The sequence below is a fragment of the Lonchura striata genome, chromosome 32 (assembly GCF_050655825.1).
Source record: "Lonchura striata isolate lonStrDom1 chromosome 32, ASM5065582v1, whole genome shotgun sequence".
NCBI classification, from domain to species: domain Eukaryota; kingdom Metazoa; phylum Chordata; class Aves; order Passeriformes; family Estrildidae; genus Lonchura; species Lonchura striata.
This window is the reverse complement of record NC_140734.1, coordinates 3,840,641-3,983,451: the sequence shown is the minus strand read 5'-3', so window position 1 is coordinate 3,983,451 and position 142,811 is coordinate 3,840,641. Positions and strand designations below refer to the sequence as shown.

Below are 142,811 nucleotides of genomic sequence, written 5' to 3'. Positions count from 1 at the left end.
AACGTCCTGGCCGTATCCACCGTGCTGCCAGCTCAGCAGTGCAGCACAGCGCGGGCTCACGCTGCCCATTGCTCGCACAGACGTTATCACTGAAACAGGAATATATGTCCTGGATCCAGTGCGCATCCCAAGAATTGTCTGCCCCCAGCATGTGCACAGGTCCTGCATGATAGGCACGGTGGTGACACTGTTCACTGTGCCACTTGTGCTGATGGGCTGCTATCTTGGCATTCGGAAGCTGTACGAGAGCAGTCAGTAGTTCATTTTTCTCCACAGTTTTCTTGTAACTCTGCTCATAGCACTGGTACCGAACTTGTAGTCATGCTGCAGTGGAGCTGTTGCCAGTCCATGGCTGTGCAAAGAACTCTGCTGAGGGTTCTGCTGCTGCCCAGTGCTTTCCTTGGCCTCTTCATTGCTGGGCCTTGTCCTGGGGGGCCGCTGGGGCTGCAGCCAGTGCTGGCTCCCCCTGAGGCTGCCTGGCCAGGAGCAGCCCCAGGGGCACAGGGCAGAGGCACAGCAAGTTCTCAACAGTATTTGGGCAACACAGTTCAGGACAGGACACTGCTTATTTAGTAGCTCATGTAAAGTTTCATGGTAACAGTGATTTTACCACACAAGTAAATTTGTTCCCGTTCCGTGTTTAAAGAAATCCAACCTGATGAAGGTTTGGCTTTGGCCTTGAGGCTTTGCTCTTTGTGTGAGCCCTGTTCTGGATTGATTCCCACTTAGTCTTGGAGCCAGTTTGGGGTGAAGGCTCATCCCGGCCCTGACTCTTGGCAGTTCTGGGCTCAAAGGGACCATCAATGCTGCACTGCACATGACGGGGGTTTAGGGCTGGATTATCAAAGGGCTCTGAGAAGTTTAAATTACAGTCTTTTTTTCTACATCGTTTTCTTTACGGAATTCCTTCCCTTTTTTAAAACTTGAAAGTTTGAAAAAGTTGAAAACTTGAAAGTTTGAAAAAAACCTTATTTTCCAGAGCTTATTCCAGTTATTTGATAAAGTGAATTATGGCCTATTTACCCCATGGCTGAATTAGAAAACAGTAAGTACAATAATATGAAATAATATTTACACTCCTATGTCTTTCACAGACTCATGAAACTTATGTTGGCTTGATGTGACCAACAGAAGAGTTTTGCTCTGCTTTTAGTTCAAAGAAGAAGCAGCCTCGGAACCTGTTGAGAAGACTCTCTTCACTTCATAGCTGAAGCAAACTTCCAGGGTTCTTTATTGAGGAATATAAAATCTATCTTTTCTGTATATATTCCTGACAAGTAACCGATGGAAATTAGGGATTTGGACTCTTTGGGAAGTACTGACCAGTTGGACATTGGCTCTCTGAAGCTCACTCTGTAATAATCAGTCTTTTTCAGAAGAGAATGTTCAGTATCTTCCTGGCATTACATTTATATTTGTATTCAAAAAGACATCTTGAAAGAGATTTACAACAGCTCTTTACGGTGCCTTAGTTGACTTCTATCTCTTTCACCATAGGTGCCGATGAAAACCTGGATGGCTCCATTAAAAAAGCTGCAAAGCAGATCCTGGAAAAGGGCGCATACATCTGCTCCCACCCTCTAGACAGGAACTTCTGATCCCTCCCTGACAGCAGGCACTCATGAATGGAAATCAGGGACGAATTTGCTGCAGTTCCTGTATTGGACACCTTAAAAGCATCTGTTATTTAATGTCTTTACTAAATGTATCTGTATAAAATAAAACTTCTTTCTAACCACAATTCATAGGAAAAGGATAAATGAAGAGATTTTATTTAAAGCTGAAGTGACTTGATTATAGACATAGATTAGATTGATACAGATATAGATATATAAATTAGATATAGATAGATATAGATATAGATATAGATATAGATATAGATATAGATATAGATATAGATATAGATATAGATATATCCAGTGTGGTGGTGTCTGTAGCTCTTCTCTTGAGCACTGAGGTCTTGAGGTGTTGTTTCTATTGTGTTTTCAATTGCAATTCTGTTTCAATGCTCGGTTCTATAAACCTCCCACTTTTGTGTTGCTATAGCATATTTTATCCTTAATGGATTGTTCCTTTCCCCTTGTGTTGTTGGTTTTGCCCTGGTTGTCCAACTTCCCAAAGACCTGCCCTTTGTAGCCGAATGTTCCCTGTTCCTCGTGCCACTGAATGTCAATCCCTTCTCATAATTGCCCCTTTCTCCAGAAACTTCCCTGTCCTTTTTGTATCCTTCGAGGCTCCATTGGTTTGTTTCAATTGTTTCCCTCCCCTCTAATTCCCTATTGGTTTAAACATTGTAATCCCCGCCTTGTGCTCCTCCCCAGGATTCTCCCAGTTGGTTAAAGCTCTGTACCCTCTCCTGTTTAAAAACCCTCCCGCAGCCTGCATTTGTGTGTTTCTGTCACTGACTCTCCTGGCAATAAACGCAGTTAGCAATCATACAGAAGACCTCTCCTTATTCCTTGTCCCTGCTCTTGACACTTTGCTCCTGTGCCATAGAGCAGTTGTGCCCTACAGCCGCACCCTGAATTGCGTGGCTGGAGAGACAGCATGGTGGGTGCATTTCCCTCCCCCTTCCCCTTGGACTCAGCAGCTGGGACCCTTCCCTGCACATCTGGACAGGCCGTGCCCGGGACAGTGGGAACGGATCCATGGCAGCCTTGCTGCCCCGCTGCTGCTCTCAGGACCTGCAGGGCTGTTTACCAGCCTGGGCTGGCTGCAGCTTCTCCCCAGCCTCTGCAGGAAGGCATTTGGCACCAGCTGATAAGGAGCTCAAATTGCGCCATGGGCCTTAGATGCCTGCAATTTCCTGCTCTCTGGGGAGATGCAGAGAGGCAGCTGTTTACTGAAGGGTGGAGTTTTGGAGCAGCTCCAAAACTCTGGGCATTTTCCTTGTCTTTATCCACCTCTTTGACAAGTATTGCTGGGAGCAGAAGAGCACAGCAGAGAGGAATTATGGCATGCAGGCTCAGGGCTTTGGGCACTGAGCAGTCCTGTGCCAAGAGGCGGCAAGGTGCCTGCAGGCCCCAGCTCTGGGGAAAACAGAGAGCGAGAATGTGCTGGCCATATCCACCGTGCTGCCAGCTCAGCAGTGCAGCATAGCAATGGCTCACTCTTCCCATTGCTCCCAAGATGCAGCTGGCACCTCAACACATGCTGACAAAATCTGGAAAAGCATGAGAAGAGATTTCTGCTGGGGAACATCTTGTTTGATGAAGTTGATGGCCATTGTGGCTGCTGCAGCACTTGGCCTGATGATGTGCTCTGCTGGAATCTGGTATTTCTGCATGAGAAATTGGTGAGTGTTTTGCTGATCTCATGCTCCAAGAGCTTCCTTTAAAGGCTGCTGATAGTCAGGGAAGATTCCCAGTGAGGCTGCAGTGGAGTTGTGGCCAGTCCATGGCTGTGCAAAGAACTCTGCTGAGGGTTCTGCTGCTGCCCAGTGCTTCCCTTGGCCTCTTCATTGCTGGGCCTTGTCCTGGGGGGCCGCTGGGGCTGCAGCCAGTGCTGGCTCCCCCTGAGGCTGCCTGGCCAGGAGCAGCCCCAGGGGCACAGGGCAGAGGCACAGCAAGGTGGGGAGGAGAAAGAGCGGGGACGAGATGGCCCCTGAAAGGCAGAGGCGCTCTGGGGCCCGCTCCTGGCCAGGGAGCCTGCCCAGAGCCGTCCCCTGCTCGCCGGGGCCTCGAGGGGCAGCTGTCCAGCTGGGCCAAGGTGTGCCAGCCGCTCCAGCCGTGCTGGGGAGCCTTGCCAGCTCTGGGCCCTGCTGTGCAGGAGGGTCCCTGTGTGCCACTGGCAGCTGGGGCCTCAGCCACTTCTCTCTTTGCACAGTCACGCTTCTGGACAGGAGATGAAAGACAGTGGCTACACCTCACACCCAGACAGCGATGCAGCAACTTTGGCAGTAGTAAGGATGTGGTCAGCCCTTTCTAGAAGTTCTGAGAAGAGGACCCCAGAACAACCATCTACGAGGAAACCTCTTATCACCCTCTAGATCCCACTGCTTCTTCCTCTCCCCATGGGTATCCCCAAGCTGCCCTCATCCATTTTTGATCTCCCTCTGTCCCATCCCAGCCCATTCCCGAGTTATTCTGGCAATCCCAGGATCAGCCCAGAACCCTCCAGCCCCAACTGAGGCCAACATGGCCCTTCCTCTGCCCCTGAGCCCCCTGGCTCTGCCCTCTAAACAACACTGTAGGTGACCCCCCTCCCCCTGTCTGCCCTTCTTGCATTTCAATAAAGAGATGGAGCTGTCACCCCAGTGTCTGGGTGGTACCACCAGCAAAGCCCAGCCGGCACCAGCCCTGGCTGAGCTCCATGGCCAGGAGCAGCCGTGGATGCCCACGGTGAGGGCAGGCAGGAGCCGGGCAGGGGCTGCTGTGACCTGTGGCGGGGCCCCGAGGGGCTGGGGGAGCCCATGCTGAGCGTCCCGGGGCTGAGGGCACATCTCCTTCAGTGGGATCATCTGGGCCTGGACATCCTCCAGTGGCATGTCCAGGAAAAGAGGGAAGCCCTCAAGAACATCTCCAGGGACACAGCCTGAGCAGCAATGCCAGCAGGCAAAACAAAGCTCCTCCCCAGTTAACACACACTTGGTAGGACCTAATTGATGGGCCACCACCAATCCAGGGTGCTGCACAGGGTCTGCTCTTCTGGGCAAGGGCCAGAAGGAAAGGGAAGGGAAGAGCTGTGTGTCCTTGGGGCCTGATAGGGCTGATGAACAGCCCCAGAGGCACAAAAACACAGCAGCACCAACACTTGATTTCCAGGGCAAAACAATTGGCATTGCTGGCCTGGGCTTCTCCATAAGGCACATGGGGGCTTTGGAGACCCCATAAGGTGCACGAGAGGCTCGGGTCCCTTGTGAGACACACAGGGATATTTTAGGTTCCCTCTGAGGCATGGAGGGCATTGGGGTCCACTTGAAGGCATGCATGAGATTTGGAATCCTATGTGAGGCATGCAGGGGGGTTGGGAATCTCTGCCAAGGTGTGCAGGGTGCTGGGGGTCTCTGCCGAGCACAGGACTGAAATGAACAAGTTTTATGCCTTTATTAGTGTTCAGCTCTTTATTAAAAAGTCAGCTCGGCAGGGGGGTGTTGTAGCATCTTCCAGTAGCTGAAGGGCGTGAAGTCGCGCAGAGTCTGTCCCTGGAGTCTCCGTGGCACGCTGGTAGCCAGAGGTGAAGATGTGTCCAGCCTGTATCTGCAGTCCCAACCAGCAGACCATGCCCTCTCCTTTCCTCCTGGCACACTGGTAGCCAAAGGGTGGGGTGATATGCAGAGCCTGCTGCCAAGGTCCAGCAGCAGCTATCCCTCTCCTTCCCTCCTGGTAACACCAAGAAGAGTGTTTGCTTTCCTTGTGCCTGCTTCCCACGGCCCAGTCCAATCTGGTCCTCAGCAGGTCATGGTGACAGGTCAAACACAGACTAGGGATGGGCTTCCCTTTTCCCCAAGCAGCACACCCATCCAGCCCCCTCCACTGTGCCCCTCTTTTTCATTTTGGGGTGTTTTTCATCCCCAAAACTCCCTCCCATGATTCCACTGGATTATTTTGCATCCTAGTCCTAGTTTGGGTGGGGGTGTAGGTGATTCCCAGGAGCGATTAGCTAATTAACATTTCAATGTCAGTACTTAGTTCCAGCCAAGTGTCCCAGCCAGGCTGTTTTGTTCATAACAGTCCGGCTCGGGGCTGCCGCGGCCCAGGGGCAGCCGCCGTGCCGGGACGGCTGTGGCGAGGGGCCGAGGCGGAGCTGCCCCGCCGGGTCGCGCTGCACGGGCACGGCACGGGCGGTGCTGAGCGCCGGGCAGGCGGCACCCCGAGCCCAGGGGCCACAGCCGCGGCCCTGCCTCCATCGGGGCCGGGCACAGACAGCCCCGCAGGCAGAGCGGCGGCACCGGCACCGCTCAGCGCCCGAGGGGACGGAACCGATGCCAGAGGAGCCCGGGGGGCCCTGAGCGGGGCCCTGGCGCTGCCCGCCCGGCTCTCCCGGGCCTGTGGCCATCCCGGGCGCCAAGGGCTCGCTCTGTGCCGCGCTCTCCCTGCCCAACGGGGCTCCGGGTCAGCACCCGGCTCCTGCCACTGCCTTGAGAACGCTGAGGGGCATTCGGGGGCGGAACTGAACTTGCCAGGGAGAGAATTCATAGGACACTTGTTTAGCCCTTTTACAGACTTGTTTAGGCCCTCTTCAAGTTGAGAAACAACTTAAAATCCCAGGCTAAATCCTGTGGTTTAACCTGTGGGGATTCCTTGAAGATGCTTTGTAACTCCCAGGGGTGCCAGGCCAAATCCCAGCGAGCACCAACACCCAGGAGCTCTGATGCATGCAGCAGGTCTGGCACCAGGCAAAGGAGTCAACATCCCTACAGCTGCCCGCTCTGCCTGCAGGGTGTCACACAACAGCAACGTTCCAGCAAGAACAGGCATTTTTACATCCTCAGGACGATGTGCTCTTGTGGTCCTGATGGTGGATCAGAGAGAAAAGCCAAAAGTGACAGACTAAACTTGACTGCAGGAGAGGGATGGCTCAGCAGAGGACCTGGGGACCTGTGGTGCCAGCCAGTGACCGGCCACTCCGACACAGCAGGAAGGCCCCAGACTATCACACTTCAGCTGGGAGAGTATAAAAGCCCAAAGGTTCTTTGTTCAGGATCCGCCAGAGGCACCAGCTCAAACTGCCACTGTTCCAGCACAATAAAATTGTTTTAAGGATCCAGAGGTCCAACACTCTGCTATGGAGGACATTCCACATTTCCAATCTTTCAGGCACTTGGAACCTTCTGATTTTGCTTTGCATGCAAGACAAATAAACCCCCAAATGTGCACAAATCACTCCTTTAGCCTTTCCGCCTTTTATTTTCAGCCAATTTTTACTTTGTTCTCTGCTATCATGTCCTTATCTTTCCAAAATTCCTGTGCCTATTTAAATCCAGCCACCAGGGATGGTGCACACATTTTTTTTAGCTCTGCAGAGATTTATCCCCAGCAATCCTGCCAACCACACACACTTCAATGTTGCAAAAACCTAACTCTGGGCTGCAGTATGTGAATCCCACTCTGGTGTGTGAGATGGCAGAGCACCAGACCAGGCACTGTAGAAGGGGCATTCTGTAGATTAGTGAAGTCACTACCAGAACTCAGTCTAGCTCTTAGAACTCTGGCACCACACCAGGAGTGGGGAGCTGCCTCGGAGCAGCACAATGTTCTGTGTTGGAAGGCCTCCACCGAGCCCAGAGGCTGCCTCAGCCCCAGCCGCCATCCTGTGCATGGTGGCAGCGCTGAGGGCTGTGGCAGGGACACTCTTCCCCAGAACTGTTTCCCAACTTTTCCTGTCCCAGCAGGGGACTTGGAAATGTTTCTTCTGTCCTGACTTACCCTGTTTCCACCTTGTCAATACACAACTTGCTGTCTTACTCGCTTTATGCTTAGAAGGTTCTAAGAAGAAAATGAGAAACATACTGTAATTATGACACCCAAAAAGAAGGCCAGAAAACAATACTCCATGGTGTAGGGCCTTAGAGAGCGGCTATTTGGTTTATTTGACAGCAGAGTGAGGGCAACAGCTCCACCAAAAACACACTTGTCCATTCCTTGCACACTACAAGCTTTTAAACTTTTTAACTTAATGTACACATTATACTTTCCTAACCTTCATATTGCAACATGTATACTAATTACATCATTATATGAGCCCTTGTAGCACATGTGCAGTTTCTGCACGAGGTGGTCATCTGTGGATGACAGCCTGGCCAGAGAGGGAGACACGACATTCGTTTTTCACAGTGGCTTGTGAGACCTTTTAGGGAGTTGCAGAAATGATGATAACTTGTTAGTATAAACAACCAGCAGGTGGTGTTTTTCTATTCTGATTTTCTGTTCTTCTTAAGGACTGTTTGTGAGAAAGATGTTTTTGTTAAATAGCCAGTCAAGTAGAAGGTGTCAAAACTGTCTATAAAAGAGAGAGCTTCTGTATTAAACTTTCATCTTCTGCAATTCAGTCTCCTGGTGAGCTTGTGTAACTCTGGGCTTAATGATGACAGTTGCCAGCCTCCTGCTGGTCATTTTGGATGAAGGCTCAGAAGGCTTCCTCAGGCTTCAACTTTTTTACCTCTGTTTCTGCACATGCTTTACAAGACTGTCTGCTCAAATAGCCAGTGGTTAATTAGCCTTTTGCAGTTAGCTTGTTCTGCTAAATTTGCTGATTTCTAGAAAGTGCTTCATTCCCATCCCCTTGTACAAAGTAACTACTTCTTTCTGCACAGCTTTTTGTGGAAAATGACAGGAGACAAGCACATTTTATAATGTTCAACAACTCTCAGTTTATTCCAAGCACGTATGTACAGTTATACCCGTTATAATCAAGCTCATACACATTGCAAAATTTAAGCTCCTTATTGGTGTATCTAAAGGGGTCAACCCCGCCTTTGGGAACTTTCTATGCTTGCTTCGTTTTTTTGGGGGGACTTTCTACGTTCAGTTATACTTATCTTTTTGCTGACCGTTTTGCTGCTGGGAACTAGCTTACCCAAGGACATATGATATTGTTGCTACATCCACTATTGCTGCACTATGCAATTTTCAGCTATTGCTTCACTAACTGCACATAGTCATGGCCTCTCTCCTGAAGACACTTATCCACAAAACTCTCCACACTTCCCCTGTTTCTGTTTTGAACCATTAAATCAGTTGTCCACATCTTTGAATCTACTAGATGCTGAAGACAGCTAAACAGGCAGGGCAAGATTAACAAGAGCAGTAAAACAACAATCAAGATTCCCACTGCATACATAATAAAGGTTCTTAGACAAGGACCAATTCCTAAGCTTTTAAGCCATTCTTCTATCCCCAGACCATCTTCCTCTTTTAATTGATGAAGGCCCTGTTGTAGTTCTTTAATCTTAGCATGTATTGATACAGAATTGTCAGAGATTCATGCAACACATACCTTCAAATTCCTCACATCCATGTCCATGGGCCAATAAAAAATCAATGGCTGCTCTGTTCTGCAGTACTGCATGATTTACACTTTGTACATCCATAGCAAGCATGGCTAAAATCTCTGATGTTTTATTAAGTTCATCTTTAGCCCAGCATCCCAATTGTTCAGCTAAAACCATAGCCTTTCTGGCGGCTCCTCCCGGTAACAGGGTTGCCACTATTACCTGTTTAAAGGTACTCCAAAACTGAGGTTGTCCAACCTGATCACATTGTAAGTCGTGCACGCCACGCTTTTTTCTTGTCTTCCCTAACCTGTCCCATTGCATTAGCAAGGACATATTAGGATGGAACAGTGCTAGTTTTCCTAGGTAACAGGGTCCCCCTTGTGGTTTTACCGGTATTCCATTCCAAGCTCTATCTCCACAGATCAAAAATACGCCTTTTGACAACCTTAAGGGTTTGGTTATCTTGGAACCATCACAGTTGGAATATAACTGTGATGCTACCCTACCTTAGTCCAGTGAAGAGTCTAGAGAAGCCCATTTTTCTCTTGGGTTATTTAAATTCTGCAAGTTCAATGGAACAAAGCTAAACCATTCTCCTGTCGAAACATTCCCTAAACTAGCATTGGCACTTCCAAAGAGATCTAATTCTTCTGGTGGAGATTGTAATGTTTCTTTAAGTGAAAGTACCAACAAACATTGCCTATAGCCATCTCTCTGAGCTTCTGTGTAACCCATGCTCTTGTCTGGCCCTTTCACCTTTGCAAAGTTCTTGCAAAGCATTTGGTTCTTTATCAACCCACAAAATTCCTCTGGTCTCCAGACAGGAACACCTGTTAAGCAGGTGCGAAATGGACTTGTCACCCCTCCCGAGTTAAGGCATAGCAAACTTTGATTAGTCATGTTAGCCAAGGTTACCCAAATATTTTCTCTGGGCTGATTAAATTGCATTATTTCACAACAAAGATTAGTCAAAGGAACAAGATAGATTATCCACCTTATCACCCTCATGATTACTTCCACTTTGATTTTAATTTTAATGCCTGCACATTTTCAATAAGCCTATCTAACTCTAGGTCTGGATTTCCTACTATTGGTCTTCTTAAATAAGGTCTTATAGAAACCTTCACCTGCTTTTGGCACCTTGTTGATAAAATTTTTGAATTTGCCTGTCTAATCAACCTATCACGAGCGTGTTCTGCTTCCCACCTAGAAAAAGCTAATATATTTTGTTCTGGCACTTCAAATAACTGCAAAGCTAAAGCAACTCCTAAGCCTGTATCTTGTATTAAATCTTTCTTCCAAGTCTCTCCCTGTGTTGAAAGGCACAATTTCTACACCACAAATGTAGTTTCAAAAATACTTGGTCTTCCCAGTACGTTTTTCCACAACCCCCACAAATAAAAGCAACCCAACTGTTACAATTAAAACTCCCACAACCAAGGCACTCGGGATTCTTTGGTCCCGGTATATGAGCAGTCTGTAAAGCTTCAATACTCATAACAATTGCCAGAAAAGTTGACTCTGAAGGCAAAAGTTGATCGATCACTGGGGAAAGTCCTCTTATCTCTTGAAGAAGGTGTCCCACTATGTGGATCAGCTTCTCTTCAATTCTCCTCTGATCCTGATCCGCCAGGGGGGCTGTGAGATGAATCATCCAGAGCCAGTTTGGTCCACTTCGCTGGCACCCAGAGTGAACCTGTAGGGGTGGAAACACAAAGATATCCCCTTCCCCAATATAGGACCTTTGCTGGGTTCTGCCAAATACCTGTTTTAGGTCCCTATACCTGACCCATACTTCCTTGTCCTTTTTGCTCATTTCTTTTTGTCCATAATGTACCATTGCAGTTGGTACCTCCGAATCCCCAAATATACACAAATGATTAAGAACAAAGAGCGCTTTCATTAGCCTTTCCTGAACATCTCCAACTTCCCTATGTTTTTCCAAATATCTCTTCAAAGTTCCATTTGCTCTTTCTACTATTGCTTGTCCAGTGGGAGAATGTGCTATTCCTGTAATGTGCTTGATCCCCCATGATTTCAAAAACCTATCCACCCTGCCACCAATGTATGCAGGACCACTGTCTGTCTTGATCTGCTTTGGCACTCCCATTACTGCAAAAAAACTACACAAATGCCTTATAACATGTAATGCCTTTTCCCCAGCTTGAGCCGTTGCCCAGAGATATTTGCTATATGTAGCTATAGTAACATGAACATATTTTAGGCGACCAAAGCTATTTACATGAGTAACATCCATCTGCCAAAGTTCGTTAGATGAAAGACCTCGAGGGTTAACTCCCCATCCCATGCCATGACCCCCATTATGATGACTACATATAGGACAAGCTCTCACTATAGAAGTAGCATCTGCATGGGATATTCCAAACTCCCGTTGTAACCCTTTTGCATTCTGATGTCAGGGTGTCAGACCCAGCCAGCAGGGGTTTAGGAGGTGTGAGTCGTGTTTGACCAACCTGGTCTCCTTTCATGACCAGGTGACCCTCCTGGTGGATGCGGGACAGGCTGTAGATGTGTCTATTTGGACTCCAGCAAGGCCTTTGGCACTGTCTCCCACAGCACACTCCTGGAAAAGCTGCAGCCCACGGCTGGGACAGGAGCACTCTGTGCTGGGCTCAGAACTGGCTGCATGGCCGGCCCAGAGAGTGGTGGTGAGCGGTGCTGCATCCAGCTGGGGACAGTCACCAGTGGTGTCCCTCAGGGCTCTGTGCTGGGCCAGCTCTGTTCAATGTTTTTATTGACGACATGGATGAGGGGATTGAGCCTTTCATTAGTAAATCTGCAGATGACACTAAGCTGGGAGCGCGTGTCCATCTGTTGGAAGATAGGAGGGCTCTGCAGGGAGACCTGGAAGGGTTGGAGTGCCGCGCTCCCGCCCCAGACCCTCGATCTCTCTAGCCCCGGCTAGCTCTCCTTGGGGCGAGAGTGGGCAGTGGAGGCACCCCCCGCTGCTCCTTAACAGGGTTTGGAGGGTGCCTTGTGGGTTCACGGGAAGGCGCTGGCAAGCCTCGTCAGTATCAAGGAAAGGCGGATCCAGTTGGGGGCTGAATCTTCTTTATTGAAGGCCAACGGGGCCAAACGCACAGAAGGGGTGCCAGCCAACTGGAACCCTGGGCTGGGCTTAACATGAACCTTTTATGGGTTGTGGGCGGGGTGGATCATGAGGGGAGAACCAATGGGGGACAGGGAAGGGAGTGGCTCCGGGATGGGGTGATTCGACCTGGTCCAATGGGGAAGGGGCATGGGAGTGGCCCCAGGCCCTCGTCCAATCACCCGGTGCCCTGAGGAGAAGTTTCTGGATAGAGGGGAAGGAACACCGAGTGATGGACAAGGCACCTGGGAGGGGATAGGGGAGTGACTCAGCACTTTCCAGGTTGATGGATGGGTACTGGAAAGGCGGGAAGGGAGGACCAGGCGGGAAAACAGAACAAAAGGATGTACCAACTGGGTAATAGGGAGAAACAGGGACAAACCATTAGGGAGGTACAAATATATAAAAACCGTACATAAAATATAAAGAAAACACACCACCACATCTCCCCCTTTTTTGTTTAAAAAGAAAAGAACGGGAGGAGAGTAAAAATAAGCCTTTAAACTGGGGAGTTACAGTTCATGGTCTCGTCTTCGAACCATACACTTTCTCCGTCGGAGAGATTTTCTTCTTTTGGCTCTGCAGCATTGAGGGGATCAAGTTCGTATGGTTCGGCCAGCGTAGCGTGATTAACACTGATTGTAGTGTTGATGGCTTTCATTAATAGTCTTTTAATTACGTTAAAGCCGATGACAAGGGCGACGAGTCCCAACAGCAACATTAGTCCAGTTTGCATGATGGATTTGATCCACCCGGAAAGTCCCCATTCTTCTAAAAGAGAGTCCAACCACCCTGCAGTTTCCTTTTTTAGATGATGGATCATGTCCTGCATTTTAGTGATGGAGGTGCGGACATCTTCGGCTCTGGAACTCAAGTTCATACAACACAGGCCAGCAAATTCTTCACATTTATGGTTATGTAATAATAAAAGGAAATCAATTGCGGCTCGGTTTTGAAGGGTTGCCTGTCTCGTGACTTCCTCATCTGTTAGGAGGTTGCTTAGAGCAGCTGACGTAAGGTTGGCTTGTTTAGCTACCCAGCATTCAAGACCAGCCAATTCATTGAATGCTTGAGCGATTCCTATCCATGGTAAAAATGCAATGGTAGCAACGCTCTTTGCTTTTGCCCAATGGGTGACCTCATCATTACAGTTTTCGTTCCAATCTGTGAGCCCAGTATCTCTTTTTTGGCGAGCCAATTGACCTGTTTGATTTAGCTGTTTCCAATGTGCTATATGGGTTTTATTGGGAGTAAACAAGCTCAACTGCCCGAATGCGCATGGCCCTCCGACTAGGTGAGGGGGGATGCCTGCCCAAGCCCGATTTCCACAAATTAAAAACACACCTTTAGGAAGGGAATGGGGCTTGTTGTCAGGGGTTGAAAAGTCTGAGATATAGATTACCTTTTTGCACCAATTTTTATCTTGGTATTCTGTGATTGTCTGTTTGATTATTCTTTTGGGATGGACATACGGGTTATAATCAAGGAAACGGAAGCAGGTATAGGCAAGGGAAGAGCCGAGTAGTTCGAGTTCCTCGGGCTCTTTCGCCATAACTGGGAAGGTTCTGACCCACGCCCTCCACGCATCTGGTGGCTCTAGGGGTTGGGAGATAAAGGGATTGGTGTCATTTTTTATGCGGAGGGCGGAGGTGTTTAAAGGGAGGGTGAAGGGAAACTTAACTATAGGGTATGGGATCCCCACGAGACAGGACAGAAAGGGGTTGGCAGCAGAGGTAGTGGATAAACATAAATGGTCTTGATTAAGGGATTTGGCAAGGGTGGTCCAAACATTTGCTGGCGGCTGTGGTACGATCCAGGCTGGCAGGGGTCTCAAGGCGATGGTAAGGCCGAGAAGGACAAGGCTCAGAGATGACATCATTCCAGGCGGTTTCACGGAGGAGTGCGTGTCTGGGGAGTAACTGAAATATAAATTAATACTCGAAATCGGGGAGGTTTAGGTGGGAAAGGAACAGAGATTCCCAGGAGCCGCGGGAAGGAGAGGAGGAGTTGGGCAAAGGGAACTGGGGACCGGGTGAGAGGGACCTCCTCCGCCGTCGGAGGGCGGCGTGCTCCACCTGAGGACCATCTGGCTCGCGTTTCTGGACCTTGGGGACATACGGCCGGACGAACTTGGAAGGGACCCATCTCAGGCCTGAGGGCGTGGACACGCAAGCGTATCCCCGTCCCCAGGTGACTAAGTCATAGGGTCCCTCCTGCCGCCAGGTCTCAGGATCTTTGATGAGAACTGGCGGCCTTTCCCTGACCTGGCTCTGCTCTGAGGAGTTGAAATGCCTCACGATGGGAGGGTTGAGGCATTCAAAAGAACAATTAAGGAAATTTAAGGTGAAAAGGGCCCGTGACAGTTGAACCTGGGGGGACTCATTTTTTGATGCTGAGTGCTGTTGTTTTAGCATCTTTTTGATGTTCTGATGAGTCCTCTCCACCACGGCTTGACCTGATGGGGAATAGGCGATGCCGGTTTTATGTTCTATTCCCCATTGCTGTAGGAAGCCTGCGAGCTCCTTGGAGGTGTACCCGGGGGCGTTATCAGTTTTGATTTGTTTTGGGACGCCCAGCATAGAGAAGGCCTGTATTAGATGTTTCTCTACGTCTTTGGCCTTCTCTCCTGTGTGGGCAGAGGCGAAAACTGCTCCGGAGAAGGTATCTACGGAGACGTGGACGTACTTCATCTTCCCGAAGGAAGGGATGTGAGTGACGTCCATCTGCCACACCTCACAGGACTTCAGACCCCTGGGATTAGCTCCGGCGCTCACTGATGGTAGGGGGAGCGACTTACAGGATGGGCATGTGGCCACAATGGCCTTGGCCTGGTCCCGGGTTAGGTGGAACTGCCGGACCAGACCAGGCGCATTCTGATGGTAGAGCTGGTGGCTGATCTTGGCCTGTTGGAACTTGTCCGGGAGCGGCGCCAGCTGTGCGGGGGCGGCAGCGAGGGAATCGGCACGCCGATTGCCTTCGGCCAAGAACCCCGGCAGGTCGGTGTGTGACCTGATATGCATCACATAGAATGGTTGCTCTCGGTGGGAGACTAGCTTTATCAGTTTGGAGAGCAACCTATTGAGGGCATCGTTGGAAACACCCTGCAGGATGGCATCCTGTGCCCTAGACACTACACCTGCTACGTAGGCCGAATCCGTAACCAAATTGAAAGGTTCAGAGAACCGCTCAAAAGCTCTGACGACTGCGGCCAACTCAGCTACCTGAGGGGATCCTTCCACCTCAACAACATCTGCCTCCCACCGCTGAGTTTGAGGATCTTTCCAAGTCACTACTGACTTGTGGGACCCTCCGGACGCGTCTGTGAAAACTGTCAGAGCCTTTAAGGGTTTTTTACTCTGAATTTGTTTTGTTGATAGTGCGAATTGAACATCCGAATTGAAAATTTTGTGGGCCGGTCTCAAAACGGAAATTTTCCCGGTGTAGCTGTCTAGTGCAAACTGCAACGATTCGTTTGATTGCAGTAGGTGTTCCAACATTGCCTTTGTAAAGTGGCCCGATTCTAATTGTAAAGGAATGTGAATGCATTCGAAGTCACATCCTGCCAGCTCCCGAATCCGCATTCTAGCTTTGCGGATCAGCTCCGCCACCAGCTCCTGTGGCTGTGTCATTCTTTTGGATCTGGAGTGACTCAGGAATACCCACTCTATGATGGAGAGTGGGTCCCTTTTGTCATGATCCTTGCCCTTCTCCAGGGTGTCTGTCCACTGGAAAATGACTCCATGGAGGTGCGGCAGTCTGCCCAGTATGATGAATTTGAAGGGCAGGCCCGGATCGCACCTGTGGGCCTGCCTGGCAGACATCGCCTCCTGGACCCTCTGCAGCGCAGCTCTGGCCTCTGGGGTGAGCTCCCTGGGAGAACTAGGCTCGTCCCCCCCTTTCAATAAATTGAAAAGGGGGGCTAGGTCTTCGTTGTTAATACCTAACCAGGGTCTCACCCAGTTTAAAGACCCACACAGCTGCTGTACGTCTGCTAGATTTCGAATTGAATTCTTGATAGCCAATTTTTGCGGAACAATGGTCCGCTTGTTTATTTCCAAGCCCAGGTACTTCCAGGGTGGCATCTTTTGAATCTTATCTTCTCGCAGCTCGAACCCTACAGCAACCAACGCACTGGTTGTCAGTTCAAGCGCGTGTGTAAGTAAATCGCCGTTGGGGGCACAAATAAGGATATCATCCATATAATGTTGGATGATCACGCCCTCGGTGGCTGCACGCACAGGGGACAGCAATGAAGAGACGTACCACTGGCAAATACTTGGGCTGTTCTTCATGCCTTGAGGAAGTACTTTCCAGTGGTATCTCTCCATTGGGGCTTCTCGGTTGATGGAGGGAACCGAGAAGGCGAACCGTGGCGCGTCATCAGGATGCAGGGGAATTTGGAAGAAACAGTTCTTTATGTCGATCACTGCCAATTCCCAATTTTCAGGCAACATCGTAGGGGACGGCATCCCTGGTTGGAGAGGACCCATATCTTCGATGACATTGTTTATTGCACGGAGGTCGTGGAGGAGGCGCCACTCGTCTTTGCCTGGCTTTTTCAAGACAAAGACGGGGGAATTCCAGGGAGATGTTGTTTCCTGGATGTTCCCTTTGGCGAGTTGCTCCTTCACGAGCTCCCGGAGCGCTTTTAATTTCTGCTTATTGAGCGGCCACTGCTCTACCCACACTGGTGTATCTGTGAGCCAATTGAGCTTCTGGGTAGGACGCTCCTCAGTGACCGCTGCCCGAAAAACCTGAGGGGTCGGGATGTCAATTGTGACCCCCCACTGGGCCATCAGGTCTCTCCCCCACAAGGGTTCCGTATAATCTAAAACGAACGGGCGTAAATAGGCCGATTGCCCGTTCGGCCCCTCAAATTTTACGATGTTTTTAGACTGTTTGGCCAATTGAGAGCCCCCCACACCTTGAATTTTTCCCGCCACGTTTTGCAATTCCCATCGTGACGGCCAATCCCGCTCGGGGATGACTGTCACGTCTGCCCCTGTGTCTAGGAGTCCGTTAAGATGTTTGAACTCCCCATCCTTCCTCATGTAACAGGATAACTTGGGTCTTTCCTTCCCAATGACCTGGGCCCGGCACACCTGGTAATCTTTCTTTGCTGATTTTTTCCACAGATCCTCAGGGTGTACCGGAGGCCCAGAGATCGGAATGGCTTGGGCGATGATTTGGCCCTTGGGAAGGAAGACCGGAGGATGGGAGCAATGCAGCCACAAAACCAGTTGTTCAGGGTCTCTAGATGTTAGACAGGGTGCGATGGTAATGTCGAGTGGCGTGAATTTTGTGTCCCCAAGAACGATATACTTACTGCGGATGTTCCTCCAGGTTCCTGGGTCCCTTGTGTCGACTGTGATGAAATGCCAGTCGTCGTCCTTCAGATACAGAGCCTCAGTCAGGGCCAACCTATATGGGGAGAAGCCGGAAGAGGTGTTAAGGACCGGCTTGGGATGGTCGGGGTCCCGGCCAAGCCAAGCGGCAGGGATGAAGTCGACATCCTCCCGCATATAGGCTGGTTCGCCAGCCGTAGTCTGATGTGTCATGTCCGGTAGATTGTCCTCAGGTGGGCTTTGATCACAATTGTCCCTCCCCTCCTCAGTTGTTAGGGAACCCACCACATTTGTGTCTTGGCGCAGGGAGGGACTGCGCTGACCCCCTAGTTTTTTTGTTTCCCCCCAAGGTTGGGGGTACTCCTCCCCTGTTGTTGCTGTTGGAATTTGATAAATTCTTCCCTCATTGGGCATCGAGAGGCCCAATGACCCCTCTGCCTGCATAGGTTGCAGGCCTGCTGCGGTTGGAATCCCCTCGGGGGTGCCCCTGGGGGGCGGCGGTCCGAGGATGGTGTGGCTGGAGGCGTCACAGCTTCCGCAAAGGCTACCCTCCTGGCTGGTGTTCGGGGGGCCCTTTGCGTGTCCGGAGCAGGAACCGTCACCTTCTTTGCGCAGACCTGTAACATATTCTGCAAGGTCGGCTCAGGTTCCAAGGGGAGGCTGAGGATCGCCTGTCGGCATGCCTCATTGGCGTTTTGCTTCGCCACCGTGGCGAGCATTCCTTCCCTCAGCCTCTCATCCGGGACCTGAGCCTCCATCGCGCGGTGGAGCCTATCGACAAAGGTGACAAATGGCTCATACAGTTCCTGTTTAATAGATAAAAAGTCAACAGCTGTTCCACTAGGTCTTAATTTTAGCAACGCCTTTTCTGCCGCCCTGGTGCTAATTTGCAACGCCTCCCGCGGGATTTTCTCCGCTTGTTTCCCCCCCTGTTGCCAATCCCCCTCCCCGCACAGATGGTCCAAAGATATCACCGCCCCATCCTCATCCCTGGAGCTGTCAGCACTGGCCCAGAGGTCGGGTAAAACTTCCCGAATCTCCCGCTTCCATTCGGACTCCCAGATGAGAAACTCTCCATGGGTTATCAAACAGGAGAAGAGAGTCCGAATGTCAGCGGGGACATGTTCGGCAGAGGAGAGGGTCGCTTTCAGCAAACCCCTGAAATACTCGCTCTCTCTGCCGAACTCCTTCTGAGCCTTGCAGAGCTCCTTGATTGTTTGTTGAGAGATGGGGGACCATTGTGCTAGGGGCCTGCCCCCCCGCCGCGGGGTATAGGTGACTGGCGCGGCTGAGAAGGCAGGTAGGGGTTGGGATGGATCAGGGTTCCCACGCTCCCCCCTTCCGGAACCGATGGCGTGGGAACCGGAAGTGAGGTCGTGGGAACCAGGGGGCGGAGCGGAAGAGGCGTGGCAAGGGGCGGAGGGAGTGGCCTGTTGGGAGTTCCCTTCCCCGGGGGTGGAGCTGAGGGGCGGGGTAAACCCCGCGTCACAGGGGGCGTGGTCGGGGTAGGGTGGAGGAGGGACAGGGGCGGGAAGGTCCGGGGAAGGGGCGGAGCTTCGGGAGGCGGGAAGAAAGGGGTTGTGGGAAGAAGAAGAGGCACAAGTGGCGGGAAAAGAAGACATGCGGTCACCGCCATCTTGTGCCCTGGGGAGACAGGGAGAAGGGGAGCCATTTTGTGGGACTCGGGAAGAAAGGGGAGATGAGGGATTTTCGGGGTTTTGGGGCTCTTTAAAACGAACAGAACTCTTATGGGATGGGACTGTACATTTCGGGGAAGAAGGGGAAGGGGTGGAAGCATGGGCAGTGCCTGCACTGCCCCGCGGGGAGTCTAGGACATTCTCAGAGAGCCCAGATTCTGCCTGCGGACGACGCCGGGATGACTGTCTGAGAATGCCCGACTTTAGGGAAGAGGGAGAGGGAAGAGGAGTAGGATTTTTCGCGCTAGGCGCAGAACCGGGGACCGGTTTGTCGTCGGCTGGCTGCGGCAGGCTTTCATAGTGATTTTTAACAATATCTCTAATTTGTAAAGCCAATAGAGTAAATTTGGAGAGAGAAAGATCCTGCTGTCGCAAGATCTCTCTCCCTACTTGATCCCAAAAGGGGATTTGATATAATTTAGCTGCCGAAACGTTGGGAAAAGCCTGCGACAGCCACCGGACAAACTTTTTAATTTCAGATTTTTTAACTTTCACCCCCCCCATTAACAGGATGCCCACAACTTGGGAATACAAGCCTTTCTGAGGCACGGACAGTTTTGCACCCATACTGTCGGTTGGAAAATGTGCCTCGGAGCGTACAGTGGGGAAAATTAACAACTAAAAAGAGAAGACTGTCCCTCCCGCTCTCTCCCTAAGCCTTCAACCTCCCGCCCGGGAAGGGAGGCACCAAAGAAAAGGGATTCTTTCCCCACCCCAGGGGAAGAAGAAAACCCCACCAAAGAGGGAATAAACCCTCAACCGGGAAGGATAGGGGAGTGCCGGGGGAGCCCAACTAAAGAGAAACCAAGGGATCCCCAAGGGAAGGACAGAAACGAAAAATCCCACTGTATCTCACCGACGAGGGGGAGCCGACTCCAGCGGTGCTGTCTGGAGCTGCCGGATCCGTCCCCCGGGAGCGCCGCCCACTAAAACGCGGGTCTGCTCCCACCGGGGGTAGCTGACGGCCACGAGGACAAAATCTTCAGGTCCCGAGGACCCTAAAATCCTCTGACGAGGGGTCCAGCGCCTAAAAACGGGGCCCCACGTTGGGCGCCAACTGCCGCGCTCCCGCCCCAGACCCTCGATCTCTCTAGCCCCGGCTAGCTCTCCTTGGGGCGAGAGTGGGCAGTGGAGGCACCCCCCGCTGCTCCTTAACAGGGTTTGGAGGGTGCCTTGTGGGTTCACGGGAAGGCGCTGGCAAGCCTCGTCAGTATCAAGGAAAGGCGGATCCAGTTGGGGGCTGAATCTTCTTTATTGAAGGCCAACGGGGCCAAACGCACAGAAGGGGTGCCAGCCAACTGGAACCCTGGGCTGGGCTTAACATGAACCTTTTATGGGTTGTGGGCGGGGTGGATCATGAGGGGAGAACCAATGGGGGACAGGGAAGGGAGTGGCTCCGGGATGGGGTGATTCGACCTGGTCCAATGGGGAAGGGGCATGGGAGTGGCCCCAGGCCCTCGTCCAATCACCCGGTGCCCTGAGGAGAAGTTTCTGGATAGAGGGGAAGGAACACCGAGTGATGGACAAGGCACCTGGGAGGGGATAGGGGAGTGACTCAGCACTTTCCAGGTTGATGGATGGGTACTGGAAAGGCGGGAAGGGAGGACCAGGCGGGAAAACAGAACAAAAGGATGTACCAACTGGGTAATAGGGGGAAACAGGGACAAACCATTAGGGAGGTACAAATATATAAAAACCGTACATAAAATATAAAGAAAACACACCACCACAGTTGGAGGGATGGGCAGAGTCCAGTAAGATGAAGCTTAGTGAATCCAAGTGGCCATCCCTGCATTTTGACCACAAACACCCCCTGCAACATTACAGGCTGGGGATGGTGTGGCTGGTCAGTGCCCAGGCAGAAAGGGACCTGGGGGCACTGGTCGAAAGCCCGGTTGAACATGAGCCAGCAGTGTGCCCTGGTGGCCCAGAAGGCCAATGGCTCCTGGCCTGGATCAGGAATGGTGCGGCCAGCAGGAGCAGGGCAGTGATTCTTCCCCTGTGCTCGGCACTGGTTGGGCAGCACCTCAAGTGCTGTGTCCAGTTCTGGGCCACCCAGTTTGGGAAGGTCATGGAGGACCTGGAGCATGTCCAGAGAAGGGCAGCAAGGCTGGTGAGGTGATTGGAACACAAGTCCTGTGAGGAACAACTGAGGGAGCTGGGGTTGTTTAGCCTGGAGAAGAGGAAGCTCAGAGGTGACCTTATCACTCTACACTCCCTGAAAGGTGGTTGCAGTCAGGTGGGGGTTGGTCTCTTTCTCCTCACAGCAGCTGACAGAACCAGAGGACATAGTCTTATGCTGCACCAAGGGAAATTTAGATTGGCTATTAAGAAAATTGTTTTCTATGGAAAGGGTGATAAAGTACTGGAATTGTCTGTCCAGGGAGGTGGTGGAGTCAGCATCCTTGGATATGTTTAAAAAAAGACTGGATGTGGCACTCTGTGCCATGGTTTAGCTATGGTGGTGTTAGGGCATGGATTGGACTTGATGACCTTAAAGGTCTCTTCCAACTCAGTAATTCTATGTTTCTGTGATTATGTGACATCACAGAGCAGGCTCTGACATCACAGGATGCCTGTAGGACATCACAGAGCAGGCTGTGAGGTCACAGAGCAGGCTGTGAGGTCACAGAGTGTGCTGTGACATTATACGGTGGCTGTGTTACATCACTGAAGGTGTGACATCAAAGGATGGGTCTGTGAGGCCAAGAGGTGCTGTGTGACATGATGAGTTTTGCCATCACAGAGCAGGCTGTGACATCACAGAGGAGATTGTGATTTCATAGGAGAGGTTGTGATGTCACAAAGTTGTCTGTGACATTTCAGGCTGGCTGTGTGATGTCACAGAATGGGCTGTGAGGCTACATAGGAGAATCTGCCATCATAGAGAAGGGCTCTGTGACATCACAGAGCAGCTGTGTGATGTCACAGAGAAGGCTGAGACAATAGAGAGTGGGTTGTGACATCACAGAGCTGACTGTGAAATCACAGAGCAGGCTGTGACATTAAAGGGTGACTGTGACATTAATGGGTGATTGTGACATCACAGGTTTGGCTGTGACACCACAGGGCAGATTTTATGACATCACAGAGCAGCTGTATGAAATCCCAGGTGGCCTGTTACATCTCAGAGTGGGCTGTGTGACATCACAGAGGCTGTGTGACATCACAGGAGCTGTGTGATTTCACTGAGGAGGTCACTCTGCCCCAGTTCCCCCCAGAGAAGTCCAACACTGCTCATGCACAGGGGGGTCCCCTGTCCCCCCGGGTCCCCCCGACCCCGTCGCCGCAGCCTCCCCCAGAGGATGTTCCACGAGATCGACCCCAGAGCCCGACACAGGGACGGGGGCTGGGGCTGTGGGGGGTGGGACGGGGGGACACGGACCCCCTGGCAGTGTCCCTGTGTCCCCCAGGGCCAGAGCCTGGGCCACGGCTCCTTCACCCTGTTACCAATGAGGGCTTGAGAGCGCTGAAAAGTCCCCGGCAAGGGAGCAGCAAAAACCAGATTTAATATTAAGCGACAGCACCACAAAATTCCCTGGCAAGAGTCACTCTGCTCCTGACTGAACACTTCACACTTAAGGAACACCTAGGAAACAAATCAACCACAAATCCAAACAAAATTCAGGCAATCAAACCAGAAATGATCAGGGATCTGTCCCTTTATGCGGCATAGGGACACATAGAACAGTGAGGGCAAGGATAAAAGGAATATGGCCCAAAACTGAACAGAGGTCAAATTTAACAGGACTTATACCTTAACCTTAACTTCTACCTTCAACTTCAAAATTTAGCAAAAGAACAGATATGAACAGCATTTAACATAACTTTTAACCTACGACTTTTCAATTTAACAGAGGAATATCATTTAATACTCTTTAGCTCAGCTTATAACTTATAGCAAAAGAACAACTCTTAGCAGCATTTAACTTAGCTTAGGCTGCATCACTTGACCTCACTTACAGGCCTGACTGGCTCAGCTATCCAGGGCACTCAGAGCCCTCAGAGAGCAGCATTTCTGCCACATTCCCCAGCACAGGCACTCCTGTGTGCACACAGACACAGAGAGTCAGTGCAAGGCACCTGTGAGAAATTCCCCTGAGGGCAGGGAAATGCTCCCTGAGGATGCTTTGGCATCTCCCCAGCAGGGAAGGGTTGAGCCTGGAGGAGTGGGGGGATCGGCCCAGGCTCCCTCCTTGTTCGGGATCCCCGAGTGCAGCAAACGGGAGAGTTCCCGGCTCGGAGAGGCCCCACTCAGAGGGAGTCGCTGGCCCAGGAGAGCTCCAAGGGCTCCTTTTGGAGCGCTGTTTGTAGGGCCCCAAGAGAGGGGCTGCAGTCCCAGCCATGTTTCATCCTGGCCGCACTTGGCATCAGCAGCTTTCTTTGGCAGGGTGAGAACAGGGATGTTGTGCCACCAAGGGAACACAAACAGTTCCCAGGGCTGCTCCTAAAGTAACCAGGAGCTGGCTGGGCAGCAGCAGTGCCTGGAGCAGAGCGTGTTTGTGAGGAGCTCCAGAGGAGCTGAGCCCAGGGGCTGCTGGCCAAGGCCGAGGCCCAGTGAGGATTTCTCAGCTGGCAGGGCGGCCTGAGAAGGGGAGGAGGGAATGCACCAGCACAGGAACCATGGAACCAAGGGAGCATTGTGATATTGTGGGGCCTGTGAGACCTAGGGACCATTGTGACACTGTGGGGCACCATGGAACCATGGAACCATTGTGACACTGTGGGACCTGTGACACCAAGGGGCCATTGTGACACTGTGGGACCTGTGACACCAAGGGGCCATTGTGACACTGTGGGGCACCATGGGACAATGGACACCATTGTGACACTTGGGGGACACATTGGATCATGGAGACCATTGGGATACTATGATGCCCAATGGAATCAGCAAAGCATTGTGGCACTGTGAGGCCTCATGGAACCAGTGAGACCATTGTGACCCTGGGGTCCCCACAGAACCAAGAAGACCATTGTGACACTGTGGGGCCTTGTGTCATCAGTGGTCCATTGTGACACTGTGGAGCCAAAGGAGACCATTGTGACACTGCAAACCCCCATGGTCCAAAGGTCCATTGTGACATTGTGGGTTTCATGGAACAGAGGACTCATGTGTCATTGTGGGGCCTGGGGAACCATGGAAACCATTGGGACACTCCATGACCTCATGGAATCGTTGGAACCATTGTGAAACTAGGAGGTCTCATGGAACCCAGGGGCTATTGTGACACTGTGGGACCCCATTGAACCAAGGGTCCATTGTGATACTGTATGTCTTCTTGTAATTAAAGAGCAATTCTGACACTGTGGGGCCCCATGCAACCAAAGGAACACAGAACAGGTCTGGCTGGTTTGGCCTCCCTGGACTGCCTGACTGGTCCAGCTGACCTTGGCATGTTAAAGGTCTCTTCTCTGCTACTGGGGCTCACTGGGACAGGAAACACTGGGGCTCCCTGCTTTCCTTCCAATGGAAAAGAACTGTCCTTCTCCTCCAAGTGCCCATGGCCAGAATTGGGATTTTACGTCCAAATGTCCTTTTATCCAGGGATTTTTCCCATAGGAATATTGCCAGGACAAGTCTGGTTGACAGTGGTTTCATGAGGGTCACCTCTCATCTGTGCCCAAAACACTGGGGAAGGCTCCATGCTTTCCTTCCTATGGGAAAGAATTGTCCTGTTGTGTGTTTTTCTTTAGTTTGATATTTGTTCTGTGTATGTTCAACCTCCCCCACTAGTCTCCTCCCTTGCCCAGTTGTCAATCTTCCCAAGCTCTTCCCTACCCGCCTCCCCTCCAAGTTGTCAATCCTCCCTTTCCCTGCCCCTTTCCCCAGAACATTCCCTGTCACTCCTCCTAGCCTCCTCCCCTGCTTCCAGAGCATTCCCTGTCTATTTAGTGAGGCTCAGCACCCTTTTGGTTACTTTGTGTAACTCCACTGCCCTGTTTCCCCTGATAGTTTTGTGCTATGTTAGTCCCTCCTTAGACTCTTCCCCAGGCGTACCCTCAGTGGTTGGTGTTCCTATACCCCGCCTCTTGAGTTCTGGTATAAAACCTTTGTTCGCCCTCCCCAGAGGGTCTTGGGGCTCACTGAATAAAACCTTCCTGTTCGCCCCCAAGTCCCGTGTCGCCTCCCCATGCCAAGTGGGACTGCAGAGCTTCACAGGGGGAGCAGCCGCCCGTTCTCTTCCCTCTCACCGCCCAGCACTCCACTGCTCGGGGTATCGCGGCGAGAGAGGCTGCCCACATTACAACACTGTCCTGCTTCTCCAGGTGCCCATGGCCAAAATTGGGATTCTGTCTCCAAAATTCCCTATATCCAGAGGCTGCCTGCAGACAATCTCCATTCCTGACAAGTTTGGCTGACCTTGGCCTTGTAAGGCTCTCATCTGCCTTCCAAACACTGGGGCTCTGTGCTTTCCTTCCTATGGAACAGAACTCTTCTTATCCAGGTGCCTATGTCCAGAATTGGGATTACACCTCCAACATTGCCTGGTGTGAAAGACTGGAGGAGATTGTTGGCTGGGAACATTTTGTGTGTGGGGGAGGAAGGGGCAGGTCCAGCCCTGCCCGGCCCTGGAACCCCAATCCCCCCAGAGCCTCTATCCCAGCCCAGCAGTGTCTGCCAGTCCCTGGCACAGCACAGGCAATGCTCCACAGCCACCTCTGGAGCTCCCAACCCAGCTCCTGAGTGACCAAATGACCCCAAGTCCTCCCTGGGGCTGGGGCAGCAGAACTCAGAGGCACCAGCAGCTCCAGCTGTGAAATGGAGTGTGGGATGGGGCTGTGAAAGCCCTGCCTGGGCTGTGCCAAGCAGGACACACAAGCCCTGACCCTCATCCCCCAAGCAACTCTCTCAAGGAGACATTTAAAAGGAATTACAATAATTTGTGTACTCTGAGTTAGATTCACTAGAGAAATAGTGCCCCAAAGCTCATTAACATTCAGAATACTTGAACAAGTCAAGCCTCTGGGAATAATTTGATTTAAGTCCTCATGCAGTTGGAATAGATATGAAAATCAAGACCCTTGATGGCTGACAATCCATCAGACTCTGTCCCTACCCCCACCCCACCATTTCCCCCATCCAAGCCCTGGCACTCAGAGCAGCCTTGTGCAAATCTGAGCTCCCTCCAGCCCAGGCTGCACCTGCAGGTTTCAGCTCCTTGGCTCCAACCCCCACCTGCTTTCCTTGGAGTAAGAGCTGCCTGAAGACACAGAGGGATGTTCAATTCTTGTCAGCCAACAAAGCCAAGGGAAGACACAGCTCCATCAGATGCAGAAGTCATTCCTCTGCTGGCTATTAAATCCACTTGGCACAGTAGCCAGTCTCAGAGCAATGGAAAACACTTTCTGTACCCAGCACAGATCCCAAGGTCCCCCCAAACCCTCCCTGCCCCGATTCTGCCCAGATTTTCTCTTTCCACACACGAGTCACAGGCTGAAGTCAGGAGCTCCCTCCATGCCCAAAGGGAGGAAAAAAGAGAAAGTGGATGAAGAGCTCCCCTGTGCAGAGCCAAGGTCCAAGTGCCCCTGCAGTGGAAACCACAACTCATCAGGTTTGTGTCCTTTGGGCTCAGGGATGGTGACACTCAGAGGCACAGAAAGGTTTCTTGCCAACAAACAGGAGTTGAACATTTGAACAATTTAATAACCATCACAGACTTTCCTTTTTCTTCGAACTGTTTAAACCTGCTCTGGACTGAAAACCCAGAAAAACACTGGCAGCTCACACCTGTGGCCCACCGAGGTCTGGGACCCTGCATTCCAGTGCCAGAGGGACTGAGAAGAGACCGAGTGATCCAACTACAACCCACAAAAAGGACTTTCTGAATTGCCACCTCTTCAGAACTCTGAGGGGGTTTATTTCATATTATTCATGCTTGTGAATACTATACTTGTTAAATAAACTGGTTTTTTCCACTTTTCTCCAGGGAAGTCTTCTCCTGAATTAGTAGGGAGAAGGGCCGCTTGAACTTGATTTGTAGACGGACTCCTTTTGGAGGTTTCCTCACAAAATTTGCCCTAAACAGTCACAATTGTGCCACTTCACCAGTGGCACAACTCCCCAGCCCCCCAGGAAAAGAAAGGACATGTCAAGTTCTCCAAACACTTGGCCTGCTTTGCTGCAAAAGTTGTGCTGCATACACAGTGCAGTGTGGAAAGCCAAGAGAAGCTGGAGCAGGTGGCAAATCTTGGGACAGAAGCTCGACCTGGTTCTCCATGAGAGGTTCTTGTCAAGAGCAGACAGGAGAAGATTCCTGGAGAAGTGGAACAGCTTTGCAGAAGTGCAATGAAAATGAAAGAAAGTATCTAAGATGTTTTCCTCTTTATTTCTATGCTCTCCTTTTCCATGTTGCACGACTTCTCCATGCCATGAATTCCAAATGGATCTCACCTCTAAGATGGGCCACTTAGCAATGTAAAATACCATGAGCTACACGCAGTTTTCCTTCCCCTGTTTTTACTGGAAAGCAACGCTGGAGACATAAGTGCAGTGCTTGGGTCAGGTAGGAATCCTACAGCAAGGGAATGTGCCCCAAGGGTGTTTGAGCCTCAGCAAGGACAATGCACAGCAGCGACACAGCAGAGGGGATTCCTCTGCCAGTGTGCAAGAGTCAGGACTCTGGATCTGGGCTCCACACTGCAAAGTTCCCGTGTCTGGACAGACGAAGGGGCTGTCCCCGGGGCGCGCGGGGCTCGGCCGTGGGGCTCGTGGGGCGAGCGGGGAACGGACACGCGGACAAACGGCCTCGGTGCTTCAGTTGCAGAGGCAGCAGCGGCGGCGGCGGCAGCAGCGGCGGCAGCAGCGGCAGCAAAAGCAGTTTTTCTCTTCTTTCTCGTTCTCTCCTCCCTCTCCCGCTGTCGGACACCTTCCCCTCGGTGTCCTTAGCCGGTGTCCCTCTCCTCTCCCCGCCTCCTTCTCCCCATGCCGGGCCGGGCCATGCCCCCGGCCCGCCCCCGGCCCCGGGCGGGGCTGCCCCGTCCCCGGCCCCGCCCGCCCCGCCGCGGTCTCGCCTCCGCCCGGCTCTGGCCGTGCTGGCGGTGGCGCTGCCGGGCGGGCATCAGTGCCTGGGGCTGGGCCGGCATCGCCGCCCTTTGGCTCCGCCTGGCCCGAGCCCGGCCCCGGCCCCGCCGCAGGGTCCGGCCCCGGCGCCGGCGCCTCCCGGGCCCCGCGGAGGACACACGCGGCACGGCCGCTCCCGCCGCCCCCGCTGCGGCTTCCCCGGCCCGAGCTCCGCCGCTCGGCAGCGCGGCCGCCGGCCCCGAGCCTCCCGTGTCCCGTTGCCGAGACCGAAGGCCTGGGGATGGCCGGCCCGAGGCGCTCGGGGGGCGCTCGGGGGCCGCTCCTGGCCCCGGGCCGAGCGCTGACAGCCGCGTCCCGCCCGCAGGGAAGGCGCAGGAGGCCCTGCAGGAGCGGTACCGAGTGGGTTCGCTGCTGGGGCGCGGCGGCTTCGGCAGAGTGTTCGCAGCCACGCGGCTCTCGGACGGCGCCCCGGTGAGCGGCGGGGCCGGCGGCGGGCATGGAGGAGGAGGAGGAGGAGGAGGAGGAAGGAGAAGGAGGAGAAGGAAGAGAAGGAGCAGGAGGAAGGAGGGAGAGGAGGAGAAGTGGGAAGAAGGGAGAGGAGGAGGAGGAGTGGGAAGGAGGGAGAGGAGGAGGAGGAGGATGGAGGAGGAAGTGAAGGAGGAGGAGGAAAGAGGAGGCAGAGCAGGAGGAGAAGGAAGGAGGGAGAGAAGAAGGAGAAGGAAGGAGGGAGAGGAGGAGAAGGATGATGGAGGAGGAAGAGAAGGAGGAGGAGGAAGGAGGAGGCGGAGGAGGAGGAGAGGGAAGCAGGAGGATGGGGCTCGGCAGGGCGGGCGGCGAGCTCAGCCCGCTGCTGCCTTTGGCTTGCAGGTGGCCATCAAAAGGGTGCCACGGAACCGCGTCCGGCGCTGGGGCGAGCTGGTGAGTGAGCGGGGCCAGCGGGAACAGCCGGGCCGTGCCGGGCGGGGATGAGGCGAGGCCCGGCATGGGGGAAGCCACCAGGACGCCTCGATGGGGAGCGGGCGTGGGGCCAGCGCAGGGCGCAGAGCATCCCGGGCTGGCTGAGGGGTTCCCCTGCCCTGGCACGACATCAGTCCCACTGGTGGCACCGTGGTCCTCCCGCAGCCCGACGGCACCAGCGCACCCCTGGAGATCGTCCTGCTGGACAAGGTGTCCACCGGCTTCCCTGGTGTGGTCCAGCTGCTGGAGTGGTTTGAGCTCCCCAACAGCATCGTGATGGTGCTGGAGCGGCCGGAGCGGTCTCAGGACCTCCTGCATTTCATTCGGGCACGGAGGTTCCTGTCTGAAGAGGTGGCACGGGAGCTGTTCCGCCAGGTGCTGGAGGCCGTGCGGCACTGCACCAGCCGCGGGGTCCTGCACCGTGACATAAAACCAGACAACATCCTGGTTGACCTGGCCACTGGCCAGGCAAAATTGATCGACTTTGGCTGTGGCACCTACCTGCAGGACACAGCCTACACTGACTTTGCAGGTGAGCCCGGGCAGGGGTGTGCTCCTGGTCCCACCATCTCATGGCCCAACATCTCACAGGCCAAGCTGGGTGTGGCAGTGGGGATTATCCCTTTTGCTGCCAGTCAGAGTACTGAGTCTTTACCTGAGCTGCTTTTGAGTGGGGCTGGGTGGGGAGGCATCTTCCAGCCCTGCTGGCAGCCTTCACCCACCACTCTGCCTGGGGCTGGGGTTGGAGCAGCAGCAGCCAGACTGACAAAAGCACCCGTGGGTGAGGGTAGCAGAGGAGGGGGCCACGACCAGTGCACCAGCCAGTTTGGTGTGCAGGTGAGAGGAAGGGCTTGGACTGCTCCACTCACCTTGTTTCCATAATATTTTATGAAAACATAAAATATTGCCTTCATAATATCTTTGGGGCACTGCAGGCAGGGAGGATAAGGACCTGTTTTTTCCCCCACCCCTGAGTGGGTTTTTGCTTTACATGTCATGGTCAGGCCTTGCTGGGGCTTCTGCTGCCCTCTTCCAAAACCAGTGGCTTCTTGTCCAGCCCCGAGTTTGTACACAAGTCCCAAGTATTGGCGAGAGTGCAGCAGTCACCCCGTGTGTCATTGGGGCAGCCCCTGCATGCCCAGGGATGCTGGGGCCAGGCTCTGGAAGCAGCAGCATCCCCCTGATGAACTCCATCTCTATTCCACAGGAACACTGTCATACAGCCCCCCGGAATGGACCCGCTTGGGCTGGTACCATGGCGAGGCAGCAACGATCTGGTCCCTGGGCATCCTGCTGCACCAGATGGTCTGCGGGCAGCACCCTTTCAGGAGGGGCCGGAAGATCAGCTGGGACCATCAGCTCTCGCTGCCACAGCGGCTCTCTCCAGGTGGATCCTCATCTCTGGCCACAGGGGAATACCAGTGCTGGGAGACAGCAGCGGGCTCGTGAGCATCTCGCTCTGGCAGCCGCTGAGGAGGTGGCACATGTCCTGCTCTCCTGCTCTCCTCCACAACAGGGAATTGATGGGAAAGTTTAGGCCCAGCTGGGAGCACAAAAGCAGAATGGCCTGGGCATGGGAAGAGTGGGGCAAAGCAGACAGGAGCCTTCTCTAGCTGACTGGTGGTTTTGGTTTCTGGTTTCTCTGCCCAGAGTGCCAAGAACTTATCAGGTGGTGTTTATCCATGCACTTCTTGGACAGACCTTCCTTAGAAGACCTGTTCTATGAACCATGGATACAGGATATTCACCTGCCATAGAAGAAGGGAGAGAGCCTCATGCACACTTTGCTGCAGGGCCCTGGTAAGTTACAGCTCCACACATGCCCTGGCAATCAGAAGCAAGGAAACCCAGACTTTTTTCCTTGCCTATATCAATGCACTGGGGTTGTTTGGTGGGAACATGCAGCCCTTGTGCTGGAGCTGAGCTGCTCTGCCCAGCACTGGTGGCTGCCATCCAAGGTGGTTTTGCTTGTCCCAGTTGCCTGACAGCTGGGGCCCTGGGCAGAGCCCTGACAGCCTGGTCTGACCCCCAGGGAAGGAGAAGGAGCCCCTGGAGAAGCTGTACCAGGTGGGGCTGCTGGAGACAGCGAGGACGACATCAAGGATGATAACCTCTTCCTCAATTTGGACACTGGCAGCTGAAGATGATGGACTTCTGGCACCTTCTCCAAAGCCAGGCTCCACAGCGAATTTGCAGATGAGTCCACAGCCGGGGAAATGCTCCCAGATTTGGGCATTGCTCAGACTGGCTGGGAACAAAAGGTTCTCCTTGTTCTGGGGCAGAAGCAACTTCAGTCGGCTGCCCAGCTGCTTTTTGGCAGGGCTGGGGGCATGGGTTGGGGTGGATACAAAATGGGAGTTTGCTCCTGGCCCTGCTAACAGCCCCCACCACCCAGCATGGCCTGGGCTGAGGCTGGGGCTGGGGCAGCCAGCCCAACACAAACAAACCCCCATGGTGGGAGCAGAGGTGGGACTCCAGAACCTGTGCAGGGGCTGCTTTGCTTTGCAGGCAAGGAATGGCTTGGCCTGCTCCACTGCCCTTGTTTGCTTTGTGATCACTGTTATTTTGGGGGGTAGTTCAGGAGGGAAGAGAGAAAGTGTGGGCTTCTCTCCCCCATGGGTGGGATTTTCCCTAGCATGTGGGGGTTGGGCCTTCCTCAGACCCCTGACAGAGATAAGAGTTGTTTTCTTGTTTCCCCATGTCTCTAATCACTTTTCAACAGTTTGTTGTTTGTTTTTCTTGAGGAAGCGTTCAATGTAAGGTCCAGTCGGGATTGGGAAGCGCTTGGGAGCAGCTGCAGCGTGGATGGGCCGTGCCCTTGGAGAAGGCTGAGGACATCATTTGGGACCAGCTTTTCTCCCAGCAGAGGATGGCATGAGGTGAGCCCCCGTCTGCTTGGCATGGTGGGATCAGAGCTTTTGGGAGATGGCAACAAGCACAAGGAGTCTCCTGCTCTGGGCAGCTGCTGAGGGCTGGATGTGCTGTGGCTGGCTGCAGGCTGGGAATGTCCTGCCCTCCTGCTCTGCTCCCAAAGGCAGCAGTGATGGGCAGCTCTGGGCATGGCTCTAGGCACAGCCAGCATGGCCTGGGCTCTGTGGGCAGCTGGGACAAGGGGACAGGAGCCTTCAGCTGATGGGTGGTTTCTGGTTTCTCTCCTTGCAGCCGGGCTCTGCGGGTGCTGAGGCTGCTCTGGGCTCTGCCAGGGCTCTGCTGGGCACTGCCCTGGGCACAGCTGGGCTGGCTCTGCCCTCACATTGCTCTGACAGCTTTGCATCAGACAAGCCCGTTTGAGCACAGTGCCTGAGCTTTCTGCTTTGGCAGGTGAGTGAGACTCTCCTGCAGGCCAGGAGATTGCAGCTGGGGACACACATCCAGTTGGCAAGGACCCAGACTCTCCACAGTCCCAGCTGAGCCCCTGAATCTCTGCAGGAATGCCTGGATCTCCACTATTCATTCTTCATTTCTTTTTGGCTGGAATTGTGCAGTTGCACTTTCTTCCTCCTCTAGAAGTGCCATGAGTGGCCAAAGCTGGCAAGTGAGCCGTGTTCCTGAGGCAGTACAGTCTGGAGCTGATGGATGGAGAGTTGCCCTTCCCACTTCCAAACCAGAGCAAAAGGCCGTAAGTGGGATTTTTCATCCATAAGAAACCCCTGACAATTTCAGAGGGAATGTGCAGCTCATTCACAGAGTGAGAAGGAAGGTCATCTTCTAAATGATTTGGGGTTTGACAGAGTTTAGATTCCCAGTCCTGTCTGGAGCTGGAAGGGCCCCAATCAATTTCCTATTGCTTTGACCACAATTTAAAATAACAATGTTGGAAACAAGCCCCAAAAACTTTAAAAAAGGCTGCTGAGGTCAGTAAGATGGATCCATGCCATCACACATTTACAATGTAAATAACTGAGTTCTCTTTTTAAAAAGATCATTTACCTCCTAATGCAAAGTTACAGAAGATGTTTCACTAACACTTGGATTTTATTTGTATCTTTTACAATTCATCTAATTGTTTTTTTTTTTCTTTTTCCTTTTTTTTTTCTCTAAATAGAGGTCCTGGCCCTCTTCCAGCCAAAGGGGAAAGGGCCCCACCAAGCCTTGTTACCCACAGATAACATGGTAAAGCTGAACACTAAAGGACCTTGTGGGCATTATTCTGGAATTAAAAATGTGCCAGCTCCATGGACAACAGAATTATTGTTCCTAACTTGAATGAGATTGAGGAAAAAGAATGAAGAATTGTGTCACTAAAGTACTACTGATGTCTGTAATTTGTACCTTGATAGTCAGCCAGAACCTTTGTTTGCCAAAACACTACAGAGTTTCACCAAGGGATCAGTCATCAAAAATGTTTTGAAAATGTAAAGACCAAGGTAGCCAAAGCACTCAGTGTCACTAATTGCTGGGTATGTTCTCAGCTGAAGCTGGGAGGAATGGGGTTCCCTTGGAGGGCCCACCCTGTGGGGTGGCCAGAACTCTGTCAATGGGCTCTGCCTCGTAACGGAGTCAGTGAAGGGACAGTTACAGAAAACTCTGCTGTGGAACACAGGAATACAATGATCAGTGTGACAGGATTCACTCAGATTTCCCGTCAGGAGAAACCCAACCCTGTTATAGTTATAGAGGCTACAGTGTCAGAAGATTTCTGTGCTTTACCATCACTGCCAGTGTCAGTAGAACTTGGGGTGCTGCAGCTGGTCAGTGTCAGTGTCACACCACTCCCAGCTGCAGGGCCACCATTTAGGCTCCTTCAGCAACAAGCACAGAGAAGACTTAGGGCCCAGAGAACATTTTCCACCCAAAGAGTGCCTTGGGTTTCAGAAAGCAAAAGATTCTGGTTCACCCTGCGCCCCATGTGCGCTGCCCTGTCCTGTGGAGTTGACATGAAGGAGCTGAATGGATTATTAGAATAGGTAGCAAATGATGCTGTTAAAATGTCCAATAGCACATCCTATGAGCTCAAACAAACACAAATGGGGACTCCAGGGAACTGCATGGCCTTGGATTATCTGCTTGCTGGCCAAGGAAGAACCTGGGCTATCAGGGGACAGGGATGTTGCACTGCTAGCAGTGATGGGTTTGAAGCCCAACAGCCAGGAATCACCTTGACAGAAAGAGCAGTAGAAGAGTGGCAGAAAGAAGAAAATTCTTCTTGGTGGGATTGGCTTCATGGCTGCCAAATTACAGGCTGCTGTGAAATGCATTCGTGGCAGGGCCTGTCATCATTGCAGTGTGTGCACTTGGTGAGTTGCTGGGACACTTTGTGCTGGGAAGTGGAGTATTGAGATCTTCCTTAAAAGATACAGTGTCAAGAAAAGAGAGGCATTTGGTAAATAAGAGAGAAGAGCAACAATTTAGGCATGTTTTAAAAGGAATGTGAATAGCTCTGAGTAATGAACTTAAACTGCACTTAATTGTAGAACAAGAGGAGATGCCTTTTTGCTTAATACTTAAATGTAAGCTGTGTTACTGAAAGAATTGTTACAAAGGTTGTAGTTGATTGTAGGTCTCAGGACCGATCAAAGTACCAAGGCCTGAACAGGTCCTGAGGCAAAGCTCACCTCTAGATGAACCTTCCAAGCAAATGTTGTATTTGTATCCACTCATTTAAGAAGCATGATTAACAACATGATCAATGTATGTGTTCCTTGATAAAACATGGATTTATCTTTCTGTATTTAGAAACAGACAAAGCCCCATGTGGCCTTGTTTGGGGGTGAAGGATCAAAGTCAACTCCCTTGGTTCCTCCTTCAGCCCTGGCCAGGCTTTGGGAGAAAGCAGTCAGGAGAATGAAAGCAGATGTTCTCACACTAGCAGTGATGCCAGCTTGTTTGTTAAACAGTGTAAAAGCTGGGTCCTCTCCCAGCTTTGGGGTTGGAGCTTCATTGGCTGCAGAGGTGGAGGCACCTGCAGGAATTCCCAGTGTCTGGGAGTGGCTCTCCAGTCCTTGGCTTTCCCCAGCTGATGTGTGGCTGTGGATGATGGTAAAGCCTGAGGCTAACTGGTGATGGATCTTTCCTTAATCACTCCAGGCAATCTCTGGTAACAATGACTGGATGCATTGCTGAGCTTTTTTGTAATGCTTTGCTAATGATGATGTGCTTTGCTGAGCTTATCCTTTTGTAATTCTTTGCAGCTGTGCATGATATAAATGACACAATTCCTTCACTTGGTGTCTGTGTCTTTGGTGCTGACCCTGCCCACTGGTGAAACAGGGCCCCCTCCAGCCTAAGTGTTACCTGGGAAGAGAAAAGCCATCACTCCAAATGTCCCCCCTTCCTCCTTGTTCCCCCCACTTTATACCCTGAGTGTGATGCCCTATGGTCTGGGGTATCCCCGGGGTCAGTGGGGGCCACCTGTCCTGGCCGTGTCCCCTCCCAAGCTCTCCCGCAGCCCCAGCCCCTCTCCAGCGTGGCCAGAGGAGGGGCAGGCCAGGCTTTGGCTCAGTGGGAGCTGAGCAAGAGCAAAAGCATCTCTGTGTGCCCAGCCCTGTGCTCAGCACCCGGCCCAGCAGCGTCTCAGTGCCAGGGTCTGTGCCATCAGTCCCTGCCAGGGGTTTCCATGGCACCTGCCAGGCCAGGTGACCCAGGTGTGGTGTCCCAGTGAGGGCTGCCATGCAAACAGTGCCCAGCACTGCCCCTTTCTGTCTGCCTGACCCGGCCTTGGCCCTGGCCCTGGTGTTTGCTGCTGGTTCCGCGGCGCCTGACCGGCCCGCGCGGCACAGGGCAGGCGGCCACGGCACAAACCCACAGCAAGGGCTCCCCTCTGGCTCTGGGCAGTGACAGCAGCCCTGAGCAATGGGCTGGCGCAGTGGGGTCGGTGCAGTGTCCATGGCAGCAGTCCCTTGCAATGGCCAGTGCAGGTTGGGATGATGATCCACCCTCACAGCCGGCCCAGGGCAGGTGTGCGGTGCCCTTCCCCACAGCCTGTCTGCACAGAAGCACTTCCAGGGCTCTCTGCATTTCCCTTCCCTCACTCCTGAGTCACTCACACACCTCCCAAGGACCCACTGGGAGCTTTGAGCTGCAAGGAGTGCAAAGCTGGTCTGTCCTTCAGGAGTTGCTCTCATTCTGCCCTGAGCCAACTCTGGATTTGTGTTCATTGCAGAACTTCCTGTGTGTCTACAGCATTCCTTGCAGGGCTCTGCCTTGGGGAAGGGGAACCTCCTTGAGGTGCCTAGGACTTGGCACACACTTGAGGAGTGTGTCTGTTTTAAATAGGGAAGCTTAGGAGTTTTAGATTGCCTCAAAAAATAAAAGAAGAAAACCCCTCTTTGCCTGAGTGCAGCCATTTCTCCAAGCACAGCAGGTCCCAGTGACTGAGCAGAGACAGGACGGGCTTGGGCTATGTGGAGCAAGGTTGTCCACACTGCCTCAGACCTCAAGGCACAGCTTCTCTGCCTAGGCCAGACATCCTCAGGAGAGTCCCTGGGCCAATATCAGTCACTGAATGCTGCAGCCACCTCTGCTCTAAATAGAACAATCATAAAATATACTCTTCAAAGAGGAATGTGGATTTATTGGAAGCTCTTGCAAATAGTTTTCCATCAGTATTGCAGGAAACCTTCCTAATGGACTGCACTAGAGGAGAGGGAGATCTGGGCAGAGCCATGGTTTGTCAGGACTTGCTTGATCCCAGTGAGCCCCGTGGTGCATTTAGAGCTGAGCCCTGGGAGCTCAGGGCCTGAGAGGAGATTGCACCAACCTAACCAGGAGTCAAAGTCCGAGGGAAAACCCAAAGTGTCTCAAAGCATGAATGGGTCCCCTGAGGTCCATCCACAACACAGACCCCTCATGGACTCGTTGGAGGAGAGAATTGGAGGCCAGGATGGCACAAACCTCTCAGAGACTCAGTGTGGGAAGGAAAATGGGAAGTACCTTAAAAGAACTGCAGCACCTTCAAGCATTATTGACCCCCATTGATTGTTGCTACTGTCAAAGAATCTCCAGGGACTAATTCCAGCAGATAATTGGAGGCCATGGTTGCACAAAGCTCTCCAGACTCCAAGGCAAAGCCCGAGTCCTTTGAAGAAGCTGCAGTCCCTGGGAGCATGAAGGAGGGCCCAGGGCCATTGCTGCCCAAGGCTGCCCAGGCCAGGAGTGCAGGGAGGCAAAGGCTCTGTGTGGGCAGCTCAGCTGCTGAGCAGAGCCTGGGCTGGCTGGAGGCAGCAGAAAGGCCAAGGCCTGAGCCCCAGCCCAGGGAAGGCAGATCCTGTCCCTGCCCTGCTTGCTCAGGGCTCTGCCGGGAGCACTGGCACATGGAGGGGTGCTGAGGGCAGGACAAGGGATGGCAGTGCCCAGCCTGGCTGGGGCTGTGCCAGGAGGCCCCAGTGCCTCAGGACAAGGTGTCTTCTCCTCACAGCCCTTGGTGGCAAGACGCTGCTGGGCCCCAGGGCACCAAGGCTTGGCTTCTCCTGGCCACTGCCAGCCTTGCCAGGGCCCTTGGCCATGTCCAGCACAGCTTGTCCTGCGCTGTCCCACAGCTCTGCTGTATCCCTGCAGGCTGCACACTCCCATCTCGCTGCCCCCGGGCCCTGCCCTGCCCCATCCAGCCCTGCCCTGCCCCTGCCATGCCCAGGCCATGTCTGCAGTCCCCCCAGCCAATGGGTGGGGGTGGGCAAGTGTTCCCGAGGGCACAGGGAGGGGACAGCTGGGCTGGACTGACCCAAGGGATCTCCCATTCCATGCAATGTCACGGTCAGCAATAAACTGAGGGAAAGGAAGGGGATAGGGCTGGCAGGGGGGGCTGTGGATGTTTTCTACCAAGACATTTCTCACACAAAACACAAAGTACACGTTCTTGATCCTGTCCTGCCAGGAGGTGGCTGGACATTGTCTGCTGATGGGAATCAGCAATAGGGGATTGATTTCATTTGTTGTTTCTTTGCTTCCACATGTGGCCTTTGCCTTTTGAGGCCCTTGCTGAGGCAGGTGTAGAAGCCCAGAAGATCAGGACCTGGTTTGCCTGTCCAAACATCAAAAACTGGATGGCTGTGGGACCAACCAAGGATTGGTAAGAACAGCCAAGTCTTGGAAATAACACACTGTGAGGAAGAACAGGCTGTGGCTGCAGAAGGGGCCATGCAGATAAAGGCAGAACTTTTCCAGGACAAACATCCTTGCTCAGGCTCCTGGGCATAAGCAGGACATGGCCCAAGTGCAGGAATGAGAAGTGGGCATGGACTGTGGGGGGATCAACACCACCAAAGACCCCCAAAGCCTCTGAGCCATTTCCAGAAAGGTTCAGCAGAACAAACTGCACGTGATAAGTCATTTGCACAGAAAGTGAGACACTTATTGCCAGGGCAGGGAAAAGTGATCAGTGAAGAGGTCCTCCCACCAAGCCCAGGCACATTTGTGCCCCAGCACCCTGGACATCCCAATGGCTGGATCAATGCTGGAACCAGGACTGGGGATCTCCTCTCTCTCTAATTTCCTTTCTCTCTGCCACTCTGATTCATGTGTTTGTCTCTGTCTCTCCTGTCTCTGTCTCTCTTCCCTTTCACCTTTCCTCTTGTGCCTTTATACAGAACCTACTGACATGCCCTTTTATAGCTCAGGGACTGATATCCCAATTTCTATGCCAAATGCAAAATGAATTAATAAAACTTTATAGATCTTTGTGGACTCTCTGAGCTTTTTAATTTCTTTCAGTCACGAGCATCTACAAAACTTGGGTGTCTCCTTCGCCTTAAGTTTGGGAGATCACAGAGAGAGAGGGAGAAAGAGGCTCGCTGGGCCCCTGATGGCCGCACACATTTAACCCGCCAGTGTTGTTCTGCTCAGCTTTTCTCTAGCAGGCAGCATTAACCAGATGCAGCTGCGCAAGGGTTTCCAGCAATTTGGCATCATCCACAAAGGACTTGGAAGTGCATTTTGTCCCATGGCACAGGGAATATATGAATATTCCATTGTAGTCAAGGGCTGGTCACTGTGGGATGTCACCAGGGCGTGGCTGCCAGGAGGACTCTGTTTCATGGACAGCATTCGACCCTCATTGTTCAGCCAAATTCCCACTCACCCCACGTTCCATTCCTTCAGCCCATCTCTCTCCAATCTGGCTTTGAGGAGATCCAGCAGACCATGTCACAGACCCTGCTAAGGTCTGGGCAAACAACATCCCCTTCTTTTCCCTGCCACGTGGGTTCTGCAGTCCCTGCCTTGTGCTGCCAGTGCGTGGAATGGCTGCAGGAGGATTTGCCACATCCCCTTCCCTGCTGAGCCTGACCAGTCTGTGACTGTCCCCATCCCTCCCTGCCCTGTTTGCAGACTGGTTCTATGTCTGCCCTTCCCAAGTGCCCAGGACCCTCTGGGATGGCTCTGGCCTTTCCAGGGGCTTTGAGAGAGGTCTCACCGTGACACTGCCCAGCCTTCTCAACATACCTGACACCAAAGGCCTCTGCCACATCCCTCAGTTCCAGGTCAGTGCCCAGGGCACGGCACGGCCCTGTCCAGGTCCTCAGGGTGGTTCAGAAGGGAGGCAGCTGTGACTTCTCCCTGCAGACCCACCACTCTAATGTCCCTCTGTGCAGTCCGTGGCTGTCCTGAGCATTTCCCCTGGAGCCTCCCTGCCCTGGATATTTCTCTCCATGCAGCCCTCAGCACACTGAAGGAAAGAATTTAGGTGGTTTCACAGAGGATGTTACTCTCTGAGTTGTGAGAAGCGACATTCACTTTTAAGGATTTTAAAGGTTTACTAAAAACTTTAACAAAATACAACAAAGGTATGAATAAGGAAAAAGGATGGTGCAATGCTGGGAGTTGGGACCCCGGCAGCCATGAGCTCATCTATAAATTGGCTGCTCCCATTTTTGTACCCCTGGGGGTTGCCTCAGGCAGCCCTGGCCCCTGCCAAGGTCTGTCAGTCGACTCTTCTTTGCTGTTCATCAGTGGAGGTTTCTTTCTTGCCACTTGATGGGAGGTGAGGTGTTGTCATGCTGCACTTCCTAGTAACAAGCTCGCCCTTTTCTCAGATGTTTTCTGCAAAGCAACAGGTACGCACCCTCCTTCCTCATGCCTAGACTACTGAGGCCCTCTCTTGGCAACTGTACGGGCTGGGGAAGATGGACTATGGGGAGAACAGAGGACATCTGAACGACAAATCACAATAATACAACTATAAGTCAATAAACTTTCCTTAACATACATATAATATTAATCTCTGAATTGCGAGAGCCAACCATTGCATTAGGCATTTCTAACAGAGTGAAGTGGCCTCAAGGCACTGTTTGTGCCACTGGAATTGTGCCACCCCCAAGTGCTGATGATGGTTGTCATAGTAAAAGGGTTTTTAAATCATGGGGATTTAGGGTTAAAAGGAAAATTAAGCTTAGTAAGCCCTGAAAAAAAATACCCTAGGTACATGTAGGCCTTGTACCTTGCTAGAACTGCAACTGTGTAGCTAGTACATGATAAATGATATACTTGTTAGATGTGATGATTGTTTAGTAATTAAATAAAATTACCGTTTAATCATAAGAATAATAATGAGAAACTGTGGTCAGGGACCTCAGAAAGATCATGAGAAACTCATGCTTGAATAAAGTCAATGTATACAATAGAACAATATAAGTTTAATAATTAATATGTATGTAATATAACGATAGAATATAAAATACATTCAGCTCAAAAACCATGTGGAGTCAGATTTGGGTCTGTACCCCTGATTCCCAGAGCTCTCAATAAAAGCATCTGCATATAATCATATCCTGTGATTATGTGTGCTCCTGAATGCAAACACTCTGTTCTATGGTCCTTATTAAGTCCCCCCTTTTCTTGAGACAAACTTCCATATGGGAACTAGTTTCTTAATACCTATATTTCATTTTGCAGCAGAGGAAAACTTTGTTTTCTAACATGTTTTCTAGTATGTTTTCTAACATGTCTTCTTCTGCACTCTCGTTGGCTAAATGTTTCCCCAATACCAGTTTGGTCTTATCCACTTGGTGTGCTCTGCAATGCCTGATGACAACTTCCTCTGGTTTCTGGATACTTTCAAGTGAACCCAAGATTTGTTCTCTGTTTTTGATCGGAGCTTTGATATGTCAAAAGGTCTTTTTCTTTCCAGAAATCCCATGTGCATGTACCACTCCAAAGGCGTATTCTGAATAATTTCAAATGTAACTCATTTTGCTCTACTCGATTCCAAAGCTCAAGTGACTGAAATTAGTTCTACTTTCTGGGCTGAAACATCAGAGGGGAGTGCCCCCAATTTGATTACATTGGGTTGTGGAGTCACTGCATATCCAGATATTTGGATAGGAAGGTTAGGGGCTTGGTGCTCTGACAGACCAGCTGCTCCTGCTGCCTGCTCTGCCTTTGGCATCTGCTCTACTGAGGGTATGGCAGCTGCAGCAGGATTTCCTGTGGCAAGAGGTACCACTGCTGACATAGCCCTGGGACTCCAGGGGCCTGTGGCTGTGCCCTCCAGCACAGGGGTGTCACCCACAGCGGGGCACGGGGGGAAGGTGAAGGGCATTAGAAGGGAGAGAATCCAGCATCTAGGGACTGTGTGAGGGAAATAACAATTTATTTCCTTTTCCTTGAATAAAGAATTGCAAGAGCCCTGCTAGAGCTGCTGGGGGATTGGCCTCTTGCTGAGGCCCCTCCTCTTTTTGGGACACTATGTCCCCCTGGGCAAGGGGCCCCTGTTCCAGCCAGGAGCAGAGGTGCTGTGCCTTCTGCCCCGGGCAGAGGGACCTGCTGCTGTCACCACCTCTGGCCACAGGTCCTCCTGATACTGGTCCTGTCCTGCAGGGATGGGCACAGGTGGGGAGTGGCAGTGAAACCCAGGGCAGGGGCTTTAACATGGACTGCTCTCAATGAGTTGTCGAGAAATTACAGTTTTCCTTTTTCTGCCAACCAAGGCTGTCAGTGTTTCTGTGTTTGTATTAATGAGAAGGGTTAGGGTTAGGGTAGAGTGTGGGTTTAGGGTTAGGATAGGGCGTGGGTTTATTAGGGTTAGGGTTAGGTTGGAGTGTGGGTTTAAGGTTAAATGGAGAGCAAAGTGGTGTCTGCATTCAATTGATTTTAATTTTTTCTTTCATGGTATTTTGCATGTGAAAAGTCTGAAAATCAAGGACATCTTTTTTGGAATCTGCTATCTTTGCCCTTGATACTAGCTGAGTGACCCTTCAGAACTAAGGGAAAGCATGAACTCTTTTGGCCATTTTTTTAGAGGGAGAAAACACCAAACCCAAACCTGTTTACTGAATCCTCTGGAAAATCTGACTTATCCAGGAAAACATGATTAGGAATGTATCAATTTTCTGTTTGTCATTCATTCAGACACCTGTGAAGCCAGATCAGTAATGCTCTCTTTAATGATTTAACACAGCTGATTGCCATTAAATCACTTGAAATTATGGCCTCAACTTTCAATGATATTTTGAATATGAGAATTTCCATTTCAGGGAGGAACAGAATGCATTTGCACAGTTCCATTACGGGTGGATTTTTTTCAACACACAGATTCTCTCATTTCCCCTTCTTTAGCCTTAAGCATTAAAGTCAACCATCTGCTTTGGAAATGCAACTCAAATGTAACTCTTTCTACTATTTTGCTTAACTTATTTTTATAGGCTGAAAGCATTCAGTTGTAATTTGCTTTATAGAATTCTTAGTCACTGTGGGACTGGTAAAAGATCACAGAAATTTCTCCCATCATAGAATAAACAATATTTTAAAACACTATTTTAAAGACTATTTATCAATATTTAATTTTTGCTTTCTGTGTAACTTTTTAAAATCTGTACTTTAAAACAAGCATTACCTAGCAGGTTTTCAGTTCAATTACAGCAGTTGCTTTTCAGCAGGCTAATTTTCCTGTAGGACTAGACAAGGAAAGTAACTTAGGAAATTGATTTTTCCACATTGTTGCAGTGTAGGAATGGTATTCCCCAGTTTTGTGCTCACCCTGATACAGCTCAGACCATGTGCCACTCACTGACTTCCCCACCACTTTTCCTGTGGCAGGAGAAGAGCACAAGCAGGTAAAGATCACAGGTTGAGCTAAGAACAATTTACTAGAAACAGCAGAGAAAAAAAAACCACAAATGGTAATAACAACACTAAAAGGAGAGTGTACAAGAGGTGAACGAGTCACACATGATTGTTCACCATACAGAACTGGGCACACCCCACGATTTACGGCACACCGGCGGAGGAAGAACAAACCCCTTCCATTTCCCCCTGCCATGTGGCAGGTGATATCCAGTTACCCCAAGGTCCTGGCCGTGCTCCTCCTGGCTGCTGCAAAAATTACCCCTGTCCTGGCCAGATCCAGGACACGGGATCTGCCCTGTGGGTCCTGGCTCTTCCTCTGGGTGAGAGCCCCCCATGGCATCTGCCTGGCAAAAGGGACTTCAGGACAACCTATGACTTATGGACATTCCCCCTTCTGCCCCTGTCCCAGCTCCCTTTTTGCCTCCAGAAAACTTTGAGCAGAAGTAGCACTTAGGTGCAGTTCTGCACATTCTGAACTGGCAGGAATGTGACCCACATGTCACTCTAGGCACACGTGCAGCAAGGACAAAGAAAGTTTTTGAGGGGCCTGGGTCTCAAGGTCTTTTGTGCCAGGAGTACCACCTGTTACTTTCAGATTCTGCTCAGGGATAACCAGTGACCTTCTTTTTGTTCTACATGAGACATAACCATGTGTGGCACATCAACTGTCACTTTTTTCCCCATTTATTTTCAAGTATATCCTATCAACCAGGACCATGGTGGCTCCTGCTCTGAGGTGCATTGGCCATTCCTGTAGTACATTGTTTGATTGTCTTTTGAGAAATAGGCTCAAAATACCACAGGGTTACTTCCCTTACTCCCATTCTTGGAGCTAAAGATGGAGTTATTGTGCAAGGCAAAGGCACTCACATATGAACAGTGCAAAGGGGTCAGTCAAACCTGGTTACTCCAGAGCAGGGGTTGTCATCAATAACCTAAAAAATATATAGAAAGGCTGCTGGACATTCTGGAGTCCAGTGTAACACCTCCATGGATTTCTTTCATGATTCATACACAGGCTTTTCCAATAGTTCATAACTGGGGATCCATCATCAACACCATCCAGTCACTCCCAAAAAAGGACACAGATGTGGGCTCTGGTGTTTGACAAATTGCTTCCTCCCTTTCTTTCCCCAAACTTTCTTTCCCTTGTGAGTGGGGCAGCCAGGAGATAAAACATGGGTAGATATAGACATGGTCTTGAAAACAAACACAAGATGTCATTGAAAATGTGCTTTGGATGGTAATATTCAACACATTCTCAACTACATGCTCTTCTTTTCTCTCCCTGTAATGACTGGACAACACTGATTTTTGGTGCCAGCTGACTTAAATCAGGAATAATCTTGGGTAGGGGGAGAATGACAATAAAACCATCATAAACTGAGTATAAAATGTTTATCTACATGTGTCTATAATTTCAATGGCCAGCTGCATTCAGCTCAATTATCAGCCTATAATTGTGCTCAGGGCCAGTGTGGGCCTTTCCTTGTCAGCTCCTCCTGCACAGCACATGGGGCCCTGGGCATGCTGCTGGCTTGTTTCCTTTTAGGAGACTGGGATGAGGAAAGGTCGGGGGGTTTTGTCAAAGAGATGAAATTTGAGTGACTGTGCATGTGCTGGAAGCCTCACAGACTGACTGGCCCATGACAGGATGGCCCAGTGCTGGGGAGACAGCACCTTGCTGCCCTGGTTAGGGGTGTTAAGGTGCTCCTTTGCCTCAGAGAGAGCCAAGTGCAGCACTTTTGTGCAGAAACACTTCATTAGCCCTGGTTTGCAAAGCTACTGCAGCAACTGGTGTGGCCAGAGCAGCCCTTTCTGCACTTGGAAATGAGCTGAGTCAGTGATGGGATAAGGCAGGGCATTCCCCACGTGTGCACATTTGAACTCCCTGTGCCCCGACTGTGTCGCGTCCCGCTCCTCAGTGACATCCCGCCCAGCCTGGAACATGGAACTCCCCGTTTCCAAGGACACGTGGCCATTGTCACCAGCACACAGCAGGACCGCTCAGACCCTTCGGCAGCTGCGGTGAGAGCGGAGGTGTCAGAGCGACAGCGAGTGTTGGTCCAGCTTAGCTGGTTCTAGCACACGTTGGTCAAGAGGCTGATCCACACACTGAGTGGAGGTAATTATTTACAGTTCTGTGCAGAAATGGGGGGGCTCAGGGACAAATTTACCAAGCCAGCACCACAAGAAGTAAAGCGTCTTTAGTATTTCTACATTTTAGCAAAGAAAGGAATTAGTGTTCATTGACTGCAAGTTCCCACGTTCTCTTCATAATTAGTATTCTGTCTGCTGTTGGGTAATAATCCTCTCACTTGTCACGTTCATTAGACTGCATGCTCAGTCTCTCCCTTCTTTTATGTTAATGGTTTCTTGAGCACATGGCCATGGTCTGCCCCTGCTGGAATGGCCTTTTACCTCATAGGAGGTGATTCAGCACAGTTTCTGCACTGGCTTTATCAGTTTGTTCCTTTCCTTGGGGGTTCTGCCAAATGTCCTTGTGCCCCTAAATTCTCCATTCTTTGTGCCCACCATCAGTGGTACATCCTTCTTCCCAAGCCTTGCTAACCTCCCCAGTGTCTGAGGCAGCTGAAGCCTGTCAAGCCCTACACCTCAACAAGGCAATTCAGCCAAGAAGTAACCTGCCTTTCAAAGGCCTGGCTATCACTCCTTGGCTACTTCTTGTTGCATGGGAATAATCTCTCTTCTTGTTGATGAGCCTTGAAAGCCACAAAGGACAAACATTAAAGAGCACATTTTCCTTACAAACATTTTGCATTTTGCAGATTCTCCAGCAGGACCAGTGGCTGTGTGGGAGCCGGAGCAGCCGAGGCAGAGCAGGATGGCGGACCTGTGGGCCTGGGCACGATCCAGAGCATTCCCCAGGGCCCCGGTCTGCACTGCGTCCCGCAGGGCCCCCGACAGCACTGCCGTGCCCGTCAGGGTGACCCAGAGGTGCCAGGACCAAGAGGTGAGGGGCAGGTGTTGGGCTCTGCGGGCTGCCAGCGGGTGGGGGCTTGGCCATGGTGTTGGTGTCAGTGCTGCTGACCCCGCGGGACCTGTTGGGCAGGGCTGGGGCCCCACTGGTGCTCCAAGGGCCCCTTTGAGGCAGCTGCCCTGGGGAAGCCACTCACAGGGATGACACGGAAGAGGTGCCAGCGGAAGGGGGAAGTTCTCTGATGGATGTGTTTCTCAGGGATGACACTGAGGAGGTGCCAGTGAAAGTCAGATGTTCTCAATGCTGGGACACTCAGGAAATTCATGCTCTGGGCATGGCTCTTGGTCAAAATGCATGGATTTCTCATTGCTCCATATTTGCACTGCACTCACCGAACATGTCAGGATAAAGGAAACTCTCTAACAGTATTTTTTAGTATTAGGAATAGCCATTTATTTATTCTCAGCTGTGATGCATAGTGGAGAACTCCAGCCACATGCACACCATTTTCAAAGCTATTCCAAACAAAGAAATTTCAGCATTTTTTGAAAACAAAAAAATTAATCTTCATTGGTTGTTAATGACATAATTTCTTCAATTAAGTAATATTCTATCTTCTCTTTGGTATTGATGTCTCCCTTCTGGTGGTAATTCATTCACATCTTTCAGTCCATTCATCATAGCTTTTTAGTTTTTATCTCAGACAATTTTGCCTACAGAATGAAGCAGTTGGATGGCAGTAGTGGTTTTCGTTAAAAAATGTACTTAGGCTGATGAACATTTTAGTGATTTTTAACCTCCCGCAGAATGTGATACATTCTGTATTAAATTATGAGATCAGCCAAGCAACACAAATTTTGTTATATCTGATTAACCTAGGATAAACTGCTTCCATTTCACAGCTGCCAAGAATTGCATCTAAAGCTGAGGACAAGAGCAAGGGTTTTAATGACTGTTGAGAGTCGAAATTCACCTTATGCAGATGAAATTCTTCTTGGAGCTGATTCCTAGATGTGCTTCCTTAGTACCAAATAAGTCCCAGCATCAGGTCGTGTCCAAAATTCTTATCTTTTTGTGAACCACTCTCATCTGGATTGTTAGCTGAACAATAGTTCAGTTGTACTCAGGCGCTTGATTTCAAGGGAAGCCTGTGCCTATAAATTCCAGCAACTGGGAAAGGGTGACTTGCTACTTGAACGCTTGGCTGCATTAGAGGCCAGGTGAGGGTTGCTCTCTCAGGGCAGTTCTGTAGCTGGCTGCTTGCAGAGGGAGAACTGTGTCAAAGCAGCCCTTTCTAGTGATGTGACAGCAAACCTTTGCAAATACAGCTCTTGTTTAAAACAAAGGGCCTAGTTAATCAGCAGTAATGGAGAGAAGGCTGAAGTTTTTACAGAAAATATCTCTTTCCTTTTAGCCAAATGCCAGCGAGGCATCGCACAATGGAAGTGCGCAGAATGTCAACTTGTATAACCCAGCTGGAGGTATGATTGCCTTTCACATTTTGCTCAATGTCTGCAAGATTTTCAACTTGGTAATTCATTTTTGCAGCATATTCTTGGGACAGGGGATCTCTTGTGTTCAGAGATCTCAACTGGAGCTGGTATGCCCTCAGGTCAACCTTGCAGTCTCTTGTCACTGCACTTAGCCACTGGTTTGTTTTTGCCCTGTGAAAACCTGCTAGTCCTTCCTTGTTGGCATATTGGTTGATGGGATGCAACTTGGAACATTGAGGTCAAGGTTTAGAGTAGTCCTAAATTCACAGCCTTGGTAGCTAAGGTTTTGCTTTTGGAGTATCTAGGCACTGTCATTATCCTTTAAATTTAAATGGGTAAACCTATGCAACCTTGAGAATGTTGCATAGAGAATTTCATAAGGTCAGTGTGGGAAACTTTGCTTGATTTAATTTTTTTCTCTCGGTCATTAATACATGAGTGTTGCCACAACACTGTGTTGGGTTCTTTTCAAGGAAATTGAAAGGAAGATATTGATGTCATCTTCCCCACGGATTCCATCATTTCCCCCAAAGCACAATGCACTTAGGTGATGTCATTTGTTATTAATCTGTTCTCAATGCTGTTTCCCCAAAGAGCCTGGCTTCAGGCAGACTCGAGGCGCACATTCCCCTTACAGGCACTCAGTGGTGCTGCCTGCAGCAGTGAGCTGAGCCAGGTACAGCCAGCTGCCCTGAGAAAAGCAGGCTCTCACCTGGCTGTGGCTGCAGGCACCTGCCAGCTGGGACTTCCCTGCCACTGCAAGTGCAGCTCTTGCTCTGCCTTAGCCTGCTGCAGAGCATTTTAAACTAGCACCATGGTGGCTTTTTGCAGAGACAAACTAAACTTCACATTTCTCATTGGGGACATTCTGTTTCGCATGTGAATGATGATTTGTGTGATTCTTGGTGGTGCTCTGCACAGATCCTAAGGGAATATTTAGCATTCGGTAACTGGGAGACTGGCAGTAGTGAGACAATTGTGGAACTTGGCACCGCTTTGGCTTTAGGCTGGCACAGAGAAACTCAGGTGAGACAGGTCTGGTTGCTGCTAGGGTACAGGGTGCCTTTGCAACATGCTCCATGCTGTACCAGTTAGGGACTGGGCTTTGTCACAGAATCAGAGAATCAGAATCAGACTTGGAAGGGATCCACAAGGATTTGCAAGTGCAGCTCTGTCCCCAAGAATCCCACCAGGTGCCTGTGGAACTTGTCCAAATGTTTTCTGAGCTCTAGTGGACTTGGGATCATGAGCAGTCTTGTGGGGAGCCTGTCCCAATGCCTGATCACCCTCTGGGTGAAGAACTCTTACCTAATTTCCATCTTAATGCTTGCTTATGGCTTCAGGTAATTTTCTTTAGAAGTCATTCAGGGGTATGGTTTTAGGAGGTTTTTTGCTTGAATGCTGTGGGAAGTTTCTCTATCCACATTGGAATGAACTTCTCAGAACATTAGCAGTGTCTACACTCAACAACTGGCATATTCACCGTGTTCTAAATAATTGAAGCATGTGATGTTTGTGCAATTAGGTTTGCAGACAAATATCAGAGAGGCATGGTCCAAGGAACAGGAAGTGGAGAAAGGCATTAAAAATTTGAGCTACATTGAAAGACTGAAGGAGCGTGTCAAGAAAGGTCAGTCTCTGTGTGTGTGACGGAAGAGACAGAGCTCCCGGATTTCTCACCAATATGCATCAAGTCTCCATCAGCCACTAAGCAGGAGTTCCTGGTTTCAAAGCAGTGCTTGCTGTGTCATATCCCCTCCCTTGACCTGCTGGCCATGTTTCACCTGATGCAGCCCAGGACACGGTTGCCTTTCTGGGCAGCCAGCACACGTTGCCAGCTCATGCCCAGCCTCTCATCCACCAGCACCCCCAAGTCCTCCCCACCTTCATCCCAGGCTCCTCATCCCATCCCAGCATCCATGCCCAGCTGGGATAGGGCATGTCCCAACCCCAAAGATGCAGCACTTTGCACTTGGCCTTGTTGAATCTGATGAGGTTCCCAGGGCCCTACTTGCCAAAGTTCTCCATGTCCCTCTGGATGGCATCCCAGGCCTCTGGTGTTGGCAAACTTGCCAAAGAAGCATTTAATCCCACTGTCCATATCATTCTTGACATAGCTTAGTGCTTGAGCTTACAAACTGGAGAAATCAAATAAAAACCACCATGCATAGAAAGAGTTTTTCATCAATACCTCACCTCCAGTACCACTCCTTCACATGGTATTTTTAATGTCTGTTTCTTCCTAGTGCTTTACTGTCTGGATTCGTAATGATCTATAAATTCTGAACAAATAGAGTTTCAACAGTCTCGGTACATCCTTTTGCATCAACTACCTTGCTTCCTCCTACTCCCCATTTGACAATTTGTTTTCTGTTTTTTTCTTTACTGAAGTGAAAATACCAGAGCTCAAGAGAGCCCCACACAGCTCTCCAGATCTTGTGCCGGAGAGGAAGAGAACGACGCCCATGAACCCTGCAAAATACATCCGGAGACTTTTCAGTGCTGTTTGTCAACGACCCATCAGAGACAGGGTGATTCATTTACTGGCTCTGAAGAATTACAAGAAGTCAGAGCTACTCGCCTGCTTAGAGAGAGAGGGAGTTGTGGAAAAGGACAAGGATTCCCTTGGAAAGATCCTTCAGGAGGTGAGATCCTGGAGCTGCTGCCAGCAATGCTAACTCTTAGCAGTCTTACTTCAGGGTTTCAATTAGAATCTAATGAGAAGTTTAGGAAATGCTCTTTGTTTGCATTTTTCCATCCATTTTACCCAGTTTCCACCCAACTGCAAGTCCATGTGACAAAAAGAAAGAAATCTTCAAAACTTTGGAGGCCTTGTTGCTGTTTTTCTAGAATAGCTTACAATGTAAATTCTTTGTAAATTTGTTGCTTCTCATGCATTATTTTAATCCTCCCTCTTTTCCTTGCACTGGTAAACTGCTTCATGAAGTAACTTCAAAGGGTGAAACCCTCAACTGGGTGAAACACTTCACTGAGGTCCTTAAAATATCCTGGGACAAGTTTCAGAGGAGAGAATTTTGGTAGCTGCATAGGGCAGTATTTCATTTGAAGGGACTTGGTGGCCTCTCAATGGTATTTGCTTCTACTGGGGTCTGTGGGGATTGCCTTCCAGGGAAGGGTGTTCCAGGCAAATCCTACATGATAAAGATGGTGGCCCAACTTTGAACACAGAGTTTCGTTGCTGTTGTGTGCATTGAGTCTTAGACTTCCTTGGCACCTATTATTTCTCATAATTTTCCAGTTGTCTTTTTAGTGCCACTGGTATTTCTTTATTACAGCCATTCATATGATTCACATGGACTGAAGGATGCAGTGGCTGTTTCCTTCCTTTTTCAATATTCCCCATCAATGTAGGCTGTTGCTGAATTATACAAGCATTAACATATCAAGTAGCAATATTTCCTTTTGAGCTACGAAAAAGGTGATGATAAGATTTCAAAGCTCAGCTCCTTCGAGGGTAAGAGATGAAAAAAATGTCTCCTTTCTTTTTATTCTTGTTGATGTTTAAGGAGATTTTGAAGGAGTATTTTCTTGTTTGCAGTGTGAACTGCCTGGTGATACTGGTTTGCATTCTGAAAGGGCTGTGTGAACAGCACTACATCCTGAAAACTGTTACTCACATTTCTCTTAACTTCATAGGGAGGTGGTGTTGTTTTTTGCTATACATGAAAAACCAGTAGGGAGAACTTGCTGAGCTCTTCTATTCACAACCTTCCTTCTCTTCCAACACAGCCTTAGTTCTGCTTTTAAAAAGTGAATTCCTGATTCTGGGTACCTTTGCTACATTTAAGCTGTTGAAGTGTAGCTCTAGGTAGGTTATCTCCTATAAGTGTTCCATAGGAAGCTGTAGTTTCCTCTGAGCAGACACCTGAGAAAGAAAAGCAGTTCTGTTTGCAGAGACAAATGCCAACATCCTGTTGTGCTTCATGGGATGATGAAAACATGCCATGTTACAGGTCCAGGTTGTGTTCTGCCATGGCAATGTAGCTGGGTGAAAGAAGAGGGCAGCAGGTGTCCTCTGGAGAGTGGAAAAATATGGACTTGCTCATGGAGATGATGTTGTTCAGGTCCTCCTCAAAAGAAAAGGAAAACAGAAAGGAAAAACCTGGTCTCTCCATGTATTTCAAATGGTGAAGACAGGGAGTTCTGGCATAGTGTACCTTGATTCTCAAAGCTGCGTTAAAGGTGAAAAAACCTGGATCCCTGGTGCAGGGAGAGGTTTTCATAATGTCCATTTCCTCCATGCTTGCAGCAGTTTGGCATTTACTTACATCCAAATTTCTACAGCCCAAATGGACCACACCTCTTTAATATTGCTGCCTCTTACATGACAGCTGCTTTGTTCTTCACATCAAACAAAAGGCCTGGAAAAACGGTGCATGATTTTCTTTTCAGCTTTGCTTTAGCTTTGTACTACCAGTTTTACATCTGTAGTCTGCCCTTAGGTGTAATGAATATTGATGTTTTAAATGTCTGCCCATAGGTAGCCAACCTGGATGCAAATGACAATTCTTTCAGTCTGAAGGAACATTTCTTCAAAGACATTCAGGTTGATTGGCCTGGCTTCAGTGAAAGAGATAGAAAGACATTGGAGGTGACCCTTTTTCAGTAAGTTCAGCCAGGACAACAACCATTTCAAAAAACCTTCTGGGAAATGAAGGTCTGTTTTTGCACTGAGGAAAGAACAATGACTGTTGATATTTTTGCCTTGTAACCTGAAATGCTGGACCATCCTTACAGAAAAACAGCCTCATCTCCACATGCCACCAGCAGCAGCCAGTCACTGTCTCTGGGACCTTCTGAAAGAAATACTCCACTGAGAACTGCTCAGGTATTTTGTGAATTTTTAAACATTCTCTACCATATATGATGTTTTATCCCACTTGCTCTTGGTGTCCAAGCTGTGATATGAAGCAGTAGTGCTGTCTGTACATCATATAAACCTGAAGTGTGTAACTTCTAACGGGATTCCTGTATGGTTTTCAAGATGGTTACAATGTCAAAGCCTGCAACAAGCTTGCACCCATGATTTGTTTGTCATGGTGCATAGGAAACTCTGCTAAGGACAAGATGTGGACATGGTTTTGGTACCTAGCTGTGTCTGTGCAGTGTTCTTGATGATATGGCAGCTCTAGTATCTAAATCATGCATGGAAATGCCAGTGCTACTGTTTGAAGAGAAACCTTAGGGAAGTCTAGCATAAGGACAAATTCCAGTACTGAGGCATTTGTAGGAAACTTGTTTTTCTGTCCTAAGCAGCATTTAGGCTCCCATTTTGATTCAGGCTATCCCATGTGTGAGGAGGGGACTCGGAATCATTAGGGAATACCTTGGACTTGTCAGGCTTAACACCAAGAGATGGCCAATACAAGAGGGCAAGGAAAATGTTTTGAAAGAATCTTGGAAAACACTGCATGCAAGGTATATTTTTTATATCTTAAAGAATTTTCTTTAAACAGCCCTGGTTTTCCCTAGCTCTTTTCCCAGTCAGAGCAGGAAGTGCTGCAGGGCCCATCATCCTCTTACGTCCTACCTCCATGCCTACAGCACTTGTGTCAGCAGGCTGGCACAGAGCTGTGTCTGGCAGTCCTGCTCTGAGCTGCTGATGGTGGGAGCAGTGTGTGCTTGGTAGGGAAGAGGCTGTGATCCAGGCTTTCCTCTGGACAACAGCAGCAATGAGACCTGCAGCCAGGCTGGGGCTTCTCTCTGTTGTTATCATCTCTGCACTGGACACGCTGCGATCAGCACCGCACCGGCGGCTTCTTGGGGCCGCTTTAGTGAATCGTGTGGCTGTGTGACAGCAAGAGTTGAGTGTGTTCCTGGTGTGTCTAAGCAGAAATAGGGAGCAAGATAAAACCAGCCTGAGCTCCTCATTTTGGGGAAGCCTTTGATAGAGGTGCTGAAGGGAATGTCTTTCTCCCAAAGCCATTTAGCTACAGAGTTGGAGGAGAACTTGCTGAATACTCAGGTGAGAAAGTAGGAATGAAATAGAGAACATATTGAGCTGCAGAACCTCCTTATATTACAGGCCGTTTTAAGTAAGAAAGGTGTGTGTTCAACCATTGCCAGGCCAGAAATGCTGCTTTTTCAGAGCAAAACTAATTGGCATCATCTTTGCAGAAACGGCCTCTGGCTTCTGCCTTTATCAATCCTGTCATGACCAAGAAGCAGAGGATTGACCAAGAGCCCAGTGGTATCCAGGTAGCAACTGGTGGCCGCTCTCCTTCTTCCTTGGACCTGCCTTCCACATCCTGCTCAACTCTGAACCTGTCTCCAAGTGTCAGCTCCATTTCCACATCCACCCGTCAGCTACAAGAGAAAGATAAAATTCGGATTCCATCTGGAATCCCTGCTCCTCTCAGGGTGCAGGGGAAGATTCCCTATTCCAAAGGTGAGAAAACAGAGTTAGACAGGGTGAAAAAATCCCATCCTTTGGATTTCGATAAAATGCTTGCCACGAGCAACGCCAAAGAGATGAGCAGAGAGTGCAGGACACAAGCAGAAAAGGAGTCACACAGTCCAAGTGCAAAGGGTATTAAACTGATGGACCACTTTTAGATATGCTTCCATTTCATTTTTTACTGGATATCTGTATGGGTTTTTAGTCATATCGGGCCTCCCATCCATCGGCACCTCCAAGTCCTCCCCACCTTCATCCCCAAGCCTGTCTTGGTGTCAGGGAATGTCCCAAACCCAAAGATGCAGCCCTTTGCACTTGGCCTTTTTGAATCTGATGAGGTTCCAAAGACCCCACTTCTTGGTCCTTCCAGACGGCATCCCATGCCTCTGGTTTGGGCAAACTTGCTGAGCGTGCGCCAAATCCATTCTAGGGGATGCACTTGCTGAGGGTGCACTTAATGTCATTCTAGACATAGCTGAATGCTTGAGCTTACAACTGGGGAAATCATATAAAAGCAAAATGCATAAACATAGTTTTCCATAAAAACTTCCCATCCAGTATCACTCCTTTACCAGCTTTTAATGACTGTTTCTTTATGATGCTTTACTGTTTGGATTCTTGGAGATCTGTAAATGATGGGCAAATAGAGGCTCAAAAGTCTTGGTACATCCTTTTGAATCAACTCCCTTGCCTTCTCCAAACCTCCAGTATGAACTATTTCTGGTTTTCCCTCTCTTTAGGTGAAAAAGCAGATGTCAGAGGAGCCCAACAAAGCCGTTCAGGTCCTGTGCCTGAGAAGAAGAGGATGATGTCTGTGAGACTTGCAGACATTGACTGGAGCGGTTGCGCTGCTGTTTACGGCCGACCCTACAGGGACAGGGTGATTCATTTACTTGCTCTGAGGGATTACAAGGAGCCAGAGTTACTTGCTCGTCTGCAGAGAGATGGAGTCAGGCAAAAGGACAAGGATTCCCTTGGAAAAATCCTTCAGGAGGTGAGATCGTGGAGCTTGTGCCAGCACTTCTTCCACCATGCTATTCTGCTGCTCATAATTTTACTACTTCCTCACCTGTTTAAATTAGAGACTTTTCCAATACTCCTTCGAGTTAAGTTCTACTGGGATGTCTTTCTCATAGGCTTTCTTAAAATACACACCCATTGAAAGATGCAGTAGATCCTTCCTTCCTTTTTAAATATTCCCCATCCACATAGGCTTTTGCTGAATATTGCAAACATTAATATATCAAATAGGAACATTTCCTCTTTAGCTAGGAAAAAGCATTTTGGAACCTAGTCAAAGGACTCAAATTCAACATGGATACACTTTCAATTGATCCTACGGTGACTTTAGGGAACTGATTCCCTGAACCTGTGAGATCTGTTGCTTTGTTTGCCCAGGGCAGTGGCAGGGATTTTTCACCCTGAAGACATTCACAATATAATGAGAGCCACGTTTTGCCATCCCAACTGAAGTAGCCCATTTAGATTTCTGTAGTTTGCATATACAGGTGTAATGAACATTTGTTTTCCAAAATGTCTGCCTGTAGGTTGCAGACCTGAATGCAAAGGATAATTCCTTCAGTCTGAAGGAACATCTGTTTCAAACCCTTCAGACTGATTGGCCTGGCTACAGCAAAACCGAGAGAGCGAATTTGAAGTTAATACTTTCTAGGTAAGTTCAGTCTTTTGGGGAAGGAAAAGAGCCTCTTCAGAAGAAAGCCCTGGGAAATGAAGCCTAGGTTCTTAGAATATGCTGAGGCAGCAGGGACCTGCCAGGATCCTGGCCCTGCACAGGACACCACAAGAATCACACCAGGTGCTCAAGAGTGCTGTCCAAACACTTCCTGAAGCCTTGCTGCAGGGACCACTGGCCTGGGGAGCCTGTTGCAGTGCTCAAGCACCCTCTGGGGCAGGAATGTTTTCCTGATATCCTGCCTAAAGCTTCCTCAACTCAGCTTCATGCTGTTTCCTTGAGTCCTGGCACTGAAGGTCTGCAAGCAAAGGACTATGACAGTTGATATTTAGGCCTTGTAACTTCAAATATTGGACCATCCTTACAGAAAAACAGCTCCATCTCAGGACCCCACCAGCAGCAGCCAAGCAACATCTCCAGGGCCTTCTGAGAGAGATGCTTCCGCAAGACCTGCTCAGGTATTTTGTGCATTTTTAACATTCTGTACTCTGTATTAAGTTCCAGCAGACTTGCTGGTGGTATAAAATGCTGGTGATGTGAATGTGCAGGACCAGGCCTAAGCATGTTTTGCCTCAGACATTCCAAGTGCTGTGACAGGAAGGCTGTGATGAGAAGAGAGGATCCTGCAGGGCTGGAGCAGCACTGTCCTGAGCCAAAGTTCTGCTCTGCCTGAAGACTTGAGCTCAGTCCCCACCCTCAACTCATTCCCTGGAGGAGGCCTCAAAGGGCTGGCTCTGCAGGAAAAATCTCCTGTACATAAGAGGTCGCACCAGGGTGGGGCAGATGGGGCCCTCTCGCTCTCTTGTCCCTCTGTCTGTCTGTCACTCTCATTGCTGACTCCAGCTCTGCACTATCCACGTGGCTGCACCAACACAGGAGCTACAGAATGGTGATATTTCCGCAGTCCCTCCTCTGCCTCTATTTCTCTCCTCCCTCACTGTGCCTGGGCACACACGGCTGTCCTGTTCTGCTCCATCCTCAGTTTGGAAGTTTGCTGTGGGTGTGGGGAGCTTGTGGCTCTGTGTTGTGCCTTGTGAGTCAGCAGCTGTGAGAAGGTCCTTGGGAGGAGCTGAGAGGTGATTGAAGGGCACTGAGCAACAGTGAGGGCTTGTTGGTAACCACTTGTGACACTCTCCTACAAATTCAAGGGTTTGTTAGCCAAGAGCTTTTGAGTCTGCACAGCAGGTAGCCTGCTGGATTGAAGACAGCTGCTCCTAAAAGCACAAGAGTTTCTTGACATGTGGCTGCTGTCTTTGTTCATCCTGATGAGAATTCACAACCAACCATCACACCCTGTACTCCTGGATTCTAAGAGTGAAGCACTAATCTCATTTTTAACACATAAAACTCTAGCCAGGTGCCTCTTCAGTAAATCATGTGGATGTTTGACAGCAAAAGCTGAGTCTTTTCCTTGTGTGTGCAAGCAGAAATTGGGACCCAGATAAAACTTTACTGGACCTCCCCTTTGGGGAGGCTTTGCTGGAGCTGCTGAAGGGAGTGTCTACTTCCCAAAGCCTTTTAGGAGTAGACTTGGGGAAGGACTTGCTAAGTCGTAAGTTGAGAAGCCCGAAATGCAATAGAGCAGATATTTACCTGGAGGTCCTCCATGTTTGACAGCTATTTTTATTTAAAAAACATGTGTTTTCAACCTTTGCCAGTTCACAAATCCTGCTTTTGTAGAATGGGAGCAAAACCTGATCTGGGTCAGAGATTAAGGAACTGTTTTGTTATTGTTGTAGAGACGGCCTTGGGCTCCTGGCTTGACCAGTCCTGCAATGAGCAAGAAGCGGAGGATTGAGCAGTAGCTCAGTTACCTCCAGCCAGCACCTGGTGGCCACTCTTCTTCTTGGGTGCTGGCTGTGACATCCCATTCTACTTCCTACCTGTCTCCAAATGTCGGCTCCATTTCCCCTGCAACCTTTAGGCTCAAGAAAGACACAAATTTCTGAGTTCTGCAATGATAGCACTCGTGTGTTGAAGACTACCATGTCAAAAAGGATATGAAGAGAATTCAGGAGGCTGAAGCAGTAGTGTCCCTTGGATCTCAATGAAGGTACCAATGTGCAGCTTTTCCTATCCAGTGTGGATAACGATGGAGTAAAGATTTGATGATTAAGAGAAGCCTCTGCATGAATTAAGGTGCAAGAAAGACCATATTCCAGAGTCAATAGTACAGAGATTATTAATAGTAAATGTCAGCTAAGGAGGTAGAAAGCTAAAGGAGGAGATGGGCCAGGTGGGGAGAAGTGCTGAGATGAACACCGAGGTGGGTTAGGCCCGGATGGGCCCTCCCTTCCTGCAGTGCAGCTGCACAGGCTCAGCTGCAGCAGTGCTGCTGCATCCCCTCATTGTATTTGCAGTGCAGGAGGGGAGGGAGAAATGTGTGTGGGTGTGTGTGGTATAAAACACTGGGAATTGCTCCCAGCTTGTCTCAGAGCAGTGATGTTGGCAAGGGCAGGCAGGCTCCTGCAGCTCTGGGGCTCTGGGGCAGCTGTGGCCTTTGGAGCAGGCAGGGCCCTGGGCCCCGCTGGGTACAGCCAGGGATGCTCTGGGGAAGGCTGAGGGCAAGCCTGGCCCTGCAGGGCAGCAGTGCAGTGAGGCCTGTGCTCGGGCTCTTGCTAGCAAATGTCACTGGGCAGAGGCCAGTGGACGAAGCTACTGCTTCTCGGGAACCTCTCAAATTGTTGAAAGGCATCTCTAGTTTTATTTTCAAACTTATCCTGCACACCAGTCAGGTGCACCTGGCCTGGGATGCATCCCTGGCATATGTTGTTGTCTGTCCTTGTACTGAATTTTAACTTGTTAAAGATTTATTCCCTGTAAATATTTACCTCAGGATGGCTTGAAGTGTTTATTCCCATGTGGAATGAGTTTTTGTCATTGCAAAGAGAACCAGATCTTCAGGCCCAGAGGAGCAGAAGCTTTGGTGTGACGGTGTTGGGATGTGCCATCTATTATTCTCATTGCCACCTCATCTTGGGTTTGTATCATGAGCTTGATAAACCTCACACCTGTTGATTTGAGGGGAAAGGGATTGAAGAAGGTTTGACTCCCTTCAGTGGCTTTAAGCATTAATGAGTTTTGCCCTCTTTAGGAGCTGCTGTGCTTTGGGTGGTTGTTGTTGTGGTTTCAGACTTGTCTGGAGTTTGTTTTTAGGTCTGTAATACAACAGCCTCAGTTTGCAAATTTACCAGAAGGATGGTGGCTCACATAGAAAAATACGTCCAAAGTCAAACTGAGAGTAATTTTATTTTTTTACATTAATAAAACCAGACTGGCCTGGCTTTGTAGCCTCTGAGTCTGCCTCAAGGCTATTTTAATGAAAAGGTCATGAAATTCTAAACTCTGCAGAAATGTTGACATGCCCTAATTTTCTTTTGATTTCTCCTTCCTAGGGTAGCCCCAGCTACTCTGAGATGAACAGCAGATGCCAGTACCTCCACAAAAAGCTGTTCCACATTCAGCAATGAGTATCTGAATTTGGCAAGCAGCAAGTGGAGTCCTGGCACCAGTTGTCTGCTTCAGCAAGGAAACATCTATGAATCTGGGCTGTTTTATTTTAAAAGAAGGTTAAGGTTTTAGGATTCTTCAAGTTAGGATTGAGTAGATGATTATTTGTTAAAAACAGGATTAGTTAGTCTAAGATTACAGAATTTAGTATTGAACTTCAGCAATAAAGAAGTTGCATTCTTGTTAACTCCTTCTCTTATTGCCACTTCTCTCCAAAGAAGTTTTTTTTCCCATACCAGTTGGGGGATGGGCCAATTAAATCTGCTTTCTAAAAAAACCACTGCAAATGTTGTCTCCCACATTTACCCTAAACCAGCCATTTTTGGCACCCCATGTGAGGCCCAAGAAAGAAGAAAAGCCTGTAATTATTGCATTTTGGTTGTGCTTTCTCTGTAGTGGTGCAAAGCTGTCAGTAACCATGTTACTTGAAGTGGTAATGTCTCTCAGGGTGGGGGCCTTCATGTGTTTCTAGTCCAAAGGCTGTTTGAAGTTGTAATAGATTTCTAGTCACTAGGATTATTTTCTTATCCAAAAACAGCTCCACTATTGTTCTAATACATAGCTTTTACAGTAGAGGGGCATGGGTTTGAATAGCTATTGTGCTAGGCACAGTAATAATAATTTATAGGGATTTTACAAAAGTACTGAAGTCTGTTCAAGATATATTTGTTTTATAGTTTCTCCATCCTACCCTATGTCCCAGTTCCAGTAGCATGTTTTGGGGGTTTATTAGAAATTACACCCAGTTTAATTGAGGAAAAACAAGGGATGAACTTTTCCTTTTCCTTTTCCTTTTCCTTTTCCTTTTCCTTTTCCTTTTCCTTTTCCTTTTCCTTTTCCTTTTCCTTCTCCTTAGGATCTGTTACGTCCCTTTTTGAAAATGTTTGGTTTCCCTTGAATGTTAAAGAGACCACTTTCCTCATATTTAATCTAGTAAACTTCCTCTATATAGTCTACAGCTTCTCAAGACTGAGGGCTAAGATGTCCAGAGAAGCTGATGAGTCCCCTAACCCAGAAGCAGACCCAAGTGGGGAGAATTCTGAGTAGTGTAGAAAATAAGAGAGAATGAGTCAAACCCTGAAAGAATTTTCTGATCCCCCAGCCTAGGAATTTTCATATGAACAAATTCAGAACCCAGATAAGGTGGGGAAATATCTAGAAAGAGCTACCATGATGACTTTAAGGAGAAAAAGCTCATTGCAATAAGCTAGGCCCTAGCCTTTGCTTATCACAGACTGCTAAATACTGTAGAACAGCAGGCAGAAGCAGGGGGCAAGGAGATAAATCAGCAGCTACCCCAGTAACTCAAGCTGCAGTCAACAGCCCAGCTACTCAGGTTATAGCTAAACCAAACAGTGAACCTAAGTCTGCAGATAAACAACAATAACCCTTAACCCAATCAATACAAGACCAAATGTGAAAAATGTACTCTACAGCTGGGAGCCAAAATCTGGCCTAAAACCTTTAACAAAAACTACCACTAATTGAATCTGCTTTCTACAAAAACCCTTTAAAAGTTCTCTTCCAAATTTACCCTAAATCAAGACAACTTGTCTTGATCTACTGTTTTCTGCCTGTTTTCCCCTGACATTTCTTCACCCATTGGTTCCTCTCAGTGGCTGTTTCTCTTCAGTGGTTGATGGGCTTTTCTTTTTTCCTGCAATCCCCTACTCAAAATCATGGGTGCCAAAGCAGTGGCCCAAGAAGCCCCTGCCTGTGCATCTGCTGAACAGAAAGTCTGTGCTCAACTTGAATATTCTCATTAAACCCCTTACAGACTTCCTGCTGCAGTTTGTGGGTTTTTTTCTCTTCCTATGTAGTCTTCATAGTGCTCTAAATAAATAGGTACCCTGAGGGAGTGCACATTGCAGGTGAGCACCCACTCCACAGCCTGTTTCAAGTAGATCTCATGGATCTCGTCTCCATCTTCATCACCTCACAGTCACTATGACTCCTGCATGGAAGAGACAGGCTGCCATGCTGCTTTCTGCTTTTGGTCCTTTTTTTGGCAAATAAAATATATTATTTTAGAGCATTCAAACCCTGGAGTTTCTTCCTGCTTTCACCTATTTGAATTGCCTTGACATCAAAGCACTGCCCCCGGACATGACAGCCTGGCTGGTGCATGTTTGTGCTCACAGACCAAAGGTGCCACGTTGTGTCCGTGCCCCGGCTGTCTGTCCATGTCCATTGAGGCAGACGGTGGAACGGGGGGACTCTGCCAGCTCTGTGCTGCTCGGGGGCCGGAGCAGCACAATGTTCTGTGTTGGAAGGCCTCCACCGAGCCCAGAGGCTGCCTCAGCCCCAGCCGCCATCCTGTGCATGGTGGCAGCGCTGAGGGCTGTGGCAGGGACACTCTTCCCCAGAACTGTTTCCCAACTTTTCCTGTCCCAGCAGGGGACTTGGAAATGTTTCTTCTGTCCTGACTTACCCTGTTTCCACCTTGTCAATACACAACTTGCTGTCTTACTCACTTTATGCTTAGAAGGTTCTAAGAAGAAGATGAGAAACATACTGTGATTATGACACCCAAAAAGAAGGCCAGAAAACAGCACTCCATAGTGTAGGGCCTATAGAGCGGCTATTTGGTTTATTTGACAGCAGAGTGAGGGCAATAGCTTCACCACAAACTCACTTGTCCATTCATTTCACAGTACAGGCTTTTAAACTTTTTAACTTAATGTACACATTATATTTTCCTAACCTTCATATTGCAACATATATTCTAATTACATCCTTATATAAACCCTTGTAGCACATGTGCAGTTTCAGCACAAGGTGGTCATCTGTGGATGACAGCCTGGCCAGAGAGGGAGAAATGACATTCGTTTTTCACAGCGGCTTGTGAGACCTTTTAGGGAGTTGCAGAAATGATGATAACTTGTTAGTATAAACAACCAGCAGGTGGTGTTTTTCTATTCTGATTTTCTGTTCTTCTTAAGGACTGTTTGTGAGAAAGATATTTTTGTTAATTAGCCAATCAAGTAGAATGTGTCAAACCTGTCTATAAAAGAGAAAGCTTCTGCATTAAACTTTCTGCAATTCAGTCTCCTGGTGAGCTTGTGTCACTCTGGGCTTAATGATGGCAGTTGTCAGCCTCCTGCTGGTCATTTTGGATGAAGGCTCAGAAGGCTTCCTCAGGCTTCAACTTTTTTACCTCTGCTTCTGCACATGTTCTACAAGACTGTCTGCTCAAATAGCCAGTGGTTAAACAGCCTTTTGCAGTTAGCTTGTTCTGCTAAATTTGCTGATTTCTAGAAAGTGCTTCATTCCCATCCCCGGGTACAAAGTAACTACTTCTTTCTGCACAGCTTTTAGCATAGCTCAAGTATTACTCGTTTCCTCGGCACCTAAAAGAAGGAAGGGAGGTAGGGGCAAACCAATGAGAGTGATGGGTCATTATCTTGTTAGCCAGGTATCAATTATTAGATTAAGTAAGGGGTATTCTTGTCCATAAAGTACGTGTGGGGATACCATAGGGACAGAGCCAACGTGTGGATTTGGAGCGTTGGGGCTGGTGCCAAAGTCCTGCTCTTGAGAGGGGTGCAGGGACATAGGCAATGTCAGAGGACAATGACACACAGGGGACATGAGGCCATAATGGGCCAAGCATGATCCTGCACAGGATGGCAGCAAAGACACTTTCTCAGCGTGACCTTGGCAATCCAGGGCACCCCAGAAAGGGCCGAGGAGTCCTGTGTGTAACCAGGAGGGATGACTGCCATCACTGTGGGTCCCAGCCTTCCCCAGTCCCTTGCTGGCCATTCAGTTCACACTGGGGACCAATTGTGCAGGGACCTCCTTTGAGTTTAGAAGGGATACCAGACCAGGCATGATCTCCACAGATGAGAAAGTACCCAGTAGGAAGCTGCAGTGGAGAATTGGAAGAAACTGAAACATGTGCTGAAGTGTAATTACACCAATAGGAAGAATTTCTCTATAATGGGAGACTGGAATTTACTGATACCAGATACTTGTTAGGATTTTGTTGCTGCATACTAGTCCAATTAAAAACAATGCATGCATCAGCTTGAATTGATCCCAAAAGTTCTAACTCTTGTGGTTCAAGAGGAGCAGGGGGAAGGTGAGGAACCCAAGAATCCCAATTATCCACATTATTTTGGGGATTTGTCACCTTATAAGATGGTATGTTCTGAGGGCAAGGCCAATTGTCAACAGGTATCCCTACCAGACAGGTAGAGAATGGATTTCCAGGGGAGGCTAGAGACAGACAAATAGCACTCTGAGTTGTCAGCTTAGCTAAAGTAACCCATATGTTTGTTCTTGGTTGTGCAGGAGCCCAAGCATTAACTTGCAACAAGATTGACAGTATCAAAATCAAAAGTATCATTTTGTTCCCTAAAACATTATTTATTTCCTGTAGAATAGGCTCAAGCCGAAGTCGTCCTCTGTGGAGTCTTCGGTCTTCGGCAGAGGTGTCGGCAGCCGTGTTGAAACAGGACGTGTCCACTTACTGGGAACCCACAAGGGCCCTGTAGGTGTAGACACACACATATGACCTCTACCCATATAATTTACAGGTGCTGGTCCTGACCATATCCCTGTAGCAGGATGCCTATACATTGCGGTCATTGGCTTATCAACATCTTTCTGTTTTGCAAGTATCCCATGTATATAGGCAGGTGGCATATCGTGAACAGCAAATATACAAAGATGATTTAAAGTAAACAATGCTTTTCCCAATCTTTCCTGAGGATCAGTAATTATCTTAAATTTTGCAAGATACTGTTTTAGAGTTTGATTTCCCCTTTCTATTATAGCTTGTCCTGTGGGAGAGTGTGGTATTCCTGTCATATGCTTAACACCCCATTGCTGCATAAAGCTATTAACTTTCTTCCCTACACATGCAGGACCATTATCTGTTTTAATAACTCTAGGTACCCCTAAGGTAGCAAAGCACAGTGTTTAATGTTGAATAACATGAACTGCTTTCTCTCCAGCTTGTGGGGAGGCCCAAATGAAGTGACTGTAGGTGTCAATGTCTACATGGACATTATGTAAATGCCCAAATTCATTCACATTAGTCAAATCCATTTATTACAACTCATTGGGGCCTAGACCTCGGGGGTTTACCCCCAGGCTAAGGCCTGGTCCGTTGTGATGACTGCAGTCTGGATATGCTCTGACACTTCCTTGGGCTTCCTCCATGGTAATATCAAAGCAACATCATAGCCCTTCTGCATTCTTATGAAATGAGGCATGGGCATTGTGTGCTTTTGTAAAATTGTCCATGGGTACAGTCACTGATACCAGCTGATCAGCACGAGCATTGCCCTCCCCTAATCCTTCCATCCACTTATGACTCCTGATGTGAAAAATAGCATAGGGAGCGGATCTCTGTCTAATAGCTGATTGCAATTGTGCAAAAACTGTATTCAGGAGTTGATTCTGTACTTCTCGCAGCAATGCATCTTGAATATGCTGTGCTACTCCAACTGCATACAAGGAATCAGACACAACATTTATAGGATCATGCATCCATCAACAAAATGCACAAAAATAGCTAAAAGTTCTAAATTCTGCAAAGTGCCTGATTTCTGTCCCTCTAAAATGATATGATTCCATTGTCCTTGCTCATTCCAGGTGAGAGCAGCTTTTCGAGACTTGGGGCCTGCATCTGTGCATACAGGGATAGCATCCATCAGTGGTGTTTCACTATATTTTGGTTGTGACAGCCAAGTCTGTGATGACATCCGGCGTAAAATAAATGAAGATAGTGGAGACAATTGCATTTCTGCACCAGATTCTAAAATGCTAGCTTGTAACTCAGGAGAGTGTTGCAAAAACCAATCCAGATCATTCCGTTTTATTGGAAAAAATATTCTTTGTGGCTCTTCTCCAGTGACCTGTAACACACTGTCCTGGGTTGTAAGATAAGCTTGTATTCCATTTGCCATCTGTCGAAGGCGAACCGGTTGGACAGGTTTTTTGTTATCTCTCTCAGAGACAATGGTTTGTGTATACACCTTTGACTGATTCAATGAAGGGCTGAAAAAATGTAACACCGTGAGGGGTCCCACCCAGAGGGGGGAAGCAGCTCGCTCTCTTCTTCGCGGGACTCCGAGAGAAGCAGCTCTCTCTCTCTCTTCGCGGGATTCCGAGAGAAGCAGCTCTCCCTCTTCTTCGCGGGACTCCGAGAGAAGCAGCTCTCTCTCTCTCTTCGCGGGATTCCCAGAAAAGCAGCTCTCGCTCTCTCTCTCTTCGGCGGCACTCGCAGCGAAGCAGCCGGCGCGCAGAGGCGACGGCAGCGGAGCTCAGAGGCAACCCCGGCGCAGAGGAAGACCGGCCCCCACTGCCACCAGATCTTCAGAGGAAAACTATACCCTTCTAAAGATCACCACTTCAGCTGCAACTCATCAACTATTGCAAGGGAAAGCAATTGTCCCAGCAAACCTGATACTGGCAATCCTCAGGTTCTAGACCTTTTTCTTTCACTGGTTTTGTTTGTACCGATTGCATTTGCCTTTTTTTAAATTGTTGTCCAGTTTTCTCCTAGTAAAGAATTGTTACTCCCACTCCCATATCTTTGCCTGAGAGCCTTTTAATTTAAAGATCCTGGTAATTCAGGGGGAGGGGGGTTTGCCGTTCTCCATTGTACAGGAGGCTTTGCCCTCTTTCACAGACTCCTGTCTTGTCTAACCAAGACAGAATTTGGCGCATCAACGTGAGGCCCGAGGGCATTGAGAGGGAAAAAGGATTAACAGTTCTTAAGTAATTTGGTTTTGTTGTGTGTAAAAACATCTTCAGCATCACCATGTGGTCTAGTTTACCTTGGTTTGGGTGGCATGTGATCGTAGCTATACTTTTCCCATTTGCAGACCCTTATCTAAAAATGGGTCCTATAACTAAGGCTACGGTGTCTGTTATCAAGTTTGGCTTCTGGGTTAATTGGGTGAGGAATTCATGGATCTTTAATTTCCTCTGGAAGGCAGGTACATGGATTCATAGCTATCACACGTTAACTGTATGTTTTTGGGGTTACTTTAATAACGGTACCTACTGCGAGGAAATAGCACCTGGGCAAACTTTCTCTCAACCTTTTAACCATCTTTTTGGGTCTGTTCCACCAGTTCTCAAAGGGTTAAGATCCTTTATAAGTGCTAATGATACCATACAATGGGTGGTGTTGCTGATAGTCCTGTTATATTTAGCATTCAGAGATAAGGGAAGATTAACCTGGATAACTACCCTCACACCTACACCAGAGACTCGAGATGCTGCTGCTCCAGAGCCTGACCCTGCCCCACAGCCCACCTCAGAAATGAACCGCCCAGATTGGGTGAGGGTTCTGGTTAAGGAGATACGAGAGATGCTGAAGGAGTGCATTTCCCCAGCTGGTGAGAAACCGGCCCTTTGCCTTGAGGAGGGACAGTCTAATAGTACAGCTGTGGAACCCACTAATGTTACAACTGTCCAGGTTCCAGCTGAACCACAAGGGCAGTCACGGTCAGCAGCAGTGGCCCCGGTAGAAACAAGGAAGTCTAAGGTGAAAGCAGAGCACCCTGCAGATAGGGACAGGAATGGAGGAACCTCACAACCCACAGGGGAGCCAGAGATTGCTATCATCACCGAGTCCCTGACGTACGAAAGTCTTCGCAATCTGCATAAAGACATTGTGCGACGAGGGCGTGAGGCTTATGCTACCTGGCTACTCCGGGTTTGGGATCTTATGGGTACAGGCGTGCAGCTGGACGGTGGTGAGGCAAGGAACTTGGGACCCTTGACCCAGGACTCGGGTATAAATCAGGTTTTTGTAAGGGAACCAGGGTCCCTTTCTCTCTGGGAGCGGCTCTTAATGAGTGTCAGGGAGAGGTTTATCCACAGAGAGAGAATGCAAGAGCACCATCATAGAATGCGCTGGAAGACCCTCGAGGAAGGGATCCAACAGCTGAGAGAAGTGGCAGTATTGGAGGTACTCTTTGGGAGGGATGGACGACACAATAATGATCCTGACAAGGTCAGGTGTACGGGACAAATGCTGTGGAGTCTGGCAAATCTTGGGCCATCTCAATACGCCACCTTCATTGCAACGATCAATGCTGACACCCACCGGGAGACAATAGGTTCTGTTGCCAACAAACTTAGGAATTATGAGAGTATGATTAATGGCCCAATGCAGGCTCATATCTCAGCTGTGATTAAGGAGTTTAAAGAGGAGATGAGGGAGGAGATAAGGAAGGTTAATACAGCACCCGTGAGAGTCACAGGCCCCAGAATCAGCACCCAACAATCCCCAGCTAGAGAGAGAGGGTACACCCCAAGGGCTAATCTGTGGTTCTTCCTGCGTGACCATGGGGAAGACATGGGGAGGTGGGATGGGAAACCCACTTCTGTCCTGGCAGCACGGGTCCGTCAACTCAAAGAGGGAAACTCTAACCGGGGGAGTTCCACCAAAGTGAAGGTAGCCTCAACCTCCCGTGACCAAGCTTGTGGGTACGATCTGTCAGACCCCCTTGAAGGGACCTCTAGTATGTATGCCCAGGGAAGGAATGATAACCAGTGTTAGAGGGGCCCTGTCTCTAGCCAGGGAGAGGCACGGGAAAACCGGATCTTCTGGACAGTGTGGATCCGATGGCCTGGCACATCAGAGCCACAAAAATATGATGCTTTAGTTGATACTGGTGCACAGTGTACTCTGATACCATCGGGACATGTGGGGGCAGAGCCTGTTTCCATTGCTGGTGTGACAGGGGGATCACAACAATTGACTCTGGTGGAAGCTGAGGTGAGCCTGACTGGGAAGGAGTGGAAGAAACACCCTATAGTGACTGGCCCAGATGCTCCGTGTATCCTAGGCATAGACTTCCTCCGGAACGGATATTACAAAGACCCAAAGGGACTCAGGTGGGCTTTTGGAATAGCCGCTGTAGAGGCAGAAGACATTAAGCAATTGAACACCTTGCCTGGACTGTCAGAAAACCCCTCTGCAGTAGGACTCCTAAGGGTGGAAGAACAACGCGTGCCAATTGCGACCTCGACAGTGCACCGCCGGCAGTATCGGACGGATCGAGATGCCGTGATCCCCATCCACAAAATGATTCGGGAGCTGGAGAGCCAAGGGGTGGTCAGCAAAACCCACTCACCCTTCAACAGCCCCATCTGGCCTGTGCGCAAATCTGACAAAGAATGGAGATTGACTGTGGACTATCGTGGCTTAAATGAAGTGACTCCACCGCTGAGCGCTGCTGTGCCGGACATGCTGGAACTCCAGTACGAGCTGGAGTCCAAGGCAGCAAAGTGGTATGCCACCATTGATATTGCTAATGCGTTTTTCTCCATTCCTCTGGCAGCAGAATGCAGGCCTCAGTTTGCTTTCACCTGGAGGGGCGTGCAGTACACCTGGAACCGACTGCCCCAGGGGTGGAAACACAGCCCCACCATCTGCCATGGACTGATCCAGGCTGCACTAGAAAAGGGTGAGGCTCCAGAACACCTGCAATACATTGATGACATCATTGTGTGGGGGAGCACAGCGGCAGAAGTGTTTGAGAAAGGTGAGAGGATCATCCAGATACTACTAGAAGCTGGCTTTGCCATCAAGAAGAGCAAAGTCAAGGGACCTGCCCGAGAGATCCAGTTCCTGGGAGTGAAATGGCAAGATGGACGGCGCCAGATTCCCACTGAGGTCATCAACAAGATCACAGCTATGTCCCCACCAACCAGCAAAAAGGAAACACAAGCTTTCCTGGGTGCCATAGGTTTCTGGAGAATGCACATTCCTGAGTATAGCCAGATTGTGAGCCCTCTTTATCTGGTTACCCGAAAGAAGAATGATTTCCACTGGGGCCCTGAGCAGCAACAAGCCTTCACCCAGATCAAGCAGGAGATCGCTCATGCTGTAGCCCTTGGCCCAGTCAGAACGGGACCAGAGGTCAAGAATGTGCTCTACTCTGCAGCCGGGAACCATGGGTTGTCTTGGAGCCTTTGGCAGAAAGTGCCTGGGGAGACTCGAGGCCGACCACTGGGATTCTGGAGCCGAAGTTACAGAGGGTCTGAAGCCAACTACACTCCCACAGAGAAGGAAATCTTGGCTGCCTTTGAAGGAGTTCAAGCAGCCTCGGAAGTAATTGGCACAGAAACACAACTCCTCCTGGCACCCCGACTACCGGTGCTGGGGTGGATGTTTAAAGGAAAGGTTCCTACTACCCACCATGCCACTGACGCCACATGGAGCAAATGGATTGCCCTCATCACTCAACGCGCCCGTATTGGAAACCTGAATCGCCCTGGGATTTTGGAGATAATTACGAACTGGCCAGAAGGTGAAAACTTTGGTCTCACTGATGATGAGGAGCAGGTACAAGTGGCAAGGGCTGAAGAAGCTCCACCATACAACCAACTACCAGCAGAGGAGACCTGCTACGCTCTTTTCACTGACGGTTCCTGTCGCATCGTAGGGATGAACCGGAAGTGGAAAGCAGCCGTATGGAGCCCCACACGCCAAGTTGCACAAGCTACCGAAGGAGAAGGTGGATCGAGCCAACTCGCTGAACTCAAGGCCGTTCAGCTGGCTCTGGACATTGCTGAAAAGGAAAAGTGGCCAAAGCTCTACCTTTATACTGATTCATGGATGGTAGCCAATGCTCTGTGGGGCTGGCTGGGAAGGTGGAGAAAGGCCAACTGGCAACGTAGAGGAAAGCCAATCTGGGCTGCTGATATATGGAAAGACATTGCCTCTCGGGTGGAAAAGCTGACGGTGAAAGTCCGTCATGTAGATGCCCATGTCCCCAAAAGTCGGGCTAATGAGGAGCACCGGAACAACGAGCAGGTAGATCAGGCAGCAAAAATAGAGGTGTCAAAGATAGACTTAGATTGGCACCATAAGGGGGAGTTGTTCCTGGCTCGATGGGCTCATGATGCCTCAGGTCATCAGGGCAGAGATGCCACCTACAAGTGGGCACGAGACCGAGGGGTGGATCTAACCATGGACAGTGTTTCCCAGGTTATCCATGACTGTGAGACGTGTGCTGCCATCAAACAGGCCAAGAGAGTGAAGCCCCTATGGTATGGTGGGCGGTGGTCCAAGTACAAGTATGGGGAGGCCTGGCAGATTGACTACATCACACTGCCCCAGACACGCCAAGGCAAGCGCTACGTGCTGACCATGGTAGAAGCCACCACTGGATGGCTGGAGACTTTCCCTGTACCTCATGCCACTGCCCGGAACACCATCTTAGGCTTGGAAAAACAAGTCCTGTGGAGACACGGCACCCCTGAGAGAATTGAGTCTGACAACGGCACCCATTTCAAGAACAGCCTTATCAACACCTGGGCCAGAGAACATGGTATCGAATGGATATATCATATTCCCTATCATGCTCCAGCTGCCGGCAAAGTTGAACGGTGCAACGGACTCCTTAAGACTACCCTGAAGGCACTCGGTGGGGGAACATTTAGAAACTGGGAAATTAACCTGGCAAAAGCAACCTGGATGGTCAACACCCGGGGGTCTGTCAATCGAGCTGGCCCTGCTCAGTCAGAACCCTTACACGCAGTAGATGGAGATAAGGTCCCTGTAGTACATATGAAAGGTATTTTAGGGAAAACTGTTTGGATTAATCCCACCTCAGGCAAAGACCAACCCATTCGTGGGATTGTCTTTGCTCAAGGACCTGGTTACACTTGGTGGGTAATGCAGGAAGATGGGGAGACCCGCTGTGTACCACAGGGAAACTTAGTCTTAAGAGAGAACTGGGTGTAAGATTTCATGGTGTGCAGATGGAAATAGAATAAGGGGTGGATAATGTCCTGGGTTGTAAGATAAGCTTGTATTCCATTTGCCATCTGTCGAAGGCGAACCGGTTGGACAGGTTTTTTGTTATCTCTCTCAGAGACAATGGTTTGTGTATACACCTTTGACTGATTCAATGAAGGGCTGAAAAAATGTAACACCGTGAGGGGTCCCACCCAGAGGGGGGAAGCAGCTCGCTCTCTTCTTCGCGGGACTCCGAGAGAAGCAGCTCTCTCTCTCTCTTCGCGGGATTCCGAGAGAAGCAGCTCTCCCTCTTCTTCGCGGGACTCCGAGAGAAGCAGCTCTCTCTCTCTCTTCGCGGGATTCCCAGAAAAGCAGCTCTCGCTCTCTCTCTCTTCGGCGGCACTCGCAGCGAAGCAGCCGGCGCGCAGAGGCGACGGCAGCGGAGCTCAGAGGCAACCCCGGCGCAGAGGAAGACCGGCCCCACTGCCACCAGATCTTCAGAGGAAAACTATACCCTTCTAAAGATCACCACTTCAGCTGCAACTCATCAACTATTGCAAGGGAAAGCAATTGTCCCAGCAAACCTGATACTGGCAATCCTCAGGTTCTAGACCTTTTTCTTTCACTGGTTTTGTTTGTACCGATTGCATTTGCCTTTTTTTAAATTGTTGTCCAGTTTTCTCCTAGTAAAGAATTGTTACTCCCACTCCCATATCTTTGCCTGAGAGCCTTTTAATTTAAAGATCCTGGTAATTCAGGGGGAGGGGGGTTTGCCGTTCTCCATTGTACAGGAGGCTTTGCCCTCTTTCACAGACTCCTGTCTTGTCTAACCAAGACACACACGCTTCTGACTTTTGCAAATTAATAGTGCAAGTATATCTCTACGTGGCTGGATGGAATTACAAGGTTGTATAGGTCCAAACACCCATTCTAATACCTTTATATCCTCCTTCTTTCCCCCTCTGTCTTTTAACTGCTGAATGAGAGCACCTAACAGGTGTTTTGGCTGAGACAGAATAGTAATGTCTATGGATAAGTCAGGATCTCTGTGATCCACAGCTCTCTGTGCAACAGCAGTAGCAATATCCAGTACAATTGCGCATTGTTTGTCAGGGAAGTGAATTGGTGTAGCAGGATTTGTGCCTTTCAGCAGTGGTCGCAGTTCATCAAGATCAGCATTAGAAATACCAACAACAGGACGAAGCCATTCTATATCCCCCATAAATCGTTGCATGTCATGTAAGTTTTTTAACTGCAGATGCAAATCAACGTTCTGTGGCCGAATATGCATGTCAGAAATCACCCAGTCTAAATATTTCCAGGGAGCAGAACCCTGTATTTTCTTCGGAGCAACACACAAGTTTTTACTCAGTAACTGCGCAAGAATGAAAGCCTCCTGCTGAGCAGCGAACAAGCTTTCTTGTGCCAACAGAATATCATCCATGTAGTGATATATCACCATGTCAGGAAAAGCAGCTCCAACAGGTAACAGAGCAGCATCCACAAAAAGTTGGCACAGCACAGGACTGTTGCTCATTCCCTGGGGAAGGGTCGTCCACTGATATCTGCTCACTGGTGCCTCACGATTTAAAGAGGGTAAGGTAAATGCAAATCTTTTGGTATCCTTTTGGTGAAGGCCAATTAGAAAGAAACAGTCTTTTAAATCAATTATAAGGAGATTCCAACCATCAGGCAGCACAGCTGGATTTGGGAGACCTGGCTGTAAGGCCCCCATTGTTTCCATCTGGGCATTGACTGCACATAAATCATGCAGCAGATAAAATTTTCCTGATTTTTTCTTAATAACAAATATTGGAGTATTCCAGGGACTAGTAGAAGGTTTAATGTGACCTTGCTGTAACTGTTCAGTAACAAGGCAATGAGCTTGTTGTAGGCTTTCTCTTTTTAGCGGCCACTGCTTGATCCACACTGGATCATCAGATTTCCAGGTTAGGGGGATCGGGAAAGCCCAAGTAGTGACTGCTACTAAAAATTATCTTTTGTCACAAGGAGAGCACCTAGTTGCATGAGAATGTCATGGCCAATTAATGCTTGAACATTGTGTGGTAATGACATAAGAGTAACAAATTGTACACAAGTGGGACCATCCAGTGATAAACAAATTTTGCCCTTGCTCTTACAAACTGAAGCTGAACCTCCTACTCCCTCTACACCAGAGAGCATTTGGAGCAGAGGCCAGCTGCCAGGCCAGCTGGCAGTCCTTGCTGACAATGGTGATGTCAGCTCCAGTATCACGGAGTGCAGATAGCTGCAGTCTCTGTTGGCCATTTTCCAAAAGAACAGGAGCTTTTGGCCGTTCCTCCATCAGCAAACATAATAAAGCAATACCTCCTGTAGATCCAAAACCCTCTCATCCCCTCTGCTGTTGCATAACGGAAGAGGCAGCTTCTGTCAGCTGCAGAGTGGGTACAAGCTGAGCAATTTTGCTGCCATCAGGAATAATCAGAGGTAGATAAAATGTCACAGCAACAATAAGGATTTCACCTGTAAAATCAGCATCAATTATTCCAGGTAATACAAAAAGTCCTTTTAAACCTGATGAAGAACGACCCAAAAAAAGTGCACCACAAGGGTTTTCTTTATGCATCACTGGTCCTTGGATCCTGGTAGGGATCTTTACAGGCTTTCTATCAATTAACATAATGTCTATTGTGGTTGCCAGGTCCAGGCCGAGGCTTCCACTTGTGGCTGGCCAGAGGCAGCTGGCTGGCTGTAGCTGTTTGGGGCCTGCCACACAGGAGCCACTGCTGGGGTCTTCGTGCCATGGCTCTTCACGCTCCTCATCGCGTTTCCCGATTCTCTGCAGGCTTCAGTGGAGTGGGAGTTCATGGAACATTTGTTACACCACACTGTCCCTTCTCTGCAGTTATGACGAAAATGTACTATTTTCCCACACCTGAAGCACTTTGGACAAGGTTGTTGTTGCTTAGAATTATTTATAGGTTGCAATGGAGTTAGAGCAGCAAAGGCTTGCGTTTGGCCTTGCACCAAATCTTTCCCTACATCCCTGAGTGCCTCAACTAACATTGCCTGTCGACCTGCAGGAACTCTCAACATTCTCTCTAGCATTTCCTCTACTGATGCATCAATGCTCATTGTATTAAGAACACTTCTGGTAGAAACATTACAATTTTCTAAAATACACTGTCGTAAGAGACTTCCTTTCATAAATCTTGTACACAGGCTTGGTTAATGGCTTCAGTTACCCTATCAACAAAGGGGGCAAAAGATTCCTCTGTGCATTGCTTTATGGACATATAGGATGGAGACACTAGTGTTATTCTAACCCTGGAAATTGCTTCTTTAGCTAATTGCATAGCAGCTTTTAATTTCTCAGCCCCTACTTGTGCCTGCATCTCAATCGTGGAAAACTGTCATGTACCCATCAACTGTTCAACTGTCACCCCTTTTAAAGGATCATTTGGCTGTCGTAGAATTCCAGCAAAACGATCACTCAATTGAAGCCAGTGAGATTGCCACAGCATCAACTGAGACTGTGTCATAATCATTCTCATGATACCCTTAATGTCTTCTGGAAGAAGCAAACCTGAGCCCCATATGTAACCAAGCATTTGCTTTGCAGGCTCCCTGTGTAACCCACAGTCATTAACTGTTGCTCTTAATTGTGAAAGTAATTTCCAATCTAAAGGATGATAATTAGCTGTCATCCCTCCTGCTGGATTTGGTGTACAGACAACAGGGAAAGCCTGAAAATCTGTGTCAGTAATAGCAGAATACATGTCATTATCCTTATTACTTAGTGCCTTTTTTTTGATACTTAACCAATCTATTCTGTGTATTATTGGTTATTCTTTAGAAGTTTCTTGTTTAGCAAGAGCACCAGTAGGTATCATTAGAGCTCCTTTATGGTGGTTCTGAGCAATTTCATCCTGCAGCTGCTCTGCCTTGCTGTCCAGGAGTCTCTCATTCCCTGTTGCAAATTGTTCACTCCCAGGGAGGGGATCTGTGGGCAATTGAGCAGAACTAGAGGCAGGATTAATTGCAGGAAGAGCAGTAGGTTGCTTCTCATTTGGTCTGCTCCTTATCTCAATAATATTCCCTACTGGAGGAGTGGGATTGTAGTCTACCCCTAAGGAATGCATTCGTGGATTATTCACTCCTTCCAAGGTTGCAGTAGCGACAGCAGCAACTTTCTTTTCTGCCTGATACCTCTGCAAACAATTTATGACTGAACACCAAGCCTTCATTAGCTTTCAGGCAGCCTTATCACCATCTATCACCTTAAACCAAAGAAAGTTCCCAAATTCACTCCATTCTTTCTCATCAAAGAGATCCCCCAAGGCTTTAAACAAGCCTTGAGCTGGGCCATAATATGCCAGTGGATCTTTATCAAGATCTATATCAGCTAATTCACATTTCTTTAAGAAACTAGCTCATAATTGAAGAGTTACATTGCTTTCCATTATAATCTATACCTTTTTAGTGCAGCCTTTTGCACCTTGTAAGCAGGGTAGCTCCTCCCAGATGGTGAGTTTTGAGTTTTGCAGACTCAGGCACAAGAGTGACTCCTTATGCCAGCATCTGTCTCCTTTTAGCCTGCTGAACGCTGCTTTTTGGTGTTGTACTGGTCTCACTGTCCTGGTCACAGAGCGACTGGGCAGAGACCAAGTCCCTGGGGCGTAGACCGAGTCCCTGAGTTCGGGCACCAATATGATGACAGTGGTGGGGAAACAAGCACGCAATCAATATGATTGATACCAAACTCTCCTTTAATCAAAAAGCCACTTAACTTATGTAGGTATTTTACAAGCATAATCAGCAGTAAGCTCTCATTGGTTAATTTACAAAGGTCTTTGTTTTATTTGCCCTACTTGCAGTTAGAGCTGTAGCTAAGTTTTCAAGCCAAGTTCTCATCTCTAAGTCACGTCTTCCAAGGCCATTTCATCTTTGTTGAGCATATCTTCAAGGCTATGCCTGTCCTTACTATCTCATTCCCAAACCTTGTAAAACTATGCAGTTTCCCAGGCCTAGACACATAGCCGGGTTTCCAAGCTCTGTTCCCAGGCCAGACATAGCCTTATTCTGGAGTCTTCAACAGAGATTTTTAGGAACAGGTATTCCATAGAAAAATGGCCTTGTTCCAACAACTGTTCTCCAAAAACCCAGCTGCAACCACACTTGATTTCCAGGGCAAAACACTTGGTGCCGCTGCCCTGGGCTTCCCCATAAGGCACATGGGGGCTTTGGAGACCCCATAAGGTGCACAAGGGGCTTGGGTCCCTTTTGAGACACACAGGGATATTTTAGATTCCCTCTGAGACATGGAGGGCACTGGGGTCCACTGGAAGTCATGCATGAGATTTGGAATCCTATGTGGGCATGCAGGGGGGTTGGGATCTCTCCCAAGGTGTGCAGGGCGCTGGGGGTCTCTGCTGAGCACAGGACGGGGTTTGGGGTCTCCTTTCAGGTGTGGAGAGGGCTGTGGGCTCTCCTAAGCGTGCCGGTGCTTTGCGTCCCTCCTGCTGCAGGCAGTGGGGCTGGAGTCTCTTGTGAGGCTCGCAGGGGACGGAGCCCTCCCGGGTTCCTGCCGGGCCCGTCCGGCTCGGGGCTGCCGCGGCCCAGGGGCAGCCGCCGTGCCGGGACGGCTGTGGCGAGGGGCCGAGGCGGAGCTGCCCCGCCGGGTCGCGCTGCACGGGCACGGCACGGGCGGTGCTGAGCGCCGGGCAGGCGGCACCCCGAGCCCAGGGGCCACAGCCGCGGCCCTGCCTCCATCGGGGCCGGGCACAGACAGCCCCGCAGGCAGAGCGGCGGCACCGGCACCGCTCAGCGCCCGAGGGGACGGAACCGATGCCAGAGGAGCCCGGGGGGCCCTGAGCGGGGCCCTGGCGCTGCCCGCCCGGCTCTCCCGGGCCTGTGGCCATCCCGGGCGCCAAGGGCTCGCTCTGTGCCGCGCTCTCCCTGCCCAACGGGGCTCCGGGTCAGCACCCGGCTCCTGCCACTGCCTTGAGAACGCTGAGGGGCATTCGGGGGCGGAACTGAACTTGCCAGGGAGAGAATTCATAGGACACTTGTTTAGGCCTTTTACAGACTTGTTTAGGCTCTCTTCAAGTTGAGAAACAACTTAAAATCCCAGGCTAAATCATGTGGTTTAACCTGTGGGGATTCCTTGAAGATGCTTTGTCACTCCCAGTGGTGCCGTGTTGGAGGGTGCCACGGGAGACAAGACTCATGCTATCATGATCATCAAGTCTCAGTTTATTGTGACAGATTACACAGTTTATATATGTTCGTTAATTAGCTCATACATGTTGCAAAAGCCGAGCTCATGATTGGTTGCTATGTGACTTGTACTATTATCTTAAAACTATCTTTGTGAATGATACTCGCCTGTCCAGCTGGCCTTGCAGTTAGAACAGTGCAGTACTTCTTTGTTCTTCTCTATCTATTTCTATATACCAAGCAGTTTCAATATCCTGCTTTCTGCACACTATCTGCTCTTCAGGGTTATGCGAACTTTGCAGCGGTCACGTAGCCCTCCCTATTTGGATTGATTTTACAGTATCATGTCCCCTGTTGTACAATCATTCCTCTGTCAGGCTCTCTTCAGTGCCAGGCCAAATCCCAGCGAGCACCAACACCCAGGAGCTCTGATGCATGCAGCAGGGCTGGCACCAGGGAAACGAGACAACATCCCTACAGCTGCCCGCTCTGCCTGCAGGGTGTCACGCAACAGCAATGTTCCAGCAAGAACAGGCATTTGTACATCCTCAGGACGATATGCTCTTGTGGTCCTGGTGGTGGATCAGAGACAAAAAACAAAAGTGACAGACTAAACTTGACTGCAAGAGAGGGATGGCTCAGCAGAGGACCTGGGGACCTGTGGTGCCAGCCAGTGACCGGCCACTCGGACACAGCAGGAAGGCCCCAGACTATCACACTTCAGCTGGCAGGGTATAAAAGCCCAGAGGTTCTTTGTTCAGGGTCCCCCAGAGGCACCAGCTCAAACTGCCACTGTTCCAGCACAATAAAATTGTTTTAAGGATCCAGAGGTCTAACACTCTGCTATGGAGGACATTCCACATTTCCAATCTTTTGGGCACTTAGGACCTTCTGATTTTGCTTTGCACTCAAGAAAAATAAACCCCCAAATGTGCACTCCTTTAGTCTTTCCTCCTTTTATGTTCATCTGATTTTTAAATTGTTGTCTGCTATCTTGTGCTTATCCTTCCAAAATTCCTGTGCCTATTTAAGTCCAGCCTGGGATGGTGCACACAATTTGTTTAGTTCTGCAGAGATAGATCCCCAGCAATCCTGCTGACCACACCCATTTCAATGTTGCAAAAACCTAACTCTGGGCTGCAGTATGTGAATCCCACTCTGGTGTGTGAGATGGCAGAGCACCAGAGCAGGCACTGAAGAAGGGGCATTCTGTAGATTGGTGGAGTCACTACCAGAACTCAGTCTAGCTCTTAAAACTCCGACACCATACCAGGAGTGGGGAACTCCCTCACTATGGGCATTTACCAAAGCAGAACCTTTAGAGCCACTTGCTCTAAGGTGCCAGACATAAGCCACAACAGGGACCGGGCAGAGGAGAGAGGAGGCAGCTCTCCGTCTTGAGGCTCCACAAGAAAGAGTTTATTTCAGGTGAAGAGAGCAGAAACAAAGAGCCCCAGGCACTCCTGTGCAAGATCCACCAAGAGCAATTCCTCAGGGGAGAAGTGACGGGATCACATCCAGCGTCTGGAGACCATTGGGGTAGGAGGGTGGAGAGGATGGGTCACAGGGGCCAGTGGGGCCTTGAGGAATTGGGGCATCCCAAAGGGGTGTTGCAATCAGGGATTGGCCTGATGTGACAGTGACAGGGAAGGTTCGGGGACCATGGGGCTGGGTTGCTGTGACAGGCAGGGAAAGAGCTGGAACAAGGGGTGGGGAATGGCATGAGGGTCAGCTTTGAGGGAGGGTAAAACCCAGGGGTGAACAAACTCAGGGAGAACATGGGGGTACAACAGAACAAACCATCTAACAAGGAAACAATAAAATAAATTTGTACGTCTACAATCAAGAGCATCTGCAGGGACACAGTCTGACCAGCAATGTCAGCAGGCAAAAGAAAGGTTTTGCTGAGCAATGGCCCTTGGATGAAGCAAAACATTTACAGACAGGGCAGTTTATTTGTACAGAAGGGAGTGGACTCTGGGGGTACAGCTAAGGCCATGAGGTCACAGCAGGCTCTGGGGTCACAGCAGGCTGAGCTCACAGCAGGCTCTGAGGTCACAGAGGTCCCAGAGCCCCGTGGTTGCAGAGCACCACAAGGCCCCAGCAGGCAGTCCTGGAGCACAACTGCTGCGGCAGCAGCGGCGGTGGCAGCAGTGGTGCTGACATTGGGACAGCGGCCTCAGGACAGTGGTGGCAGCGAGAGCGGCGGGACTGGCACAGGGCAAGGCACCATGGCCCTTGCTCTGCGCCTCCTCCTCCTGCTCCTCCTGGCCGTGGCCCTGCCTGCCAGGGCTGCCCAGGCTGCTCCGCTGCAAGTGCGGGGAGCAGGTGAGCCAGCAGCCTGGCTGCCCTTTCCCAGGACAGCGCTCCCTGCTTCCCGGGAAGTGCTGTGGATGGTTTTCCCTGGGCTTTAGGGAGGGTTTCCTCTGTGGGAGGGAGTGAAGACTCGTGCGCCCTGGGCTGATCCAGCTGCCCTCCCAGGGATGTGGCCCAGGGCTTACAAAAGTGTGGAGACTGGCCAAGAGACAGCCCAGAGCTGCCCAGACCCCTGTGCAGCTTTGGCCTTGTCCTTTCACATCTGGCTCCCACAGCCTTGCCCCGAGCCCCTTGCAGTGCCAAGTTCCCACAGGCAGAGGGGGATCCCAGCACATCAGGAACTGGTTCTCATCTGTGCTCCCTTCTAGATGAGCATGCTAGGAAGGCTTCTCCAGCATCTTGGCTCCATGAAGATTTCCTGCCTCTTAAGGCTCGTGCAGGTATACTGATAATGTTCCTAAAAGAATAATCACTGACAACCTGGCAGGAACCAGCTGACAGAAGCTTCTGTTGCTATTGAGTTGCAGGTGTGGCTGCAGGGAGGACCTTTCAGGCTCCTTTCCTGGTTGCTGAACACAAATCCGGCTCCCATCGCAGGGGTGAGTTGTGTGTCCCTGATGACACCACAGGCTGAGCCATGGTTTTGTGGGATCCATCCATCTGAAATGCAAATACTCCTCTTAAGGGAAGAACAAACCTACAGGAAACAATAAGGCTCTAGAGACATACAAACACATAGAGAAGATGCTGAGTGATCTGGAGAGACGCCATGGTGGGTGCATTTCCCTCCCCCTTCCCCTGGGACCCAGAAGCCAGGATCTTTCCCTGCACATCTGGACAGGCTGTGCTTGACACAGTGGGAAGGGATTCATGGCAGCCTCGCTGCCCCAGTGCTGCTCTCACGGCCTACAGGGCTGTTACCAAGCCTGGGCTGGCTGCAGCTTCTCCCCAGCCTCTGCAGGAAGGCATTTGGCACTAGCTCACAGGGAGCCCATGGCCCATGCACACCCTGAGATCCCCTGAAATTTCCCAGTCACTGAGCACTTCTGGAGGGGCAGATGTTTGGAGGAGGGTGGGCCCTGGAGCAGCCCCTATAACCTGGTCTTTATCCTGAATCTCATCCATGACTTAGACAAGCTTTGCCTCCTGAAGATGCCCCCTTCCTGCTGGGGAACAGCCCCACCTGATCCAGCTTTCCCTTTTCCTTTCCCCAGAGATGGAAGGAGAGGCTGTGCTGAAGGCTGAGCTTCCCAGTGGAAGCAGTGGCTCACTGTCAGCCTCTGCTGCAGGAAGGGAGGCGCTGCCAGGCACAGTCACAGGAGGTAATTGCTGTGCCTCTGGGCCTGAGCCCTGCTGAGCCTTGAGCTGCCCTCTCTGCTGCTTGGCAGTGCGGGCTCACAGCATTACCTGAGCCCCTTGAAGTGCTCACTTCCCCATAGAAGGGGGGGATCCCAGCACACCATGGAACATTTCCCATCTGAGCTCCTTTCTAGGTTGGGACCGTGACTTGCAGCGTTTGGAAAGACTGGTAAACCACGGTTTAAGGATCTTGGAGTCTGGTAAAGGTAGGTTACAGCAAACCTTTCCTAACAGAGAAATCATTGTCCAGATAAATATTTATGTGAGATTTCCTCTAAGATCCTTTGAAGTTTGATGGATTCTGGAAATCCTCTCCCCCAAATTCCTACTCCTGTGCCCAACAGCAATCCCACAGGAGGATCGCTGTCAGTGGGAGGAAGGAGCATTTAGCTGTCCATCTTCCACCCATGTACAATGTCAGTGTGTCCTTCTGTGTGCTCTGTGCAGCCCCAGAGAAGAGCAGAGAGGGAATGGGCTGAGCCCAGGGCTGTGCCCCAGGGCTGAGCCTTTCACAGCTCCTTTGCTGGCCCCAGGGAGCCTGAGCTGCTCCTGCTGCTGCTGCCAAGCCCTGGCCTCGGCTGGGGCTGGGTTTAGAGCTGCTGGCAGCTCCAGGGAGTCCTTTCTGCCCCAACTCTCCCACAAGGGGCTCCTTCCATCCCAGTGCGGGGCCACCGCGGGCTCGTGGTCCCCCTGCCCCTGCTCCTGAGTGCAAGGCAGAGCTGAGGGAATGCCTTGGAGGGCACCAATCACCCAGGGCCACTCACTGCCACTGCGGCCTGAAGGAGAATCTTCAGCAGTGTCACCGTCCTGCCTTTCTTTGCAGCTGAACGTGAGGATGAAGAGGATCTGGATGCCCAACCCATCCCCATCACTGAGCCTCTGGGAGATGGTGAGGGTAAGTCAAGGCCTTTTTCCCCTGTGAGAGCTGCCAGCTCAGAGCCCAAAGCTCGGCCAGGGGGGCATTGCTGCAGGTGCCAGGACAGAATCGTGCACGTGTGTGCCCTGGCCCTGGGCCATCCCCTCACCGCTCCTGGGGCTCAGTGCTGCCCATGCAGATCTGCAGCGATGACAGAAGCTCCTGTGGTTGTTGAGTTTCAGGTGTGGCCACAGAGAAGACTTTCCCAGGTCCTTTGGTGGATGTTGCTCGCAAGCCCATCTCCCATCACAGGGGTGAGTACTGTGTCCTTGCTGACTCCACAGGCTGAGCATGGGTTTTTGGGATCCATGCCTGGGAAATGGAAATATTTCTCTTGAGGTCCCCTGAGAGGAAAGAACAAACACAGAGGAAGTAGTAAATCCCGGCAGGAATCCAAACATCTGGAAGAAATCCTGAGTGATCTGGAGAGACAGCATGGTGGGTGCATTTCCCTCCCCCTTCCCCTGGGACTCAGCAGCCAGGATCTTTCCCTGCACATCTGGACAGTCCCTGCCTGGCACAGTGGGAAGGGATTCATGGCAGCCTCGCTGCCCCGCTGCTGCTCTCATGACTTTCAGGGCTCTTTCCCAGCCTGGGCTGGCTGCAGCTTCTCCCCAGCCTCTTCAGGAAGGCATTTGGCACCAGCTGATAGGGAGCTCAAATTGCACCATGGGCCTGAGATGCCTGCAATTTCCTGCTCTCTGGGGTGATGCAGAGAGGCAGCTGTTTGCTGGAGGGTGGAGTTTTGGAGCAGCTCCAAAACTCTGGGCATTTGCCTTGTCTTTATCCACCTCTTTGGACAAGTATTGCTGGGAGCAGAAGAGCACAGCAGAGAGGAATTATAGCATGCAGGCTCAGGGCTTTGGGCACTGAGCAGTCCTGTGCCAAGAGGCGGCAAGGTGCCTGCAGACCCCAGCTCTGGGGGAAACAGAGAGTGAGAATGTGCTGGCCATATCCACCGTGCTGCCAGCTCAGCAGTGCAGCATAGCAATGGCTCACTCTTCCCATTGCTCCCAAGATGCAGCTGGCACCTCAACACGTGCTGACAAAATTTGGAAAAGCATGAGAAGAGATTTCTGCTGGGGAACATCTTGTTTGATGAAGTTGATGGCCATTGTGGCTGCTGCAGCACTTGGCCTGATGATGTGCTCTGCTGGAATCTGGTATTTCTGCATGAGAAAATGGTGAGTGTTTTGCTGATCTCATTCTCCAAGAGCTTCCTTTAAAGGCTGCTGATAGTCAGGGAAGATTCCCAGTGAGGCTGCAGTGGAGTTGTGGCCAGTCCATGGCTGTCCAAAGAACTCTGCTGAGGGTTCTGCTGCTGCCCAGTGCTTTCCTTGGCCTCTTCATTGCTGGGCCTTGTCCTGGGGGGCCGCTGGGGCTGCAGCCAGTGCTGGCTCCCCCTGAGGCTGCCTGGCCAGGAGCAGCCCCAGGGGCACAGGGCAGAGGCACAGCAAGGTGGGGAGGAGAAAGAGCGGGGACGAGATGGCCCCTGAAAGGCAGAGGCGCTCTGGGGCCCGCTCCTGGCCAGGGAGCCTGCCCAGAGCCGTCCCCTGCTCGCCGGGGCCTCGAGGGGCAGCTGTCCAGCTGGGCCAAGGTGTGCCAGCCGCTCCAGCCGTGCTGGGGAGCCTTGCCAGCTCTGGGCCCTGCTGTGCAGGAGGGTCCCTGTGTGCCACTGGCAGCTGGGGCCTCAGCCACTGCTCTCTCCCAAGGTGCTGCTGCTGTGCATCTTCAGAAGACGAGCCTAACAACTCAGGCAGACAGAACATGACCCGTGTTCCCAGCTCTTCGCGTCTGTCCCCATCTGCCCTGCCACAGCTTCTAGACCGTCTGGAGCCATTCCCAAAACACACCCGTCCACAACGAGACCCTCTGCCCCTGAGCCCCCTGGCCCTGTTCCCCTACCATGTTTGAAGTTGGGCGGGCCCCGTCTCCCACGGCAGGACTTGGCCCATATTTTATGTTAAAATAAAGTGATGAGTTGTCAGAGATATGTCCAGGTGTTTCCACCAGCAAAGCCCAGCCGGCACCAGCCCTGGCTGAGCTCCATGGCCAGGAGCAGCCGTGGATGCCCACGGTGAGGGCAGGCAGGAGCCAGGCAGGGGCTGCTGTGACCTGCGGCGGGGCCCCGAGGGGCTGGGGGAGCCCATGCTGAGCGTCCCGGGGCTGAGGGCACATCTCCTTCAGTGGGATCATCTGGGTCTGGGCTTCATGAGGCACTCAGGGATATTGTGGGGTCTCTGCTGAGCTGTGCAGGGATCCCTCAGGAGGCTCTCAGGAGTATTTATGGCCTCTCCTAAGGTGTGCAGGGATCCCTCATGAGCTGTGCAGCAGCAGGGTAAACTTGAGGGTTTTTTTCCCTCTTCTCAGCACAGCAAAGGGACACTTGGCTAAGGTTTTGCAAAGCTGGGAGAAAGCCTCTTGCAAACCTTTGGGCTCCGCCTGTTCATGGGGAAGATCCACAGCCTTGTGCCTTGGCCTGATGGTGCAAATATCCTCCCAACACATCCCTGTTTTTGCAAAAATCAAGGTTTTGTGCTCATTAATCGGGAAAGTTGTACGGGTGGCCTGCAGCTAATGTTCTTTTGTTGGCTGCACCCCAGTCCGTGCTCAGGTCTAAATAACTGACACAGCCTCAAGCTGCTCTTCAGACTGATTTGATCAAAGGCACTGAAGCTCTGCTGACTACAAATTGTCCAGGAAAACAAGCACAGGAACTTGGCTAATGTCGGTGACAAAAGCAGAATGCAGAGTTGAACCTGTGAGGCCACCTCACTGCCATCTCCCCCCACCCATTTATTTTGAATTGATTTAATATTCGGAGTGCCAGTTCTTGCATGAAATGGGCCCTCAGCAAGGAGCTGCTGGGCCTCCTTGTGGTAAACAGGCAAAATGAAATTAAAAGAAGGCGGATGGCTTTAAAAGAAATGTGCCTGTTTATTAAAACTTAGAACAACAGAGGAGGAGGCCTCAGGGTAAGCCGAGGGCCTGCGTGACAAGCCAGAGGTAGCTCTTACAGTGCTGCATAACAAGGTGTTCCTGCAGACACGAGGTACCCTCGAAAGAGCCCGGGGGCTCCGCACCCAGGGATTTTTTAAACTCTCCTGGGGGTGCTTGGTTGGTGCGCTTTGGATCCTCTGGCCCACTGGTCCTTGTCTGGGTCACTGAGAGCTCTGTAAGATGGTGCAGTCCTGACCAATCATTTTGGAACACAGCAATCTTACTGGGTGGCTCGTTTCCCAGTCGTAGTTCCAGTTGCTGTCATCACACCAGGATTTGACTTTTCTAGAAGATTCTTACTCTAGCACCTTCTTACCACCCCCCTTTCTCTGTTTAATAGCCATATACATACACTTTAACAACTGTACATTCAACTCAATAACTTACTATATTAATCATATAACAACTCATTATAGTACTTAACAATCCATAATAATATATAATTAACCATCAATAACTCCGCCTATGAAAGTGAATTTATTTATAACTTCCTGGGTGTCTCCGTTTGTGCTCCCAGTGCTTCTGGTTTGGTTTGGCTGGGAAATTTGTCCATCATGCCTCTCTTCTGTTTCCTATCATTCCAATGCATGGCCCTTTCCCGCTGCTTGGCATTTGAATACTCTGATTATTTGACTGGATAACTTACATCTTGCACTTCATCACATTAAATTGTGTTAATCAGACTCTGTCCTGTCATGAGTTTCCGGAACACATTTCCAAGCCTTCCAGCTGTAGCCCAAGGGAAGCTGTTTCTGTCTTGCATCACAAAACTGGCTGTTTTTTTGCAAAGACAGCCCTTTACAAAGGCCTTGTTGTGTGCATTAACATCCGAGGGGCTGTTTTCCAAGACAGACAAAAAACCCATGAACAAACAGCAGACCAACCAAACAACATAATAAAAAAAGGTACTTTCTTTTTAGCTCGTGCTTTCAGTGTTTTCCAAGCTGGCCTCCTTTTCCACTGCAGTATTTTTCTTTGCACAGAAACAACCCCTTGCCAGATGATGTGACGTAACAAGGAAAACACAACTCACACACAGTGGATATATTAAAGCTAAACATGCAGACTCCCATTATCACAATCATCATCATTTATGTTGCTGTTCATTTTTATGTCAGATTGTTTTCAGAAGGGTGAGAACAGTATCTCAGGTCCCCTGGCTAGTTTGACACCATAGCCACTTCTTATGTCTCTTATTATTTGTCCTTCCTGTAGTTTCTCTGCCCATTTGTTGCTCCTGGATCTCTGCCTCCTTCACCTGATTTTTATCTTTTTCTGGATTTGTGGGGATTATTCTGTTGGTGGGTTTTTTCGGTTGTGTTTTTTTTTTTTCTTGTTTTTCTTGGTTTTTTTTTTTTTTTTTTTTGGTGCTTCTTTTGTTTGCCTGTTTTTTTTGGTCACAGTTTTACTTTTGTTTTTCGCTTTTTGGATTTTTTTTCATCCATTTAACAGCAGAAAAGACCTTGTGATTTGTATGGTCAAGTTTTGATACACAGGTGTTGCACATAAGGGTTGTTTTTGTTTTTAAAAGTAATCTCAGACACACACCTGCAAGCCCCTGTGATTGGAGAACTGAGTGCTCTCAGACAGCAAATTGTGCATGAATAGGAAATTTGTAGTTCCTATCTCCATTACACATGGCAAAATGTAAAGTGGCTGGAATGGTGCCAATTCTAGCCTTGCTTTTGCCTTCTTTTGCTGCCGTGCCATAAAACCATGCCAGAGTCATCAATGAGCTGGGTTCTCCCAGGATGGGTGTGCAGGGATGATCCCTCAGCTCCTGTGTGCACCTGGTGTGCACCAGGCCAGGCACGCGACCGTCATCCACAGCCAGCCTCTGTCTGCAAAGAGAGCAGGGAGCTGCAGCTCTGAGGAACTCTGGGCTTAGGGAGCAAACAGACCAAATCCCTCATTCATATCAGTCACTTCACTTGAGGGTTTTCTGCTAATAGATTTTTATCTTCCTGCCCAGAGCTGGAAAAAAATAACCCTGGCAGTTTGCTTCTGCTGTGAAGAGACTCTTGTCAACAGGTTCCAGGGCTGCTTCTTCTTGGAACTAAAAGCAGAGCAAAACTCTTCTGTTGGTCACATCAAACCAACATAAGTTTCATGAGTCTGTGAAAGACATAAGAATGTAAATATTATTTCATATTATTGTACTTACTGTTTTCTAGGTCAGTGGAGTAATTAGGTCATCATTCACTATATCAAATAACTGGAATAAGCTCTGGAAAAGGAGGTTTATTTAAAACTAAGATTATTGAAACTATGTTTTAAAAAATGGAAGGAATTTAATGAGGAAAACTATATGGTAAAAATAGAGTTAAACTTCTCCCCACTCCAAGCTTTGACAAGTGGGTGATCCTTTCTGAAACTTCCACTGCCAACTTTTATGGTGATCCATTTGGAAATGTCCCTGAGGATAGGTGGAGTTATTTGGGAACTGCTTGTCTTAACCTGGGAAACGGATTATTATTTTTAGTGGTATAAACCTGTACTGCTTCAAGATTCACAACCACAGTCGTGATTTTTGGCTCACTGCATGGATGCCTGTTCTGAATTAAAACAATGTTTGTGAGGCAGCTGAAGAGCTTAGACCTCAGAGATCAAAATTCCTGGGAGGAGGAGGAGGAAGGAAGGATAAAATCTTGTTTCAAAGGTGGTTTCTTCAATCCTAGGATGCCAGAAGTATGGTAGACTACACCTGTCTCCAAATGTCATTCAATTACAGAAAAACCCTCTGCAGTGCCAGACACCAAGACAAATTACTCGACACTTTGCCTCACAATGCATCAGCATTAATTCTAGTGAGAGGTAGACCTTAGGTGCAGTCTGATTAGAGTAAATCAACATGGTGTCAATGGCGACAAGAATTTGCTTGTGAACAGATGATTATGTCCCACTCAAAAATGAGCAAAATTTGCCTTGACTTGGAAGAAAGTAGACAGGGAGCAATGCAGTATTTGGGTTTTATCCAGTGATAAAATGGGGCAAGAAGCTGTAACAACTTATCTGTTCTACAGAACACAAGTAGTGATACAGCCAAGAGTACACCCACACAAGAAAGGGATTTTCAGGACATTCCTTTATTTCTTAACATGGAACGGGCAGCAAAATGCTGCCATTGGTCTGAACTGGAAGCCGTGTTCCTCTCCTGTTTCTCCTTGAGCACACTGTGTGTTATTTGCAGACTTCACTGCCCAGCCCATCAATCCTCTCTTGGCCATTTGCTAAATGGCACAACTACCAAAATACAGGTGCCAGCATAATCAGCCCAGCACTAATCCAGCACTTCTTTGATGCTGCACAGGAGCACAGAATGGCTTGGGTTGGAAGGGACATTTAAAGGCCATCTCGTCCCATGCCCTGCAGTGAGCAGGGACACCTTTAACTAGGTCAGGCTGCTCAGAGCACGAGCTCGAATGTCTGCAGGGTTGATGTCCACCTCTGGGCAACCTGTGCCAGGGTTTCAAAGCCTACAGTTTTAAAGAATGGGTTTCTTTTGTCTAGTCTGAATCGACTGTCTTTTAGATTAAAAACAATCCCCCTCGCTCTGGTCACAAAGGGCCCTACTAAAAATTCTGTCCCATCAGTTTTACCCTGAAGGTACTGAAAGGCAGCAATCAGGTCTCCCTGGAGTCTCCTCTCTTCCAGGAGGAACAGCCCCAGCTCTCCCAGCCTATCTCCAAAGCAGAAGGGCTCAAGCCTTCACAGCATTTTGTCCCTTCTCTGGACTAGACCCAACAGAACCATGTCCTTCCTGTGTTGGGAGCCAGAGCTGGATGCAGTACTCTTGTCGTTGTAGAGATGGAGATAATGCAAAGCAACACACTCCATTTCCAGAAGGCTTCAAAGCCTGTTTTTAGTCTAGCATGAATGCTTTTTCTACATTCTTACAAAGCATGTAAGTTTACACTTTACTCATTGGTCACAAGAGACAAGCAAAGTACTTATTGGAATAGGCAGTTGCTGGTCTTCCTTATTCATCCTTCTTTCTTGGTTTGTATATCAACGCCCTTGGTAGAAAATTCTTTTGGGGTAAACATGGATCCTCTTATCAAACTTCTCTCTGGCTCACCAAAGTTGCTGTAAATTGCGTGAATCTTTAAAATTAGAGGGTTTTGGGAAAGCTGCAAAAGGCAGGCCTCAGAGACAGCAAAACTGCAACTAAAGCTAAGCACTAAGATTTGTCAGCAGAAAAATTATGTAAGGAGTAGAAAAATTAGGACAAATAGAACAATGGTCTGTGTATTAACATGTGGCTAGAAGAACTCCCGAAGCTACAGAATAGTATATTTAGCAAGATATTAGGAAGTTCTAAGCTTACTAATGGAGCTCTGGGCATTGGGTTTTAAGGCTTAAAATACAAGTAGGTATTGTATTGGAAAGAAGCAAGCATTTTTTTAAACAATAGTACGTGTGCTTATAGTGGTTGGATAAATCAATTGTCAGCATGCTTTTGCTTTGTATGACTGGTCAAAATCTTTTAAAGTACATTGTAAAATTAAGTTCTTTGTCTGCTGCCGGGGATGTGAGCTGCTGGCATCTACCCATTGTCACAACCATGTAATGAGACTGATGCTAGCAAAGAAACAGCTCGAGACGTGTTCCTCAGCAGTCCTGTTCCATTCCTCATTTGTACATAAACCCCTGGCCAGCAATATAAAACATCTTCTACAGTACTCCAGGTGGAGTCTCACCAGAGCAGAGCGGTGCAATCACCTCCTTCAACCTGCTGGGCATTTTCCTTTGAATACACGTCTGCCTCATGTCCAGCCTCTCCTCTAGCAGCAGCCCAAGTCCTTCTTGGCTGGGCTGCTCTCCATCCCTTCATGCCCCAAGCTGTGAGATCAGCTGGGCTGGGACTGTGTCACAGCCCTTGGGCAGAGCTGCTGTGCAGGATGAGCTCACTCCCAGAGAAGGCAGAACCCACTCCAAAGGCAACTCCAGCCTGGCCATGAGGTCACAGCAGGCTCTGGGGTCACAGCAGGCTGAGCTCACAGCAGGCTCTGAGGTCACAGAGGTCCCAGAGCCCCGTGGTTGCAGAGCACCACAAGGCCCCAGCAGTCAGTCCTGGAGCACAACTGCTGCGGCAGCAGCGGCGGTGGCAGCAGTGGTGCTGACATTGGGACAGCGGCCTCAGGACAGTGGTGGCAGCGAGAGCGGCGGGACTGGCACAGGGCAAGGCACCATGGCCCTTGCTCTGCGCCTCCTCCTCCTGCTCCTCCTGGCCGTGGCCCTGCCTGCCAGGGCTGCCCAGGCTGCTCCGCTGCAAGCGCGGGGAGCAGGTGAGCCGGCAGCCTGGCTGCCCTTTCCCAGGACAGCGCTCCCTGCTCCCCGGGAAGCGCTGGGGATGGTTTTCCCTTGGGCTTTAGGGAGGGTTCCCTCTGTGGGAGGGAGAGATCCCCCCTGGGCCCTGGGCTGATCCAGCTGCCCTCCCAGGGATGTGGCCCAGGGCCTACCAAAAGTGGGGAGACTGGCCAAGAGAAAGCCCAGAGCTCCCCAGGCCCCTGTGCAGCTTTGGCCTTGTCCTTTCACATCTGGATCCCATGGCCTTGCCCCGAGCCACTTGCAGTGCCCAGTTTAGACAGGCAGAGGGGGATCCCAGCACACCAGGAACTGGTTCTCATCTGTGCTCCCTTCTAGATGAGCATGCTAGGAAGGCTTCTCCAGCACCTTGGCTCCATGAAGATTTCCTGCCTCTTAAGGCTCGTGCAGGTATACTGGTAATGTTCCTAAAAGAATAATCACTGACAACCTGTCAGGAACCAGCTGACAGAAGGTTCTGTGGCTATTGAGTTGCAGGAGTGGCTGCAGGGAGGACCTTTCAGGCTCCTTTCCTGGTTGCTGAACACAAATCCGGCTCCCATCGCAGGGGTGAGTTGTGTGTCCCTGATGACACCACAGGCTGAGCCATGGTTTTGTGGGATCCATCCATCTGAAATGCAAATACTCCTCTTAAGGTCCTCCAAGAGGTAAGAACAAACCTACAGGAAACAATAAGGCTCTAGAGGCATACAAATACATAGAGCAGAAGCTGAGTGATCTGGAGAGACGCCGTGGTGGGTGCATTTCCCTCCCCCTTCCCCTGGGACTCAGCAGCCAGGATCTTTCCCTGCACATCTGGACAGGCTGTGCTTGGCTCAGTGGGAAGGGATCCATTGCAGCCTCGCTGCCCCACTGCTGCTCTCACGGCCTGCAGGGCTGTTTCCCAGCCTGGGCTGGCTGCAGCTTCTCCCCTTCCTCTGCAGGAAGGCATTTGGCACCAGCTGATAGGGAGCCCAAACTGCACCATTGTCCATGCATACCCTGACATCCCATGCAATTTCCCAGTCACTGAGGACATCTGGAGGGGCAGATGTTTGGAGGAGGGTGGGCCCTGGAGCAGCCCCAATATCCTGGTCTTTATCCTGAATCTCATCCATGACTTAGACAAGCTTTGCCTCCTGAAGATGCCCCCTTCCTACTGGGGAACAGCCCCACCTGATCCAGCTGTCCCTTTTCCTTTCCCCAGAGATGGAAGGAGAGGCTGTGCTGAAGGCTGAGCTTCCCAGAGGAAGCAGTGGCTCACTGGCAGCCTCTGCTGCAGGAAGGGAGGCGCTGCCAGGCACAGTCACAGGAGGTAATTGCTGTGCCTCTGGGCCTGAGCCCTGCTGAGCCTTGAGCTGCCCTCTCTGCTGCTTGGCTGTGCGGGCTCACAGCATTACCTGAGCCCCTTGAAGTGCTCACTTCCCTATAGAAGGGGGGGATCCCAGCACACCGTGGAACATTTCCCATCTGTGCTCCTTTCTAGATTGGGACCGTGACTTGCAGCGTTTGGAAAGACTGGTAAACCACGGTTTAAGGATCTTGGAGTCTGGTGAAGGTAGGTTATCAGCAACCCTTTCCTAACAGAGAAATCATTGTCCAGACAAATATTTATGTGAGATTTCCTTTAAGATCCTTTGAAGTTTGATGGATTCTGGAAATCCTCTCCCCCAAATTCCTACTCCTTTGCCCAACAGCAATCCCACAGGAGGATCGCTGTCAGTGGGAGGAAGGAGCATTGAGGTGTCCATCTTCCACCCATGTGCAATGCCAGTGTGTCCTTCCATGTGCTCTATGCAGCCCCAGAGAAGAGCAGAGAGGGAAGGAGCCGGGCCCAGGGCTGTGCCCCAGGGCTGAGCCTTTCACAGCTCCTTTGCTGGCCCCAGGGAGCCTGAGCTGCTCCTGCTGCTGCTGCCAAGCCCTGACCTCGGCTGGGGCTGGGTTTAGAGCTGCTGGCAGCTCCAGGGAGTCCTTTCTGCCCCAACTCTCCCACAAGGGGCTCCTTCCATCCCAGTGCGGGGCCACCGCGGGCTCGTGGTCCCCCTGCCCCTGCTCCTGAGTGGAAGGCAGAGCTGAGGGAATGACTTGGAGGGCACCAATCACCCAGGGGCACTCACTGCCACTGCGGCCTGCAGGAGAATCTTCAGCAGTGTCACCGAAGCTGTTCTGTCCTGCCTTTCTTTGCAGCTGAACGTGAGGATGAAGAGGATCTGGATGCCCAACCCATAGCCATTACTGAGCCTCTGGGAGATGCTGAGGGTAAGTCAAGGCCTTTCCCCCTGCGAGAGCTGCCAGCTCAGAGCCCAAAGCTTGGCCAGGGGGGCATCGCTGCAGGTGCCAGGACAGAACCATGCAAGTGTGTGCTCTGGCCCTGGGCCATCCCCTCACCGCTCCTGGGGCTCAGTGCTGCCCATGCAGATCTGCAGAGATGACAGAAGCTCCTGTGGCTGTTGAGTTTCAGGTGTGGCTGCAGAGAAGACTTTCCCAGGTCCTTTGGTGGATGTTGCTCGCAAGCCCATCTCCCATCACAGGGGTGAGTAGTGTGTCCCCGCTGACTCCACAGGCTGAGCATGGGTTTTCTGGGATCCATTCCTGGGAAATGGAAATATTTCTCTTGAGGTCCCCTGAGAGGAAAGAACAAACACAGAGGAAGTAGTAAATCCCGGCAGGAATCCAAACATCTGGAAGAAATCCTGAGTGATCTGGAGAGACAGCATGGTGGGTGCATTTCCCTCCCCCTTCCCCTGGGACTCAGCAGCCAGGATCTTTCCCTGCACATCTGGACAGTCCCTGCCTGGGACTGTGGGAAGGGATCCATGGCAGCCTCGCTGCCCCGCTGCTGCTCTCAGGACCTGCAGGGCTGTTTCCCAGCCTGGGCTGGCTGCAGCTTCTCCCCAGCCTCTGCAAGAAGGCATTTGGCTCCAGCTGATAGGGAGCTCAAATTGCACCATGGGCCTGAGATGCCTGCAATTTCCTGCTCTCTGGGGTGATGCAGAGAGGCAGCTGTTTGCTGGAGGGTGGAGTTTTGGAGCAGCTCCAAAACTCTGGGCATTTTCCTTTTCTTTATCCACCTCTTTGACAAGTATTGCTGGGAGCAGAAGAGCACAGCAGAGAGGAATTATGGCATGCAGGCTCAGGGCTTTGGGCACTGAGCAGTCCTGTGCCAAGAGGCGGCAAGGTGCCTGCAGGCCCCAGCTCTGGGGCAAACAGAGAGCGAGAACGTCCTGGCCGTATCCACCGTGCTGCCAGCTCAGCAGTGCAGCATAGCAATGGCTCACTCTTCCCATTGCTCCCAAGATGCAGCTGGCACCTCAACACGTGCTGACAAAATCTGGAAAAGCATGAGAAGAGATTTCTGTTGGGGAACATCTTGTTTGATGAAGTTGATGGCCATTGTGGCTGGTGCAGCACTTGGCCTAATGATGTGCTCTGCTGGAATCTGGTATTTCTGCATGAGAAAATGGTGAGTGTTTTGCTGATCTCATTCTCCAAGAGCTTCCTTTAAAGGCTGCTGACAGTCAGGGAAGATTCCCAGTGAGGCTGCAGTGGAGTTGTGGCCAGTCCATGGCTGTGCAAAGAACTCTGCTGAGGGTTCTGCTGCTGCCCAGTGCTTTCCTTGGCCTCTTCATTGCTGGGCCTTGTCCTGGGGGGCCGCTGGGGCTGCAGCCAGTGCTGGCTCTCCCTGAGGCTGCCTGGCCAGGAGCAGCCCCAGGGGCACAGGGCAGAGGCACAGCAAGGTGGGGAGGAGAAAGAGTGGGGACGAGATGGCCCCTGAAAGGCAGAGGCGCTCTGGGGCCCGCTCCTGGCCAGGGAGCCTGCCCAGAGCCGTCCCCTGCTCGCCGGGGCCTCGAGGGGCAGCTGTCCAGCTGGGCCAAGGTGTGCCAGCCGCTCCAGCCGTGCTGGGGAGCCTTGCCAGCTCTGGGCCCTGCTGTGCAGGAGGGTCCCTGTGTGCCACTGGCAGCTGGGGCCTCAGCCACTGCTCTCTTTGCACAGTCAGGCTTCTGGACAGGAGATGAAAGACAGTGGCTACACCTCACACCCAGACAGCGACGCAGCAACTTTGGCAGTAGTAAGGATGTGGTCAGCCCTTTCTAGAAGTTCTGAGAAGAGGACCCCAGAACAACCATCTACGAGGAAACCTCTTATCACCCTCTAGATCCCACTGCTTCTTCCTCTCCCCATGGGTATCCCCAAGCTGCCCTCATCCATTTTTGATCTCCCTCTGTCCCATCCCAGCCCATTCCCGAGTTATTCTGGAAATCCCAGGATCAGCCCAGAACCCTCCAGCCCCAACTGAGGCCAACATGGCCCTTCCTCTGCCCCTGAGCCCCCTGGCTCTGCCCTCTAAACAACACTGTAGGTGACCCCCCTCCCCCTGTCTGCCCTTCTTGCATTTCAATAAAGAGATGGAGCTGTCACCCCAGTGTCTGGGTGGTACCACCAGCAAAGCCCAGCCGGCACCAGCCCTGGCTGAGCTCCATGGCCAGGAGCAGCCGTGGATGCCCACGGTGAGGGCAGGCAGGAGCCAGGCAGGGGCTGCTGTGACCTGCGGCGGGGCCCCGAGGGGCTGGGGGAGCCCATGCTGAGTGTCCCGGGGCTGAGGGCACATCTCCTTCAGTGGTGTCCTGGGTTGTAAGATAAGCTTGTATTCCATTTGCCATCTGTCGAAGGCGAACCGGTTGGACAGGTTTTTTGTTATCTCTCTCAGAGACAATGGTTTGTGTATACACCTTTGACTGATTCAATGAAAGGCTGAAAAAATGTAACGCCGTGAGGGGTCCCACCCAGAGGGGGGAAGCAGCTCTCCCTCTTCTTCGCGGGACTCCGAGAGAAGCAGCTCTCTCACTCTTCTTCGCGGGACTCCGAGAGAAGCAGCTCTCTCACTCTCTCTTCGCGGGATTCCGAGAGAAGCAGCTCTCCCTCTTCTTCGCGGGACTCCGAGAGAAGCAGCTCTCTCTCTCTGCGCGGGATTCCCAGAAAAGCAGCTCTCGCTCTCTCTCTCTTCGGCGGCACTCGCAGCGAAGCAGCCGGCGCGCGCAGAGGCGACGGCAGCGGAGCTCAGAGGCAACCCCGGCGCAGAGGAAGACCGGCCCCCACTGCCACCAGATCTTCAGAGGAAAATTATACCCTTCTAAAGATCACCACTTCAGCTGCAACTCATCAACTATTGCAAGGGAAAGCAATTGTCCCAGCAAAACCTGATACTGGCATTCCTCAGGTTCTAGACTTTTTCTTTCACTAGTTTTGTTTGTACCGATTGCATTTTCCTTTTTAAATTGTTGTCTAGTTTTCTCCTAGTAAAGAATTGTTACTCCCACTCCCATATCTTTGCCTGAGAGCCTTTTAATTTAAAGATCCTCGTAATTCAGAGGGAGGGGGGTTTGCCGTTCTCCATTGCACAGGAGGCTTTGCCCTCTTTCACAGACTCCTGTCTTGTCTAACCAAGACAGAATTTGGCGCCCTATGTGGGGCCCGAGGGCATTGAGAGGGAAAAAGGATTAACAGTTCTTAAGTAATTTGGTTTTGTTGTGTGTAAAAACATCTTCAGCATCACCATGTGGTCTAGTTTACCTTGGTTTGGGTGGCATGTGATCGTAGCTATACTTTTCCCATTTGCAGACCCTTATCTAAAAATGGGTCCTATGACTAAGGCTACGGTGTCTGTTATCAAGTTTGGCTTCTGGGTTAATTGGGTGAGGAATTCATGGATCTTTAATTTCCTCTGGAAGGCAGGTACATGGATTCATAGCTATCACACGTTAACTGTATGTTTTTGGGGTTACTTTAATAACGGTACCTACTGCGAGGAAATAGCACCTGGGCAAACTTTCTCTCAACCTTTTAACCATCTTTTTGGGTCTGTTCCACCAGTTCTCAAAGGGTTAAGATCCTTTTTAAGTGCTAATGATACCATACAATGGGTGGTGTTGCTGATAGTCCTGTTATATTTAGCATTCAGAGATAAGGGAAGATTAACCTGGATAACTACCCTCACACCTACACCACAGACTCGAGATGCTGCTGCTCCAGAGCCTGACCCTGCCCCACAGCCCACCTCAGAAATGAACCGCCCAGATTGGGTGAGGGTTCTGGTTAAGGAGATACGAGAGATGCTGAAGGAGTGCATTTCCCCAGCTGGTGAGAAACCGGCCCTTTGCCTTGAGGAGGGACAGTCTAATAGTACAGCTGTGGAACCCACTAATGTTACAACTGTCCAGGTTCCAGCTGAACCACAAGGGCAGTCACGGTCAGCAGCAGTGGCCCCGGTAGAAACAAGGAAGTCTAAGGTGAAAGCAGAGCACCCTGCAGATAGGGACAGGAATGGAGGAACCTCACAACCCACAGGGGAGCCAGAGATTGCTATCATCACCGAGTCCCTGACGTACGAAAGTCTTCGCAATCTGCATAAAGACATTGTGCGACGAGGGCGTGAGGCTTATGCTACCTGGCTACTCCGGGTTTGGGATCTTATGGGTACAGGCGTGCAGCTGGACGGTGGTGAGGCAAGGAACTTGGGACCCTTGACCCAGGACTCGGGTATAAATCAGGTTTTTGTAAGGGAACCAGGGTCCCTTTCTCTCTGGGAGCGGCTCTTAATGAGTGTCAGGGAGAGGTTTATCCACAGAGAGAGAATGCAAGAGCACCATCATAGAATGCGCTGGAAGACCCTCGAGGAAGGGATCCAACAGCTGAGAGAAGTGGCAGTATTGGAGGTACTCTTTGGGAGGGATGGACGACACAATAATGACCCTGACAAGGTCAGGTGTACGGGACAAATGCTGTGGAGTCTGGCAAATCTTGGGCCATCTCAATACGCCACCTTCATTGCAACGATCAATGCTGACACCCACCGGGAGACAATAGGTTCTGTTGCCAACAAACTTAGGAATTATGAGAGTATGATTAATGGCCCAATGCAGGCTCATATCTCAGCTGTGATTAAGGAGTTTAAAGAGGAGATGAGGGAGGAGATAAGGAAGGTTAATACAGCACCCGTGAGAGTCACAGGCCCCAGAATCAGCACCCAACAATCCCCAGCTAGAGAGAGAGGGTACACCCCAAGGGCTAATCTGTGGTTCTTCCTGCGTGACCATGGGGAAGACATGGGGAGGTGGGATGGGAAACCCACCTCTGTCCTGGCAGCACGGGTCCGTCAACTCAAGGAGGGAAACTCTAACCGGGGGAGTTCCACCAAAGTGAAGGTAGCCTCAACCTCCCGTGACCAAGCTTGTGGGTACGATCTGTCAGACCCCCTTGAAGGGACCTCTAGTATGTATGCCCAGGGAAGGAATGATAACCAGTGTTAGAGGGGCCCTGTCTCTAGCCAGGGAGAGGCACGGGAAAACCGGATCTTCTGGACAGTGTGGATCCGATGGCCTGGCACATCAGAGCCACAAAAATATGATGCTTTAGTTGATACTGGTGCACAGTGTACTCTGATACCATCGGGACATGTGGGGGCAGAGCCTGTTTCCATTGCTGGTGTGACAGGGGGATCACAACAATTGACTCTGGTGGAAGCTGAGGTGAGCCTGACTGGGAAGGAGTGGAAGAAACACCCTATAGTGACTGGCCCAGATGCTCCGTGTATCCTAGGTATAGACTTCCTCCGGAACGGATATTACAAAGACCCAAAGGGACTCAGGTGGGCTTTTGGAATAGCCGCTGTAGAGGCAGAAGACATTAAGCAATTGAACACCTTGCCTGGACTGTCAGAAAACCCCTCTGCAGTAGGACTCCTAAGGGTGGAAGAACAACGCGTGCCAATTGCGACCTCGACAGTGCACCGCCGGCAGTATCGGACGGATCGAGATGCCGTGATCCCCATCCACAAAATGATTCGGGAGCTGGAGAGCCAAGGGGTGGTCAGCAAAACCCACTCACCCTTCAACAGCCCCATCTGGCCTGTGCGCAAATCTGACAAAGAATGGAGATTGACTGTGGACTATCGTGGCTTAAATGAAGTGACTCCACCGCTGAGCGCTGCTGTGCCGGACATGCTGGAACTCCAGTACGAGCTGGAGTCCAAGGCAGCAAAGTGGTATGCCACCATTGATATTGCTAATGCGTTTTTCTCCATTCCTCTGGCAGCAGAATGCAGGCCTCAGTTTGCTTTCACCTGGAGGGGCGTGCAGTACACCTGGAACCGACTGCCCCAGGGGTGGAAACACAGCCCCACCATCTGCCATGGACTGATCCAGGCTGCACTAGAAAAGGGTGAGGCTCCAGAACACCTGCAATACATTGATGACATCATTGTGTGGGGGAGCACAGCGGCAGAAGTGTTTGAGAAAGGTGAGAGGATCATCCAGATACTACTAGAAGCTGGCTTTGCCGTCAAGAAGAGCAAAGTCAAGGGACCTGCCCGAGAGATCCAGTTCCTGGGAGTGAAATGGCAAGATGGACGGCGCCAGATTCCCACTGAGGTCATCAACAAGATCACAGCTATGTCCCCACCAACCAGCAAAAAGGAAACACAAGCTTTCCTGGGTGCCATAGGTTTCTGGAGAATGCACATTCCTGAGTATAGCCAGATTGTGAGCCCTCTTTATCTGGTTACCCGAAAGAAGAATGATTTCCACTGGGGCCCTGAGCAGCAACAAGCCTTCACCCAGATCAAGCAGGAGATCGCTCATGCTGTAGCCCTTGGCCCAGTCAGAACGGGACCAGAGGTCAAGAATGTGCTCTACTCTGCAGCCGGGAACCATGGGTTGTCTTGGAGCCTTTGGCAGAAAGTGCCTGGGGAGACTCGAGGCCGACCACTGGGATTCTGGAGCCGAAGTTACAGAGGGTCTGAAGCCAACTACACTCCCACAGAGAAGGAAATCTTGGCTGCCTTTGAAGGAGTTCAAGCAGCCTCGGAAGTAATTGGCACAGAAACACAACTCCTCCTGGCACCCCGACTACCGGTGCTGGGGTGGATGTTTAAAGGAAAAGTTCCTACTACCCACCATGCCACTGACGCCACATGGAGCAAATGGATTGCCCTCATCACTCAACGCGCCCGTATTGGAAACCTGAATCGCCCTGGGATTTTGGAGATAATTACGAACTGGCCAGAAGGTGAAAACTTTGGTCTCACTGATGATGAGGAGCAGGTACAAGTGGCAAGGGCTGAAGAAGCTCCACCATACAACCAACTACCAGCAGAGGAGACCTGCTACGCTCTTTTCACTGACGGTTCCTGTCGCATCGTAGGGATGAACCGGAAGTGGAAAGCAGCCGTATGGAGCCCCACACGCCAAGTTGCACAAGCTACCGAAGGAGAAGGTGGATCGAGCCAACTCGCTGAACTCAAGGCCGTTCAGCTGGCTCTGGACATTGCTGAAAGGGAAAAGTGGCCAAAGCTCTACCTTTATACTGATTCATGGATGGTAGCCAATGCTCTGTGGGGCTGGCTGGGAAGGTGGAGAAAGGCCAACTGGCAACGTAGAGGAAAGCCAATCTGGGCTGCTGATATATGGAAAGACATTGCCTCTCGGGTGGAAAAGCTGACGGTGAAAGTCCGTCATGTAGATGCCCATGTCCCCAAAAGTCGGGCTAATGAGGAGCACCGGAACAACGAGCAGGTAGATCAGGCAGCAAAAATAGAGGTGTCAAAGATAGACTTAGATTGGCACCATAAGGGGGAGTTGTTCCTGGCTCGATGGGCTCATGATGCCTCAGGTCATCAGGGCAGAGATGCCACCTACAAGTGGGCACGAGACCGAGGGGTGGATCTAACCATGGACAGTGTTTCCCAGGTTATCCATGACTGTGAGACGTGTGCTGCCATCAAACAGGCCAAGAGGGTGAAGCCCCTATGGTATGGTGGGCGGTGGTCCAAGTACAAGTATGGGGAGGCCTGGCAGATTGACTACATCACACTGCCCCAGACACGCCAAGGCAAGCGCTACGTGCTGACCATGGTAGAAGCCACCACTGGATGGCTGGAGACTTTCCCTGTACCTCATGCCACTGCCCGGAACACCATCTTAGGCTTGGAAAAACAAGTCCTGTGGAGACACGGCACCCCTGAGAGAATTGAGTCTGACAACGGCACCCATTTCAAGAACAGCCTTATCAACACCTGGGCCAGAGAACATGGTATCGAATGGATATATCATATTCCCTATCATGCTCCAGCTGCCGGCAAAGTTGAACGGTGCAACGGACTCCTTAAGACTACCCTGAAGGCACTCGGTGGGGGAACATTTAGAAACTGGGAAATTAACCTGGCAAAAGCAACCTGGATGGTCAACACCCGGGGGTCTGTCAATCGAGCTGGCCCTGCTCAGTCAGAACCCTTACACGCAGTAGATGGAGATAAGGTCCCTGTAGTACATATGAAAGGTATTTTAGGGAAAACTGTTTGGATTAATCCCACCTCAGGCAAAGACCAACCCATTCGTGGGATTGTCTTTGCTCAAGGACCTGGTTACACTTGGTGGGTAATGCAGGAAGATGGGGAGACCCGCTGTGTACCACAGGGAAACTTAGTCTTAAGAGAGAACTGGGTGTAAGATTTCATGGTGTGCAGATGGAAATAGAATAAGGGGTGGATAATGTCCTGGGTTGTAAGATAAGCTTGTATTCCATTTGCCATCTGTCGAAGGCGAACCGGTTGGACAGGTTTTTTGTTATCTCTCTCAGAGACAATGGTTTGTGTATACACCTTTGACTGATTCAATGAAAGGCTGAAAAAATGTAACGCCGTGAGGGGTCCCACCCAGAGGGGGGAAGCAGCTCTCCCTCTTCTTCGCGGGACTCCGAGAGAAGCAGCTCTCTCACTCTTCTTCGCGGGACTCCGAGAGAAGCAGCTCTCTCACTCTCTCTTCGCGGGATTCCGAGAGAAGCAGCTCTCCCTCTTCTTCGCGGGACTCCGAGAGAAGCAGCTCTCTCTCTCTGCGCGGGATTCCCAGAAAAGCAGCTCTCGCTCTCTCTCTCTTCGGCGGCACTCGCAGCGAAGCAGCCGGCGCGCGCAGAGGCGACGGCAGCGGAGCTCAGAGGCAACCCCGGCGCAGAGGAAGACCGGCCCCCACTGCCACCAGATCTTCAGAGGAAAATTATACCCTTCTAAAGATCACCACTTCAGCTGCAACTCATCAACTATTGCAAGGGAAAGCAATTGTCCCAGCAAAACCTGATACTGGCATTCCTCAGGTTCTAGACTTTTTCTTTCACTAGTTTTGTTTGTACCGATTGCATTTTCCTTTTTAAATTGTTGTCTAGTTTTCTCCTAGTAAAGAATTGTTACTCCCACTCCCATATCTTTGCCTGAGAGCCTTTTAATTTAAAGATCCTCGTAATTCAGAGGGAGGGGGGTTTGCCGTTCTCCATTGCACAGGAGGCTTTGCCCTCTTTCACAGACTCCTGTCTTGTCTAACCAAGACAAGTGGGATCATCTGGGCCTGGACATCCTCCAGTGGCATGTCCAGGAAAAGAGGGAAGCCCTCAAGAACATCTCCAGGGACACAGCCTGAGCAGCAATGCCAGCAGGCAAAACAAAGCTCCTCCCCAGTTAACACACACTTGGTAGGACCTAATTGATGGGCCACCACCAATCCAGGGTGCTGCACAGGGTCTGCTCTTCTGGGCAAGGGCCAGAAGGAAAGGGAAGGGAAGGGCTGTGTGTCCTAGGGGCCTGATAGGGCTGATGAACAGCCCCAGAGGCACAAAAACACAGCAGCACCAACACTTGATTTCCAGGGCAAAACAATTGGCATTGCTGGCCTGGGCTTCTCCATAAGGCACATGGGGGCTTTGGAGACCCCATAAGGTGCACGAGAGGCTCGGGTCCCTTGTGAGACACACAGGGATATTTTAGGTTCCCTCTGAGGCATGGAGGGCACTGGGGTCCACTTGAAGGCATGCATGAGATTTGGAATCCTATGTGAGGCATGCAGGGGGGTTGGGATCTCTGCCAAGGTGTGCAAGGTGCTGGGGGTCTCTGCTGAGCACAGGACTGAAATGAACAGGTTTCATGCCTTTATTAGTGTTCAGCTCTGTATTAAAAAGTCAGCTCGGCAGGGGGGTGTTGTAGCTTCTTCCAGTAGCTGAAGGGCGTGAAGTTACACAGAGTCTGTCCCTGGAGTCTCCAGGGCACTCTGGTAGCCAGAGGTGAAGATGTGTCCAGTCTGTATCTGTAGTCCCAACCAGCAGACCATCCTCTCTCCTTTCCTCCTGGCACACCGGTAGCCAAACGGTGGGGTGATATGCAGAGCCTGCTGCCAAGGTCCAGCAGCAGCTATTCCTCTCCTTCCCTCCTGGTAACAGCAGGAAGAGTGTTTGTTTGCCTTGTGCCTGCTTCCCACAGCCCAGTCCAATCTGGTCCTCAGCAGGTCATGGTGACAGGTCAAACACAGACTAGGGATGGGCTTCCCTTTTCCCCAAGCAGCACACCCATCCAGCCCCCTCCACTGTGCCCCTCTTTTTCATTTTGGGGTGTTTTTCATCCCCAAAACTCCCTCCCATGATTCCACTGGATTATTTTGCATCCTAGTCCTAGTTTGGGTGGGGGTGTAGGTGATTCCCAGGAGCGATTAGCTAATTAACATTTCAATGTCAGTACTTCTTTCCAGCCAAGTGTCCCAGCCAGGCTGTTTTGTTCATAACAGTCCGGCTCGGGGCTGCCGCGGCCCAGGGGCAGCCGCCGTGCCGGGACGGCTGTGGCGAGGGGCCGAGGCGGAGCTGCCCCGCCGGGTCGCGCTGCACGGGCACGGCACGGGCGGTGCTGAGCGCCGGGCAGGCGGCACCCCGAGCCCAGGGGCCACAGCCGCGGCCCTGCCTCCATCGGGGCCGGGCACAGACAGCCCCGCAGGCAGAGCGGCGGCACCGGCACCGCTCAGCGCCCGAGGGAACGGAACCGATGCCAGAGGAGCCCGGGGGGCCCTGAGCGGGGCCCTGGCGCTGCCCGCCCGGCTCTCCCGGGCCTGTGGCCATCCCGGGCGCCAAGGGCTCGCTCTGTGCCGCGCTCTCCCTGCCCAACGGGGCTCCGGGTCAGCACCCGGCTCCTGCCACTGCCTTGAGAACGCTGAGGGGCATTCGGGGTGGAACTGAACTTGCCAGGGAGAGAATTCATAGGAGACTTGTTTAGGCCTTTTACAGACTTGTTTAGGCTCTCTTCAAGTTGAGAAACAACTTAAAATCCCAGGCTAAATCATGTGGTTCAACGGGTGGGGATTCCTTGAAGATGCTTTGTAACTCCCAGGGGTGCCAGGCCAAATCCCAGCGAGCACCAACACCCAGGAGCTCTGATGCATGCAGCAGGGCTGGCACCAGGGAAACGAGTCAACATCCCTACAGCTGCCCGCTCTGCCTGCAGGGTGTCACGCAACAGCAATGTTCCAGCAAGAACAGGCATTTGTACATCCTCAGGACGATGTGCACTCGTGGTCCTGGTGGTGGATCAGAGAGAGGAAAGCCAAAGGTGACAGACTAAACCTTACTGCAGGAGAGGGATGGCTCAGCAGAGGACCTGGGCACCTGTGGTGCCAGCCAGTGACCGGCCACTCGGACACAGCAGGAAGGCCCCAGACTATCACACTTCAGCTGGGAGAGTATAAAAGCCCAAAGGTTCTTTGTTCAGGATCCGCCAGAGGCACCAGCTCAAACTGCCACTGTTCCAGCACAATAAAATTGTTTTAAGGACCAGAGGTCCAACACTCTGCTATGGAGGACATTCATATTGCCAATCTTTCGGGCACTTGGAACCTTCTGATTTTGCTTTGCATGCAAGACAAATAAACCCCCAAACGTGCACAAATCACTCCTTTAGCCTTTCCGCCTTTTATTTTCAGCCAATTTTTACTTTGTTCTCTGCTATCATGTCCTCATCTTTCCAAAATTCCTGTGCCTATTTAAATCCAGCCACCAGGGATGGTGCACACATTTTTTTTAGCTCTGCAGAGATTTATCCCCAGCAATCCTGCCGACCACACACACTTCAATGTTGCAAAAACCTAACTCTGGGCTGCAGTATGTGAATCCCACTCTGGTGTGTGAGATGGCAGAGCACCAGACCAGGCACTGTAGAAGGGGCATTCTGTAGATTAGTGAAGTCACTACCAGAACTCAGTCTAGCTCTTAGAACTCTGGCACCACACCAGGAGTGGGGAGCTGCCTCGGAGCAGCACAATGTTCTGTGTTGGAAGGCCTCCACCGAGCCCAGAGGCTGCCTCAGCCCCAGCCGCCATCCTGTGCATGGTGGCAGCGCTGAGGGCTGTGGCAGGGACACTCTTCCCCAGAACTGTTTCCCAACTTTTCCTGTCCCAGCAGGGGACTTGGAAATGTTTCTTCTGTCCTGACTTACCCTGTTTCCACCTTGTCAATACACAACTTGCTGTCTTACTCACTTTATGCTTAGAAGGTTCTAAGAAGAAAATGAGAAACATGCTGTGATTATGACACCCAAAAAGAAGGCAACAAAACAGTACTCCATGGTGTAGGGCCTTAGAGAGCGGCTATTTGGTTTATTTGACAGCAGAGTGAGGGCAACAGCTCCACCAAAAACACACTTGTCCATTCCTTGCACACTACAAGCTTTTAAACTTTTTAACTTAATGTACACATTATACTTTCCTAACCTTCATATTGCAACATATATTCTAATTACATCCTTATATAAACCCTTGTAGCACATGTGCAGTTTCAGCACGAGGTGATCATCTGTGGATGACAGCCTGGCCAGAGAGGGAGACACGACATTCGTTTTTCACAGCGGCTTGTGAGACCTTTTAGGGAGTTGCAGAAACGATGATAACTTGTTAGTATAAACAACCAGCAGGTGGTGTTTTTCTATTCTGATTTTCTGTTCTTCTTAAGGACTGTTTGTGAGAAAGATGTTTTTGTTAAATAGCCAGTCAAGTAGAAGGTGTCAAACCTGTCTATAAAAGAGAGAGTTTCTGTATTAAACTTTCATCTTCTGCAATTCAGTCTCCTGGTGAGCTTGTGTAACTCTGGGCTTAATGATGACAGTTGCCAGCCTCCTGCTGGTCATTTTGGATGAAGGCTCAGAAGGCTTCCTCAGGCTTCAACTTTTTTACCTCTGTTTCTGCACATGCTTTACAAGACTGTCTGCTCAAATAGCCAGTGGTTAATTAGCCTTTTGCAGTTAGCTTGTTCTGCTAAATTTGCTGATTTCTAGAAAGTGCTTCATTCCCATCCCCGGGTACAAAGTAACTACTTCTTTCTGCACAGCTTTTTGTGGAAAATGACAGGAGACAAGGACATTTTATAATGTTCAACAATCTCAGTTTATTCCAAGCACGTATGTACAGTTATACCCGTTATAATCAAGCTCATACACATTGCAAAATTTAAGCTCCTTATTGGTGTATCTAAAGGGGTCAACCCCGCCTTTGGGAACTTTCTATGCTTGCTTCGTTTTTTTGGGGGGGACTTTCTACCTTCAGTTATACTTATCTTTTTGCTGACCGTTTTGCTGCTGGGAACTAGCTTACCCAAGGACATATGATATTGTTGCTACATCCACTATTGCTGCACTATGCAATTTTCAGCTATTGCTTCACTAACTGCACATAGTCATGGCCTCTCTCCTGAAGACACTTATCCACAAAACTCTCCACACTTCCCCTGTTTCTGTTTTGAACCATTAAATTAGTTGTCCACATCTTTGAATCTACTAGATGCTGAAGACAGCTAAACAGGCAGGGCAAGATTAACAAGAGCAGTAAAACAACAATCAAGATTCCCACTGCATACATAATAAAGGTTCTTAGACAAGGACCAATTCCTAAGCTTTTAAGCAATTCTTCTATCCCCAGACCACCTTCTTCTTTTAATTGATGAAGGCCCTGTTGTAGTTCTTTAATCTTAGCATGTATTGATACAGAATTGTCAGAGATTCATGCAACACATACCTTCAAATTCCTCACATCCATGTCCATGGGCCAATAATAAAAAATCAATGGCTGCTCTGTTCTGCAGTACTGCATGATTTACACTTTGTACATCCATAGCAAGCATGGCTAAAATCTCTGATGTTTTATTAAGTTCATCTTTAGCCCAGCATCCCAATTGTTCAGCTAAAACCATAGCCTTTCTGGCAGCTCCTCCCGGTAACAGGGTTGCCACTATTACCTGTTTAAAGGTACTCCAAAACTGAGGTTGTCCAACTTGATCACATTGTAAGTCGTGCACGCCACGCTTTTTTCTTGTCTTCCCTAACCTGTCCCATTGCATTAGCAAGGACATATTAGGATGGAACAGTGCTAGTTTTCCTAGGTAACAGGGTCCCCCTTGTGGTTTTACCGGTATTCCATTCCAAGCTCTATCTCCACAGATCAAAAATACACCTTTTGACAACCTTAAGGGTTTGGTTATCTTGGAACCATCACAGTTGGAATATAACTGTGATGCTACCCTATCTTAGTCCAGTGAAGAGTCTAGAGAAGCCCATTTTTCTCTTGGGTTATTTAAATTCTGCAAGTTCAATGGAACAAAGCTAAACCATCCTCCTGTCGAAACATTCCCTAAACTAGCATTGGCACTTCCACAGAGATCTAATTCTTCTGGTGGAGATTGTAATGTTTCTTTAAGTGGAAGTACCAACAAACATTGCCTATAGCCATCTCTCTGAGCTTCTGTGTAACCCATGCTCTTGTCTGGCCCTTTCACCTTTGCAAAGTTCTTGCAAAGCATTTGGTTCTTTATCAACCCACAAAATTCCTCTGGTCTCCAGACAGGAACACCTGTTAAGCAGGTGCGAAATGGACTTGTCACCCCTCCCGAGCTAAGGCATAGCAAACTTTGATTAGTCATGTTAGCCAAGGTTACCCAAATATTTTCTCTGGGCTGATTAAATTGTATTAGTCCACAACAAAGATTAGTCAAAGGAACAAGATAGATTATCCACCTTATCACCCTCATGATTACTTCCACTTTGATTTTAATTTTAATGCCTGCACATTTTCAATAAGCCTATCTAACTCTAGGTCTGGATTTCCTACTATTGGTCTTCTTAAATAAGGTCTTATAGAAACCTTCACCTGCTTTTGGCACCTTGTTGATAAAATTTTTGAATTTGCCTGTCTAATCAACCTATCACGAGCGTGTTCTGCTTCCCACCTAGATAAAGCTAATATATTTTGTTCTGGCACTTCAAATAACTGCAAAGCTAAAGCAGCTCCTAAGCCTGTATCTTGTATTAAATCTTTCTTCCAAGTCTCTCCCTGTGCTTGAAAGGCACAATTTCTACACCACAAATGTAGTTTCAAAAATACTTGGTCTTCCCAGTACGTTTTTCCACAACCCCCACAAATAAAAGCAACCCAATTGTTACAATTAAAACTCCCACAACCAAGGCACTCGGGATTCTTTGGTCCCGGTATATGAGCAGTCTGTAAAGCTTCAATACTCGTAACAATTGCCAGAAAAGTTGACTCTGAAGGCAAAAGTTGATCGACCACTGGGGAAAGTCCTCTTATCTCTTGAAGAAGGTGTCCCACTATGTGGATCAGCTTCTCTTCAATTCTCCTCTGATCCTGATCCGCCAGGGGGGCTGCGAGATGAATCATCCAGAGCCAGTTTGGTCCACTTCGCTGGCACCCAGAGTGAACCTGTAAGGGTGGAAACACAAAGATATCCCCTTCCCCAATATAGGACCTTTGCTGGGTTCTGCCAAATACCTGTTTTAGGTCCCTATACCTGACCCATACTTCCTTGTCCTTTTTACTCATTTCTTTTTGTCCATAATGTACCATTGCAGTTGGTACCTCCGAATCCCCAAATATACACAAATGATTAAGAACAAAGAGCACTTTCATTAGCCTTTCCTGCACATCTCCAACTTCCCTATGTTTTTCCAAATATCTCTTCAAAGTTCCATTTGCTCTTTCTACTATTGCTTGTCCAGTGGGAGAATGTGCTATTCCTGTAATGTGCTTGATCCCCCATGATTTCAAAAACCTATCCACCCTGCCACCAATGTATGCAGGACCACTGTCTGTCTTGATCTGCTTTGGCACTCCCATTACTGCAAAAAAACTACACAAATGCCTTATAACATGTAATGCCTTTTCCCCAGCTTGAGCCGTTGCCCAGAGATATTTGCTGTATGTAGCTATAGTAGCATGAACATATTTTAGGCGACCAAAGCTATTTACATGAGTAACATCCATCTGCCAAAGTTCGTTAGATGAAAGACCTCGAGGTTTAACTCCCCATCCCATGCCATGACCCCCATTATGATAACTACATATAGGACAAGCTCTCACTATAGAAGTAGCATCTGCATGGGATATTCCAAACTCCCGTTGTAACCCTTTTGCATTCTGATGTCAGGGTGTCAGACCCAGCCAGCAGGGGTTTAGTAGGGGTAGGTCGTGTTTGACCAACCTGGTCTCCTTTCATGACCAGGTGACCCTCCTGGTGGATGAGAGACAGGCTGTGGATGTGTCTATTTGGACTCCAGCAAGGCCTTTGGCACTGTCTCCCACAGCACACTCCTGGAAAAGCTGCAGCCCACGGCTGGGACAGGAGCACTCTGTGCTGGGCTCAGAACTGGCTGCATGGCCGGCCCAGAGAGTGGTGGTGAGCGGTGCTGCATCCAGCTGGGGACAGTCACCAGTGGTGTCCCTCAGGGCTCTGCGCTGGGCCAGCTCTGTTCAATGTTTTTATTGACCACATGGATGTGGGGATTGAGCCTTTCATTAGTAAATCTGCAGATGACACTAAGCTGGGAGCGTGTGTCCATCTGTTGGAAGGTAGGAGGGCACTGCAGGGAGACCTGGAAGGGTTGGAGGGATGGGCAGAGTCCAGTAAGATGAAGCTTAGTGAATCCAAGTGCCCATCCCTGCATTTTGACCACAAACACCCCGTGCAACATTGCAGGCTGGGGATGGTGTGGCTAGTCAGTGCCCAGGCAGAAAGGGACCTGGGGGCACTGGTTGAAAGCCCGGTTGAACATGAGCCAGCAGTGTGCCCTGGTGGCCCAGAAGGCCAATGGCTCCTGGCCTGGATCAGGAATGGTGTGGCCAGCAGGAGCAGGGCAGTGATTCTTCCCTGGTACTTGCCCTGGTTGGGCAGCCCCTCAAGTGCTGTGTCCAGTTCTGGGCCACCCAGTTTGGGAAGGACATGGAGGACCTGGAGCATGTCCAGAGAAGGGCAGCAAGGCTGGTGAGGTGATTGGAACACAAGTCCTGTGAGGAACAACAGAAGGAGCTGGGGTTGTTTAGACTGGAGGAGGCTCAGAGGTGACCTTATCACTGTCTACACTGTCTGAAAGGTGGTTGCAGTCAGGTGGGGGTTGGTCTCTTTCTCCTCACAGTAGCTGACAGAACCAGAGGACACAGTCTTATGCTGCACCAAGGGAAATTTAGATTGGATAGAAGGAAAAATGTTTTTTATGGAAAGGGTGATAAAGTACTGGAATTGTCTGTCCAGGGAGGTGGTGGAGTCAGCATCCTTGGATATGTTTAAAAAAAGAATGGATGTGGCACTCTGTGCCATGGTTTAGCTGAGGTGGTGTTAGGGCATGGGTTGGACTTGATGACCTTAAAGGTCTCTTCCAAACCAGTAATTCTGTGTTTCTGTGATTATGTGACATCACAGAGCAGGCTGTGACATCACAGGATGCCTGTATGACATCACAGAGCAAGCTGTGAGGTCACAGAGTGTGCTGTGACATTATGGGGTGGCTGTGTTACATCACTGAAAGTGTTGTGACATCACAGGATGGGTCTGTGAGGCCATAGAGGTGCTGTGTGACATGATAAGTGAGTTCTGCCATCACAGAGCAGGCTGTGACATCACAGAGGAGGTTGGACATCACAGAAGAGGTTGTGATGTCACAAAGCTGTCTATGACATTTCAGGCTGGCTGTGTGTCATCACAGTAGGGGCTGTGAGGCTACATAGAAGACTCTGCCATCATAGAGAAGGGCTCTGTGACATCACAGAGCAGCTGTGTGATGTCACAGAGAAGGCTGAGACAATAGAGAGTGGGTTGTGCCATCACAGAGCTGACTGTGAAATCACAGAGCAGGCTGTGACATTAAAGGGTGACTGTGACATCACAGATTGGGTTGTGACGCCACAGGGCAGATTTTGTGACATCACAGAGCAGACTGGGACCTCAAAGAGCAGGCTGTGACATCACAGAGCAGCTGTGTGAAATCCCAGGTGGTCTGTTACATCTCAGAGTGGGCTGTGTGACATCACAGGGGCTGTGTGAAATCCCAGGGGTCCTGTGACATCCCAGCGGCTGTGCGACATCACAGGGGCTGTGTGACATCACTGGGGCTCTGGGACATCACAGGGGCTGTGTGATTTCAATGGGGAGGTCACTCTGCCCCAGTTTCCCCCAGAGAAGTCCAACACTGCTCATGCACAGGGGGGTCCCCTGTCCCCCCGGGTCCCCCCGCCCCCGTTGCCGCAGCCTCCCCCAGAGGATGTTCCACGAGATCAACCCCAGAGCCCGACACAGGGACGGGGGCTGGGGCTGTGGGGGTTGGGACGGGGGGACAGGGACCCCCTGGCAGTGTCCCTGTGTCCCCCAGGGCCAGAGCCTGGGCCAGGGCTCCTTCACCCTGTTACCAACGAGGGCTTGAGAGCACTGAAAAGTCCCCGGCAAGGGAGCAGCAAAAACCAGATTTAATATTAAGCGACAGCACCACAAAGTTCCTTGGCAAGAGTCACTCTGCTCCTGACTGAACACTTCAGGCACCTCTAGGAAACAAATCAACCACAAATCCAAACAAAATCCAGGTAATCAAACCAGAAATGATCAGAGAACTGTCCCTATGTGTGGCATAGGGACACATAGGACAGTGAGGGCAAGGATAAAGGGAATATGGGCCAAAAGCTGAACAGAGCTCAAATTTAACAGGACTTAACCTTAACTTCTACCTTCAACTTCAAAATTTAGCAAAAGAACAGATATTAACAGTATTTAACATAACTTTTAACCTATGACTTTTCAATTTAACAGAGGAATATCATTTAACAGTATTTAGTTCAGCTTATAACTTATAGCAAAAGAACAACTCTTAGCAGCATTTAACTTAGCTTAGGCCGCATCACTTGACCTCACTTACAGGCCTGACAGGCTCAGCTATCCAGGGCACTCAGAGCCCTCAGAGAGCAGCATTTCTGCCACATTCCCCAGCACAGGCACTCCTGTGTGCACACAGACACAGAGAGTCAGTGCAAGGCACCTGTGAGAAATTCCCCTGAGGGCGGGGAAATGCTCCCTGAGGATGCTTTGGCATCTCCCCAGCAGGGAAGGGTTGAGCCTGGAGGAGTGGGGGGATCGGCCCAGGCTCCCTCGTTGTTGGGGATCCCAGAATTCAGCAAACGGGAGAGTTCCCGGCTCGGAGAGGCCCCACTCAGAGGGAGTCGCTGGCCCAGGAGAGCTCCAAGGGCTCCTTTTGGAGCGCTGTTTGTAGGGCCCCAAGAGAGGGGCTGCAGTCCCAGCCATGTTTCATCCTGGCCACACTTGGCATCAGCAGCTTTCTTTGGCAGGGTGAGAACAGGGATGTTGTGCCACTGAGGGGACACAAACAGTTCCCAGGGCTGCTCCTAAAGTAACCAGGAGCTGGCTGGGCAGCAGCAGTGCCTGGAGCAGACAGTGTTTGTGATGAGCTCCAGAGGAGCTGAGCCCAGGGGCTGCTGGCCAAGGCCAAGGCCCAGTGAGCATTTCTCAGCCGGCAGGGCAGCCTGAGAAGGGGAAGAGGGAATGCACCAGCACAGGAACCATGGAACCAAGGAGCCATTGTGACACTGTGGGGCCTGTGAGACCAAGGGGCCATTGTGACACTGTGAGGCACCATGGAACAATGGACACCATTGTGACACTTGGGGGCCTCATTGGATCATGGAGACCATTGGGATACTATGATGCCCAATGGAATCAGCAAAGCATTGTGACTCTTGTGAGGCCTCATGGAACCAGTGAGACCATTGTGACCCTGGGGTCCCCACAGAACCAAGAGGACCATTGTGACACTGTGGGGCCTCGTGTCATCAGTGGTCCATTGTGACACTGTGGAGCCAAAGGAGACCATTGTGACACTGCAAACCCCCATGGTCCAAAGGTCCATTGTGACATTGTGGGCCTCATGGAACAGAGGACTCGTGTCATTGTGGGGCCTGGGGAACCATGGAGACCATTGGGACACTCCATGGCCTCATGGAATCTTTGGAACCATTGTGAAACTAGGAGGTCTCATGGAACCCAGGGGCTATTTGTAACACTGTGGGACCCCATGCAACCAAAGGAACACAGAACAGGTCTGGCTGGTTTGGCCTCCCGTGGACTGCCTGACTGGTCCAGCTGACCTTGGCATGTTAAAGGTCTCTTCTCATCTGCTACTGGGGCTCACTGGGACAGGAAACACTGGGGCTCCCTGCTTTCCTTCCAATGGAAAAGAACTGTCCTTCTCCTCCAAGTGCCCATGGCCAGAATTGGGATTTTACATCCAAATGTCCTTTTATCCAGGGATTGTTCCCATAGGAATATTGCCAGGACAAATCTGTTTGGCAGTGGTTTCATGAGGGTCACCTCTCATCTGTCCTCAAAACACTGGGGAAGTCTCCATGCTTTAATTCCTATGGGAAAGAACTGTCCTGCTTCTCCAGGTGCCCATGGCCAAAATTGGGATTCTGTCTCCAAAATTCCCTATATCCAGAAGCTTCCTGCAGACAAAACCTGCCATTCCTGACAAGTCTGGCTGACCTTGGCTTTGTGAGGCTCTCATCCGCCTTCCAAACACTGGGCCTCTGTGCTTTCCTTCCTATGGAACAGAACTCTCCTTCTCATCCAGGTGCCCATGTCCAGAATTGGGATTTCACCTCCAACATTGCCTGGTGTGAAAGACTGGAGGAGATTGTTGGCTGGAAACATTTTGTGTATGAGGGAGGAAGGGGCAGGTGCAGCCTTGCCCTGCCCTGGAACCCCAGCCCTGCCCTGCCCTGGAACCCCAATCCCCCCAGAGCCTCTATCCCAGCCCAGCAGTGTCTGCCAGTCCCTGGCACAGCACAGGCAATGCTCCACAGCCACCTCTGGAGCTCCAGCCCAGCTCCTGAGTGACCAAATGACCCCAAGTCCTCCCTGGGGCTGGGGCAGCAGAACTCAGAGGCACCAGCGGCTCCAGCTGGGAAATGGAGTGTGGGATGGGGCTGTGAAAGCCCTGCCTGGGCTGTGCCAAGCAGGACACACAAGCCCTTACTCTCACCCCCCAAACAGCTCTCTCAAGGAGACATTTAAAAGGAATTACAATTATTTGTGTACTCTGAGTTAGATTCACTGGAGAAATAGTGCCCCAGAGCTCATTAACATTCAGAATACTTGAACAAGCCAAGCCTCTGGGAATAATTTGATTTAAGTTTTCAAATCTTTTGTGATTAATTAGGCAGGCTTTAGTAGTGTATTCAAAGTGAATGCTTTATTTTACAAAGACACAGAAAAAATTTGTTAGGTCCCGTTTCACTTTTTTACTCCACATAAAAGAATATGTGCAATCTCCACTTGACACTGAATCCAAGTACCTCCTCATGCAGTTGGAATAGATATGAAAATCAAGACCCTTGATGGCTGACAATCCATCAGACTCTGTCCCTACCCCCACTCCAGCATTTCCCCCATCCAAGCCTGGCCCTCAGAGCAGCCTTGTGCAAATCTGAGCTCCCTCCAGCCCAGGCTGCACCTGCAGGTTTCAGCTCCTTGGCTCCAACCCCCACCTGCTTTCCTTGGCGTAAGAGCTGCCTGAGACACAGAGGGATGTTCATTTCTTGTCAGCCAACAAAGCCAAGGGAAGACACAGCTCCATCAAATGCAGAAGTCATTCCTCTGCTGGCTATTAAATCCACTTTGCACAGTAGCCAGTCTCAGAGCAATGGAAAACACTTTCTGTGCCCAGCACAGATCCCAAGGTCCCCCCAAACCCTCCCTGCCCCGATTCTGCCCAGATTTGCTCTTTCCACACACGAGTCATGTGCTGAAGTCAGGAGCTCCCTCCATGCCCAAAGGGAGGAAAAAAGAGAAAGTGGATGAAGAGCTCTCCTGTGCAGAGCCAAGGTCCAAGTGCCCCTGCAGTGGAAACCACAACTCATCAGGTTTGTGTCCTTTGGGCTCAGGGATGGTGACACTCAGAGGCACAGAAAGGTTTCTTGCCAACAAACAGGAGTTGAACATTTGAACAATTTAATAACCATCACAGACTTTCCTTTTTCTTGGAACTGTTTAAACCTGCTCTGGACTGAAAACCCAGAAAAACACCGTCAGCTCACACCTGTGGCCCACCGAGGTCTGGGACCCTGCATTCCAGTGCCAGAGGGACTGAGAAGAGACCGAGTGAGCCAACTACAACCCACAAAAAGGACTTTCTGAATTGCCATCTCTTCAGAACTCTGAGGGGGTTTATTTCATATTATTCATGCTTGGGAACACTTTACTTGTTAAATAAACTGATTTTTTCCACTTTTCTCCAGGGAAGTCATCTCCTGAAATAGTAGGGAGAGGGGCTGCTTGAACTTGATTTGTAGACGGACTCCTTTTGGAGGTTTCGTCACAAAATTTGCCCTAAACCAGGACAGTCACAATTGTGCCACTTCACCAGTGGCACAACTCCCCAGCCCACCAAGAAAAGAAAGGACATGTAAAGTTCTCTAAACATTTGGCCTGCTTTGCTGCAAAAGTCGTGCTGCACACACAGTGCAGTGTGGAAAGCCAAGAGAAGCTGCAGCAGGTGGCAAATCTTGGGACAGAAGCTCGACCTTGTTCTCCATGAGAGGTTCTTGTCAAGAGCAGACAGGAGAAAATTCCTGGAGAAGTGGAACAGCTTTGCAGAAGAGCAATGAAAATGAAAGAAAGTATCTAAGATGTTTTCCTCTTTATTTCTATGCTCTCCTTTTCCATGTTGCACGACTTCTCCATGGCATGAATTCCAAATGGATCTCACCTCTAAGATGGGTCACTTAGCAAGTTATAAACACTGTAAAATACCATGAGCTACACGCAGTTTTCCTTCCCCTGTTTTTACTGGAAAGCAACGCTGGAGACATAAGTGCAGTGCTTGGGTCAGGTACGAATCCTACAGCAAGGGAATGTGCCCCAAGGGTGTTTGAGCCTCAGCAAGGACAACGCACAGCAGCGACACAGCAGAGGGGATTCCTCTGCCAGTGTGCAGGAGTCAGGACTCTGGATCTGGGCTCCACACTGCAAAGTTCCCGTGTCTGGACAGACGAAGGGGCTGTCCCCGGGGCGCGCGGGGCTCGGCCGTGGGGCTCGTGGGGCGAGCGGGAAACGGACACGCGGACAAACGGCCTCGGTGCTTCAGTTGCAGAGGCAGCAGCGGCGGCGGCGGCAGCAGCGGCGGCAGCAGCGGCAGCAAAAGCAGTTTTTCTCTTGTTTCTCTTTCTCTTCTCTCTTTCCCGCTGTCGGACACCTTCCCCTCGGTGTCCTTAGCCGGTGTCCCTCTCCTCTCCCCGCCTCCTTCTCCCCATGCCGGGCCGGGCCATGCCCCCGGCCCGGCCCCGGCCCCGGGCGGGGCTGCCCCGTCCCCGGCCCCGCCCGCCCCGCCGCGGTCTCGCCTCCGCCCGGCTCTGGCCGTGCTGGCGGTGGCGCTGCCGGGCGGGCATCAGTGCCTGGGGCTGGGCCGGCATCGCCGCCCTTTGGCTCCGCCTGGCCCGAGCCCGGCCCCGGCCCCGCCGCAGGGTCCGGCCCCGGCGCCGGCGCCTCCCGGGCCCCGCGGAGGACACACGCGGCACGGCCGCTCCCGCCGCCCCCGCTGCGGCTTCCCCGGCCCGAGCTCCGCCGCTCGGCAGCGCGGCCGCCGGCCCCGAGCCTCCCGTGTCCCGTTGCCGAGACCGAAGGCCTGGGGATGGCCGGCCCGAGGCGCTCGGGGGGCGCTCGGGGGCCGCTCCTGGCCCCGGGCCGAGCGCTGACAGCCGCGTCCCGCCCGCAGGGAAGGCGCAGGAGGCCCTGCAGGAGCGGTACCGAGTGGGTTCGCTGCTGGGGCGCGGCGGCTTCGGCAGAGTGTTCGCAGCCACGCGGCTCTCGGACGGCGCCCCGGTGAGCGGCGGGGCCGGCGGCGGGCATGGAGGAGGAGGAGGAGGAGGAGGAGGAAGGAGAAGGAGGAGAAGGAAGAGAAGGAGCAGGAGGAAGGAGGGAGAGGAGGAGAAGTGGGAAGAAGGGAGAGGAGGAGGAGGAGTGGGAAGGAGGGAGAGGAGGAGGAGGAGGATGGAGGAGGAAGTGAAGGAGGAGGAGGAAAGAGGAGGCAGAGCAGGAGGAGAAGGAAGGAGGGAGAGAAGAAGGAGAAGGAAGGAGGGAGAGGAGGAGAAGGATGATGGAGGAGGAAGAGAAGGAGGAGGCGGAGGAGGAGGAGAGGGAAGCAGGAGGATGGGGCTCGGCAGGGCGGGCGGCGAGCTCAGCCCGCTGCTGCCTTTGGCTTGCAGGTGGCCATCAAAAGGGTGCCACGGAACCGCGTCCGGCGCTGGGGCGAGCTGGTGAGTGAGCGGGGCCAGCGGGAAGAGCCGGGCCGTGCCGGGCGGGGATGAGGCGAGCCCCGGCATGGGGGAAGCCACCAGGACGCCTCGATGGGGAGCGGGCGTGGGGCCAGCGCAGGGCGCAGAGCATCCCGGGCTGGCTGAGGGGTTCCCCTGCCCTGGCACGACATCAGTCCCACTGGTGGCACCGTGGTCCTCCCGCAGCCCGACGGCACCAGCGCACCCCTGGAGATCGTCCTGCTGGACAAGGTGTCCACCGGCTTCCCTGGTGTGGTCCAGCTCCTGGAGTGGTTTGAGCTCCCCAACAGCATCGTGATGGTGCTGGAGCGGCCGGAGCGGTCTCAGGACCTCCTGCATTTCATTCGGGCACGGAGGTTCCTGTCTGAAGAGGTGGCACGGGAGCTGTTCCGCCAGGTGCTGGAGGCCGTGCGGCACTGCACCAGCCGCGGGGTCCTGCACCGCGACATCAAACCAGAGAACATCCTGGTTGACCTGGCCACTGGCCAGGCAAAATTGATCGACTTTGGCTGTGGCACCTACCTGCAGGACACAGCCTACACTGACTTTGCAGGTGAGCCCGGGCAGGGGTGTGTTCCCGGTCCCACCATCTCATGGCCCAACATCTCACAGGCCAAGCTGGGTGTGGCAGCGAGGATTCTCCCTTTGGCTGCCAGTCATGGTACTGAGTCTTTACCTGAGCTGCTTTTGAGTGGGGCTGGGTGGGGAGGCATCTTCCAGCCCTGCTGGCAGCCTTTGCCCACCACTCTGCCTGGGGCTGGGGTTGGAGCAGCAGCAGGCAGCCTGACAAAAGCACCCATGGGTGGGGGTAGCAGAGGAGGGGGCCACGACCAGTGCACCAGCCAGTGTGGTGTGCAGGTGAGAGGAAGGGCTTGGACTGCTCCACTCACCTTGTTTTCATAATATTTTATGAAAACATAAAATATTGGCTTCATAATATTTTTGGGGCACTGCAGGCAGGGAGGATAAGGACCTGTTTTTTCCCCCAGCCCTGAATGGGTTTTTGCTTTACATGTCATGGTCAGGCCTTGCTGGGTCTTCTGCTGCCCTCTTCCAGCACCAGTGGCTTCTTGTCCAGCCCTGAGTTTGTACACAATCCCAGGTGCTGGCGAGAGTGCAGCAGTCACTCCGTGTGTCACTGGGGCAGCCCCTGCATGCCCAGGGATGCTGGGGCCAGGCTCTGGAAGCAGCAGCATCCCCCTGATGAACTCCATCTGTATTCCACAGGAACACTGTCATACAGCCCCCCGGAATGGACCCGCTTGGGCTGGTACCATGGCGAGGCAGCAACGATCTGGTCCCTGGGCATCCTGCTGCACCAGATGGTCTGTGGGCAGCACCCTTTCAGGAGGGGCAGGAAGATCAGCTGGGACCATCAGCTCTCGCTGCCACAGCGGCTCTCTCCAGGTGGATCCTCATCTCTGGCCACGGGGGAATACCAGTGCTGGGAGACAGCAGCGGGCTCTTGAGCATCTCGCTCTGGCAGCCGCTGAGGAGGTGGCACATGTCCTGCTCTCCTGCTCTCCTCCACAACAGGGAATTGATGGGAAAGTTTAGGCCCAGCTGGGAGCACAAAAGCAGCATGGCCTGGGCATGGGAAGAGTGGGGCAAAGCAGACAGGAGCCTTCTCTAGCTGACTGGTGGTTTCTGGTTTCTCTGCCCAGAGTGCCAAGAACTTATCAGGTGGTGCTTATCCATGCACTTCTTGGACAGACCTTCCTTAGAAGACCTGTTCTATGAACCATGGATACAGGATATTCACCTGCCATAGAAGAAGGGAGAGAGCCTCATGCACACTTTGCTGCAGGGCCCTGGTAAGTTACAGCTCCACACATGCCCTGGCAATCAGAAGCAAGGAAACCCAGACTTTTTTCCTTGCCTGTATCAATGCACTGGGGTTGTTGGGTGGGAACATGCAGCCCTTGTGCTGGAGCTGAGCTGCTCTGCCCAGCACTGGTGGCTGCCATCCAAGGTGGTTTTGCTTGTCCCAGTTGCCTGACAGCTGGGGCCCTGGGCAGAGCCCTGACAGCCTGGTCTGACCCCCAGGGAAGGAGAAGGAGTCCCTGGAGAAGCTGTACCAGGTGGGGCTGCTGGAGACAGCGAGGACAACACCAAGGATGACAACCTCTTCCTCAACTTGGACACTGGCAGCTGAAGATGATGGACTTCTGGCACCTTCTCCAAAGCCAGGCTCCACAGCGAATTTGCAGATGAGTCCACAGCCGGGGAAATGCTCCCAGATTTGGGCATTGCTCAGACTGGCTGGGAACAAAAGGTTCCCCCTGTGCTGGGGCAGATGCAACTTCAGTCGGCTGCCCAGCTGCTTTTTGGCAGGGCTGGGGGCATGGGTTGGGGTGGATACAAAATGGGAGTTAGCTCCTGGCCCTGCTAACAGCCCCCACCACCCAGCATGGCCTGGGCTGAGGCTGGGGCTGGGGCAGCCAGCCCAACACAAACAAACCCCCATGGTGGGAGCAGAGGTGGGACTCCAGAACCTGTGCAGGGGCTGCTTTGCTTTGCAGGCGAGGAATGGCTTGGGCTGCTCCACATCCCTTGTTTGCTTTGGGATCATTGTTATTTTGGGAGGCAGTGCAGGAGGGAAGAGAGAAAGTGTGGGCTTCTCTCCCCCATGGGTGGGATCTTCCCTAGCATGTGGGGGTTGGGCCTTCCTCAGACCCCTGACAGAGATAAGAGTTGTTTTCTTGTTTCCCCATGTCTCTAATCACTTTTCAACAGTTTGTTGTTTGTTTTTCTCTAGGAAGCGTTCAATGTAAGGTCCAGTCGGGATTGGGAAGTGCTTGGGAGCAGCTGCAGCGTGGATGGGCCGTGCCCTTGGAGAAGGCTGAGGACATGATTTGGGACCAGCTTTTCTCCCAGCGGAGGATGGCGTGAGGTGAGTCCCGGCCTCCTTGGCATGGTGGGATCAGAGCTTTTGGGAGATGGCAACAAGCACAAGGAGGCTCCTGCTCTGGGCAGCTGCTGAGGGCTGGATGTGCTGTGGCTGGCTGCAGGCTGGGAATGTCCTGCCCTCCTGCTCTGCTCCCAAAGGCAGCAGTGATGGGCAGCTCTGGGCACGACTCTGGGTACAGCCAGCATGGCCTGGGCTCTGTGGGCAGCTGGGGCAAGGGGACAGGAGCCTTCAGCTGACGGGTGGTTTCTGGTTTCTCTCCTTGCAGCCGGGCTCTGCGGGTGCTGAGGCTGCTCTGGGCTCTGCCAGGGCTCTGCTGGGCTCTGCCCTGGGCACAGCTGGGCTGGCTCTGCCCTCCCATTGCTCTGACAGCTTTGCATCAGACAAGCCCGTTTGAGCACAGTGCCTGAGCTTTCTGCTTTGGCAGGTGAGTGAGACTCTCCCGCAGGCCAGGAGATTGCAGCTGGGGACACACATCCAGTTGGCAAGGACCCAGACTCTCCACCGTCCCAGCTGAACCCCTGAATCTCCGCAGGAATGCCTGGATCTCCACTATTCATTCTTCATTTCTTTTTGGCTGGAATTGTGCAGTTGCACTTTCTTCCTCCTCTAGAAGTGCCATGAGTGGCCAAAGCTGGAAAGTGAGCCGTGTTCCTGAGGCAGTGCAGTCTGGAGCTGATGGATGGAGAGTTGCCCTTCCCACTTCGAAACCAGAGCAAAAGGCCATAAGTGGGATTTTTCATCCCTAAGAAACCCCTGAGAATTTCAGAGGGAATGTGCAGCTCATTCACAGAGTGAGAAGGAAGATATTCTTCTAAAGGATTTGGGGTTTGACAGAGTTTAGATTCCCAGTCCTGTCTGGAGTTGGAAGGGCCCCAATCAATTTCCTATTGCTTTGACCACAATTTAAAATAACAATGTTGGAAACAACCCCCAAAAACTTTAAAAAAGGCTGCTGAGGTCAGTAAGATGGATCCATGCCATCACACATTTACAATGTAAATAAGTGAGTTCTCTTTTTAAAAAGATCATTTACCTCCTAATGCAAAGTTACAGAAGATGTTTCACTAACACTTGGATTTTATTTGTATCTTTTACAATTAATCTAATTGTTTTGTTTTTTTTTTTTCTTTTTCCTTTTTTTTTCTCTAAATAGAGGTCCTGGCCCTCTTGCAGCCAAAGGGGAAAGGGCCCCACCAAGCCTTGTTACCCACAGATAACATGGTAAAGCTGAACACTAAAGGACCTTGTGGGCATTATTCTGGAATTAAAAAGGTGCCAGCTCCATGGACAACAGAATTATTGTTCCTAACTTGAATGAGATTGAGGAAAAAGAATGAAGAATTGTGTCACTAAAGTACTACTGATGTCTGTAATTTGTACCTTGATAGTCAGCCAGAACCTTTGTTTGCCAAAACACTACAGAGTTTCACCAAGGGATCAGTCATCAAAAATGTTTTGAAAATGTAAAGACCAAGGTAGCCAAAGCACTCAGTGTCACTAATTGCTGAGTATGTTCTCAGCTGAAGCTGGGAGGAATGGGGTTCCCTTGGAGGGCCCACCCTGTGGGGTGGCCAGAACTCTGTCAATGGGCTCTGCCTCGTAACGGAGTCAGTGAAGGGACAGTTACAGAAAACTCTGCTGTGGGACACAGGAATACAATGATCAGTGAGACAGGATTCACTCAGATTTCCTGTCAGGAGAAACCCAACCCTGTTATAGTTCTAGAGGCTACAGTGTCAGAAGATTTCTGTGCTTTACCATCACTGCCAATGTCAGTAGAACTTGGGGTGCTGCAGCTGGTCAGTGTCAGTGTCACACCACTCCCAGCTGCAGGGCCACCATTTAGGCTCCTTCAGCAACAAGCACACAGAAGACTTAGGGCCCAGAGAACATTTTCCACCCAAAGAGTGCCTTGGGTTTCAGAAAGCAAAAGATTCTGGTTCGCCCTGTGCCCCATGTGTGCTGCCCTGTCCTGTGGAGTTGACATGAAGGAGCTGAATGGATTATTAGAATAGGTAGCAAATGATGCTGTTAAAATGTCCAATAGCACATCCTATGAGCTCCAACAAACACAAATGGGGACTCCAGAGAACCACATGGCCTCGGATTATCTGCTTGCTGGCCAAGGAGGAATCTGGGCTATCAGGGGACGGGGATGTTGCACTGCTAGCAGTGATGGGTTTGAAGGCCAACAGTCAGGAATCACCTTGACAGAAAGAGCAGTAGAAGAGTGGCAGAAAGAAGAAAATTCTTCTCGGTGGGATTGGCTTCATGGCTGCCAAATTAGAGGCTGCTGTGAAATGCATTCGTGGCAGGGCCTGTGATCATTGCAGTGTGTGCACTTGGTGAGTTGCTGGGACACTTTGTGCTGGGAAGTGGAGTATTGAGACCTTCCTTAAAAGATACAGTGTCAAGAAAAGAGAGGCATTTGGTAAATAAGGGAGAATGGCAACAATTTAGGCATGTTTTAAAAGGAATGTGAATAGCTCTGAGTAATGAACTTAAACTGCACTTAATTGTAGAACAAGAGGAGATGCCTTTTTGCTTAATACTTAAATGTAAGCTGTGTTACTGAAAGAATTGTTACGAAGGTTGTAGTTGATTGTAGGTCTCAGAACCGATCAAAGTACCGAGGCCTGAACAGGTCCTGAGGCAAAGGTCACCTCTAGATGAACCTTCCAAGCAAATGTTTTATTTGTATCCACTCATTAACGAAGTATGATTAACAACATAATCAATGTATGTGTTCCTTGATAAAACATGGATTTATCTTTCTGTATTTAGAAACAGACAAAGCCCCATGTGGCCTTGTTTGGGGGTGAAGGATCAAAGTCAACTCCCTTGGTTCCTCCTTCAGCCCTGGCCAGGCTTTGGGAGAAAGCAGTCAGGAGAATGAAAGCAGATGTTCTTGCAGTAGCAGTGATGCCAGCTTGTTTGTTAAACAGTGTAAAAGCTGGGTCCTCTCACAGCTTTGGGGTTGGAGCTTCATTGGCTGCAGAGGTGGAGGCACCTGCAGGAATTCCCAGTGTCTGGGAGTGGCTCTCCAGTCCTTGGCTTTCCCCAGCTGATGTGTGGCTGTGGATGATGGTAAAGCCTGAGGCTAACTGGTGATGGATCTTTCCTTAATCACTCCAGGCAATCTCTGGTAACAATGACTGGATGCATTGCTGAGCTTTTTTGTAATGCTTTGCTAATGATGATGTGCTTTGCTGAGCTTATCCTTTTGTAATTCTTTGCAGCTGTGCATGATATAAATGACACAATTCCTTCAGTTGGTGTCTGTGTCTTTGGTGCTGACCCTGCCCACTGGTGAAACAGGGCCCCCTCCAGCCTAAGTGTTACCTGGGAAGAGAAAAGCCATCACTCCAAATGTCCCCCCTTCCTCCTTGTTCCCCCCACTTTATACCCTGAGCGTGATGCCCTATGGTCTGGGGTATCCCCGGGGTCAGTGGGGGCCACCTGTCCTGGCTGTGTCCCCTCCCAAGCTCTCCCAGAGCCCCAGCCCCTCTCCAGCGTGGCCAGAGGAGGGGCAGGCCAGGCTTTGGCTCAGTGGGAGCTGAGCAAGAGCAAAAGCATCTCTGTGTGCCCAGCCCTGTGCTCAGCACCCGGCCCAGCAGCGTCTCAGTGCCAGGGTCTGTGCCATCAGTCCCTGCCAGGGGTTTCCATGGCACCTGCCAGGCCAGGTGACCCAGGTGTGGTGTCCCAGTGAGGGCTGCCATGCAAACAGTGCCCAGCACTGCCCCTTTCTGTCTGCCTGACCCGGCCTTGGCCCTGGCCCTGGTGTTTGCTGCTGGTTCCGTGGCGCCTGACCGGCCCGCGCGGCACAGGGCAGGCGGCCACGGCACAAACCCACAGCAAGGGCTCCCCTCTGGCTCTGGGCAGTGACAGCAGCCCTGAGCAATGGGCTGGCGCAGTGGGCTCGGTGCAGTGTCCATGGCAGCAGTCCCTTGCAATGGCCAGTGCAGGTTGGGATGATGATCCACCCTCACAGCCGGCCCAGGGCAGGTGTGCGGTGCCCTTCCCCACAGCCTGTCTGCACAGAAGCACTTCCAGGGCTCTCTGCCTCTCCCTTCCCTCACTCCTGAGTCACTCACACACCTCCCAAGGACCCACTGGGAGCTTTGAGCTGCAAGGAGTGCAAAGCTGGTCTGTCCTTCAGGAGTTGCTCTCATTCTGCCCTGAGCCAACTCTGGATTTGTGTTCATTGCAGAACTTCCTGTGTGTCTACAGCATTCCATGCAGGGCTCTGCCTTGGGGAAGGGGAACCTCCTTGAGGTGCCTAGGACTTGGCACACACTTGAGGAGTGTGTCTGTTTTAAATAGGGAAGCTTAGGAGTTTTAGATTGCTTCAAAAAGTAAAAGAAGAACACCCCTCTTTGCCTGAGTGCAGCCATTTCTCCAAGCACAGCAGGTCCCAGGTGACTGAGCAGAGACAGGACGGGCTTGGGCTATGTGGAGCAAGGTTGTCCACACTGCCTCAGACCTCAAGGCACAGCTTCTCTGACTAGGCCAGACATCCTCAGGAGAGTCCCTGGGCCAATATCAGTTGCTGAATGCTGCAGCCACCTCTGCTCTAAATAGAACAATCATAAAATACACTCTTCAAAGAGGAATGTGGATTTATTGGAAGCTCTTGCAAATAGTTTTCCATCAGTATTGTAGGAAACCTTCCTAATGAACTGCACTAGAGCAGAGGGAGATCTGGGCAGAGCCATGGTTTGTCAGGACGTGCTTGATCCCTGTGAGCCCCGTGGTGCATTTAGAGCTGAGCCCTGGAAGCTCAGGGCCTGAGAGGAGATTGCACCAACCTAACCAGGAGTCAAAATCCGAGGGAAAAACCCAAAGTGTCTCAAAGCATGAATGGGTCCCCTGAGGTCCATCCACAACACAGACCCCTCATGGACTCATTGGAGAAGAGAATTGGAGGCCAGGATGGCACAAACCTCTCAGAGACTCAGTGTGGGAAGGAAAAAGGGAAGTACCTTAAAAGAACTGCAGCACCTTCAAGCATCATTGAGCCCCATTGAGTGTTGTCACTGACAAAGAATCTCCAGGGACCAATTCCAGCAGATAATTGGAGGCCATGGTTGCACAAAGCTCTCAGGACTCCAAGGCAAAGCCCAAGTCCTTGGAAGAAGCTGCAGTCCCTGGGAGCATGAAGGAGGGCCCAGGGCCATTGCTGCCCAAGGCTGCCCAGGCCAGGAGTGCAGGGAGGCAAAGGCTCTGTGTGGGCAGCTCAGCTGCTGAGCAGAGCCTGGGCTGGCTGGAGGCAGCAGAAAGGCCAAGGCCTGAGCCCCAGCCCAGGGAAGGCAGATCCTGTCCCTGCCCGCTTGCTCAGGGCTCTGCCGGGAGCACGGGCACATGGAGGGGTGCTGAGGGCAGGACAAGGGATGGCAGTGCCCAGCCTGGCTGGGGCTGTGCCAGGAGGCCCCAGTGCCTCAGGACAAGGTGTCTCCTCCTCACAGCCCTTGGTGGCAAGACGCTGCTGGGCCCCAGGGCACCAAGGCTTGGCTTCTCCTGGGCACAGCCAGCCTTGCCAGGGCCCTTGGCCATGTCCAGCACAGCTTGTCCTGCGCTGTCCCACAGCTCTGCTGTGTCCCTGCAGGCTGCACACTCCCATCTCGCTGCCCCCGGGCCCTGCCCTGCCATATCCAGCCCTGCCCTGCCCCTGCCATGCCCAGGCCATGTCTGCAGTCCCCCCAGACCATGGGTGGGGGTGGGCAAGTGTTCCTGAGGGCACAGGGAGGGGACAGCTGGGCTGGACTGACCCAAGGGATCTCCCATTCCATGCAATGTCACGGTCAGCAATAAACTGAGGGAAAGGAAGGGGATAGGGCTGGCAGGGATAGCTGTGGATGTTTTCTACCAAGACATTTCTCACACAAAACACAAAGTACATGTTCTTGATCCTGTCCTGCCAGGAGGTGGCTGGACATTGTCTGCTGATGGGAATCAGCAATAGGGGATTGATTTCATTTGTTGTTTCTTTGCTTCCACCTGTGGCCTTTTCCTTTTGAGGCCCTTGCTGAGGAGGGTGTAGAAGCCCAGAAGATCAGGACCTGGTTTGTGTGTCCCAGACATCAAAAACTGGATGGCTGTGGGACCAACCAAGGATTGGTAAGAACAGCCAAGTCTTCTTGGCAATAACACACTGTGAGGAAGAACAGGCTGTGGCTGCAGAAGGGGCCATGCAGATAAAGGCAGAACTTTTCCAGGACAAACATCCTTGCTCTGGCTCCTGGGCATATGCAGGACATGGCCCAAGTGCAGGTATGAGAAGTGAGCATGGACTGTGGGGGGATCAAGACCACCAAAGACCCCCAAAGCCTCTGAGCCATTTCCAGAAAGGTTCAGCAGAACAAACTGCACGTGATAAGTCATTTGCACCAAAAGTGAGACACTTATTGCCAGGGCAGGGAAAAGTGATCAGTGAAGAGGTCCTCCCACCAAGCCCAGGCACATTTGTGCCCCAGCACCCTGGACATCCCATTGGCTGGATCAATGCTGGAACCAGGACTGGGGATCTCCTCTCTCTCTAATTTCCTTTCTCTCTGCCCCTCTGATTCACATCTCTGTGTCTCTCCTGTCTGTGTCTCTCTTCCTTTTCACCTTTCCTCTTGTGTCTTTATACAAAACCTACTGACATGCCCTTTTATAGCTCAGGGACTGACATCCCTGTTTCTATGCCAAATGCATAATGAATTAATAAAACTTTATAGGTCTTTGTGGACTCTCTGAGCTTTTTAATTTCTTTCAGCCACGAGCATCTATAAAACTTGGGTGCCTCCTTTGCCTTAAGTTTGGGAGATCACAGAGAGAGAGGGAGAAAGAGGCTTGCTGGGCCCCTGATGGCTGCACACATTTAACCCGCCAGTGTTGTTCTGCTCAGCTTTTCTCTAGCAGGCAGCATTAACCAGATGCAGCTGCGCAAGGGTTTCCAGCAATTTGGCATCATCCACAAAGGAAATGGAAGTGCATTTTGTCCCATGACACAGGGAATATATGAATATTCCATTGTAGTCAAGGGCTGGTCACTGCGGGATGTCACCAGGGTGTGGCTGCCAGGAGGACTCTGTTCCATGGACAACATTTGACCCTCATTGTTCAGCCAAATTCCCACTCACCCCACGTTCCATTCCTTCAGCCCATCTCTCTCCAATCTGGCTTTGAGGAGACCCAGCAGACCATGTCACAGACTCTGCTAAGGTCTGGGCAAACAACATCCCCTTCTTTTCCCTGCCACGTGGGTTCTGCAGTCCCTGCCTTGTGCTGCCAGTGCGTGGAATGGCTTCAGGAGGATTTGCCACATCCCCTTCCCTGCTGAGACTGACCAGTCTGTGACTGTACCAATCCCCTCCCTGCCCTGTTTGCAGACTGGTTCTATGTCTGCCCTTCCCAAGTGCCCAGGACCCTCTGGGATGGCTCTGGCTTTTCCAGGGGCTTTGAGAGAGGTCTCACCGTGACACTGCCCAGCCTTCTCAACATCCCTGACACCAAAGGCCTCTGCCACATCCCTCAGTTCCAGGTCAGTGCCCAGGGCATGGCACAGCCCTGTCCAGGTCCTCAGGGTGGTTCAGAAGGGAGGCAGCTGTGACTTCTCCCTGCAGACCCACCACTCTAATGTCCCTCTGTGCAGTCTGTGGCTGTCCTGAGCATTTCCCCTGGAGCCTCCCTGCCCTGGATATTTCTCTCCATGCAGCCCTCAGCACACTGCAAGAAAGAATTCAGGTGGTTTCACAGAGGATGTTACTCTCTGAGTTGTGAGAAGCGACATTCACTTTTAAGGATTTTAAAGGTTTACTAAAAACTTTAACAAAATACAACAAAGGTCTGAATAAGGAAAAAGGACGGTGCAATGCTGGGAGTTGGCAACCCCGGCAGCCATGAGCTCATCTATAAATTGGCTGCTCCCATTTTTGTACCCCTGGGGGTTGCCTCAGGCAACCCTGGCCCCTGCCAAGGTCTGTCAGTCGACTCTTCTTTGCCGTTCATCCGTGGAGGTTTCTTTCTTGTCACTTGATGGGAGGTGAGGTGTTGTCATGCTGCACTTCCTAGTAACAAGCTCGCCCTTTTCTCAAATGTTTTCTGCAAAGCCACAGGTACGCACCCTCCTTCCTCATGCCTGGACTACTGAGGCCCTCTCTTGGGAACTGTACGAGCTGGGGAAGATGGACTATGGGGAGAACAGAGGACATCTAAACAACAAATCACAATAACGCAACTATAAGTCAATAAACTTTCCTTAACATACATATAATATTAATCTCTGCATTGCAAGTGCCAACCATTGCATTAGGCATTTCTAACAGAGTGAAGTGGCCTCAAGGCACTGTTTGTGCCACTGGAATTGTGCCACCCCCAAGTGCTGATGATGGTTGTCATAGTAAAAGGGTTTTAAAATCATGGGGATTTAGGGTTAAAAGGAAAATTAAGCTTAGTAAGCCCTGAAAAAAAAAATACCCTAGGTACATGTAGGCCTTGCACCTTGCTAGAACTGCACCTGTGTTGCTAGTACATGATAAATGATAAAATTGTTAGATATGATGATTGTTCAGTAATTAAATAAAATTACTTTTTAATTGTAGGAATAATCATGAGAAACTGTGGTCAGGGGCCTCAGAAAGATCACGAGAAACTCATGCTTGAATAAAGTCAATGTATACAATAGAACAATATAAGGTTAATCATTAATATGTAAGTTATATAATGATAGAATATAAAATACAGTCAGTTCAAAAGCCATGTGGAGTCAGATTTGGGTCTGTACCCCTGATTCCCAGAGCTCTCAATTAAAAGCACCTGCATATAATCATATCCCATGATTATGTGTGTTCCTGAACGCTAGCACTCTGTTCTGTGGTTCTTATCAAGTCCCCCCTTTTCTTGAGACAAATTTCCATATGGGAACTAGTCTCTTAATACCTATATTTCATTTTGCAGCATAAGAAAACTTTTTTTCCTAACATGTTTTCTAACATGTCTCCTGCACTCTTGGCTGTTTCCCCAATTCCAGTTTGGTCTTATGTATTTGGTGTGCTCTGCAATGCCTGATGGCAACTTCCTCTGGTTTCAGGATACTTTCAAGTGAACCCAAGATTTGTTCTCTGTTTTTGATTGGAGCTTTGATATGTCAAAAGGTCTTTTTCTTTCCAGAAGTCCCATGTGCATGTACCATACCAAAGGCATATTCTGAATAATTTCAAATGTAAACTCATTTTCCTCTACTTGATTCCAAAGCTCAAGTGACTGAAATTATTTCTACTTTCTGGGCTGAAACATCAGAGGGGAGTTCCCCCAAGTCGATTACATCGGGTTGTGGAGTCACTGTGTATCCAGATATTTGGATAGGAAGGTTAGGGGCCTGGTGCTCTGACAGACCAGCTGCTCCTGCTGCCTGCTCTGCCTTTGGCATCTGCTCTACTGAGGGTATGGCAGCTGCAGCAGGATTTCCTGTGGGAAGAGGTACCACTGCTGACATAGCCCTGGGACTCCAGGGGCCCGTGGCTGTGCCCTCCAGCACAGGGGTGTCACCCACAGCGGGGCACGGGGGAAAGATGAAGGGCATTAGAAGGGAGAGAATCCAGCGTCTAGGGACTGTGTGAGGGAAATAACAATTTATTTCCTTTTCCTTGAGTAAAGAATTGCCAGAGCCCTGCTAGAGCTGCTGGGGGATTGGCCTCTTGCTGAGGCCCCTCCTCTTTTTGGGACACCATGTCCCCCCTGGGCAAGGGGCCCCTGTTCCAGCCAGGAGCAGAGGTGCTGTGCCTTCTGCCCTGGGCAGAGGGACCTGCTGCTGTCACCACCTCTGGCCACATGTCCTCCTGATACTGGTCCTGCCCTGCAGGGATGGGCACAGGTGGGGAGTGGCAGTGAAACCCAGGGCAGGGGCTTTAACATGGACTGCTGTCAATGAGTTGTCGAGAAATTACAGTTTTCCTTTTTCTGCCAACCAAGGCTGTCAGTGTTTCTGTGTTTGTATTAATGAGAAGGGTTAGGGTTAGGGTAGAGTGTGGGTTTGTGGTTAAATGGAGAGCAAAGTGGTGTCTGCATTCAATTGATTTTAATTTTTTCTTTCATGGTATTTTGTCTGTGAAAAGTCTTAAAATCAAGGACATCTTTTTTGAATCTGCTATCTTTGCCCTTGATACTAGCTGAGTGACCCTTCAGAACTAAGGGAAAGCATGAACTCTTTTGGCCATTTTTTAGAGGGAGAAAACACCAAACCCAAACCTATTTTCTGAATCCTCTGGAAAATCTGACTTATCCAAGAAAACATGATTAGGAATGTATCAATTTTCTGTTTGTCATTCATTCAGACACCTGTGAAGCCAGCTCAGTAATGATTTAACACAGCTGATTGCCATTAAATCACTTGAAATTATGGCCTCAACTTTCAATGATATTTTGAATATGAGAATTTCCATTTCAGGGAGGAACAGAATGCATTTGCACAGTTCCATTACGGGTGGATTTTTTTCAATAGACAGATTCTCTCATTTCCCCTTCTTTAGCCTTAAGCATTAATGTCAATCATCTGCTTTGGAAATGCAACTCAAATGTAACTCTTTCTACTACTTTGATTAACTTATTTTTAGAGGCTGAAAACATTCAGTTGTAATTTGCTTTATAGAAGTCTTAGTCACTGTGGGACTGGAAAAGATCACAAAAATTTCTCCCATCATAGATTTTAAAATATCTTAAAACGCTATTTTAAGGACTATTTATCAATATTTAATTTTTGCTTTCTGTGTAACTTTATTAAATCTGTACTTTAAAACATACGTTACCTAGCAGGTTTTCAGTTCAATTACAGCAGTTGCTTTTCTGCACGCTAATTTTCCTGTAGGACTAAACAAGGAAAGTATCTTAGGAAATTGATTTTTTCACATTGTTGCAGTGTAGGAATGGTATTCCCCAGTTTTGTGCTCACCCTGATACAGCTCAGACCATGTGCCACTCACTGACTTCCCCTCCACTATTCCTGTGGCAGGAGGAGAGAAGAGCACAAGTAGGTAAAGATCACAGGTTGAGCTAAGAACAATTTACTAGAAACAGCAGTGAAAAAAACCCCACAAATGGTAATAACAAGACTAAAAGGAGAGTGTACAAGAGGTGAACGAGTCACAGTGATAGTTCACCATACAGAACTGGGCACACCCCACGATTTACGGCACACCGGCGGAGGAAGAACAAACCCCTTCCATTTCCCCCTGCCACGTGGCAGGTGATATCCAGTTACCCCAAGGTCCTGGCCATGTTCCTCCTGGCTGCTGCAAAAATTATCCCTGTCCTGGCCGGATCCAGGACATGGGATCTGCCCTGCGGGTCCTGGCTCTTCCTCTGGGTGAGAGCCCCCCATGGCATCTGCCTGGCAAAAGGGACTTCAGGACAACCTATGACTTATGGACATTCCCCCTTCTGCCACTGCCCCACCTCCCTTTTTGCCTCCAGAAAACTTTGAACAGAAGTAGCACTTAGGTGCAGTTCTGCACATTCTGAACTGGCAGGAAGGTGACCGACATGTCACTCTAGGCACACGTGCAGCAAGGACAAAGAAAGTTTTTGAGGGGCCTGTGTCTCAAGGTCTTTTGCTCCAGGAGTACCACCTGTTATTTTCAGATTCTGCTCAGGGAGAACCAGTGACCTTCTTTTTGTTCTACACGAGATATAACCATGTGTGGCACATCAACTGTCACTTTTTTCCCCATTTATTTTCAAGTGGCTCCTGCTCTGAGGTGCATTGGCCATTCCTGTAGTACATTGTTTGGTTGTCTTTTGAGAAATAGGCTCAAAATACCACAGGGTTACTTCCTTTACTCCCATTCTTTGAGCTAAAGATGGAATTATTGTGCAAGGCAAAGGCACTCATGTATGAACAGTGCAGAGGGGTCAGTCAAATCTGGTTACTCCAGAGCAGGGGTTGTCATCAATAACCTTTAAAATATATAGAAAGGCTGCTGGACATTCTGGAGTCCAGTGTAACACCTCCATGATTCCTTTAATGATTCATACACAGGCTTTTCCAATAGTTCATAACTGGGGATCCATCATCAACACCATCCAGTCACTCCCAAAAAGGGACACAGATGTGGGCTCTGGTGTTTGACAAATTGCTTCCTCCCTTTCTTTCCCCAAACTGCACTGTCCTTGTGAGTGGGGCAGCCAGGAGATCAGACATGGGTAGATATAGACATGGTCTTGAAAACAAACACAAGATGTCATAGAAAATGTGCTTTGGATGGTAATATTTAACACATTCTCAACTACATGCTCTTCTTCTCTCTCCCTGTAATGACTGGACAACACTTATTTTTGGTGCCAGCTGACTTAAATCAGGAATAATCTTGGGCATGGGGAGAATGACAATAAAACCATCATAAACTGAGTATAAAAGGTTTATCTACATGTGTCAGTAACTTCAATGGCCAGCTGCAGTCAGCACAATTATCAGCCTGTAATTGTGCTCAGGACCAGCATGGGCCTTTCCATGTCAGCTCCTCCTGCACAGCACATGGGGGCCTGGGCATGCTGCTGGCTTGTTTCCTTTTAGGAGATTGGGATGAGGAAAGGTCAGGGGGTTTTGTCAAAGAGGTGATATTTGAGTGACTGTGCATGTGCTGGAAGCCTCACAGACTGACTGGCCCATGACAGGATGGCCCAGTGCTGGGGGGGGGCTGCACCTTGCTGCCCTGCTTAGGGGTGTTAAGGTGCTCCTTTGGCTCAGAGAGAGCCAAGTGCAGCACTTTTGTGCAGAAACACTTCATTAGCCCTGGTTTGCAAAGCTACTGCAGCAACGGGTGTGGCCAGAGCAGCCCTTTCTGCACTTGGAAATGAGCTGAGTCAGTCATGGGATAAGGCAGGGCATTCCCCACGTGTGCACATTTGAACTCCCTGTGCCCCGACTGTGTCGCGTCCCGCTCCTCAGTGACATCCCGCCCAGCCTGGAACATGGAACTCCCCATTTCCAAGGACACGTGGCCATTGTCACCAGCACACAGCAGGACCGCTTAGACCCTTCGGCAGCTGCAGTGAGAGCGGAGGTGTCAGAGCAACAGCGAGTGTTGGTCCAGATTAGCTGGTTCTAGCACACGTTGGTCAAGAGGCTGATCCACACACAGAGTGGAGGTAATTATTTACAGTTCTGTGCAGAAATGGGGGCTCAGGGACAAATTGACCAAGCCAGCACCACAAGAAGTAAAGTGTCTTTAGTATTTCTACATTTTAGCAAAGAAAGGAATTAGTGTTCATTGACTGCAAGTTCCCAAGTTCTCTTCATAATTAGTATTCTGTCTGCTGTTGGGTAATGATCCTCTCACTTGTCATGTTCATTAGTCTGCATGCTCAGTCTCTCCCTTCTTTTATGTCAATGGTTTCTCGAGTGCATGGCCATGGTCTGCCCCTGCTGGAATGGTCTTTTACCTCATAGGAGGTGATTCAGCACAGTTTCCGCATTGGCTTTATCAGTTTGTTCCTTTCCTTGGGGGTCCTGCCAAATGTCCTTGTGCCCTAAATTCTGCATTCTTTGTGCCCACCATCAGTGGTACATCCTTCTTCCCAAGCCTTGCTAACCTCCCCGGTCTCTGAGGCAGCTGAAGCCTGTCAAGCCCTACACCTCAACAAGGCAATTCAGCCAAGAAGTAACCTGCCTTTCAAAGGCCTGGCCATCACTCCTTGGCTACTTCTTGTTTCATGGGAATAATCTCCCTTCTTGTTGATGAGCCTTGAAAGCCACAAAGGACAAACATCAAAGAGCACATTTTCCTTACAAACATTTTGCATTTTGCAGATTCTCCAGCAGGACCAGTGGCTGTGTGGGAGCTGGAGCAGCCGAGGCAGAGCAGGATGGCAGAGCTGTGGGCCTGGGCACGATCCAGAGCGTTCCCCAGGGCCCCGGTCTGCACTGCGTCCCGCAGGGCCCCCGACAGCACTGCCGTGCCCGTCAGGGTGACCCAGAGGTGCCAGGACCAAGAGGTGAGGGGCAGGTGTCGGGCTCTGTGGGCTGCCAGCGGGTGGGGGCTTGGCCATGGTGTTGGTGTCAGTGCTGCCGACCCCGCGGGACCTGTTGGGCAGGGCTGGGGCCCCACTGGTGCTCCAAGGGCCCCTTTGAGGCAGCTGCCCTGGGGAAGCCACTCACAGGGATGACACGGAAGAGGTGCCAGCGGAAGGGGGAAGTTCTCTGATGGATGTGTTTCTCAGGGATGACACTGAGGAGGTGCCAGTGAAAGTCAGATGTTCTCAATGCTGGGACACTCAGGAAATTCATGCTCTGGGCATGGCTCTTGGTCAAAATGCATGGATTTCTCATTGCTCCATGTTTGCACTGCACTCACCGAACATGCCAGGATAAAGGAAACTCTCTAACTGTATTTTTTAGTATTAGGAATTTCTTTATTCTCAGCTGTGATGCATAGTGGAGAAGTCCAGCCACATGCACACCATTTTCAAAGCTATTCCAAACAAAGCAATTTCAGCATTTTTAGCAAACAAAAAATTAATCTTCATTGGATCCAAATTACATAATTTTTTCAATTAAGTAATATTCTGTCTTCTCTTTGGTATTGATGTCTTTCTTCTGGTGGCAAGTAATTCACATCTTTCAGTCCATTCATCATAGCTTTTTAGATTTTATCTCAGACAATTTTGCCTACAGAATGAAGCAGTTGGATGGCAGTAGTTGTTTTCATTAAAAAATGTACTTAGGCTGATGAACATTTTAGTGAGTTTTAACCTCCCGCAGAATGTGATACATTCTGTATTAAATTATGAGATCGGCCAAGCAACACAAATTTTGTTTTATCTGATTAACCTAGGATAAACTGCTTCCATTTCACAGCTGCAAAGAATTGCATCTAGAGCTGAGGACAAGAGCGAGGGTTTTCATGCCTATTGCGAGTCAAAATTCACCTTATGCAGATTAAATTCTTCTTGGAGCTGACTCCAAGATGTGCTTCCTTAGTACTAAATAAGTCCCTGCATCAGGTTGCGTCCAAAATTCTTATCTTTTTGTGAACCACTCTCACCTGGATTGTTAGCTGAACACTGGCCAGTTCAGTTGTACTCAGGCGCTTAATTTCAAGGGAAGCCTGTGCCTATAAATTCCAGCAACTGGGAAAGGGTGACTTGTTACTTGAACGCTTGGCTGCGTTAGAGGCCAGGTGAGGGTTGCTCTCTCAGGGCAGTTCTGTAGCCGGCTGCTTGCAGAGGGAGAACTGTGTCAAAGCAGCCCTTTCTAGTGATGTGACAGCAAACCTTTGCAAATACAGCTCTTGTTTAAAACAAAGGGCCTAGTTAATCAGCAGTAATGGAGAGAAGACTGAAGTTTTTACAGAAAATATCTTTTTCCTTTTAGCCAAATGCCAGCGAGGCATCGCACAATGGAAGTGCGCAGAATGTCAACTTGTATAACCCAGCTGGAGGTATGATTGCCTTTCACATTTTGCTCAATGTCTGCAAGATTTTCAACTTGGTAATTCATTTTTGCAGCATATTCTTGGGACAGGGGATCTCTTGTGTTCAGAGATCTCAACTGGAGCTGGTATGCCCTCAGGTCAACCTTGTAGTCTCTTGTCACTGCACTTAGCCACTGGTTTGTTTTTGCCCTGTAAAAACCTGCTAGTCCTTCCTTGTTGGCATATTGGTTGATGGGATGCAACTTGGAACATTGAGGTCAAGGTTTAGAGTACTCCTAAATTTACAGCCTTGGTAGCTAAGGTTTTGCTTTTGGAGTATCTAGGCACTGTCATTATCCTTTAAATTTAAATGGGTGTCCTGGGTTGTAAGATAAGCTTGTATTCCATTTGCCATCTGTCGAAGGCGAACCGGTTGGACAGGTTTTTGTTATCTCTCTCAGAGACAATGGTTTGTCCTGTAGAGGCAATGGTTTGCTTATACACCATTGACTGATTTAATGAAGGGCTGAAAAAATGTAACACCGTGAGGGGTCCCACCCAGAGGGGGGAAGCAGCTCTCGCTCTTCTTCGCGGGACTCCGAGAGAAGCGGCTCGCTCTCTCTCTGCGCGGGATTCCCGGGGAAAGCAGCTCTCTCTCGCTCTCTCTTCGGCGGCACTCGCAGCGAAGCAGCCGGCGCGCAGAGGCGACGGCAGCGGAGCTCAGAGGCAACCCCGGCGCAGAGGAAGACCGGCCCCCACTGCCACCAGATCTTCAGAGGAAAATTATACCCTTCTAAAGATCACCACTTCAGCTGCAACTCATCAACTATTGCAAGAGAAAGCAATTATCCCCGCAAAACTGTACTGGCATTCCTCAGGTTCTAGACTTTTTCTTTCACTGGTTTTGTTTGTACCGATTGCATTTGTTTTTTTTTTAAATTGTTGTCCAGTTTTCTCCTAGTAAAGAATTGTTACTCCCACTCCCATATCTTTGCCTGAGAGCCTTTTAATTTAAGATCCTGGTAATTCAGGGGGAGGGGGGTTTGCCGTTCTCCATTGTACAGGAGGCTTTGCCCTCTTTCACAGACTCCTGTCTTGTCTAACCAAGACAATGGGTAAACCTATGCAACCTTGAGAATGTTGCATAGAGAATTTCATAAGGTCAGTGTGGGAAACTTTGCTTGATTTAATTTTTTTCTCTCGGTCATTAATACATGAGTGTTGCCACAACACTGTGTTGGGTTCTTTTCAAGGAAATTGAAAGGAAGATATTGATGTCATCTTCCCCACGGACTCCATCATTTCCCCCAAAGCACAATGCACTTAGGTGATGTCATTTGTTATTAATCTGTTCTCAATGCTGTTTCCCCAAAGAGCCTGGCTCCAGGCAGACTCGAGGTGCACATTCCCCTTACAGGCACTCAGTGGTGCTGCCTGCAGCAGTGAGCTGAGCCAGGTACAGCCAGCTGCCCTGAGAAAAGCAGGCTCTCACCTGGCTGTGGCTGCAGGCACCTGCCAGCTGGGACTTCCCTGCCACTGCAAGTGCAGCTCTTGCTCTGCCTTAGCCTACTGCAGAGCATTTTAAACTAGTGCCATGGTGGCTTTTTGCAGAGACAAAACTAAACTTCACATTTCTCATTGGGGATATTCTGTTTCGCATGTGAATGATGATTTGTGTGATTCTTGGTGGTGGTGTGCACAGATCCTAAGGGAATATTTAGCATTCGGTAACTGGGGTGTGAGGACTGGCAGTAGTGAGACAATTGTGGAATTTGGCACCGCTTTGGCTTTAGGCTGGCACAGAGAAACTCAGGTGAGACAGGTCTGGTTGCTGCTAGGGTACAGGGTGCCTTTGCAACATGCTCCATGCTGTACCAGTTAGGGACTGGGCTTTGTCACAGAATCAGAGAATCAGAATCAGACTTGGAAGGGATTCACAAGGATTTGCAAAGGCAGCTCTGTCCCCAAGAATCCCACCAGGTGCCTGTGGAACTTGTCCAAATGTTTTCCGAGCTCTAGTGGACTTGGGACCATGAGCAGTCTTGTGGGGAGCCTGTCCCAATGCCTGATCACCCTCTGGGTGAAGAACTCTTCCCTAATTTCCATCTTAATGCTTGCTTATGGCTTCAGGTAATTTTCTTTAGAAGTCATTCAGGGGTATGGTTTTAGGAACTGTTTTGTTTGAATGCTGTGGGAAGTTTCTCTATCCACATTGGATTGAACTTCTCAACACATTAGCAGTGTCTTCACTCGACAACTGGCATGTTCACAGTGTTCTAAATAATTGAAGCATGTGATGTTTGTGCAATTAGGTTTGCAGACAAATATCATAGAGGCATGGTCCAAGGAACAGGAAGTGGAGAAAGGCATTAAAAATTTGAGCTACATTGAAAGACTGAAGGAGCGTGTCAAGAAAGGTCAGTCTCTGTGTGTGTGACGGAAGAGACAGAGCTCCCGGATTGTTCACCAATATGCATCAAGTCTCCATCAGCCACTAAGCAGGAGTTCCTGGCTTCAAAAAAGTGCCTGCTGTGTCATATCCCCTCCCTTGACCTGCTGGCCACGCTTCACCTGATGCAGCCCAGGACACGGTTGCCTTTCTGGGCTGCCAGCACATGTTGCCAGCTCATGCCCAGCCTCTCATCCACCAGCACCCCCAAGTCCTCCCCACCTTCATCCCAGGCTCCTCATCCCATCCCAGCATCCATGCCCAGCTGGGATAGGGCATGTCCCAACCCCAAAGATGCAGCACTTTGCACTTGGCCTTGTTGAATCTGATGAGGTACCCAGGGCCCTACTTGCCAAGGTTCTCCATGTCCCTCTGGATGGCATCCCAGGCCTCTGGTGTTGGCAAACTTGCCAAAGAAGCATTTAATCCCACTGTCCATATCATTCTTGACATAGCTTAGTGCTTGAGCTTACAAACTGGAGAAATCAAATGAAAACCACCATGCATATAAAGAGTTTTTCATCAATACCTCACCTCCAGTACCACTCCTTCACATGGTATTTTTAATGTCTGTTTCTTCCTAGTGCTTTACTGTCTGGATTCGTAATGATCTATAAATTCTGAACAAATAGAGTTTCAACAGTCTCGGTACATCCTTTTGCATCAACTACCTTGCTTCCTCCTACTCCCCATTTGACAATTTGTTTTCTGTTTTTTTCTTTACTGAAGTGAAAATACCAGAGCTCAGGAGAGCCCCACACAGCTCTCCAGATCTTGTGCCCGAGAGGAAGAGAACGATGCCCATGAACCCTGCAAAATACATCAGGAGACTTTTCAGTGCTGTTTCTCAACAATCCATCAGAGACAGGGTGATTCATTTACTGGCTCTGAAGAATTACAAGAAGTCAGAGCTACTCGCCTGCTTAGAGAGAGAGGGAGTTGTGGAAAAGGACAAGGAGTCCCTTGGAAAGATCCTTCAGGAGGTGAGATCCTGGAGCTGCTGCCAGCAATGCTAACTCTTAGCAGTCTTACTTCAGGGTTTCAATTAGAATCTAATGAGAAGTTTAGGAAATGCTCTTTGTTTGCATTTTTCCATCCATTTTACCCAGTTTCCACCCAACTGCAAGTCCATGTGACAAAAAGAAAGAAATCTTCAAAACTTTGGAGGCCTTGTTGCTGTTTTTCTAGAATAGCTTACAATGTAAATTCTTTGTAAATTTGTTGCTTCTCATGCATTATTTTAATCCTCCCTCTTTTCCTTGCACTGGTAAACTGCTTCATGAAGTAACTTCAAAGGGTGAAACCCTCAACTGGGTGAAACACTTCACTGAGGTCCTTAAAATATCCTGGGACAAGTTTCAGAGGAGAGAATTTTGGTAGCTGCATAGGGCAGTATTTCATTTGAAGGGACTTGGTGGCCTCTCAATGGTATTTGCTTCTACTGGGGTCTGTGGGGATTGCCTTCCAGGGAAGGGTGTTCCAGGCAAATCCTACATGATAAAGATGGTGGCCCAACTTTGAACACAGATTTTCATTCCTGTTGTGTGCATTGAGTCTTTGACTTCCTTGGCACCTATTATTTTTCATAATTTTCCAGTTGTCCTTTTAGTGCTATTGGTATTTCTTTATTACAGCCATTCATATGATTCACATGGACTGAAGGATGCAGTGGCTGTTTCCTTCCTTTTTCAATATTCCCCATCAGTGTAGGCTGTTGCTGAATTATGCAAGCATTAACATATCAAGTAGCAATATTTCCTTTTGAGCTACGAAAAAGGTGATGATAAGATTTCAAAGCTCAGCTCCTTAGAGGGTAAGAGATGAAAAAAATGTCTCCTTTCTTTTTATTCCTGTTGATGTTTAAGGAGATTTTGAAGGAGTATTTTCTTGTTTGCAGTGTGAACTGCCTGGTGATACTGGTTTGCATTCTGAAAGGGCTGTGTGACCAGCACTACATCCTGAAAACTGTTACTCACATTTCTCTTAACTTCATAGGGAGGTGGTGTTGTTTTTTGCTATACATGAAAAACCAGTAGGGAGAACTTGCTGAGCTCTTCTATTCACAACCTTCCTTCTCTTCCAACACAACCTTAGTTCTGCTTTTAAAAAGTGAATTCCTGATTCTGGGTACCTTTTCTACTTTTAAGCTGTTGAAATGTAGCTCTAGGTAGGTTATCTCCTATAAGTGTTCCATAGGAAGCTGTAGTTTCCTCTGAGCAGACACCTGAGAAAGAAAAGCAGTTCTGTTTGCAGAGACAAATGCCAACATCCTGTGGTGCTTCATGGGATGATGAAAACATGCCATGTTACAGGTCCAGGCTGTGTTCTGCCATGGCAATGTAGCTGGGTGAAACAAGAGGGCAGCAGGTGTCCTCTGGAGAGTGGAAAAATATGGACTTGCTCATGGAGATGATGTTGTTCAGGTCCTCCTCAAAAGAAAAGGAAAACAGAAAGGAAAAACCTGGTCTCTCCATGTATTTCAAATGGTGAAGACTGAGAGTTCTGGCATAGTGTACCTTGATTCTCAAAGCTGCGTTAAAGGAGCAAAAACCTGGATCCCTGGTGCAGGGAGATGTTTTCATAGTGTCCATTTCCTCCATGCTTGCAGCAGTTTGGCATTTACTTACATCCAAATATCTACAGCCCAAATGGACCACACCTCTTTAATATTGCTGCCTCTTACATGACAGCTGCTTTGTTCTTCACATCAAACAAAAGTCCTGGAAAAACGGTGCATGATTTTCTTTTCAGCTTTGCTTTAGCTTTGTACTACCAGTTTTACATCTGTAGTCTGCCTTTAGGTGTAATGAATATTGATGTTTTAAATGTCTGCCCATAGGTAGCCAACCTGGATGCAAATGACAATTCTTTCAGTCTGAAGGAACATTTCTTCAAAGACATTCAGGTTGATTGGCCTGGCTACAGTGAAAGAGATAGAAAGACATTGGAGGTGACCCTTTTTCAGTAAGTTCAGCCAGGACAACAACCATTTCAAAAAAACCTTCTGGGAAATGAAGGTCTGTTTTTGCACTGAGGAAAGAACAATGACTGTTGATATTTTTGCCTTGTAACCTGAAATGCTGGACCATCCTTACAGAAAAACAGCCTCATCTCCACATGCCACCAGCAGCAGCCAGTCACTGTCTCTGGGACCTTCTGAAAGAAATACTCCACTGAGAACTGCTCAGGTATTTTGTGAATTTTTAAACATTCTCTACCATATATGATGTTTTATCCCACTTGTTCTTGGTGTCCAAGCTGTGATATGAAGCAGTAGTGCTGTCTGTACATCATATAAACCTGAAGTGTGTAACTTCTAATGGGATTCCTGTATACTTTTCAAGACGATTACAATGTCAAAGCCTGCAACAAGCTTGCACCCATGATTTGTTTGTCATGGTGCATAGGAAACTCTGCTAAAGACAAGATGTGGACATGGTTTTGGTACCTAGCTGTGTCTGTGCAGGGTTCTTGATGATATGGCAGCTCTAGTACCTAAATCATGCATGGTAATGCCAGTGCTACTGTTTGAAGAGAAACCTTAGGGAAGTCTAGCATAAGGACAAATTCCAGTACTGAGGCATTTGTAGGAACCTTGTTTTTCTGTCCTAAGCAGCATTTAGGCTCCCATTTTGATTCAGGCTATCCCATGTGTGAGGAGGGGACTCGGAATCATTAGGGAATACCTTGGACTTGTCAGGCTAAACACCAAGAGTACGCCAATACAAGAGGGCAAGGAAAAAGTTTTGAAAGAATCTTGGAAAACACTGCAAGGTATATTTTCTGTACCTTAAAGAATTTTCTTTAAACAGCCCTGGTTTTCCCTAGCTCTTTTCCCAGCCAGAGCAGGAAGTGCTGCAGGGCCCAGCATCCTCTTATGTCCTACTTCCATGCCTACAGCACTTGTGTCAGCAGGCTGGCACAGAGCTGTGTCTGGCAGTCCTGCTCTGAGCTGCTGATGGTGGGAGCAGTTTGTGCTTGGTAGGGAAGAGGCTGTGATCCAGGCTTTCCTCTGGAGAACAGCAGGAATGAGACCTGCAGCCAGGCTGGGGCTTCTCTCTGTTGTTATCATCTCTGCACTGGACACGCTGCGATCAGCACCGCACCGGCGGCTTCTTGGGGCCGCTTTAGTGAATCGTGTGGCTGTGTGACAGCAAGAGTTGAGTGTGTTCCTGGTGTGTCTAAGCAGAAATAGGGAGCAAGATAAAACCAGCCTGAGCTCCTCATTTTGGGGAAGCCTTTGATAGAGGTGCTGAAGGGAATGTCTTTTCCCAAAGCCATTTAGCTACAGAGTTGGAGGAGAACTTGCTGAATACTCAGGTGAGAAAGTAGGAATGAAATAGAGAACATACTGAGCTGCAGCACCTCCTTATATGACAGGCCGTTTTAGGTAAGAAAGGTGTGTGTTCAATCATTGCCAGGCCAGAAATGCTGGTTTTTCAGAGCAAAACTAATTGGCATCATCTTTGCAGAAACGGCCTCTTCCTTCTGCCTTTATCAATCCTGTCATGACCAAGAAGCAGAGGACTGACCAAGAGCCCAGTGGTATCCAGCCAGCACCTGGTGGCCACTCTCCTTCTTCCTTGGACCTGCCTTCCACATCCTGCTCAACTCTGAACCTGTCTCCAAGTGTCAGCTCCATTTCCACATCCACCCGTCAGCTACAAGAGAAAGATAAAATTCGGATTCCATCTGGAATCCCTGCGTCTGTCAGGGTGCAGGGGAAGATTCCCTATTCCAAAGGTGAGAAAACAGAGTTAGATAGGGTGAAAAAATCCCATCCTTTGGATTTCGATAAAATACTTGCCATGAGCAACGCCAAAGAGATGAGCAGAGAGTGCAGGACACAAGCAGAAATGGAGTCACACAGTCCAAGTGCAAAGGGTATTAAACTGATGGACCACTTTTAGATATGCTTCCATTTCATTTTTTACCGGATATCTGTATGGTTTTTTTAGTCATATTGAGCCTCCCATCCACCGGCATCTCCCAGTCCTCCCCACCTTCATCTCCAAGCCTGTCTTGGTGTCAGGGAATGTCCCAAACCCAAAGATGCAGCCCTTTGCACTTGGCCTTGTTGAATCTGATGAGGTTCCAAAGACCCCACTTCTTGGTCCTTCCAGACGGCATCCCATGCCTCTGGTTTGGGCAAACTTGCTGAGGGTGCACCTAATCCATTCTAGAGGATGCACTTGCTGAGGGTGCACTTAATGTCATTCTAGACATAGCTGAATGCTTGAGCTTACCAACTGGGGAAATCATATAAAAGCAAAATGCATAAACATAGTTTTCCATAAAAACTTCCCATCCAGTATCACTCCTTTACCAGCTTTTAATGACTGTTTCTTTATGATGCTTTACTGTTTGTATTCTTGGAGATCTGTAAATTATGGGCAAATAGAGGCTCAAAAGTCTTGGTACATTCTTTTGAATCAACTTCCTTGCCTTCTCCAAACCTCCAGTCTGAACTATTTGTTTCTGGTTTTCCCTCTCTTTAGGAGAAAAAGCAGAGGTCAGAGGAGCCCAACAAAGCAGTTCAGGTCCTGTGCCTGAGAAGAAGAGGATGATGTCTGTGAGACTTGCAGACATTGACTGGAGCGGTTGCGCTGCTGTTTACGGCCGACCCTACAGACTGATTGGCCTGGCTACAGCAAAACTGAGAGAGTG

At 50.1% G+C, this 142,811-nt stretch overlaps 1 protein-coding gene and 1 pseudogene across 1 annotated transcript; both read left to right on the top strand.

Moving 5' to 3' along the window:
• Positions 1-27,648: 27,648 nt before the first annotated feature.
• LOC144247828 (serine/threonine-protein kinase pim-1-like) lies at positions 27,649-73,727 on the top strand (annotated as a pseudogene).
• A 7,818-nt stretch (positions 73,728-81,545) lies between these two features.
• On the top strand, positions 81,546-118,166 carry LOC144247830 (serine/threonine-protein kinase pim-1-like). The gene is made up of 7 exons (XM_085564066.1): positions 81,546-81,605; positions 107,369-107,493; positions 115,514-115,943; positions 116,327-116,377; positions 116,582-116,948; positions 117,623-117,802; positions 118,060-118,166. The coding sequence occupies exons 1-7, from the start codon at positions 81,546-81,548 to the stop codon at positions 118,164-118,166; spliced, it is 1,320 nt and encodes a 439-aa protein (XP_085420192.1).
• Positions 118,167-142,811: the final 24,645 nt, after the last annotated feature.

Bases quoted from the DNA above. Each gene is read 5' to 3' on its own strand.
- LOC144247830 (XM_085564066.1), top strand. From the start codon at position 81,546: ATGAAGAGGATCTGGATGCCCAACCCATCCCCATCACTGAGCCTCTGG. The intron at 116,949-117,622 runs GTGAGCCCGGGC...TGTATTCCACAG, and splicing joins AGCCTACACTGACTTTGCAG to GAACACTGTCATACAGCCCC. The intron at 117,803-118,059 runs GTGGATCCTCAT...TTCTCTGCCCAG, and splicing joins GCCACAGCGGCTCTCTCCAG to AGTGCCAAGAACTTATCAGG.